The sequence below is a fragment of the Macrotis lagotis genome, chromosome X (assembly GCF_037893015.1).
Source record: "Macrotis lagotis isolate mMagLag1 chromosome X, bilby.v1.9.chrom.fasta, whole genome shotgun sequence".
Taxonomy (NCBI): Eukaryota; Metazoa; Chordata; class Mammalia; order Peramelemorphia; family Peramelidae; genus Macrotis; species Macrotis lagotis.
The window spans coordinates 338,567,856-338,712,034 of record NC_133666.1 but is presented as its reverse complement, the minus strand read 5'-3'; the positions used below and the strand labels follow the sequence as shown (position 1 = coordinate 338,712,034).

At 35.1% G+C, this 144,179-nt stretch overlaps 1 protein-coding gene across 1 annotated transcript; it reads right to left on the bottom strand.

The window, feature by feature from the left end:
- Nucleotides 1–31,138: 31,138 nt before the first annotated feature.
- Nucleotides 31,139–114,096, bottom strand: ICE1 (interactor of little elongation complex ELL subunit 1). Its single transcript, XM_074205254.1, has 20 exons — nucleotides 114,013–114,096; nucleotides 96,889–96,947; nucleotides 95,149–95,183; nucleotides 91,769–91,787; nucleotides 90,386–90,497; nucleotides 86,715–86,791; nucleotides 83,674–83,711; nucleotides 81,218–81,300; nucleotides 80,887–80,926; nucleotides 80,738–80,797; nucleotides 79,015–79,104; nucleotides 78,845–78,901; nucleotides 76,584–77,017; nucleotides 55,549–60,489; nucleotides 51,428–51,596; nucleotides 48,274–48,434; nucleotides 41,666–41,856; nucleotides 40,916–41,022; nucleotides 33,203–33,301; nucleotides 31,139–32,468 (listed from the first exon to the last, which is right to left on the bottom strand). Exons 1-20 carry the CDS (start codon nucleotides 114,094–114,096, stop codon nucleotides 32,287–32,289), a joined length of 7,038 nt encoding a protein of 2,345 aa, XP_074061355.1. The 3' UTR covers nucleotides 31,139–32,286.
- Between the last annotated feature and the right edge of the window lie 30,083 nt (nucleotides 114,097–144,179).

The following is a 144,179-nucleotide window of genomic DNA, read 5'->3' as shown; positions in this document are numbered from 1 at the left end:
CACTGTCCAAGGGCACTAGACACAGCTGTGCCTTATCACCTCCTCCCTAAAGTACCCTCCTATCCTGTAATACAAGAAGCTGCACCTACACATCGCTTGCATCTTCCTAACAATTACTTCATTATTCTTTGTTCTACCCCAGAAGACCTAACAGTATATATGTAATAGCTAAGCAATAATAAAATTGAGCTGGAGGCATAAGGCAGTAGTGGCTTGACTCCTTATTCTCAGCTCCCCTCCTGGAGGGGAGCCACAAGGAAGCAAGCCACAACAGGGGAGGTAGGAGATAGAGGGATAGAGGAGAGGGTAGTCAGATATAATACATTATCTTTTTTACTTTTTTGCAAGATAGTTGGATTGAATGACCTGTCCTGGACCATGGAGAGGGTATTAGGTCTCTGGGGTGGGATGTTGGTTTGGGGTCTCTTGGCCCCAAGGCTGGTGCTCTGTTCACTGTGCCACTTGGCTGTCCCACAGTACACTTATGCTGTGGGACAGAATGAAATGAGAGAGAAAATACAATAATTGGTGGTTGGGAGAAATGGATGGACAGAATTACAGTCAGGAACAACACTGTAGAAGTATTTTCTCTGATAGACTTATAATAAAGAATGTGATGCACCACAGACAACAGAGTTGATGGCTATCAAACACAGACTGAAGTATATATTTTTTCTTTCTTTCACTTTATTTTTCATGAGGTTTTTTAATTTTTGTTCAGGGAGGGGGGATTATGTGTACTCTTACAACAAGACTATTTTAGTAGTGTATAAATAAATTAAAAATGTAAATAAAAAAGCTTGCAGTCAATTAAAGATTCCTGTTAAAATGTTTAAAAAAGAGAATTTTTTCAATTGTAACATTCCAAACTGAATACAATATTGTAGAAATGGTATAGAAGGAGTTATTCCTGGGAGTGTGCCTCTCTCAGAGTAGCCCAAATTTCAGGTACTTTTTGACAGTTATATCATTTGCTCATTATCAACCTTGTATTAAAATCTCTAGATATTTATTGGCTTCCCTAATTTAAGTCTCTCTCTCTCTCTCTCTCTCTCTCTCTCTCTCTCTCTCTCTCTCTCTCTCTCTCTCTCTCTCTCTCTCTCTCTCTCTTTATCTCTCTCTCTCTCTCTCTCTCTCATCCTCTCTCAATTCCAATTCATGCTCTACTCATATGCTAAAGTCTTTCTCCAGAAGTGTCTATGCCACTGACCTACTCAATAAAATCTCCATGAACAAATATAAACTTCTCCATCTAGTATTTAGTCCTTTATAACTTATCCCCTTTCTACCTTTCTATCTTCTTTTACTTTGCTCCCCTCCATGTATGCTATAATCCAATGATATTGTCCAGTGATACTATAAACACAGTACTACATTTCTGGTTCTTGAAACTTTGTGTTGCCATTCCCTGTCCCTAAACCTCCTCACCTCCTCACTTTTTAATTTCTCTGACTTATCTTTAAGACTCATCTTGAATCCTGCCATCTTCCAGAAACCATGGCCATTCACACTCACTGCCATGCCTTCCTCTCTTATATTACCTTTCATCTACTCTGTGAATATTTCATGTTCCTAATTATTTACATGTTGTTTCTTCCATTAGAGGGTCCACTCCATGAGGGAAGGTGCCATTCCCCACTTCCATTTCTTGATATCCTCAAGCACAAAGCACAGTACACAGTACTTTTATTAAGCATTTAACCAATGCTTCATCTGATTTATATCTTTCCATCACATCTTTCCATTTCTTTTGGGGGAACCCTTCATCTTTATTCATTAAAGATCACTGGAATTCTATGATTTACAGCTATCTAGAATCACCAGGAGAAGAGTTTTGTTTTTACAAAGGAACTTCCATCAATAGAGAATTGTTTGAGAGATATTATAATTTCCTCAGTGAGATCTATCTTGTTATTCTCCTCTTCAAGATCAGCATGGTCTACCCTATCAGGCCCCAACCAAATCTCCTACTTTTCAATTCTTCTCTTTTTTTATTTTTCCCATTTCTAGACTCCCATCTCTCCTTTGAAGAGGATTCTTGGAGACTTTAAATTTGTTTTTTAAATATTTTGATAATTGTAGTTCAATACAATTGGTTTCCTTTGTAATTTGATATGTTTTACTTTAGGTTGAATCCCTTTTCCAGACTCCGTCATCCTTCCCCAGGCAAGCATTTAAGGGGTGGGAGACAAGGAAGACAAGGATGATAAATTCTCCAAGATCCACAAGTACTCCAGGGTCTCCATTTATTTACCAAAATACAAGTGCTTAAATATCTTTCCCAGTCTCTAATCCACTCCCACTCCCATGGCACTTAGAAAATTAAGGCTCTGGTGCTCAAGGATACCAGGTGATGAAGGTTCACAGCACTCTCACACAGAACAGTTCTAACAACTTTACACATTTAAAAACATTATTTCAAGAAGGGTCTATGAAACTAAAAAGTTACAAAGTTCTTATCTAATCCATTATTCATTCAAATTATTTTTCCTAAAGTACAGGTGTGAACCATGTTAATCCCCTGTTAAATAAATAAATAATTTGTGTATATGTATGCATGTATATCTGTATTATGTATCTATGTATAAATATAAACATGTTTGTGTTCATGTATATATACATGATTTCTCATAAACACAATATGCACATATAAACAAACATGGAGTAGCTGCTTAGTAAGCTTGTGACAAGTTATATTACATGTATCCTAATTGTGGTAGTGACCCCATTGACTCCCTCCTTGATTACTTTACCATGTTCATTCTCATCATCCCAAAACATAAAGTAATTTAGAAAAAAATCTTGACTATTTTTGTATTAGTTACTGAAATTTCAATCTCTCTCATTAATCAATCACTACTGAACCTCTGAGAGCAGAACTGTATTTTGCTTCTTTTTGTATCCCCCAAGTGCTTAGCACAGTGCTGACACAGAGTAAGCATTTAATAGATGTTTTGATAGTTTAATAAACTGAAGAAACTACTTTCTTCCTCTGTTAGCAGTTAGTCATCTGACTATATATCATACTTTCCAATTTCCACAGTTTAAATGAAGATCAAAGTTACAGGTAATATATTAACAGGTGACACTAAAATAAAGAAATAATTATTTATATTTTGGTTATGAGAAAAATCATCGTTAAAGTTGCTTCTAAATCTCATTACAATTCATGTCTTCTGAAAACAGTCCTTATTTTTATCACAGAATAACAGCTAGCATCCTTCAAAATATATCTAATAATATTTCTGCATAAGATATTAGTTTGAACTTCCCTCAAGAAAGAAATTCTTTTCATTTTCTTTCTGTATTTAATTTGGTCTCTTTTTAGTCATGATGACTCATTTCTTCTCCAGGACACTTAATCTCTCAAAATTGAATGGCCTCTTAGAAATACAATGAGAGTTTAAACACCAGGTAGGGTAATTGACTAATTGACTAATTGAAAGGGTAATTGACTAAGATAGAAATCAGCCTTTGGGATTTTTTTTTTTTTTTGGTTTTGTCCTAGGCCTGGAAAATTTTAGGCATTCTCCCACTGGGCTACTTATGTGGGCATGACATTCCCTTCCTTTAACACTTCTACTCTATACCTCATTCCTGTGACTGGAAGTTACTGCCTATATGGGTTACTGCTGTAGCTCAACAGTTTATTGATCTCTGGCACTTATGAGTTATTTAAAAAATTAAAACCATGATATTTGCTTTGATTCAGTTCATTCTCAAAGTCGAGGGGAAAAATTCCTAGTAGTCACACAAAAAACAAACAAACAAACAAATGAATAAAAACTGCTGAATTTTGGGCTCAGGTTCTTTGGTTCTTCTTCACATGAGAATCTGTATAATATGTACTTTACACATTTGTTGAATTAAAATAAATTGAATGTTCCTGGGCTTTGAATTAACTTTCAAAATTATGGAAATAATAATACCTGTTTTTCATGTATGCTGTAAAAATGATAAAAGAATGTCTTTGAAAAGTTTTGAACTGTGAGTTCAAACTGTGAGTTTGAACTGTGAGTACTTTGACAAACATCATTCTAATAAAAGAAATCTATACACTCTATATTTCTTTTGTTTTTTAGGTTTTTTGCAAGGCAAACAGGGTTAAGTGGCTCGCCCAAGGCCACATAGCTAGGTAATTATTAAGTATCTGAGACCGGATTTGAACTCAGGTACCACCCCACACTCTATATTTCTTATATCACCATTGCAACCCCAAGACAGGAAATATATCACAGGGACAAACCACTTCTAAATAACTATGTCAACTTTCTATATGAAGACTGTAGTTACAATTTATCTCCTCCAACCTAAATCTAGTGTCCCCCAATATGTTAGTCAATACCAGAGTTGGCTAAATAAATAGTAACAATTATTTCAAGAGGCTTGAATCTCCCCTTAATATTCTCACATCTCTGTTCCTTCCCCTTTTAAAAGAACAGAACTCTGCTGAAGGATCTCAATTACAAAATATTTTACAAAGTACTTTGCCCATAGTAATTACACTAAACTAGGAAATCTCAAATGATCCCTTTAAATTCTAATGATAACTCATTTATATAGACCTTTAAAGTTCTCAACACATTTAGCTACTTTACTTGGGTGTCACAACAACAATGTAAGGTCAATAACATTTTATAGGCTCATTTTATACTTGAGGAACCTGAGGATGAAACAGATTGAGACAGAAACACAGGAAGTCCATGACAGAGATGGGACAAAACCCAGACTTTTCTAATTTCATATCTAGTCTCTTACCCACTGTGAGATGCTGCTTATAACAGTCTCTAAGGTTAGAGTAGATTCTACTAGTATTATTCCCAATTTTACAGATGAAGACCCAAAGACTTAGAGGGATTGTGTGATTTAGAATCAGAGACTCTCAAAGGTGGAAAAGATCTTAAAGATTAGGACTTGTCCACTAATCTTCAGCTGCTGAGTTTCTGGTCTAGTATTTTGTCTCAGATGTTACTTTGCACTTATAGGCATTTGTTCTTAGTGTCACTACTTTTCCCAATTATTTAACGTAGGCAGTGTATTTATAGGCACTGAATTAAGTCTTCTTTGCTAACTACTGATTCAGCTTTGTTCTAGCACTGAAATTTTCTCCACATATAAAGTATAAGAATCTGACTGACACATGGTGTTGTTTCCATGACTTCACTGACCATATCTCCCATACCTATAATGTACTACTTCATTGTCATAATTTTTTTCTGACTCTTTGAAGTCCTTCAAACATCAGTTATGACATAGCTTTTCCTAATACCATATCTGTTATTGCCCTCTATCCATAAACAATGCTTTTATTTTGTATTTATTCTATACATACTTATATATGTACTTGTCTCCTCAATAAGAATAAGCTCCTTGAGCGTATGGACTGTTTCATTTTTATTTTGGAATCCCTAGTGCCTGGAACTTAGAATAAATTTAAATATACTTGATGTTAATGACACTTTCTGAGTACATAGTCTTTAATTAATACTCCTACATGTTTCCTCATAGTAGACTTTCTGTTGCTTAGTAGAGATGTTTTAGAAGGAATGATTAGATAGGTTCATAACTAGATAGAGATAATCTGTTGGGTCTCTTCCTGTTCCAAGACTCTGTTAGATTAGAGTCTGATTGAGGGCATGGACTGACTTTTGCCTCTTTTTTGTATTGCTTAGCATCTAGCATAGTGCCTGTTATATAGCTGGTGTTTAATAAATGTTTATTGACTAATTAATTGTATATATATATATATATATATATATATATATATATATATATATATATGTTAAAAAAATCCATGTCCCTGTAATAAATAAAACGAGTGAGCCCAGAAAGTGCAGAATCTGCAAGCATCTTTTTAAAATGGAGTACATTTCTTCCTTAACTATAGCTCTTGGAATGCTGAACTTTCTTCAAGACACAATTGAGGTGTTACCTTTTTTAGGAAGTCATTCCCAATCCTAGTTAATGCTCTCATTCACCTCAAATTATCCAGTCCCTAGGAGAATGTAAACTTCTTGAAGGTAGAAATTATTTCTCCTGCTGTGTTTGTTGTCTTCCCTCTTTTCTTCTAACCCTATCCCAGCAGTGAGACTTTCCATAAGGTAGGCACTTAGTAAATATTGTTGACCTGGAAATAACTGGATCAGTCCTGTGGTAAGAAGACTCCCATACAATAGTTCTGAATTCCAAATAGAATTTCAATTGATAACTAATGCAATATTGGACCTATAATCCTCTGACATACCTCCAAAATTGGAAGAAGAAGAGCACTACTGAAAAAATAACTTGACAACATGTTAATGAGAATGAAAACACTAACTTAAAGTAATATTTAGAGTTTAAAAATGATTTGTCTCTTTCTGTCTTGTCATCTTATAGAATTTTAATGATTTAAAGGCAAGAAAAAAGAGTAAGAAACAAAGCTCTGGTAGCTATATAAGAAACCAAAACCTTAACTTAAAATAAACCACATACAACCAACTTGATACTAGCTTGTGGGATTATGAAGATAAATGTGGATTAAAAAGGAAAATACATTGAGAGTTTTTGGAGTTGTTTTCACATTAATGTCATTTCTACAGTGCTAGAATTTCAAAGTCATACTGAAATTAAGGTTATGCATTTCACAACCGCATTATGAACCAGAAAATCAATTTCTTCACCACTGAAAAAGCAGCTAAACTAGAAAGATGCATTTTTAAAATGTTCTTGATTATTCCCAAGATGGTACCAGTAGCAGATCAAAAGTCTTTTAAGAAAAAAAAAAGGTCAGTCAGGCTTTTAAAATTCCATTTTCTGCTCCATTGCAGATTTAACAAACAAATTTTCAATATGCAGACAAAAGATGGCCCCTGGTTATACAAATTCATAGTAAAAGTTGTTTGAACACCTTCCTAAAACCTTAAATCCACAATTTATCTTCTTCACTGTAGATGCAGTGACTGCATTGCAGATGTTTTTCATTCAACAGAGCACATTGGGTCTATTTCTTCAGTAGAAAGAAAACTATGAACATGATGCTGTGAAAAATGGCTCATGGGGTAGTAGAAGTTTTCTTTTTCTTCTTAGATACTGAAACAAGGTGGAATGTTTAATTTACTCCAATAGCATCTCCTTTAGCACAAAGCACATCTCCAGGTGACAAATACATTATTTTCCCCATGTTGTTAGCTGCTGCTACAACTGGCTGCTGAGAATCCAATTCTACTTTTGTGGAAATATTTCTTCAACAATTAGTACTGAATACTGTAGTCAATATAAAAATGACAACTTGAATATTCTTTTACCCTCTTGACCTCTTCATTTGTCCTCCAGTATATTCTTTTTTTAATTAAATTTATTTTATTTTTAATTTATGGAATAAAACAGGCATTTCCATAAAACAGTTTAATGAAAAAGATAATTGCACATGAAAATGTAAATCTATAATGTACAACTTTATGTTCTTCTTAAATATATTATAAAGCAATCATGTACATTTATTTCATTTTTTCTTCCCTTTCTCCCTTCTTTGCCCTAGAAATGGCTTCATTAAAGAAAAAAAGGTGTATATACACATATATAATATACCTATATATATATATATATGTATGTATTTATGTATATATCATTATATCATGATTAGAGCTATCTAGAAGTGGGATAGGTTTCCCTGAGAAGGCCTGTAAGCAAGGACCAGATGAGAGAATTTAGAGAAGCGGCTCTTAGTATGGTATGCAGTGATATGCTGGTAAGCTTGCTGGGGAAAACAAATATACTGTGGAATATATATATATATACATATATATATATATGTGTATATATATATATATATGTATATATGTAAATTATTCCATACATACTTCCATTCATCAGTTTTTCTCTGTATTTCTTTATTTTTCATTTGTATTTTTATAATAGTCAAAATGACTTAGATGTTTAAAGTTATTCTTAAAACAATTTGCTGCCACTGTGTACAGTGGTATCTTGACTCTGCTCACTTCACTCTTCACGGCTTCTTGCAGGTCTTTCCATGCCTTTCTAAAAATATTGATTTCATTATTTCTTATAACATAGCGGTATTCCATCACAACCATATACCACAACTTGTTCAGTCATTCCCCAACTGATGGGGATTCCTGGACTTTTAAGTTCTTTGCTACCACAAAAAGAGCTGCTTTAAACATCCCATTTTTTTATGAATTTCCATCCATCACTTTATTTTTTAAATCTTTTTTTTTGGCAAGGCAATCAGGGTTAAGTGATCTATCCAGGTTCATATAGCAAGTAAGTATCAAGTGTCTGAGGCCAGATTTGGACTCCTCCGGAGTCAGTACTCTATCCATTGTGGTGTCTAACTGCTCCACCACTATCATTTCAAATGAACTCTTGAATCAATTGTAATAATTGATAATAGCTTCACAAAAGGATTAACTCATGTTCAGCTAGCTCATAACCAATCAGATTTATTCCTTTGCCATCAGATGGTATATCCTCAGGGAGCATATAAAGCTGAATAGTCTTTACAAGCACATAAGTGACAAATGCTTTTCTATATGGCATACACCTACTTCCTAAACAAATTTCTCTTCATGGGAATTGCTTAGTCCTGGTGGGCATAACTAGTAATGACAGAAAGTAGTTGCAAGGCACCCATCTTCTGGATGTAAAGAAAAAAATTGTTCATGATTAGAGCTACCCAAAAGTGGGTAGCTCTCTCCCTGAGAATGTCTTTTAGTAAGGACCAAATGAGTAGAGAAATTAGAGAAGAGACTCTTGCTAGGCATGAACTGCAGTAATATGCTGGTAAACTTTCTGGAAAAAATAGCATACACACTTTTATGTTTAATCTGCATTGTTAACATTTTCTCCATGACTTTCTTACCTGTAAACAATCAGCAAAATGAAATGAAAAAAAAAATAAAAACACAAGCCCTGATTTGCAGTATTTGCTTCTTTGAATAGTGTAAATAATCACAGTGAAAATTTAACAATTGGCTCTTCAGACCCTTATAAGATGGCAGGCATATCCCAGTCTCATAACCTCTATAAAAGGGGCAAGTTGAGAGGGTGCTAACCACAGAAAGTGATGATACTATTTATCAATGTCTTTCTAATTACATTACAAAGGCCAATATAAATGTGTAATATGGTTTCAGGTTATTTTCATTTCTGTTCCTTTCCCTTAAAAAGATTACGAACTTAAATATCACCAACATAAATGTGTCAATATACACATCCCCCCAAAAGAAAGATTGTGTATAAAATTGCAAAAGTTAGTATATACAATATGAGTTTTTTGTTTAAGTATACATTATATTTAACATAGTAGTCATAAGACTGGTCGCTTGTCTATGCTCCCTTCTATTTCCCATATATTGTTTAATATTTCATTGATGATCTATTCTTTATTTTCTTTTTTTTTGCAACTCTGCTCTTACTCATGAATACTTCACAAGCTGAAGCAGAAGCCTTCCTTATAACAAATAAAGTCAAGCAAAAATAAAACACATATTAGACATGTCTATATGATTATATCATTCTCTACCTCTACCTATACCTTATTATATCTCTGCTAATAAGAGGAAATTCTGTTTCATCCTGACTCTTCTGAAGTTATCACTGGTCATTGTACTAATCAGAATTTTGAAGTCTTTCAAAGTTCTTTTCCCTTACATACTTTCAGTTATTGTGTAAACTGTTCTATTTCTATTCCATTTTGCTTTAGTCTATAATAGTTTAATAATTTTTTTAAAAATCATTTATACTCCTTTAAAATCCTTAAAATACTTTAAATACTTTATATTCATGATTTCTTAAGGTAAAGTAATATTGTTATATTCCTATAGCATAGCTTGCACAAACTAACCTTCATTTGATAGGCATTTCCTTAATTTCCACTTCTTTGCAAGAACAGAAAGAGTTTAGCTATAATCATTTTGGTGCATATGTATCCTTTCCTTCTGATCTCTTTCTGGTAAATGTCTAATAGAGGCATCAATTTTTATATACACTATATCATCTCTTAAGTTTTAAGTCCAAGTTGCTTTCTAGAATTGGGGGATCAATTTCTAGTTCTACCAACAATACCTTAATGTGTCTCTCCTCCTACAGTCCTTCCTAAATTACTATTTTCATATATTTTTTGTCAATATGTTAAGTTTAAGGTGGAATGTCAGAATTTACATATATATAGTAGCAATTTGCTACTGTATGTATGTATGTATATGCGTGTGTGTGTGCATGTGTATACATTTGTAGAAATTCTCTATACACAGATACCTACTCTCCCAGCATGGTAAAAAGGAGTAGAACAGAGGAATGGAACTATGACACAAATGTAATCACAGAATATCAGACTGTGAATGAACCCCTAAGCATTATTTAACCCAAGTCTTTAATTTTATTGCTACGAAAATAGAAGCTAAGTGAGGTGAATGTGACCTTTGACTTTTATTAGTAGTCAACAGTTGACTCCTAATGAAGCAGTTTTTCCATCAAGGGAAATTCTTCTATCCCTTGGATCTAGCACACCCCAGTTCAGTCAACCCCTGAAGCCATGTTGACATAGATTGTGAATCTAGTTGCATAGCTTATAAATATGTCAGTCATTTCCAAAATCTTACCTAGAAAAATGAGATGCTGGTACATTGAATTAAAGGCAATCTGAAGATCTTAACTAAAGTGAGAGGGACTTCAATTAGGTTTTAAAACACTTTTCAACTCATATACTTTAAGGAAATTACACAGTGGTTATTTACAAAGCCATAGTGAATAGGTCTTACCCTAATGTGGAGGGCCAGGGAAAGAAACTTTTACATTGCTCTTGTTAGACATCTCACTCTTGGATTTCCAGATTGTCTGTATAGTACTGTTGCCTCAATGGGAAGCAATACTTTCTTTCTAATTCATTAGAGTAAGTTCTGCTATTGGCAAGTAAAACTGAGAATCAGGTCAACATAATGTCACTGAAAACAGACCTTCGCAATTCATTAGAGATGAAGTCTGTTTTGGTTTCTATTTCACAAGGAAGTGAGTTTTGACTATCATGATTTTTGGAAAACCTAGAAGAAGCAATATACACATAGCCAAGCAACGAATGATGACCAAGGTAACTGATTTCCACTAAACCACTTAAGAACAGAAAACTAACAAACTGAACAATCTGAATCATGTCTTGGGCTTGGATGAGTGGGGAACAAATGATTCTGATATTCTATATCTTTATGGAATATAATTTATTCAGCATGACAAAGAAGGATGGAGCAGTGGAATAAATGAGATACCTTCAGTTTTCTATTGAGGGTGATTAGCACACATATATGAATGTGCTACACAGTTTCTCAAAGTCATGCTGTAAAAAAATTGCTTAAAATTTATTAAACTTGGACTTAAATAATAAACTTAAAAGGTTCTAACCTAATGCCAATCTTTGATGAGTTATACGTCTGGGTATATCTTTAACTCCTGGTTTAAGATCTATAAATATATCTAAGAGGAAATATAAATATATTATTGCATAAATTTCTATCATGTCAGGTGGGTCAGGGTCCAGAGCCATGATTTCATTGATGTATGGACTTCCCTAGTAAATCCCTACAAGTTAGTACTTATTTATTTTGTAACTTACAGACTTAGAGAGTTGCCTAGAAATTTACCAGATTAAATGATACACAGGGTCCTACACTCTGTAAGTTTGGAGACTGTGTCCCCAAACCTTGTAAATTTTGAGGTTGGTTTTTCTTTCTACTATACTTTGTTGACTCATCATGTAGTAGTGGGTGTCAGATGGAGGATCTGAACTAGGTTCCATTGACTGCTGTGCTTTTTCTGTTCTAGAGACATAGTGTTTGCTATGCTAAATTTTATTTAACAAATGTTTTGGCAAAACAAATGTTATTTCTGACCCTATTCACAGAATTCTTACTTTGAAAATGAAAATACTGATGGTCTCTCCAATGAATGCCTGACTGGCTGGCTGGATGGAGGGATGGACAGTTTACATAGGAATGGCCCCTTAGAAAGATAGTCACTGCTAAAACATCCTATCTGTTCCTGATGTTATCATGTGTGATTTCCATTCTACTTCCCTTATTTCTTTCTTCTTTAATAAATTTACTTTTCCAATTACACGTAAAGAAAATTTTCAACAATCATTTTTGAAAGGTTTTGAGTTCAACATTTTTCCTCCCTCCCCTCCCCTTTTCCTTGTCAGAGATTAATCTAATATAGATTATACATATATAACTATGTTAAACATATTTCCATATTAATAATGTTGTGAAGGAAAGATAAAAAAATCAAAGGGGGGAAAAAGTAACACATAAAACAAAATTTTAAAATTAAAAATAGTATGCTTTGGTCTATATTCATATTCCATAGCTCCTTCTCTGGATGTAGATGGTATTTTCTATTACAAGTCCTTTAGAACTATCCCTGATTAAATGTTGAAGGGGTGGGAAAATTGTGGCACTAATGCATTGTTGGTGGAGTTGTGAACTGGTTTAACCTTTCTGGGGATCAATTTGGAATTATGCCCAAAGGGCAATAAAATCTGCGTACTCTTTGATCCAGAAATACTACTATTGGGTCTGTGTTCTGAAGAGATAATGAAAAAAGGGTGAAAATCCCATATACACAAAAACATTCACAGCAGGTTTTTGTAATGGAAAAGAATTGGAAATTGAGGGAATGCCCATCAGTTGGGGAATATGCGATAGAACACTATTGTTGTTCTATAAGAAATCAGGAGGGATAGGATTTCAGAAAAGCCTGGAAGACTTGGATGGATTGATGCTGAACAAAATGAGCAGAACTAAAAGAACATTACACACAATAAGAACAAAATTGGGGTGATATCAGATCAAGCATGATGGACTTGTTCATTTCAGCAGTATAATAATCAATGACAATTTTAAAAGACTTGTGATGGAAAATATCCATATTCAGAGAAGGAACTGTGGAGTTTAAATGAAGGCCAAAGTTTATTATCTTCAATTTTAAAAGTTTTCTTATGTATTTTGCCATTTTTTTCTATCTAATATTTTCTTTCTTCTACTTGGATCTGATTCTTCTCAATGTTGATCTATGGTTAGCATATTTATAAATGTAGAACTTTTATCAGATTATTTTTCTTTCAGGGGAAGGAAAGGAAAAGGAGGGAGAAATATTGTAAAACTCAAAATCTTGCAAAAATTGATTGGTAAAAACTATTGTTTCATATAGTTGGAAAAATAAATGAAATATTTTTTTTAAAAATTGTCATTGATTATTGTACTGCTGAGAAGGGCAAGTCCATCATAGTTGATCATCATACGATTGTTGTCAACGTATACAATGTTCTTCTAGTTCTGTTCAATTCACTCAGCATCAGTTCATACATGTCTTTTGAGGCTTATCTGAATTTTGGCAGTTCATGATTTCTTTTAGAACAATAGTATTCCATTGCATTCATATGCCACAATTTGTTTAGTCATTCCACAACTGATGAGCATCCCAATTCTTTGCCATTACAAAAAGAGCTGCTAAAAAGTTTTGTTACATATAGATTTCTTACCTTACTTATGATCTCTCCAGGATAGTAGGATTGGTGAATCAATAGTGGGATTGGTGAATCAAAGGGTAAGAACAATTGTTTTCACCCTTTGGGCATAGTTCAAATTTTCCCTCCAGAATGGCTGGATAAATTCACAACTCCACCAACAATACATCAGTGTGCCAGTTTTTCTGCATTCCCTCCCTTCTTTCTCTCTCTTACAACCACTTTCACTTTCACCTACCTAATCTGTACTTCTCACTTTAGGGAGAAGATTATTATTGTTCAAAGGAAGGATAGAGGAAAAACTCCCAGATTTTCTCCTTTATTCCCTGTGTCCCAACATTGTTGCCTCAACCTAGCAACAGATTTGATATCTTTGGTAGCATTTCCAGTCCTCCAGGTAAGGGTGGAAAAACTGGAAAATTTTTGAGTCAGACATGTGTGTTCTTTTTTTCTATTAGGATACTCTTATCTCTTTGAACTCATTGGGAGCAGAGATTCCTGTCTTTCCATCTATCTCCAATACTTAGCACAGTATCTGAGACATAGTAGATGCACATTAAATACTTATTGTCTGATTGCTATTGACTACCTATATGAGATTAAATGTAACACAAATTCTCTTGGACTCAATTACTCTATTTATAAAATCAGAGAATCAGACTGGATGACTTTAGTGGTCCTTTCCAGCTCTAAATTTTTGTCCCATCTTTTCATTCTACACCAAGAAGCCTTTCCTTGTATTTCTCTCATAGATTCCACCATGTTTCTATTTTAGAAAGAGAGGTAATTTCAGAGAATAGTAACCCAAAACATGATTCCTTTCTATAACATCTCTGACAAGTGAGCATTCAGCCTGAACTTCACTCCCAGTGAAAGGGAAGTTGTTACCTACCAAGGCAGCCCTATTCATTATGGTTAACTTTAATTATTAGGAAAAACTACCTTTGTATTACTTCTATCAACTAATTTGATTTATACAGAGATATTGTACAACTGCTTCCAGTAAAGTTCTAGGTAAAATAAAAAATGAAAAAGTTAATTTACCAAAAAACAGGATAAAAAAGAGATGAGAAAGGGAATCAATAAAATAGATTTTCAAAAGAAGAAAAATTAAATTGTTAAAACCTCAAGTGAAGACTTTTTGAAAATAATAATATATTTGAGATCATTCTCAATAACAAAATTGAGTATTATTAAACAAAGAAAAAAGAAAAATCAAATTAGCAAAATCATAAATGAGATCAATAGGTTAATAAATTTAAAAATATACAACATGTTTTATTGCATTGAACTAAAGTTAAAGAAACAGCATAGTTAAATGCTAACACAATTAAAAAATGTGAATGGATGGATGCATATGGATGAATGAGTGAATATGAATGGAAATGGGGCAGTTAGGTGGTACAGTGGATAGAACACTGGCCTTGGAGTCAGGAGGACAGGAGTTTGAAACCAGCCTCAGACACTTGACTCTTACTAGCTGTGTGATCTTAAGCAAGTCACTTAACCCTGATTGCCCTGCATCCCGGGCATCTCCAGTCATCCTGATTCATATCTGGCCACTGGACCAAGATGCCTCTGGAGGATAAAATGAGACTGGTGACTTAGCACAGCACCCCTCACTCTAATTCAATTAGCATGCTTGTCATGGCATCATCTCCCTGATGTTGTGGTCTTCGCCAAAAATGAAGGACAAATATTAATAATATGAATGGAAATGTATCATCAGGTATGACATGTGCATAAGAATCATTATAAATTACATTATTGGGAACATGTAGGGACAGAAAGGGAAGTAGGTTGGTCATTTGGAAAGAACAACATAAAGCAGAGTGTTGTTCTGCCTCTATGAAGACTGAACTTCCAGCACATTGAATAGATCCTCTATGGAGAACTTATTGAAAGACAAGGACAAAATTTGCATAGGCTGGGAAATCATAAAGGAATTTTAAGCTACCTCAATAGAGAGAGTACCCATAGGAATATAGTGACAGATCAAGGATAATGGTATATTTAGAAAATCCAAGAGCCTAAAAGCCAAACTGATTGAAGATCTAAGTGATTTTAATAGGAGAATGGTATCTCAGTAACAAAAATAAAAATCAGAGAGATTAAAATTCCAATCCTCTCAGAATAAAAATGAGGAAACTGAGTCTTAGAGTGCTTAGAAAGAAAAAATAAAACAAACAATAACAAAGATGATGAATATTTGGACAAAGGACATATAAAAAAATACAAGATCTATTTAAATATAATAATATAATAATATAATATATATAATTATATATAATATAATTATATATATAATATAATTATATATATAATATATATAATATAATATAATAATAAAAATAATTTTGACAAACATAAGGGATGGATCAAACAACTGGAGAGAGGGTAAATTAAGCCAACAAAAATGCTAACACGACTCACATTGGTGTACAGATTTAATGCAATCAAATTGGAAATGAGCTACTTAATTGATAAATTTGTAATAAAATTTATGCAAGATAAATGACAAAAATATAAATGCCAACTATGAGTTAAACATTGAGGAAGGAGAAATTAAACTGCAAAATCTCAATTATACTTTAAAACAGTAATTTTTCAAATTATCTGGTACTGGATCAATTAAAAAAGCTAGAATTAGACACAAAGGCATACAATATATTATTTTTGACAAGTGCAAGATTATATAAAACATTGGTAAAAGTAATTTCTTTTCTGTTGGGATGGGATGGGATGGACTGAGGTCCATATCTCATATAGTAAATTTCAAATGAACTGACAACCTAAATATAAAAATCCTACATAAAACTAGAACAAGGAGTGATATATTTATTATGACTGTGAAAAGAAAGAAAATTCTCATAAAAAACAAGGAAAAAATTATGGATTGTATGGAATAAGTTGTTTTATAAGAAAATGAATGACCATTTATAATAAACTTTCAAATAACTAAAAGCAATGTGTCAAATATAAAAAGAAAACCTATTAGGAAAATCTTTGTAGTTTATTTTTAAAATCTATTATTAAAAATATTTTAAAATTAACAAAAATTTAAGAACAATGTTCACTGTCCAATGGACAATTAGAAAAGGAATATAAAATTATTGAAGAAAAATTATTAGGAAGTATTTGTAAAACTATCCAAATTAACAATTAACAAAACATATAATTAAAACAATTCCAAAGTATCATCTTAGACTCATCAAATTGGCAAAGACTCTTAAAAGTAATGAAAATTAAAATGAAACATACTGCAGCAAAGCTGGTAAAATTCTGAACAGATAAAAACTGTTTTGGAAAATGATCTGGCAATATAAAATAAAATTTACAAAACTGATAATATATTTTTATCAGATAATCCCCCTCTAATGACAGTATCCTAAAAAAGTATTAAAAAGAAAAGGAGATATAAAGTTATAAAAATATGTATCTAATGTTAATAACTTTCTCCAGTCATAAATCAATTGTTTATTGGGACATTTCTGCCTGAATTTCTTGAACATCTCAGCCTTCTCCCCCTAAACATCCTATCTTCCAGACTTTCAAAGGTTAACCTTCTGGTTATCAAAGTTTACAACTTCAGAATCAACTTCATCTCACTTTTCTACCTCACCATCTATATACAATCAAGTTAGCATTTGCTGATTCTATCTCTAACATTTCTTGCATCTTCTTTCAACTTATACAACTACTATCTATAACTATCTAATTTCTAATCCTCATCACCTTTCTCCTGCATAATTGTAATAACCTTTTAAAGCATCTCTTTATATTTGCTCTCCTCTTCATCTCAGCTTCTACACAGCTACCAAAATAATTTTTCTAAAGCACTATTCTGAGCATATCATTCCCCTGCTATAGAAACTTACATATCTCCCTATTACCTCTTGCATAAAATATAAATTCCTCAGCTTTGTATTTACAGAATATCACAGTTTAAATTAGCTTTCTAGATTTATTTTTTTTATTCCTCCCCACTTTCATTTTATATTCTAGTTAAATAGGCCATCTTGATGTTTCTCAACTCTGTACTCTTTACCATTTGAACAAGAAATTCTTGGAATGTATTCCCTCTTCTTGCACCCCCTTTAAAAAAAATCCCTGGCCTCCTTCCAGGCTCAGATCAGATTCCTCTATTTGTTAGTACTCCCTCCGATCTCCAGATATCATGTGTATACTTATGCTTATGTTCTGTTTCATTCTATTCTAACCCTCCCTTTTAATAAGCCCCTTGAGTGCAATGATGTATTTTTTCCCTACCTTCATCACTTAATACAGCACCTTGCATAGTAGGAACTTAAAGTTTAATGGATTCAAGTGGATTGGTATTTAAGTATAATGGAATATTATTGCACTATGAGAAGTGACAGAAATGGAGAATACAAAGGAATATTGAAAAACTTATGAAAAGTATGTTACAAAGAAAATAGAATTAGAACAATGAAAACTAAGATTATATAAAATAGAACAATAGTAACAACATCTGGTAATGTGTCCAAAAGAAAAGAGATCATAAAGAAAAAGAAAAGTTAATTCAAGGCTACTATTCTGCTAGAATTATTATGTGCATTATATTTACATGTAAAATTTTAATAGTTTATGCTTTAAGTAAAAAATTAATTTTATTTGGATATTTGATTATTTGGATGGCTATTGCATTTATAATATATATTTTAAAAGATGTCTAAACTTACTTTGGTTATTGAAGCCTTTCCATAACTGAAATAACATTTCATTTAAATTATAAGCTAATTACGATTTGGCAAACTGGTTTGAGAATTTAGCCATTATTTCTAATATTGCTTCAAAGATAAATGGTGTTCAAAGTTTCAAACATCTGATTTGCAAATGGCTTTTTAGAATCCAAAATGCTTAATAAATTGATGGCTACCTTTAAATCTACATTGAGTAGAAAAATTTTAGGGGAAGGTGGGAAGAGAACAACTGGAGGAGAGAGACTGTATTGTCCTGCTCACTTTCTTTCTGTTTGTTTTTATTTCTTTCTTTCTTCAAATGATTTCCATCCATACCCCTTAAAAAATTCCAACCACCAACTGAAACAAAGTGGCCTTTATCCATATGGCCCTAAAACTAGAAGAAAGGCAAGGATGGTGGAATAAATGGCTACATAAAACTTTAATTTTCCCTGACTTTAGACTTAAAGCATTTCTAAGTCATTGTTAAACCTCTATAGTAATTGGAAATTCTATCTCAAATTTTACAATAAATAGATAACAATTTATAGAAGTTATCATTGGATTTTACACACAGCACTATATAATTTCATTCAATTTAACAAAATATTTATTAAACATTACACTAGGCTCTAGAGGAAATGGAAAGCATAACTAAAATTTGATCTTGCTCTTGTGGACTTTTATATTGTACAAGGTTATGACATCTACAATAATAGATGATAAGTATATTAGAGAGGTAGAAAAGATTAGGTGAAGTCTGAGAAGAGAAAGAAGCATTCTGCTTAATCAAAGTATCCTCTAAGTGCCTACTATGTATCACATTTCTTGCTAGAGGCTAAGGATGCAAATAAGCAGCAAGACAATCATTGATTTAAAGGCAAAACCTTATACTGGAACAACAAATTGTTCACAAGTAAATGAACACTGAATGTAGAAGTCTTAATTAACTTTGGTTATTGATGCCTTTCCATAATTGGAATAACATACTTCAGGTAAACTTTAAACTAATTAGGATTTGGGGAACTGGTTTGAGAATTTAGGCACTAATACAAGATGTTTGGGGGAGTTAGCATTAATAACAAAAGGATCTCTTAAAGGTTGTATCACTTGGGCTGTACCCTTAAGAAAGCTAGAGGTCCAAAAGAAAGAAGTAAAGACACCAACCTAAGTACACTGGAAAGGAATAGAAGTAGGAAATAGAATTTTATGTGTAGAGAAACAGAAAATAGAACAGATTGACTGGAGTGTAGAGTATATGAAGGAAAGAAAAGTAAAATGAAAGGCTAGAGTCAGCTTGTGAAGAATTTTGAATGTCAAATAGAAGAATTAGCATTATCCTTCAGACAATATGGATTCCTTGAAAATCCAGAGTAAGGGAGTGGGATAGTCAGAACTGTGTTCTGGAGATTAAGCTTTAAAAAAGATGGATAATGAGGATATTCCAAAGGTAAAAAGGAAGAGGGAGAATATTACATTCAGAGGAGACATTCAAGCAAAGATAAGGGTTGAGGTGAGTTTAAGGAGTGTGTAGGGCATGATTGGAATATTCCAAATGTTATGAGGATAGCAGAAGTGTAGCCCAGTGCTAGCAAGCACATAGTAAATGCTTTTCAGTTTCTTCAGTGACTGATGAATTCAAATGTTACTTCCACTATAACATATATGGAGAACTGGATTATAAGGCAGTAGTCTAAAGTCTTGGAAATCACTTTTCAGTATATGGGAGAAAGAGGAACTGGTAAGCCTGAAGGATGTACTTAACTAAAGAAAGCCATTTGTGGAAGAGGCTGGAAAGTCTACTAGTTAACTTGAATTATGCATAGACTTACTGAAACTGGTTCCAGTTGACTGGCCCTGTGATGAGCGGACAGACTGTAGTTTGGTTGTGTAGATAGAAATGGGGTATATTATAAAGGTACTAACTGACCAAAATGAAGATGATCCTCATAAATGCCTGTTTACATTTCAGGAAAAAAGGCAAGAACTTAGTGAGAAGAGACCTCAGGTCTTTATCTCCTCCTTGTGGTCTTTAGTATATGATGTTACTGTTGCTCCTTTCTCTGTTGCATTTATTCTTTCTTGAAGTTTTGGAGACAGGTCTGATCTTGTAAGCTTTGGAAGATTAGCATAGTGAGCCATCAGAAGTCTGGAAGTCAGATTCCTTGTTAGCACTTCTAATCTGCTGGCCTAGTAGTTAGACCCTAAAGAATGATTTATGAGGCACAACTCTGGGTTTGCTGAGACAAGCATTCACTTAGTTACATGCTACTTTTGGAAGTGAATTTGTTAAGATTGATTCTATGTAGGAGTGGCTTTACATATGAATTCATTCACCCCACAGATGATGGTCATGAAGGAGATTTGAGGATAAAATGTTGATAATATTCTTCCTATTTTTGCATACTCTTTTAAAACGTTTACTTATTTAAGGCAATGGGGTTAAGTGACTTCCAAGATCATATAGCTAAACAATTAATGTATCTGAAGCTGCATTTGAACTCAGGTCCTCCTGACTTCAGGGCTGGTGCTCTATCTACTGCAGCACCTAGCTGCCCCTCCTAAATACTGTCTTAAAAGCTAATGGATGTTAACTGACTAGTTATATAAGCTAACAGTGGAAAATACACTAGAATGGGGGCTTTAAGAGGCAAGAGTCAGGGCTAGCCCTTGAACCCTGAGGAAGAATTGTAGTAGGTCTTGTTCTGACACAATGAGCTCAATATCTCACTACACTCAAGAGGAAACAAAGACTCAGAGGAAGTGATTTCTCCAAAGCACATAATGAGTTAGATTCAGAGACAATACTAGAACATAGGTCTTCTGATTTCAGAGAACTTTCTATCACTGCATGATGTAGTAGTGAGAGACCTTGAATCCCAAGAAAATGAGATCAAATTTGATTCAGCAGGCAGAGGGAAGTTATTGGCAATTTCTGAAAAAAAAGAGTTGTAGAAACAGATATATATCTCTAAGAAAGCTCAGTCTGGCAGTGACATGAAGAATGGATTGGAGTAAGGAGAACAGACATGAAAGGCTTGCTAAAAGTTAGTGCTGCAATATGACTAACATGATTGTACTTGCATTATCTATATCAGGTTACCATGGGGGTGGGGAGGGAAAAAAGGGAAACAGAAAAATGTGGAACTCAAGAATTTACAAGATTCCTTCATTGCAATTGATTCTCTGGAATTCATTCTGCCTGGAAGAGCATTCTCTGGTCTTAAGCTAGAGAATGTAAATTCCCATACTTACTGGCTGTGATGATAGAGAAAAGTGCTTCTCTATTCAAAGAGATTTGATCACCATGGTTGTAGTTGTCTTGTATAATAAAATCCATAAACTTAAAATAATTATAGAACAACTAAAGATAAAGCATGATTTAAGCAAGAAATGTAATTCTTTGTGGGATTATGTACAAATTATTTGTGAAAATTCCCTTTTGTACCTTTCTCTTTGTTCTAACCCACTTTCTTCTCTGCCTTCTCCTAGGATTTTCATCATTTGAGGTAAAGATGATTTGATACCAGCACTGACTTTTTTGCTTGTTGAATTTGTTTCTGAATGTTATCTAATTTTATTTTTCAATTACATGCAAAGATAGTTTTCAACATTCGTTTTTTTTTGTAGGGGGAAAGGAAGGGAAAGGAAAGAAGAAAAATTTGTGTGTGTGTGTGTGTGTGTGTATGTGTTTGTGTGTACTGGCTGAGTGTTCTTGTATCTTAGTTGCATTGTTACCTAATTCCTATGACAATGTTATAGAATTTTTTTTCATTTATTTTATGAACACTTCCCTTTTGTATTAGTATGTATAGTTTAGAGAGAAGAGATGAGTACTAGTTCAAATATTCAGGCATCCATTTGCCACTGAATATAAAACCAATAAAAACCATTTGTGGAGAGGAGAGAAGGGTTGTGATGAGAGGGAGAATTCCACTTTACTTTCATCAAATTTAATTGTATGTATATGCCTATTGGTTCCTCACCTACACAATTATCTCCTAACCTAGACTATTTGAAACTGGTTTTCTGTGTTGAGCAAAATGATCAGTAGACAGTGACAGACTACGCACACACACACACACACACACACACACACACACACACACACACCTTATGAAAATGCTTGAGTGTATTTAAAGGCAAATGTTGAGCTAAAAAGCAATTAGATATTGCTGAAAGTTCTTTTCATTAAGGCAGGAAACAAAATTTCCTCACTTCACAGCTTTATCTTGCAACCTGAATTCCTGTGGAAGGAAACAAATCTCAAAAGACATTTTTCAACACTAGTTCTGGAGTAAAGAAGACCTACATTTGAATCCTGACTCTGCTATCTCCTGTGTGATCTTAATCAAATTCCATAACCTTGCTTGGCTTGGAAAAGATTGGAAGTATCAAACACAGCCCACAATACTCCCCAGTGCCATTAGGAATGTTTCTACGTGGATTAATAGCCACTGGTTCTAACTGATTTTGATTTGTTGTTCCATTGCATGTGATTCTTTGTGATCCCATTTTGGGTTTTCTTGGTACAAACACTGGAGTGGCCTTTCATTTCCAGTTCATTTTACAGATGAGGAAACTGAGGCAAATTGGGTTAAGTGATTTGCCCAGGGTCCAACAGTTAGGATGGATTTGAACTGAGGTCTTCTTGAATCCAGAACCAATGCTCTATTGATTGTTCCTCCTAGCTGCCCTTTTGAGTCTGATTAGACAAGATGACTGATGGAGTCCTTTCTGTGTCAAAATCTCTGATTCTTTGACTTTTCTGGAGAAACTCAGGACTGGGGGTAGGGTGGGTATACTTCCTCCAAAACACCTCTATATGCAAAATAGCACAATAAAAATCACAGAGCTTATAAGGGAAAATGGGGCTAGGGACACAATGCTCAAAAATTTCTTCAATGACCAGAAAAAAACAACAACCAACCAACCGAATGGAACCCTAATAGAAATAGTAACACACTTTTATACATGTTAAATGGCTAAGAAATACATAATTCTATAATAAACAGTAGTTCAAGTCTGCAGCCTCTGGTTACTGCTTGGGCTGCACCTCACACTACAAGAAAAGAGCTGGACATTTTACAATTTCAGACCTTGGGATGAGGCCAAGGGGGAGTGAGGCCAAAGGAGAATGGAAGAGGGTGGGGGCATGATGCAGACCACCCTTAGCTGCCCACAACTTCTAGTGCACAATATATAACAATAAATACAGCACTCTACCCTGAACTTTACTTATGGAACTGGGCATAGGCCGAGCCACAGCTTGTGAGTTGTTGTGACGTGGTATTTAGTCATGAGGAAAAAATTATGTAAAAAGTACTAGAAAAATTGCATTATGATCAAAATATTCTCTAATATATCACTTGCATTGAAAAAATCCCATTTTTTAGGTTTTTGCAAGGAAATGAAGTTAAATGGCTTGCCCGAGGCCACACAGCTAGGTAATTATTCATCTTCTGGGGCTGGATTTGAACTCAGGTACTCCTGACTCCAGGGCAGGTGCTCTATCTGCTCTGCCACCTAGTCACCCCCCCCCAATCCCCATTTTTTAAAAGCAAGTTTTGTACTAGAACAAAGTGGATGTATATGTGTGAGCAGAAAGCTGAGGGGAGAGTATTGCTGATGTTAAGGAACAATAACAGGAATCAATCTTTATCTGATTATCTTATTTTTTTCAAAAAAATAAAGTTTCTCACATTAAACCTCTATTACAGCTGGAAAGATAACTCTTTCATTTTTATCCTATTAAGTTTATTATATTTACACAAGGCAACAACAACCTTGGTTCATTAATGCAGCATTGATCAATTCTTTTGTCCATGCCCTGGAAATCTTAGACAACCATATTCCTCCCTCCTTTGATCAGAGAACAAGGATAGGGAATCTACATATCCTATAACTCACTGGGATTACTATAAAAGGATTGACCTAATTTATTACTTCTATGAGTTTTTAGCCATTAGAACTGAAGAACCATTTAAAATCCAGGACACTAAAGCTTTTATTTTTCAGCATTGATAATCTATTTATTTATTCACATATTATGAAAATAGTCTTATTGTAAGAGTAAACATAATTCCCCCCTCCCCACAAAAATAAAAAATCTCACAACAAATAATGTGAAAGAGAAAAAAGTGTGCTTCAGTCTGTGTTCTGATACTATCAGCTCTATCTTGTGGTGGATCACATTCTTTATCAGAGTATCAGAGAAGTTACTTCTACAGTTGATGTTGCTGATTGTAATTCTGTCCATCCATTTCTCCGCACTACTAGTTATTATATTTTCTCTCTCTCTTTTCGCACTATCCCTCATCAAAAGTGTGCTGTGGGACAGTTGAGTGGTAAAGTGGACAGAGCACCATCCCTGGGGCAAAGAGGTCCCAAGTCAATATCCCACCCCAGAGATCCAGCACATAGCCATCCCATGATCCAGGACAGGCCACTCAATCCCACCACCTTGCAAAAAGTAGAAAGGATAATGTATTATATCTGACTGTCCTCTCCCATGATCTACCCTCTCCTTTATCCCCACCTCCCCCCCTTCCCCCATCCCCTTTCTCTCTTTTTTCTTATATGTTGTTTTCCTTTCTGAGCCATTTCCAATGAGAATGAAACTTCCTCATTCCCCCTCACCTTCTCCCTTTCCATACCCTTGCAAAAGCTATTTCTTCTCTTTTACATGAAATATCTTAGTCTATTCTACCTCTCCTTTCATTTCTCCCAGTACACTTCCCTTTCACCCACTGACTCCATTTTTGCAATATATATTATACCTTCATATTCAGCTGCCTCCTGTGCCTCATCTATAAAAGCTCCTTCTAACTGCTGTATTAAATGAGAAGGTTTGAATGAGTATTATCAGTCTCATCTTCCCATTCAGGAATAGATGCAGTTCATCATCATCATCATCATTATCATCATTAAATCCCTCATAATTTTTCCTTCTCATCCATCCTTTCTATGCTTTATCTGAGGCCTGTACTTGAGGATCAAACTTCCTGTTTAGCTCTGGCCATTTCAACAGGAATATTTGAAATACCCCTGTTTCATTGAAAGTCCATCTTTTGAGGCAGCTTAGGTGGTGCAGTGGATAGAGCACCGGCCCAGGAGTCAGAAGTACCTGAGTTCAAATCCAGCCTCAGATACTTAATAATTACCTAGCTGTGTGGCCTTGGGCAAGCTACTTAACTTCATTGCTTTGCAAAAAAAAAAAGTCCATCTTTTTTCCCTGTTAGAGGATGCTCAGTTTTGTTGGGGAGTTGATTCTAGGTTGCATTCCAAGTTCTTTTGCCTTCTGGAATATTATATTCCAAGCCCAGTCCTTAATGTGAATACTGCTAAGTCCTGAGTAATCCTGACTGCAGCATCACAATATTTGAATTTGTTTTGTTCTGGCTGCTCATATTATTTTATCTTTGACTTGGGGTTCTGGAACTTGGCTATAATATTACTGGGAGTTATTGTTTTGGATCTGTTTCAGGAGGAGTCTGGTGGATTCTCTCAATTTCTATATTGCCCACTGCGTCCAGGATATCAGGACAATTTTCCTGCAGAAAATTCTTTAAAAATGAAATCAAGGGTCTTTTCCTGATCATGCCTTTCAGATAGCCCAATAATTTTTAAATTGTCTCTTCTGGATCTGTTATCCAGATCTGTTTTTTTTTTTTAAAAGATATTTCACATTTTCTTTTTGCTTTTATTCTTCTGATATTGTTTTTTATTGTGTCTTGATATCTTGCAAAGTCATTAACTTCCTTTAACTCTTTTCTATGTTTGAAGGATTTGTTTTCCTCAGAGAGCTTTTTTATCTCCTTTTCCATCTGGCCAATTCTGCTTTTTTAAGGTATTTTTCTTCTCGTTAACTTTTTGAACTATTTTTTTTTTTACTTGATCTACACTAGTTTTTAGTATGTTATTTTCTTAAGCATTTTGTTAGATCTCCTTGATTAAGTTGCTGATTTGGTTTCCATGTTTTTTCCCTGCATCTCCCTCAATTTCTCTTCCCGATTTTTCCTCTACCTCCCTCACTTGATTTTCAGAAACTTTTGAGCTCTGAAATAGTCTGAGCCTAATTTCTGCGTTTCTTGGAAGATTTAGATGCAGAAGCTGGAACTTTCTCATCTTCTGATTGTGTGCTTTGGTTCTTCATGGGACCAAATTAATTGTCTATGTTCAGGTTGCTTTTTTTTCCTGTTTACTCATTTGCCCAGACTGTTCTGGTTTGGGATGCTTCCTAAACTTTTGAGTATAATTGGGACACCCTGCAGGACCTCAGTTCATTCAAGGTCTTAAGTGAGGCTCTGACTGTTCTCCTGCCTCTGCTCTGGTATGTGGATGGCAATAGGGAGCATCCCCAGACTGCGACCAGGGTTTCAATATTGCCAAAAAAAAATCGTTGCAAGGCCAGAGGAGAGACCTCGACAGTCTCCCCCCACCCCCTTACCTTCCATGGGCTGAGCACTCTGGGAACAGCGCTGGGTGGCTCTGTGCGCCTGCTTGCATTTCCTGGGATCTGGGCTATGCTGATGTCCACAGCTATGCTGGTGACTGTGGCTGAACTGAAGGCCATGCTGGCTCCCACTCACTCTGGAAGAGGTTTCCCAGCTTATCTTCCAAATTGTATGTGGTGTTCCCTGGGTTCCCAGGTCAGGAAATTGCTTCTGCTGCTGGGTTCCCTGGGATCCAGGTGCCTAGGCTCCCAGCAGGCTGTTCCAGGAAGACTGGAGCTCCTTCATTCTGGTGCAATAATCCTTGTTGTGCTGCCACCCTGCCACCCTGGAACAGAATTTTACCATGATTTTCCAGGCTACCTTGGGCTGGAGAATTGCCTCACTGGATCTCTCAAAAATTTAGTTAGAGCCATCATGTTAAGTTTTTTGGAATATTTTTGAGAGATCCCCCAGGAAAGGCTGTTCACGTGCCACCAAACACTGAAGCTTTTAAAAAAGCCACAGTATAAACAGAATGTCATGAAGCTTATATGTGTGTGAAGTATGTATGCTGATTTACTCCTATTCCTTATGTGGCTCATGTATATATTCTCATATCTAAGACTAACTGGAATATTTTACTTCAATGTAAAACTTAACAATTAGAATTGTCTCAAAATTAAATGGGCTATCTCAAGAAAGTAATGATCTCCATTTGAAGCACTTATGTATATATGTAGGCATACAGTATTTGAAAATACTAAGAGGGTTTAATATTGATATTACTTTACATTACAAAATAAAATCACTTTTGGCTTCATATTTTATCTGGATCTTCAAACTAGGTTTGTTTGAAGAGAAGTATAATTATACAGGTGTTTCAACTGAATTGGAATTTCCTTGAAATAAACAATCAAAAGAGACTTAGATATCTTGCTGCAAGAAAATATTCATTTTAAAGATATTTCTTTGTGACCTTGAGAAAATTATGCATGTTAGTATACTGATATGTACAGGCAAGATTCAATATCCTATCTTAACTAGACTCACATGACCAACTGTTTTATATACTGCATATTCCTCCTTTAAACAGAACAATTTAAAAGCACAGAGAAATAGGTCACTCAAATGGTTTATTGAAACAAACAAAAAAAGTAAAGAACAACACATTTACTTGCAGGGTCATTGGTTGAAAATCACAAAGAATGACATAATGCCCTAAAATTAGTGTAAATATATTTCTTTTTACCTAAAAACATTTCATAAAGCAACTTTTTGAAAACCTGTTTAATTCAAGCTAAGGTGACTTTGGTCATTTTTTTTCAGTCTTTGGTTTGCATTTGGCACTAGCACCCTCTACTGGCAAACCAAAACTTTTCAATGTTAAAAAAAATATGTAGAGACAATTATATAGTGCATCTTTTCAAGATGTTTTGTTAAAGGCATTCTTAATCAGTGTAGTAAACGGTAATTCCTATATAAAAAATTGCAACTTAGGAGATATAAAAACTTAATAGTTTTAGAGACAGAATAAAAATTCTCAGCAACTGATCAATATTCAAATTTTGATTAAGTGAATTGGTTGCTTAGTCCATTTATTCTTATTTTCTTGTAGCTTATTACCCTGATTTCTCACTAGCTAGATCATGTTTTCTTATTTTGTTTCTCCTTCCCTATCTCCCTGCTTCTCCTTCTTCCCTCTCCTTCTGTCTTACCCCCCACTCTCCTTTATATCCCTACTCCCTCACCTGATTACAAGTCCTCACAGTTTGCTTTGCACAGATTCAACATGTACTAAACATCTATTGTGTTGAGTGATGGGAATACAAATACTGGGTCTACCCAACCCTCACTAAAACAAAATCCTGGTTGGCCTTTTAATGTATATATATATTATTTGGAGAACAACAACATGAATACAAATATATACAAAGTAAATACAAACCAGATTATACGAAGGTTTCTTGAACTGGCAACAGGGAGAACTAGAATGAACCTCCTGTTGTTTTGACCTTCATTTTTTTGAAGAGCTGAGTGACATCATGGGGTTGTGTCTAGAGTTACCTGTGAATTGGATTTAAGACAGAACTGCACAGTCATCAGCCTCACTTTGTCTTCTGGAGTCATCGAAGATCAGTGGCACAACAAATCAAGATGACTAGCAATGATCCTGGGTTCAATGGATCTTATCTTCGATGCCTGACTAAACTTTAGGTGCTCCACAGCACTTGCTTCAGCCAATATCTCCATTGGGACTGATTATTTTCATCCACTTATTTATTCCGATGGAGAAGTCTTCAGATGTTGGGGATTAACATTCCCCTAACTCAACTGATTTGAGGCTGCTAGTTACCCTTAACCTGGTTTAGTCTGTCAAATGGATTTTACCGGGCTGTGGCTGCTGTGCATGCTGTAGCCTCTTGGAGTCATAGGTGAGCACTGGGTGAAGATGGATGAGCAGCCCTGGGAAGGATCTCAGCAAGCTCTTACACCAGAACTGCTAGTGTTCCCTGATCACATAACAAATGGGACGTGATGTACATGGAACAGTAATCAAGCAGGTCAATTAAGAAGAAGAAAGACTGAAGGAGAGTAGTGTGTAATAAGCCTGGAAAAAAGGCTCTTGAAGAAAGGAGGGACACCAACCACCAGTCAAACACCAAGACATTACACTAGGTGTTGTGGATACTAAGATGTGAAGAAATATAGTCAGACTTGATCCTTTTAAACCTATCAGTTCACAAACTATATAGAGGGTTGATTAGAGAAGAGAAGCTATAAACAGGAATTATCAACTATTATGGTAATACAATACCCCAGGCAAAAAGTAATTAGCCTGAACTTAAGGCAAAGACTATGAGCAAAGAAAAGGGGACAAATGTGAAACCCCTATATTATGGAGGTCAAATAGACAAGACCTGGTATAACTGGACACAAGGGAGTACTGATGAAGGCAGGGAAGAATCAAGAATGATCCTAATGTAATCCTGGGTGACTAGATGATGAAACTCAGAAAAAACAAAAGAAAAAGCAGGGGAAAAAACCCACCATGCTCACTCATCTTAGATTTATCAGTTATTGAAATAAGCTCTAGTGAGTGGACAAAGTCCATGGATTGGGAGACCCAAGTTTAAGTTCAGTTTTATAAAATTACTGGCTATGTGACCCTGGGAAAGTCACTTCACTTGGTCTGTATCTGTTTTCTTAGCTATAATTGGAATAATACCCACTTTATTTCCTTCTCTAACCTTCTTTACTCTGGGTAAAATAGGCAGCTAGGTGGTACAGAGGATACAAAGTGATTGGGGGGGGGGTTGGGAAAAGAGAAGGGAAGGGGGTTGAAACCAGAAAGTCCTGAATTCAAATCCAGCCCATATCAAGCTGTATAGTCCTGGCCAAGTCCCTTAATCCTGTTTGCCTCAGTTTCTTAATCTGTAAAATGAGAAAGAAATGGCCAATTGCTTATGCATCTTTGCAAGAAAACCTCAAATGAAGTGATACAGAATTGCAAGAAATAAGCCCAGTTCTTCCAACTGATTTCATACTGCATGGACCAAAGCCCTTCACTATTTGGGGCGCTTCTTCTAGATACTGTTACATTACTTAAGCCACAGGTCCCAGAACTGAACCCTGTACTACAATATTTGGGACTATCTATAATCAACTCCTTACTCATTAAAGCTATCCATTTCATAAATGCAAGGCAGGAACATGTTTTGTTTGGCTTCCATATCACACTACTTATTTATCTCATTTAACTTGTGATTCCCAGAGATTTTTCAGAACAATGCTTTGTGCCCCTAGATTTTTTTTTAAGTAAATGGAAGACTTGACATTTATCCTTACTGAACTGCTGTACTGCCTAATGCTATACTGCCTATGAAGATCCTCTTGGCTCCTGTCATGCACTGCTAACTATCCCTTTCAGCTTTCTGTCATTTGCAAATTGGATAAACATATCTCACTTTTAATACTATTTTCACTTAAAAGTTATTTAATTGGTTACTAGTAAGTCATCTCAAGATATATTGGTCAGGGAATGGCTAAATGGAATGTTAACAGTGCTCTAAATGACAAATGATGAAGACAGAAAGGCATGGAAGGGGATTACACTATGATGTACAGGGAAGTAAACAGAGCCAAGAAAGCAACATACTTTAAAAAGACTACAAAAACGTATATGAAAAGGTGATGCAGTGGATAGCTGTCAGGCCTGGAGTTAGTAAAACCATAGTTCAAATCTGGCCTCAAAAACACTTGAGTGATCCTGGACAAGTTAATTAATTAATTAACCCTGCTTACCTCACTTTCTTCATCTATAAAATGAGCTGAAGGAAACAGCAAACCACTCCAATATCTTTACCAAGAACAACAACCAAAATGGGGATATGAAGAGTTGGATATGACTGAAATGACTAAATAAATAAATAAATATATATAATTTGTATATGTCTGTAGTATGTGTGTATAATTTCAGAAATGTTTTAAGTATCTGAGAAATTAATATTAGTAGGACTAGTTTAGTAGAACTATTATTAGAGAAATTATAATTTGCAAGTCTCAAAAGCAACCAGTGTTCCATGTAATCAGGAACTGATTTTTCTAAAGAAATTTCTTTGTTTAGCATCTATTTTCAAAATTTATAGGAATACAGGATAACAAGTATTATTCATTGTTCATATAGACAATTTGCATGGTTCATTTTGTTTTTATTATAAAAAACAACAAAGAACATTTACATGTACAAGCATTTTAAGAAATGATGAATACAAGACAAATCAGAACCATGGTGAGTTATTAAACCCCTTTTCTATATACAAACACTAAAATTCCCAAAGTGGAACATCATCAAATGTGAAACACATTATAGCATTATACTGTACATACAAAACAAACACAGAGATCTGCTGGTTATCTCTGATTCTTTTATATACATGTAATTGATACATAAAACTGCACTTAGAGTTTAGTTTTTACTTCTCAGATGCCCTTTCCTGCTACAATATGATGAAATTTAACAGTTTTACTGAAGTTTAAAATGAGGAGAAAATAAGTTAAAAATGGATTTCTGGCAAGTTTTGTCTTTCACTCTCTCCAGAAGCCCACTAAAAACAAAAAATACAGTTTTGTAGCCCATCCCTAGGCTCAGTAACGGAAGACTTTGCTATCCAAGTCTTTTCTAGCTATATAATTCTCTAGTCTTGAGTGCATAGTCCAGAAACAGTTTCAGTTCAAGAACCAATAGCATTTTCATCTTGTTAAATTTAAAATGCCACATATATATTTTTTAAAAGCCAACTCTAAAAAAGATACTTTCTGCAGCAAAAAGGGCAAAGTTCAAGTTTTTGTTATCTGATCATAATATAATACTTCAACCCATAATCACTTAAAACATGTCAGGTTTATATGAAATGTATACTCAATAATATAATAATTTTGTGAAGGACATGCCTTCTAGAATAAAGTCATCCCTACTTTTTTTGCCTACAATAATAATAAGGAATGTTTCTGTCTTTTGCCTGATTTTGTTGTTGGTATTGCTTTGATCATTTCTGCACTGTATCAACCAACTCTTCTGATAAAGACAAAAAGGCACTTGGACAGATGTAGTGTCTTTCTCCTCAGTGGTTTAGCCAAGTTCTGCTGCACACAACGAGTTGACTTCAGCTAAGCAGCTCATAACAGCAGACGGGATGTTCTTTGTGGTCATTCTTGTCCAATTTTCTATTACCTTGGACACTTCTGCTGGATTGCTGGGACTCAAATCACAAAGAGCATATACAGCTGCTAGTTGAATACTCCAGGGTACATCTGAAAAGAGTTTAAGTCATTCATTATTTTTTTAAGTTCTAGTTGAGAAGAATGGATTACACATTTTTAGAAAATTGATATAGCAGCCTAATCATATAACTTGGATAACATGAAATATAATTTCTTCCATGAATGAAAATTAAATAAGATCAAAAGAAAAAATCAGAACCAACAAAAGCCCTGTGAGGAGCTAAGTAGCCCTAGATGGTCGGACAAAGTGCCAGAGGCAGCTGAGTAATAAGAATACTAGATTTTTCAAACAAGGCATCCTGGTTTGAATTCTAGCTCACCCACAAAATATTTGCATGACCTTGAGCACTTATCTTTCATGTTCTTTACAGTAAAATGAAAGGAATTCAATGATGTCTAAGTGCCTTTGCAGTTCTCTTACTGTCATATGACTTATCTACCTAGGAAGACTTGGTGGTCTTGGATCTCTTAGACTCCATTCTTTTTCAGTCTTAGTTCATTTGTACACTTGCATAAAGGAAAAAAAAAATATTTATTTTATAAACACACACACACACACACACACACACACACCAATTTTAAGACATCTCAATGCTAAGAGAACAATTAGGTATATAATGAAAACTAAGCTGTATTACTAAAAACCTATGTGATGTTCTTGCTGTTCTTCTAACCTAATTTTTCTTCTGGAAAATCTAATGCTTATCAGCAAAGAGAAGGGCTGAGTTTAAGAAGCATAATAATTTTTATAAAGCCATTTTTACCTTCTTCATTTGAATGTTGTATGAACATACAAATCACAGAACTGATATTTTTCACAGCAGAAGAAAATCCTTCCTTCAAACCTAGTTGGCCTAAACGACCTGTAAGAAAAAAATTGACACAAATAATGTACACATATAATAAATAGCCTTCTCCTCCATTCAAATCTCTCTTCAAATCATTCATGACCAGCTTAAGACTAAATTCAATCGTCTTCATTTCTGTCTCCTTTCTCTTTTACCAATCTCACGTACCTAACAGTATGACTCACATTTCAATATATCTTTCCTCCGACTGCTTCCTTCTTCTATTTTCTTTACTACCACCTCCCACAGACAATCCTTAAATAAGGGTATTCTCCAAAGTCCCTTCTCATTTGACTGTCTCTTTACTACGATGATCTCTCATTCATTTTCAGAATTTCAGTTATGACCCCAATGTAGCTGACTTTTAAATCACCACCCACCACCTCTCTCTATCAACTTTAGTCTTATTTCCAGTTATATGATTTCCAATTGCCTGTCCAATGGCCTGTCTCAACCTCAAAGGCATGCCAAATTATGGCTTGGAAAGGGGAAAAGAGTGCAGAGATTGGGCCCAGGACAAAGCTCAAAAAATAACAGTAATAAGGATCTGAGACTAGAGACCATTCCCCACCCTAACCCCAGGCTTAGAGATAGTTATGATAACAAGCTGCTTAAAATAAAAATATAAAAAATGAGCAAAGGAGAAAGAACCCAACCATAGGTAGTTACTATGAGAAAAAAGAAGACCAGGTTTTGTCTTCAGAGGATACTGAAGGGGGGGGGGGGGAAGATACTCCCCGCCAGAGTAATGTCATATAGTCACCTGCTGAAAACAAACAAAAGACTAAAAATCAAATATGAGAAATAAGGAAAATTAAAAAAAAATAAGAACAATCCACAAAAAACAAGATTATTAAAAGAAAGTTAACCAATTGGAAAAGATCAGAATCTTGAAAATTAGAATTAGTTAAGGGTAAGCCAGAAAAGTTATAACTGACCAAGAACTAATAAAACAAAGGATAAAGAATGAAAAAATGTAAGAGGATGTGAGGCATTTTATAAGAAAAATAACTGATCAGAAAACATATATAAAGCAGAGAAAACATGAGAATAACCAGACTACCTGAAAACTACAACCAAAAAAAAAAATCTAGATACAATACAAGAAATAATTAAAGAAGAATAAGAACCCAGAAGGGAAAGAAATAGAAAAAAATTTCTAATCATCTTAAGAGTAGATATAGCAGGAAAATCTACAGAAATATCATAGCCAAATTCCAAAAGCCCCGGGATTAAGAAGAAAATATTATTGAGTAACAAGAAAAAACAAATAAAGTAGAGTCACAATTAGAATTACACAAGACCTAGCAGTGGTCAAATTAAAAAACTGCAGGTCACAGAAACCATTTATCAAAGAGCAAAAAAAGAATTGGGATTATGACTAAGAAAAAATTAATGAATTGATAGACTTTGACTTTCAGTATTTTGTTGCAAAAAAGATCCAGAACTTAATAGAAAATTTGACATAAAAGATTCAAGAGAAATATAAGGTAAATGTCAAACAATAATTACAAAGGACTCAATAAGGACAGATTACTTTTTAACATGGAAATGAAAATGAAAAAAAAAGTCCAAGATTGTCTTTAGTAACTGGATACTTTCAATAGAAAGATTGGGGTAGAGATAAATATGGTGTGAGTCCAAAAAGAAAAATGGTATCAAAAAAAGGTAAAAAGAGTAATTATTTCATACAAATGAAGTGCAAGAGAAAGAACTGATAAAGAGTTAGATGGGGAAGGAAGGATAATAATTCTGAAATCCTCCTTTCAGCTAGAATGGGTTAAAGAGGGAATGAAACATATATCTAGAAGAGTATAAAAGCTTTCAAAATTCAGAAAGAAGTAAGAGGATAAGGGGAAAGGGAAAGGGAAATTAGAGAGGATAAAGGAGGTATTTTTAAAGGGAACTCTACTCACATCAGTCCTGAATTAAAAGAGAACAATATACATTTGGAAGGTTATAAAAAGTCTTCTTAATTTACAAATATATATATATAGCTAGATAGATCGAATCAAGGGCAAAGGGATAGGGTAGGAGCAGAGGATAAGGAATGATTCTTGGAGGGAGGGTAGGGTGATGAATGAATAGGAGGACAAAGTAGTAAGGAAGAACAGGAATAGGATAAGAACAGTGAAGAAAATAGGAAGAAAATAATTAACAAGTAATTACAGTTTAGAATGTGAATAGGATGAATTTGCCCATAAAATGGAAACAGCAGATTAAAAATCTGAATTAAACAGTATGTTGCTTTCAGGAAATGCTATGAAAGTGAGACATACAAACAAAATAAAGGTGAGAAACAGAATTTATTATATAAAAAAAGCAAGGAGAGTAATCAAGATAACAGACAAAAGGTAAAGCTAAAATAAATTTTACCAAAAAGAGAAAAATAGAGAAACTATATTGTAAGTGAGTCTTATTAATCTATACTGTTTCAGACTATTTAAAATAATGACAGCACAAATTGAAATAGTGCTCTGGTGTAGGAAATGATGAATTGGTGGATTTCAAAAAATATGGAAAGACTTGAACCTAAGAAGAAAGATGCTGTCCAACTTCAGAAAAACAGGACAAATGGAAATAAGCCTAAGTTGCCTTACATATATGCCTATGATGTTTATGTGTATATCATAGATATGTATGATTATAGATATCAATGTATGGGCATGTATATATGCATGTATGCATATGGGTGTGTGTGTGTGTGTGTGTGTCTGTGCTTAATTATAGCCAGGGATATCAAGGAAGGAAAAAACTTAAAAGTAAAAAGTACATAGCAGAGAACAAAAGAAAGCCCACAAGGAAGCAATGAAAAGATGGACAGCTTTGAATACAATGTGTAGTATTTATTAATACAGGCTTTCTTGAAATGGAAATTTATTGCTTTACATTGCATCCTCTCTCATGTTCTGTTGTGTATAAGGCAATTTTTTTTTCTTATTTTTACTTAAGTTCAAAAATAAATTTTTAGAAGCTTAAATAAAAGAATGTAAGAGAAGAAATTAAGTATAAAATAGCAAAAGAAGAGGTTTTTGTTAAGTTCGCAAATTTTCTAAGACAGTGGAGGATCAGAGAAAATTGGTTACTTCTTTTCTGATTGGATATCCTTGCTTGGAAGAGACAGGATTTCAAAAGCTGTTTGAAGGGAGTAAGCAAAAGAAATGAATAATTGTGAAATGAGGCAAATCTGAGTATGTGATGTATAGCCTGACATAAGATTCAGAAACAGGATGAGATGACTGGATGGAGATTACCAATGTGCCTGTACTAAACAAAGTGAAAGAGTGAGATAACAGAAAAGAAAACAAGTTAGTCTAAAATGCTGGATCAAAAATAAAGCTCTTTAAACATCATCTTGGTTGGATTTTACATGAGGTAAAATGAAAATTCTAAGGAGAATGGCACAGCAAAAGGGATAGGAACATCATACTCTAGATTGGCACCAAAGGGAGTTGCTGAGGTGAAAACAAGAGCTTGAGAAGAGATAACCAGTTTGTGGTTATTGACAAATATTTGTGAATAAACAATTTAACAATGATAGTTGAACAAATTTCATTCTTGTAGGTTTGTAGTTTGATATGGCTTCATAACATTAAAGTTGAACAAAATTAAAGGGTTTTTTTCCCCCACACTGGCTTTTTAAAAATTATTTTCCTCTACCTCCAATATGAATTAATTCTTTTTGGCAAAGCAGTATGAGATAAATATTAAAAGATGTATCTGTTAGACTGTTTCACCTAAAGTAATTTTTCCTGTGTGTAGGGCTGTCTTGCCATTTTCTTTTTTGATCCCAATGACTCATGGCCCACTGGAAACTTTTCAGGTTATATTTTTATTTTAACTAAATTATGCTTCTTATAAGCAGAGGTCATGGTTCATTTATATTTCTTTTGTACTCCAAGGCCCCTAGTATTGTAATAAGTACAACAGGAGATATTCAATAAAATAACTGATGAATGAAACTTTTTTTTAAATCATTCATCTTTCATCATGTTCAATGTCTACTGTTAAAAAAAGCTAGGAAATTTGGGTTCTTTCTGCTGCATTGCTACTAATAAACAGAGACCTTGGTCAAGTTATTTACCCTCCTAAAATCTATAAAATGAGGGGAAAATGGATTAGATCTCCATCATTCCAGGTAGTAGCTCTACTACTCTATGATTCAAAAATTAAAGTATTTCACACCATTAGTCTTTAACTGATATCAAAACAAAGTGTTCACTAAAAAAACCAAATCTATAGCTCCTTCTTTAAGTGCAGGGAGGGGTATGTGTAGTTATATCAATGTAAATATATATCTATATATCTAGACCTACTCTTTCCACTAAGAGACAAAACATGACCAAATATATATTTGCCATTTCCACCTAGAGATCCTGTAGGTAACCCCAAGCTCAATCAGTTCAAAGCAGAACTTAACTTTCCTCTCAAACCTACCCTTCTGATAAATTATATTAATGCTGGGGACACTACTTTCCAGTTACTCAGGCACATATTAGGCTTTGCTTCATCTCTGACTCTTCAAAATACTCAGTTGCCAAGTCAAAATGATTTTCACCCTCCATAAATCTCAAATTCCTACAACTTTACAAGGCCATCAGTACAATTCAAGGCCTAATTACAGTCATTTTCTCAAATCTCTCCAACACACAGCTGTCAAAATAATTTTTCCTACAATACATGTTATTGCCTTGTACAATGTACTCCAGGGTCTCACTATTGCTTCTAAAGTACAAATTCCTCTCTGTTTGGCATGTTAAAGTCCTTCACACACCTATTTCAATCCTCTCTAGTATTAGGCTACTTCTCTTCACACCATTCAGTCAAAGTAAACTTATATTGTTCCCATGTAACACTCTACCTCCTATTTCCATGCCTTTGCATGGCTATGTCCCAGATCTGGAATGTATTTCTTCCTTTGCTTCATGGAATGACTGAAGCTAAAGCATTCTAGATGAAGGTTTTCCCAATCATTCCTCATCCCCCTAAAACTGAATATTGTCCTCTCTCTCTCTCTCTCAAACTACTTTAATCATTTTAATCTAATTTGTAATACACAAACACACATACACACACACACACAAATATCTCATGTACATTAGGTTTCTTAAAAGTAGAAATTGTTGGGGAGGCAGAGCCAAGATGGTACAGTAAAGGCAAGAACTTGCCTGATCTCTCCTCTAAATCAATCAAAAAAAACCCCACCAAATTCAAGAGAGGCAGAACCCACAAAAAGATTGAGTGAAGACAATACTGATTATTCATATGAACTTTCTCATTTATTGAGGCAATTAGAAGAAGCATATATAGATATGATATAAATGGGAGAAGAATTCAAAGGAATAATATTAAAAAGATGGAGTTAATGAATGAGCGAAGAATGTACTGGGAGATAGGGAAAGGGGGAGGTAGAATGGATTAAGATATTTCACATAAAAGTGGCAAGAAAATGCTTTTGTAGTGAAATGGAAGGGCAGGGTGAGGGAACGTGAGTGGCCTTACTCTTACCTGAATTGGCTAAGAAAGGAAATAACATACACATTCATTTGGGTAGAAAACTGTCTTACCCAAGAGGAAAGGAATGGGAGAAAGAGGGCAGGGGTAAGTGACAGAAGGGAGGGAAGATTATGAAGGGGGTAGTGAGATGCAAAAAACTTTTGAGAAGGGAATGGGAAAAAGAAGAGAATAGAATAAATGGGGGGGGGGGACAGGATGGAGGGAAATATTTTAAAAATGTCCTAACTCATTGCTGATAGGAGAAATGTAGACTGGAACAATTCTGAGGTACTACCTTATACTTACTGGATGAGCTAATAGGACAGAATCAGAAAATGACAAATATGGGAGGGGATGTAGGAAAAATGAGACATTAATGTATTCCTGGAGGAGTTGTGAAAGGATTCAACAATTCTACAGAGCAATTTGGAACTATGTCCAAAGGCTATAAAAACCAGACCTACCTTTTCACCTAGCTATAGAGCTAGTGCCACTGCTAGGTCTATATTCCAGAAGAAATGAAAAACAGAAAGGAAAAGGACAAAAATGTATAAGGATAATTATAGCAGCTCTTTTCTGGTGAAAAGGAACTGGAAATTGAGGGGATATCCATCAGTTTTGGAATGGCTGAATAAATTTTGTATGTGATTAAAATGAAATGCTATTCTGTTATAAAAATTGATGAACAGGATGCTCTCAGTAAAAAAAAAAACTAGCAAGAGCAGATGCAATGGGAAATGTACAGAAGTACAAAAATAGTACTTTGTACTACATACAAAGGGATCAGCGATGTTGCAGGAGTGATTGCCTGTGAATAACTAACCTTTTCTCAGCAATGCTGTGACCAAAAGAACTCAGAAGGACTTATGATAAAGAATACCATCCATCCCAAAGACAGAGCTGATACAGATTGAAACATACTTTTAACTTTATTTTTCTTGAGACTTCTCCTTTTGAGGAAGAAGAGGTAGGTGTTTCTGTTTATTTTTATAACATGATTATTGTGGCAATGTTTTTCATGACTACACATTTTTTTTTTAACGTATCAAATGACTTGCTTTCTCAATGAGGGGCATTGGGGTGGAACGGAGAGAATTTGGAACTCAAGACTTTAAAATTGAATGTTAAAATGTTTTTGCATGTAATGAGGAAAATGCAAAAAGAGTAGAAAAGGGTTTCATTCTTAGTATCCCCAAGAGCCTAGCACATAGTAGTTATTAGGTGCTTATGCCTGGTAATTGAGAATCCCTAGTACTCTTCAAAACACAAGGTCAAGGATCAACTCGGATATGAAGCCTAGCCTGATCCCTCTAGGTGTCTTTTCCTATAGGCACTATAATGACTTCTAAGTCATTTTATAATAAAGATTTCTTTCCCTCACTATCATTATTAGTTATCTTATTTTTTTGTCTATTTCTAGACTTACATTCTTTGGTTCATGGTCCTTAGATTTAGTACTCCTTTATTCTTTTAATTTCTCATAGAATTAATTTTTTGAAATACCAATTTTGGTTCTCTTTTTAAAAATAGTTTTTATTATTGCTTCCCTGCCAATTTCTATAGGAGAGATAGAGAAGCTATTGCCTCATGAAAAGATTCTTACTATGACCCTGACTGTGAAGTTAAGCATAGATATAGTTGACATTTGTCCTCCCCTTGGACATTTTTTCATTTAAGCCCAAAAATCTTTCTCCCTGAGACTGTGTCTACCTACTCTTTGTTTCCTATATGTGACTTACCTTTTCTTAAGGCAGGATGAGTGAGTGATCTCTCTTGGCACCTAATCCCGGAAAATAATACCCACTGTGAGGTAAGCATCTCCCTTTACAGCTCTATCTCCTCCCAACACTGAAGCAAGTTTTCTGATAATTTTCTCCCTTTAATTTCTCACTTTGCCTCTTTGCCCACTTTCCTGTGAATTTTCTTCTCCTTGAAAAACTAAAGAGTCATTTTCCCTTCATGTATAGATAAGAAAGCAGAGGAAAATAAAATGTTTTAGAAAAGTAAACATGCTAATTCAGTTACAATATCACCTTAATATAAAAGTCAAAAATAATTCATATTAATTAGATCTTGCGCTAAAAGAAATAATAAAATCAGATGGAAGAAAATGAATGCCAAGCAAAAACTCACCAATTAGCCTAAGTATCAATGCTACAATAATATCTGGAGTATATGCGATGTTCAAATGTCCTTTTCTGTGCTTTATCCACTTATCCATGATAGGCCATAGCTCTTTACTATGAAATTAAGAGATAATGAAAGTATAAATCCTCCAAATCAATAATCTATCTTAAATAGATAATCAAGTTAAGAATTACCCTAAAATATCAATAACTACATTAACTACAATAGCTGGTAAAAGCATTCTCTACTAAGGAAGAACTTTAGCATCCTAAGCTATGTTTTATATGGTCCCCTGTACTCCCCTCTCAATATCCTTCCCTTACTATTCTTAAGGATTTTGCAAGGTTGTCTTAAAACAAAAGTACACTATGTAATAAAATTATTTTCAGGTAGGTAAAAATTGAATTTTTTGCAATTTAAATAATTTGAAATGGATATAAAATTCTCACTATTTCAAAGCAACAGAGGATGAACCCATTGTAAAGAAGTACTTTCCAGGTTTACTGGTTTTGTTAAGTTTTAATTTCTGCATTTGATGTTCACTTAAATAAGCAGGGTCCATCTGTATTATAATTCCTGAAGAAAAGTTTATTGCTCATACAGAAGAGTCAAGAAGTCCGTAAGAAGTTAAGTGCATATACAGTAAGGATGGCATTCTTACCCTAAAAATTATTTTTGTCTACAAAGTAATTTCTAGCTGAGAGATTACTGATTTTATTACTTGCATTTCTATTATTTAGCAAAGCAACACCATACCTTATGATATTATCATGTGTCCAAACCCATTTCTGATGACAGCAGAGTAGATCAATGGCAAATATATATTCCCATGTGTCATTATTTAGGTCTTCACCAAACTTCTCACTTATATGAAATTCCATTTTTGGACATAATTGTATTGTCAAAAGCAACTTGGAGATCATCATACTCACATCTAAAGAGGAAGTCTGAGAAAGGGGAAAAAAATGCAATAAAATTTAGTAGAGTTTCAGAGATAGCTCAAAGAGAAGTCATATTCTGTGCTATTACTTCCAAAGCATCTGAGTAATGGTTAGATGCCTGATCATTTGATTAAGAGTCCCTACTTGCAGGGGTGGCTAAGTGGCACAGTGGATAGAGCACAGGCCCCGGAGTCAGGAGGACTTGAGTGACCTCAGACACTTAATACTACTTAACTGTATGACCCTGGGCAAGTCACTTAACCACATTGCCTTGCAAGAACAAAAAAAAAAGTACCTTATTTTCCCTTTTCATAAACAGAATAATTTAAAAACAGGAATTGTGTTCCTTCCTGTTTGCTACAAATTAACCTTAGTAGAAGTCAACAGTTTAATTTCCACTTCCAACCCTACCCCTTGCTATTATACTGACATTTACAAGAATTTAGTGATATTTGAAAGACTTTTTCTTCCTACAAAGCATTAGAAAGTGATACAAACAAGATCCTTCCTTAATGATTTCTACTCAATACAAAACATATACTAAGGCTTAAATATTTTATCTTATAGAATAATCCTTATAGATACTAATCTACCCCTCCTTGGTTTCAACTGTTTTTTAATCTATTTTTAATCCCTGAACTATGTTCTTAATTAATCAGGCAGAATGATTTAATACTGTAAATTTAAAAAAAAATCATAGTGTCACTATATTATGCCCAAACTATAAGACCACAAAAACCTGGTGTGAAGATATGGCTATCCATTTATACTATTATCACTTTCAAGCTAAAGTGATCCCTGTAAAGTAGTTTTGGTTCAAAAAATGTTTTTGAAGGACAAGTAATGACAGTAATTGGGACAGATCTATATGGATTCTTGTTCTGTCACGACACAACTACAGTCCATACAAGACCTCCTAGTGAAAAACCGATCATATTTATAGGACGGCTATTTGGGCTATTAGGAAATTATTTAGAACCCTTAGGAAATCATAGCATTTAACCTGCCTGGGTTTATTTTTGTTTCTAATGTAGAAGTTTATGCTCAATCTATATCAGATGTACTAGGAGCATTAATGAGTCTATTAAATGAGCAAAACATTAAGCTGTCAGCACATTTATTAAACTAAGTTAGTAAATGAATTTTTAGCCAAGACAGAATAGGGCCAGCAAACAGTTCAAAAAAAATCTACAACCTGAATTTTATAGTCATAGCTGCTGCTTTCTAATGTCCTTTTCAGTTCTCAAATTTTATAATTTTATCAATTCTATCACATTCCTCCACTAATTCTAATCTCAATTGTAAATTGTGACTTCATGAAGGCTAGGTCAGCAAAATGAAAACTCTGATAGGTCCCTATCAAACTGGAAGGGTTTTGAGGACTAACTTCTCATCAGAATATGTGTACTTTATTTTAGTACCAGCCTTCCCAGGCTGAGAGTGGCTCATCATTAGTAGGTTTAGAGGCTTAATGATGAATTCTTCAGTCATAACAACTAATAAAACAAAAGAAAATGATGTGCTTTCAATGAGAATGGCAGAATAGCAGGGAAGAGGATATAGGGTTTTTAAGGATCTTAGTTTTCTGATTCTCTAAAAGTATTAACTCAGCTATTGGTTTTCTAAATGTGAGCTATTTTTCCAAAGAGCAAGGAATGGATACCTTACTGAAGAAACCCAATCATATCATTCTTGACATTCTCAGAATATATGAAAAGAGAAGACATCAGGAAGTTGCAACTAAATGAAAACATACTCAAAGATTTCCTGTGGAAAGGAAAACAGAAGAATTGGCAGAAATGCTTCACAAGATCATAAATATAAAGCTGGAAGAGATCTTAGTTTTATTTGTTTAAAGAAAGAATTATACTACCTCAAATCTATCATACTGACTAATGGGATAGGGGAAATAAAGACAAATGCTGCTGGGGATATGGAAAAGTGAGGACACTATAATGCACTCTTGGTGGAGTTAAAAACTTGTCTAACCATTCTAGAGAACAATTTGGGACCATGCCCAAAGGGTTATAAACTCTGCATACCCTTTGACCCAGCAATACCACTATTAATTCTGAATCCCTAAAAAAATCAATTAAAAGTACCTACATGTACAGAAATACTCATAGTAGCTCTTTTAAAGTTGCAAGGAATTGGAAATTGAAAGAATGCCCATCAATTGGGGAATGGCTGGAAAAAGTAGTGGTACATTGTGAGGGAATACTATTTATGCTGTAAAAAATGACAAGGATGGTTTCAGAAAAATCTGGGAAGACTTATATGAATGGATGCAAAGTGAAATGAGCACGATCTGGAGAATATTGTACACAGTAACAAAACTGTAATGGTGATCAACTATGACAGACTTCACTACTGATCAAGACAATGTTCCAAGACAATTTCAAAGAACTTATGAAAAATACTTTCCAGAGACAGAAACTCTGAATGCAGGCTGAAGCATACTTTTTTCACTATAGTTTTCCTTTTTTGGTTGGTTGGAAGATAGGGGATGTTCATGAAGGGATACACAATATGGCCAACAAGGATATAGGTTTTTGCATGACTTCACAGGCATAATTTATATAATATTGCTTGCCTTATAATAGGTAGTGAAGAAGCTAGAGGAAGGGAGGAAATTTGGGACTCAAAATTTTTATAAATGAATGATGAAAAGAAAAAAAGAATCACAAGAGACCGAAGTAATAGTTATTATCTCAAGGACATTTAAAGGTTAAAACTGGAAGGGCAACAAATGTTTGAAAAATGGAAAATACCTGTAAAGATTTTCATAACCATTTATTTTTGCTATTCCTAATCAATATATATTGTCATCTAACAGAACATTACCAAATGTGCTACATGAAGAAGTAGAAATATTGTTGGAGAGTTGTTTCAATCATGTCTGACTCTCTGTGATCCCATTTGGGCTTTTCTTGGCAAGGATACTGGAGTGGCTTGCCATTTCCTTCTCCAGCTCATTTTACAAATGAAGAAATTGAGGTAAAAACAGGGTAAGTGACTTGCCCAGGATCACACAACTAATAAGTGTCTGAGGCCAGAACTGAACTCAAGTCCTCCTGATTCTTGGTCAAATATACAAAAAAGATCAATTCTCAAGATAGCTGGACAAGAGAATATCAAAAATAGGACAGTTAATACAGCTGTGGACACAGCACTAGCCCCGGAGTCAGGAGGACCTGAGTTCAGATACTTTTGATCCTTACTAGTCTTGGACAAGTCACTTCATTCCATTGCCTTGCAAAAACAAGAAAAAAAAATTTAAAAAGAGACTGTTCAAAAGTGTGTAGAAAAATCTGTTACCCAAAAACAGTGAAAAAGAGAACATAAATAACAATTTACCCTAATGCTTATTGTTTTATCTCTATGATTATATCATCAAGCCAGGAATAAAACAGGAATACAAGTTCAATGCTAAATGTCAACTTGCATGAAGGGTGTTCTTGGCTAAAACCAATAGGAAGGATTCCATATAGATGAGAAAGTCCTCCTATCCATAGATGATCCTATGACTATTATACAAAGCCCCAGATACCTGGAAAACTTCTTGAAGAAGTTTTATCCAAATTTTTCTACAAAGGATAAAAACAAGTGAATGAGGAATGTCTATTATCCATATTAAGTTTATCATTTCATATCATAGATGGGGAAAGATCAGGAGACTTTAGAACTGTGCCTGTCTTCTCTCTGCCATCTTCGTATTTAAGTTAATCATTTCAATGGCTATCCTACTAAGTCATTTTATCAGCAGAAATGAAGAGGAGTGGGTTGGATTTTTGTTGGGAAACTGCACAAAGGTATATCTTTGTACCACTAATGTTTTTCTGTTGATGCTATATATCTGTAAGTCATAGAAAACTACAGTGCAAAGAACTGATGTTGAATCTTACTCTAAGGGAAATTTGGAAGTCTATTATGGATATGAGAACATAAAATGTCATCAGAAAAATGTGTGGCAGTTAAAACAAAATAAAAAAAAAAACCAAGGGTCAATTTCATAGAAATACAAAGGAAACAAAAGGACTCATATACAATGTCTGTATTACATGAAACATCAAGAAAATATAAGGAAAGTACCAAAAATGTGAGGGAAGCCCCAATGATGATCTTCTAGAAGAACAAGGATAAGAACTGTATAGCATTTGAGTACCTATATCAATAACTGAAAGTAGTTATTCTATAATTGGTACCAAAAATATGCTGAGATAGTTAACTTTAAAATATCTGTTCTTAAAAGGATGAATAAAAGCAGGACAGGAAGAATATAAAACTCCAATCAGTTGTAGTTGCTTCTTAATAATAATTATTATAAATAATACTCTACAGAAATGGTGAAATTTGTTGCTAAAATGTCATCTGAAAACTATTTTTATATTCTGTTGTATACTTAAAAATCTCCTTGAGTCTCAGTTTCTTCAACTAGAAAATGAAGAGGCTAATTTGGATAGCTTTGATATATTACAGCTTTAGATCAACGACAAGTGATATATGCAATTAGATACTTATAAAATTATAAATTCCTTTCTGAATTTACCTTCTGTTTAGTAAATTAGTCTTTTTTTTTAGGTTTTTTTTTTGCAAGGCAAATGTGGTTAAGTGGCTTGTCCAAGGCCACATAGCTAGGTAATTAATTATTAAGTGTCTGAGCCTGGATATGAACCCAGGTATTCCTGACACCAGGGCCAGTGCTTTATCCACTGCATCACCTAGTCACCCCAGTAAATTAGTCTTTAAGTTATCATTTATACTGATCTTTAACTAGATTCATTTAAGATAGGAAATATTGTATAATTAATTATTTTTCCAAGATTTACACATCAATGAATCAAAAAGAATCTATTAAGTTAGCAATATGTGTCATACACTATGCTAGCTGCTGGAGAAACAAAGACAAGAATGAGACAATTTCTGACCTCAACAAGCACATTAGAAGAGACAGATAAATAAACAAGTAAGGAGAGAATAGCATAGGGGGTGGTAACAGAGTGAGGTGCTTTGGGAGAGAGAATCAGGAAAGGTTTCAAGAGTTCAATCTTAAAAGAAGGAATTTTCTGAAGTGGAGGTGACTAGGCAAAGAATTTCAAGGACAAGGAATGAGCACTTTTAAAAACATACAGAAAGGGCAGCTGAGTGGCATAGTGGATAGAGCAATGGCCCTGGAGTCAGGAGGACCTGAGTTCAAATTAAGCCTCAGACACTTAACAATTGCCTAGCTTTGTGACCTTGGGCAAGTCACTTAACCCCATTGCCTTGAATAAATAAAAATTGAAACAAATTGAACTAGATGATTATAACTGAGATTTTATAACTGACTGAATCAAATGAAGTAATAGAGGATGAAATCATCATTGATTTAAAGCTAGAAATACTTTAGAACCATCTACCTCAACTCCCTCAGTTTACAGATGAGAAAACTAAAGATGTTAGAAGTTAAATAATTTGTCTACAGTCTTACATCAGGTTGTCCTAAGGATCTCTCAGTTAAAATCTGGCATACCTTTTACTCTACATGTCTCCTTCACCAAATGTATTTCTAAGTGTGTAAATGTATAAGAATTCAAAACAAGTTGATTAATAATTCAAATACATAACATACCAATTAAAGAGGGAAATCTCTATTAAGAATGCAATTTAAAGGAATATAATTGTTCTCTGAATTCATCAAAGTACTATAACTCTATTAATGATAAAAGTAGCCCTAAACAATTAATAAAAATCATATAATAATAAAAAAGACCAACAATAATATAGGATGAGCCGAGATAATCTGACAAGTTCAAATACCAGTATGAAAATCAAAATACCAAAACTGGGAGTAACAAGCATAAAAACAAACAGAAAAAAAAAGATGACACTAGAGGTTCATTAATTTCATAAAACTTATGTGAAAACCAGGTTTATTATAAAAGAAATGAACAAGTATATGAAACCCAAAGAGTTCACAGTCCTTGTAGAAGTTTGCATATTTATAACAGTACCAAAAAAGGGGAATATAGAAAGGGGTGTGGCTTTAGAAAGGAAAGTTTAGATAAAGGACAAAACTTTTCAGAAGAGAAGCAAGGCCATGGCAAAAGCCACATGCATTTTTTTCCCCTTGGGAACCTCCTATGAAGTTAGAAGGTCCCCAAACTGCAGAAGCATTTTCCCAGCCAGGAATAGAATGACGTCTATCTCACTTCCCAAGGACACAAAGGGGATCCAGCTTAGGGTGCAAGCAATCAATTATGTCAGCTGGCGGGGTGGGGGAGAAGGTATACACTTTGTCCATTTCAGGGCTTCCTACATGATCTGGGTCCAGTATTTCTGGAAACTATAACAACTTGAACGGATAAGTTTAGGGGATTCCTTAATAGCCTTTAACAGAGCTAAGTTCTAGGATTTAAAAAGTACAATAAAAATACAGCATACCTTTTCCCAATTGAGATATGTAATCAAGCAGTTTAAAACCTCTCCTTTAGCGCGTTGCCTGACAACCAGCTGCATTGCTTTATTAATCACTCCTTGGAAGGCAAATATATCATGCCATATGTTTGCAATAAACAAAGTTATCTTATCAGACTCTGGAAAATCTAAAAGGGAGATACAAAAAGGACAAGAAATCATTATAACTTATGAGCTATACAGCAAATACAAACAACTTTTCATTGTTTTTTTTCCTATTAATAGAAAGAATGTCTCAGGCATTCTTTTATTTTAAATAAACTTTCCTCATAAAATGGAAAACAAATGATAAAAGTCAATTTGCCTAAATCTGATGCAGGACTTAAACCACATTTATACATAATAGATGGGATAATACCAAGGGAATTGCTTGAAAAATCCAGTTTTTGCAGTCTACTAATTGGTCTTCCCAAAGGGTCCTTTTCAGGATGTTATTTAGTATGGTAACAAATAAAATTATTTGAAGGAAAATTTGCTTTAAAAAAATCTGTCTCCAAAGTAGATCTGGTGCATACACAGGGGCAATATGAGTAAAACAATTAAACTAGGGCATTTAATGTACTGTAGTGTTACTGATTAAACTATCTTCACCTTGGAAAAATTAGGAGACTATTCCCTGTATAATCTCACAAAAGCCAAGTACACTTCATAAAGCATTTCAGTTCACTATAATCAAATACAAAACTATTTTAAGATGTATGTAAAATAAAAATGATGCAGCAATGGCTAGAGCAGAAGCAAAAATCTGAGAACAAATTTTTTTAAAGTTCTGCCTTTTGTTAGGTAATAAAACAAGAAGTTTAAAGTAGCTTCTATTTTTCAAAAGAGATCTCTTCAAGAAAACAGACACAGAGAAGTCTGTAGTTATCTTCTGAATTCTTCTGTTCATAGGCTAGGGAAAAGACCTTCAAAGGTGTTCTAGTGTATCCCTGTCATTTTAGAGATGAGGGGGTTTAAATGACTTACCAAGGTCATTTAAATATATAAGCAGCTGAAAGGGGATTTGAATCTAAGACTTGGACTTCAAAATTGCTGCTATACCATGAAATGGACTGAACCACCTTTCAAAGAACATTTTGTTTTAAAATGTCTAATAGGAAAAATGGCTACCTTTCCCTTCAAAAATGATTCAGACCCTAAGAAGATGAAAATCTATTTTTCACAGTAATAAAGGGTACCAACCCCTCATGTAATAATGCACTTCTACACCAATGAAGGATGCAAATAATAGAAAAGATTAATTTTAAAATTAATTTAGATGGATCAAATGGAAAATTCCATTTTCTCAATTATCTTTCTTTAAAAGAAATACAGAAATTAGCTTTCCTTTCCTATGCCCACATATGAACAAACCATCAAGGGAACATTTCAGTGGTAGAATGTCATCTTAGGATGAAAATTATGCCATAAATAATCAAGAAAAAAAGAGTTTGTAATTTACATTTTAAAAGACTGAACCCAGCGATTTCCAACCTGGATTCTCTTATACTCAAGTTATATACAGAAATTTACAAAGCAAATTTTAATTTATCTCAATATTTAAAAATGTCCTAAGAGTACATTAGTACTAAAAATGTCCTAAGAGTACATTAGTACAAGTGAAAGGATATAATTCCAGAAAAGATGACAATCACGAGTCTAACAATGAACAAGTTATACATAAAAGCATTCATGATAAAACTCATACAAAACAAACAAAAAAGTCTTGAGATGAGCAACTTACATTGCATCTATAGCTATATCATTCAGATGTCTATTTTAATTCACACTGGCAGTCAGAAGCAGTTAAACACGGGCAGCTTCATTCAAAGGACTATTACAATCATGGACAAATGATTTGCTTTCACCTGAATTTATACTGGCCCTAGAGATTGCTTTGAGACATGAAGAAGATAAATCTTGGTAAAAGAAATTATATTTTTGGCTAAAATACCCAATTTTACATTCATATAGCATGTTATAGTTAGTTAACAAAAAAGTTTCTAGTTACTTTACTGTAGATGATAATCCAGACTCTTTAATAATCTGATGAATGATAAGATAGTTATAGATAAAGCATATGTCAAGCAATCACTGGTGAAAGAATAATTCAAGGCCAGCTCTCATACTAATCATTTCCTTTTTTCTTCAGTTTGTAGTTATTTTTAATCTCTAATACAAAAATCTTCATTTTATTAAATTATAGGATTATAAATCTAGAGCTGGAAGAAATCTCAGAAGCCATTTGTTCAATTTTACAGATGAGGAAAACTGATGACTGGGAAAGTTAATTGATTATAAGCTTCTTTCTTGATGAGTGACAAAGCATTTCAACTTTTCATATGCTTCAAATGGAGTATCATTATTTTAAGTCAAGTACAATGTTTCCTAAATGTATTGACAAAATAAAGCCAAAGTGATAGATACAAGTGGTGAGTAACATTCATCTAAATATAAACTGTGCTAAAGAGGTATGCATTTAAATCATGGACATATTTACTGGTAGAAAATTGGACACAGAATAATTTTATGTTCTTTCACAAATATATGCATTATGAAAGATATACAAATAAATTAAACAAATATTTTCCTAGAACAAAGTAATAAAGTACAAATGTAAGTAAAGCTACTCATTTCCCATAAGCTGCCCCACTTTTGGACTTCTCTGGACCTCTTTTTTCCTGCTCTCCTTCCCCAAGAATAGTCATCATTGGGGAATCTCATTATCCTGCAAGGTTGAAATATGCATGTTTTTCTACATCTCATCAGTCCCCTCTGTCTCTCTAACTGTACCCTGGATTGGAGGGCGGGGCCATAGGCTCCAGGGCCTCCATTTAAAGGAGCTCACAATGGTTTTCTCCATGTTCCCCATCAATTACACTGCTTTTGCACTTCATAATTACTCTCTCTTGTGCCCTTGGGCTGGTTCTCTCCCAATAACTCCATTCCCCTAGCTTTTCAGATTCTTTTGCATATATATATTTGTCACTTTATGGTAAGCTCCTTGAGGGCAAGGACTGCCTTTGTCTTTATTTGTATCTCCAGCAATTAATACAGTCCTGGAAACATAGCAGGCTCTTAAAAAATAGTCACTGACTGACTGAGCATATTTCCAAGTGAGTGTAACAGTACATCAACATACCTTCCTTGAGTAAGTCATAGCAAAATTGTCGGGCTCTTTCCAAATCTCCCAGTTGCCGACATATTCCAACATACACTCTGCAGAGAGCATGAATGTAAGTGTGATCCAAGGATGTCTTGTGAATTTTCAGTTCAGAGAGAATAGCATGAAGCAAGGGCTTTGCTAAGTGCTGTATTAAAAAGTAAAAGCAATTCATTACCTGCATTTATATTCAGTAAAGACAAGATCAATTAATTGATAAAAAAAATTAAACACAAAATTCCTTATGAGTGAATAAAGTATCAGTATGATATATGTGGATGGCTGTGCCATCTAGCTGCCCTTCAGTTTAGTGAGAGGGTGAATGCAAAATGTACCCAGATAAGCAAATTCAGAGTAATTAAGAAGGTAAAGAGCAGTAACCATAATCAGGATTAAGAAAGGCTTCATCTGGCTAAAAACTCAGTTGAGTATACATTCTAGGTCTATTGCCAATAGATCAGTAAGGGAATTTAAAATGGAGTGTCAAGTTCTTGGAACAACTTGTGGTCCAGCTTGGCAGAAAAGCATTGTATGAAGGGGACTAATATAACCTCCAATAGGGAAGCTGGGTGTCAGCCAGATGATGAGAAGTGTTCAAGGTTAGGCCATTTTGGAAGCAGCAGGGAACCACTGAAGATTTTTGTGATCAACAAAATGTTGGCTACAATACAAATTAAATTAGTTTAGTTCTCTCAACTAATTCAATTTGTATTTTGTATAGCTGCTGGAGTTAAGCTTAGTTTTCCTGAACTTTATGTCATTTCAAAGCAATATGTATCTCTAATGCAGAAAGCAGGCAGAGGCAAGCAAACAGCATTCCCAACACCTAGAGTCCCAGACCTTACTACCAATAAAGAAACAGGATAATTTAATCCCACACCTGTTAAGACTTTTATCAACTATGTAATTTACATTTTATTCTATTCACTAATGTACAATGTTTGTCCTATTTTTGTACTCCCTTTATTATAAAATCCTTATGATTTCTTTACTTAGGGTTTGTGTGCCAACTGAGGAAGCCCTGGACCTGCTTTGTTTTGCAATTGCATGTCTTGCCAATAAATTCCACTGTTTGGATTTTGTTTCTTCAGTTAATACTACCTATGGGATGCTGGAAAAATCATTTCAACTTTCTGGGTTTCATTTATATATCTATAAAATTAAGGAATCAGACTAGATGACATGTAGATAGTATTTTACAAGTTATGTAATTTCTTTACAAAAAGATGATCTCAACTGGTTTGCTCTTTTTATTCACTTTAAAATACCCAAAAGTTATACTGACCACTCCCTCCTACTGTTTTTTTCAAAGAGACAAAAGAAAACTAAGAAAATATTTAGCACTAAGAGGATATTTAAATAACTTTTTGTTTTGTCTTTTTTTTAAAGGCAGTTAATCTCTAAAGACTGTTCTCAGATAAATTATGATGTTGGTGATATAAATCTTCAATGTGCCTTAAAAGAGCATTACTTATATAAACTATCTTACATCTTAAGTATAAATGTTAAAAACTTTTGTTTCTGGAAAACATTTTTGAAAAGGAAAGAAAATACAAATGCTGATGACTAATGCCATATCTTCAGTAAATCCTTTCCAAAAATTCTGAAAACACTGGATTTAGCAGCCAATCACCTTTCTCTAAGTACTCACTGCTCTCTAGGTACTTTTTTTTGTAGATACTTAAGTATGGTAATTTTCTATTATCTATGTAAAGGCTACAAATAATGCACTGATCTCTTCCAATCCATCTGGACTGCTCCTCAGTTTCCTCTGCTGGATCTTCATACAAGTCATACCACTGAGAATGAATGTTCCACAAGGATCTCACTGGTTTTCTCCTTTCTCTCTATACTATTATAATTGGTGATGCCATTGCTTCTGATTTACTGAAATATCTTAAAATCAACGTTTCTCGGATATATTTGTCCAGTCCTAATCTCCATTCTCCCATTGCCAAATCACTCTTGGACATCTTGATTGGTGGTTTTGTAGTAAAATTCCAACAAATACCTTTCCCTTCAAACCCTCCTCTCTTCTTAATTTCACTATTACTGCTGATGGCACCAACATCTTAGTAATCCAGTCTGAAACCTTGGTATCTTCCTAGACTTCTTATTCACATTCATTTTATATATTTAAGCTGTTGTGAAATTCTGGCGTTCTCAGTTCCTCCTCTCTCTTGCCCTCTATATCTAATATGTGGCCAAGATTTTATCAATTTTATGTTTGCAACATATAGACATATGTATATAAAGGGATTATCTCTGCCTCATATGTGTGTGTGTGTGTGTGTGTGTGTATATACATATATATATGTATATATCTACATCATATAAAAAGATATACATGTGAATCTCTCTGTAGTCTCCCTGACTTAGGTCTCTCTCCACTCTAATATATCCTCCATTCTGACAAACTGGATTTTTCAAAAGTACAGGTCTAACTGAGTCATTTCATAAACTTTAGTGGTATCCTGTCACTTCTAAGATCAAATATAAAATCCTGTTTAGCTATTAAAATTCTTCATAGCCGGGTCTCTGCCTTCTCTTTCAGTTTTCCTATACCTTACTCCCCACTACATAGTCTGCAATACAATTAATACTGATCTCCTTGATGTTTCTACTCCAAAATATTCCATCTCCTGAAACCCTACATTTCTATTAGTTGTCCCTAATGCCTGGAACCCTCTTTCCTGTTCATTTCAATTTTCATGTGCTTCCCTGCCTTCATTAAAGTCTTTGGCCTTCTGCCAAAAAAAACAAAATAAAAACAAAAATCCCTTCCTGATTCTCCTGAATCTTGGGGCTTTCCTTAAGATTATTTCCATTTTATATTGACTATATCTTGTCTATACATGTTGCTTACATATTATCTCCCCCATTTCACTGTGAGCTTGAAAGCAGGGTCTATTTTTTGCCTTTGTATCCCCAGAACTTAATACAGAGCTTGAGGCACACTATGAACTAAATAAAATGTTTATTGATTTGACTTGGCTTAATTTCTCTCATATACAACCCTTTCATTCCATTCATATAGTAAAATTCCATTCAGAAGACTTAACTGCAGGCCCTAATCATCTTACCTAGACTACTGGAATAACTTTCTGGTGGGTCCCCTTACTTTAAGAAGTCTCTCTTCACTCCAATTCATCTTCCATTCAGCTACCACATGATCTTCCTACAGTTCAGGTTTAACTCTACCCAATAAACTCCAAAGGCTCCTTTTTACTTCCACGTACTAAATATGAAGTCCTCTGTTTGCTTTTAAAGCTATTTACAATAGCTTGGATCATCAGAGAGTGGAAACATCAGTGGAGGGACTGGTGTATCATATATCTTTTCTTTGAATCATTTTTATTCTTTAATCCCCTCTTCACACTGCATTCCAGTTACACTGGTTTTCTTGCTATGCTCATCCAACTTCTGCTCTGAGCCTTTTCACTAGCTACCCCTTTGCAAGTGTTCTATCTCCTCATATCTACTTCTAGTTTTCTTTGGCTTCTTTAAAGTTTAAAATCAATTCCTAACTTTTGCAAGAGGTTGGGAGGACAGGGAAAGAACTGTCCTTCCATTTCCATTGCTAGTGCCTTTCCTCTGAGATGACATCACACTGACACTAAAAGACTCTGTGTGTGTCTGTGTGTGTGTGTGTGTGTGTGTGTGTGTGTGTATCCTCTGTAGAGCTGAAGTTACTTATTTGCTCATGTCTACTTAACTAATACATAGGAAAAAAATATGTAAGAAAAAGAATATGAACCTAGATCTTCTTGCCTCTTATCTACTTTGCAAAATTATAATATTATTCAATTAATTATATAACTAATATATTATATTTAAATAAACTCTGTAAATAAAGCCTATTATATTGAAATACCTTAAGATTAAATATATTTACTGGCTTTGAAAATAACATTAAATATGAATTATTATTTTCAAGAGAAGCTACTACGCCACCAAGGACTTTAAAACAAAGTTTAATTTGTAACAACTGCTAAATAAAGCTAATGAAGGAAACAAAAATTGTTTTAAAAGAAATTTGTGAAACTTACTGATTTTGAGAACAAATATAATAATTATATACAAGAGACTGAACTACATACCTGCTTTGTGGTACTAAATTCATAGACAACTTCTTTCTCTTGATCCCTCATCACTGGCTTTTTGGAAACATTTCCCACATGCACATGACTTCTAATGACAGGTAACAAATCAAAAGATGACTCAGCAATCTTTTTCAGGACACTGCTCAAGGTTTCATCATGTGGCTCTTTATGTTGCTGTAAAGCTGAAGATGCTTCTGTAACAGAGATGTCCGCTAGTTCCTGAACAGAAGAATTCTCATCATCATCATCACATGTTATTTCATTTTCAGCTTGAGAACTATTTTGGGGTGTCTTGATAATTTCTGGCACATCTACCTTAATCTCTAATTTTGGTGACTCACTGTCTAGACGTAACCTCTTGGCACTCCTTAAGATGGCAGATGGCACCAATGGTCTTTTCCCACTGTGACTCTGAAAACTCGTAAGCTCAGTCCCAGAATCTTTTGGTTTACCTTGATCACATTCAGTGTTGGAACTGCTTCCGGTTTTAACAAAAGCAGTTGATGTAGATGTGATTGCTTTGAAACCTGTGATATTATTCACAGGTCCTGGTAAATTCTTACAATCTGCTGGAGGACATCTATTCAGTTGAATATTCCCTTTGAGAATGTTGAGTGTCCTTGCTCTGGCAGATAGTTCTGGGTACATGGTATCAAGGATTTTTACAGAGTTCTCTTGGGGTCCTCCTAGTGTCGTATTGCCAACTGCTAATGGTGGAAGCCTACCAGGCACAGGAAGTGCATGCTTTGGTGTGGCAGCACAAAACTGCAAAGGAGATGATAAGATTCTCTGACTGGCAGGTGCATCTGAAGGAGATGGAGTATTATGCATAGGGGACTTGTAGCGTGGATCATCAGAGAGTGGAGACATCAGGGGAGGTACTGGTGTGTCACGCAGTGGGGAAATCAGATCATCAAGGGGTGAAGTTAGAGAAGACTGACTAGAAGTTGACATTAGAGGAGAAACTGGATTCAGAGTCCTTGGTGGTGTTGCTAGCAGAGGTGCAAGCAGAGGTGGCAAAGGTGGCCCCATCTCTTGTCTTATTTTACTCAGAGTATCAGGAGAACATTTTGTTGGTGTAGAAGTATCAGCAGTTGCCAAAACTGGCTGGGCTAAATGACTCTGCTGAGGTTTTGCTTTGTTTTTTACCCTTGAAGACTTTCGAGAAGTTTTGCCCTGGCTAATTTCAACCCTGGGTTTCACTAAAGTTTTTATCAGGTTATGTGATGGTTTGAGGTCTGATGTTTTTGACTTACTCTTAGTTTGATCAACTAAATCAACAAATGGTTCAAGTTCTAAAGAATCATGTGTGCTTTCAAAAGAAACATTTGGGGATTCTGCAGTCTGATTATTTCCATGAGAGTCAAAACTTACATCAGACACAGATGAATTCCACAAAGGGTCTTTATCAAAAATACCATTTTGATCACTGTTTAAACCATCTTTCTGTCTAGATGGACAGTCAAAACAACATTCTTTAGATAGGTAGTCACTCTGTTCTTGTTCAGTGTTTGATATGTACTCAGGAGAGGCTATTGGATCAAGTGCATCTTCTAAGACATCTGCAGAAAGAATAGCTTGCACTCTAGGCACTGTCTCAGTACATTCATGCACTATAATTTCATCCATGCTTGACTTGAGATTTTCATCCTTTATAATCTTCCAATCATCAGATTCTTTGTTACTTAAATTCAAATTACTATCCTTTCCATATCCATTTGTAATTTCTGAATTCATCTGAGATATATGATGGAGTAATGTTGGTCCTTCTGAATTGTTAGAATTTTGCTCAATGATACTTTTTTCAAAAGTCTCAGCTTTCATTTCTAAGGTGTCTTTACTATCATTTCTTCCATTGGCTGTATCTGAATATTCTTTATACTCTCTTTCTTCAATGTTTTCATTAACAAACCTATTAGTGCCTGTCTTTCTTTCAGAATCAAAATCTACAAACAACGATGATTGTTTTATGTCTGATGAACACTTAGTTATTTCACAGAAGAGAGATTCTTCTTTCATATGTCCAACTACAACACCACTACAGGTGTTCAGAAAGGAAGGGACATCAGTATATTTAGCATGAGAATCTTTACAATTGTTTTGAATTCCAGGTATATCTTTGGTGTAAGTCTTAGTGGCTTCTTCCAGTGAGCAATGGGTAAATTGACTTGCATATCTAACTTTTCTTAAAGGATAATCATCATCATCCTCTGAATCATTTTTGTCTTTGGAAAGCTCATGAGTTTTCACCCATGAGTTGTTTCTCAAATTTTCTTCAGATATCTTTCCAGGTTTTAGTTCTTTTTTCATTTCCTTATTTGATACTACTTTGTCAAAATATTCTAACATGGAGTTCTCTGAAGTATAGTCCCATAACTGGCTATTTTCAAGAAGCTTAAATATCTCTGATGAATAAAATCCATTTGTATCAGAAACAGCACTTACATTAAAATCTTTCAGAGCTGATGTCAAATACTCCATTTCTAAAGAACTTCTCCTTTTCACATGTGCATGAACATCTCTATAGGTATTAGTTTTTTCTACTTGTGTTTGTAGTTCTTTGAAATTTTGCTCTTTAGTTTTTTTCTTAGTTTCAGCATCATTTTTATTTTTACAATCATAACTAATTTGATTATATTTTTTATCTTCAAAATCATGTTTTGTTTCCTCTTGACTACCCATATAGCACTGTACAATGTCATTAAGTATATTTAGGCTAACATGGGTCTCACTTTCATCTTTTTTACTCAAGGGTGAAGGGAAAGCACATCCTTCTTTCATGTAAGAATTCAAACAAGTATTCCCAGAAGTGCTTTCTTTTTGAATTTGCTGAACATTAAGAGATGCAGAATCCAAGGATGTAATTAGGGCTTCAGCATCTGATAGGGAAGCATCTCTTGAGCAAACTGCTTCTGTGGCCAAACCATCTGGAAGTGAAACTTTTGTAGATGGAGTAAATTCTTCTTTCACATTCAATATTTTAAAAGGACCTTGGTTTTGCTGATCTTGTTTTTCATCTACTTCTGACACATTATTCTTCTGATCCTGTAAGGATATTTCTTCAGATCTAGCTGGCAATTTCCTAATTGTGTCATAATGAGAAGTTTCTACTGATAAAGATTCACTGAAAGACTTTAAATCTGATGTTATCCAGGAAGTAGAGTCTTCTGCTGAGGTACAATTTATTGTCTCTATTTGCTTGATTTTCATTTCGTCAATACCTTTTGCTTTAGATGGGGTATATTGTTCAGTTTCAGTGCTCTCAGGTGCCAAAGTCCTCTCTTTAATATGAGACTCAAGATCCTCCAACTTGGTAACCTGGGGCTCTTCAGATTTCAATGGCTCAGGAATAATTGAGACCTGGTGATCTAAAAAAGAAACAGGTTTAAATTTAATTTCTCCATGACAATCCAATTTGGGTGATGACAGCATATTTTCTCTGACAGCCATTTCTATTTGTAATTGCTTACTTTCGTCTTGTTCACATTTGAATTTTGTTTCTGGACTTCTATCATATTCTCTTTTTATTAGCATACCAGCATCTACATTGTGGCATGAAGCACTTAAGTCTAAATCAATATTTCTCTTTACCAAGTCACTCTGAGACAATGCTGAAATTACATCTTCTGATTTAATTGCATTAAGTTCAATTCCTGATTCTTCAGTTTCACATTGTTCATTATCTGTGTTTTTTACAAATGCTGCCTGATCAACTACATAGATGCTAGTCATGACTTTTGATACATCAGAACATTCTGTCTCTCTATTAATTTGATCAATAAGTTCGGGTGTTGCTGAATTAGGTCTCAAAGCATTTATATTTTTCTCTAGATTGTATTCACCTTTAGAATAATCTGTAGGTTCAGACTGCTTCTTTAAAGTATCTGAAATTTTATTCTGAATTGTTTCATAGGATTTTTGTTCTGTGCAATGTAGTTGATTAGAAACCGTTTCATTTAGAAAGTCTGTACTTTCAGCTTCAATTAAAGTACACTGCCCACTAAATTTCCAAGAAACGTCATTACTATATCCTAAATCAAAGGAAAACTGAGGATTACTACAATCAGATGACATAATAGTGGGAGAAGAGGACACAAGATTTGTCTTGATATCAAGCTCACTTGTGTCCACCATAATGGGTATATCTTGTTTGGATTCAGAAGGTTTCTGTATGTTAAGCCCTTGAGTTTCTTTTGCTGCCTTTCCAGGCATTTCTCCAGCTATTTCTTGGAAGTGTTCAGAGACTATGAGCATTTTTTCATTTTCAGAGGTGAGTTCACTAATGGGTGCTTGTTTCATAAATTCTGATATGTGTGATTCAACTCCAGGTAATGAGTTTTTTTCTTCAGGTGCAATTGGTAAAACTAACTTTTCTTGGCTAAGCAAAGAATTACATATTTCATCATTTAAAACAGCATTATCTGTCACTTGTACTTGATCATCAGATATCTTCTGTAAACATTCAGTTTCAGTGGGTAAACAGTGTATTTCAAAGGATGCTCCTTCACTTTGCATGGGTGCATCATCTCTCTCCTCCTCATCTTGTGGTATAATACTTTTATCCAAGATACATTTATTTTCATCTTCTGTACTTTCACATGACACCATAAGATCCTCTTTATATGATATTGGGCTAGCACCTGAAAAGGGCATCTCCATTTCTTTTGAATTAGGTTTACTATCCTTAAATTCAAATTCTGTTGTTAAAATGTCACATCTAATAGCCATTTCTTCATTCATTTCCAGATTCATTGGATCCTGGGTTCTAAGATTTGGTTCAGGCTGTTCTATTAGTTTCCTATTTTCTTCTTTTTCTCTAGAAGAGGGAAAAGCATTCAATGACTCAGTTGTGCCATTTTCTAAAAGAGGTTGAATACTATGTTCAATATCCACTAACTCTTCTTCACTGGAATCTGTAAAATCTCCAAAATAGTCCTCCTAGAGAGAAAAAAAAAACACTTTATGATTAGTTATATTAGTTTACTTAATCAAATACATAATTAAGGTTCAAAGATTCACAAGGTACCCCATCACCACCTATAAGAGTTTAATGAAGTAGCTAGTTCAATTTACTATGACCTTTATTAAAGGGTTGAAATATTCATCAAAAAAAAGATATGCAATATATTGACTTTAATCCTGAATTACTTTTATTATATACTTAATCAAATATCAAGTTTATGTCATCAAAGGCCCAGTACGCCTAATAATATTTAGCATATATTTTCATTATTTTATATTATTAGGGATAAATGCTATAGCAACAAGAAAAAGAAATAAAGATATTCAATTTCTAGCATGATAAACATATGCTACTCTATATTCTCTATATTCTAATATATCTATAATCCAAACTTTTGTGTTCCTTTCAATAACTGTGTATATATCTAATGCCATCAGTGATTGTTCCAAAAACATTTGTCTGACCCATAAAATTTTAACAGGTGAAATGAAGTTTAAGAGGTGACATTTACAAAAGGAAAGAAAAAATCTGCGCTGGAAAGAATTTTGTCAAACCAATACTCTAAATTCTCTAAACAACCACCATTCTCAAGCACAGTTTCAACAAAGGTGCAATTCAGAATGTACCTGAAAACTTCTCAGGAGAAAGAAACCTCCATACCTCCTGAAGTTGCCCATTTTACTTTTGGGTTAACAGATATAATGGGGGTGGGGAACCTCCTTTCTGCAACTACTTATTATTCCAACTTCTGTCCTTAGGGAAAATAAGAACAAGTCAAAACTCTTCCACCTGGCAAATACAAACATTTGAATCCAGCTATCTTTCTTTGCCTTCATTTCTTCAAGCTAAACATGTACCCTTCCCTCAATCAAAGTGTCTGGGACTTGGGAATCTTCATGATCCTGGTCATCATCCTCTTTACAGCTCATCAATGACTTTTCTAAAATTCAATACCAAACATAAAATTGCAGATTGTCATCTTAACAACAGAACAGAACAGCAAAGCATAATAAGCACTGTCTATTATCTGGTTAATGTGCCTCCCCACCCCCTTAGCTTGTTTTGCCTATCAAAGCAAGCAAAGTACAAAGAAGATCATCATCACAGTCAGTCTTTCTATTTGGGAGATAAATTCTTAAGCCATGGATATTCTTGAGAAAAAGAAAATTTCAAAATGAGTCTACCTTCTATAGTGAAGATGGCAAAACGGTAAGAAAAGGGCAGAAAATGTGAAGAAGCAGATTTTTGATAAACAATTAACTTAGGTATTAAATATACCTACTGATCAAGTGAACATACCACCTTCAAGAAATGAATCATATCAATCTTCCTATGAATAAATCTAAAAGACAAAAGTTGCAGCTAAAAAAAAAGAGCTGGTAGAATCAATTTTACTATGCATCTAAAGGCAATAAAAAAACATTTCATAAGACATTTATTTTTTTATCGATTCTGTGCTTACAATAAGCATTTTAAGAACACTACTATGAAAAGAATTGAAGATCATGCATCATTATGTGTTGCAGCAGATAAAGAGGTAGCAGAATTTCATAAAGAAATCCAAAATCAAAAACATAAACATTAATTCTGGGGGCGGCTTCAATGTATAAGAAAATAGAATTCTTAAGAAATGAGATCAAAAACTTTAAAGAGAACTTTCCTTCCTTCCTTCCTTCCTTCCTTCCTTCCTCCCTCCCTCCCTCTCTCTCTCTTTCTTTCTAGGTTTTTGTAAGGTAAATGGAGTTAAATGGCTTGCCCAAGGCCACACAGCTAGGTAATTATTAAGTGTGTGAGGCTGGATTTGAACTCAGGTACTCCTGACTCCAGGGCCAGTGTGCCACCTAGTTCCCCCTAAAGAGAATTTGCAAACCCACAAATCATGAATACTTTGAGAAAAAGATTATCTGGTTGCTAAATATAAGATCCATAAAGTAACTTTACAACAAATGAAAAAGATTAGATTTTAATGGGCAGGATAGACATGATTAATGACGTAGGAGTTCTTTCTGTATGAGTTCTCAGACCACCTACTTATTGAAGATCAATATCAAAAAACACAAAAGAATGAAAATAAGATGGAATATATAGTGCAAAATGAAGCAACTCCAACCTGACCTAATCAAATAACTTTGTGATAGTAAACATTGGGAAAAATGGTAAAAGAAGAGACACTGATATGAACTATTAGCATTTCCAAAGGAAGATTAGAGGATCAATATAATGAGTTCAAAAGAGCTTGGAAACCAATTGATTTTGTCAAGCAGAAAGAGAAGGATGTTAGGAGCAACATCATTTTAAATCATAAATTTATTTTTTTAAAATATTAATGAAGATGAAAGATTATGAATACTGGTGATTCATAAAATACAAAAGCAATAATAATGGAAAACAAAGAAACCTTGATGAGAAAATCAAATAAACAAAGTAGAATGATGACAATAAACAAATGAATGATAGTTGAATATTAAAATTACTTTTCCAATAAGCTATTTTAGTTATCAATAGGGAATTGCCATATTTAAACTCTGACACTGTGTGCAATCTTTGAGGTACTATATGAGGAAGTAAAAATGACAGAAGGAAACAAATTAAGAAGAGTAGCTAGATTAGACTAAGTATATACATAGAGAAAAAGTTCACACCGGGGTCAACATAACTTAAGTTGCTGATACTGTTAGCAGTCTTCCCTAACTCCCACCAAAATAACCATGATAATCTTAATGACGATATATGACGATAATCTTATGACTTTTTTATCTATTAAAAATTGTTAGGAAAATACCAAGTATACACATTAAACCTTTGAAAAAAGTATGAAAGGGAAAGCAAAATAAGGTCTTTATTAACAATGCTTTTACAGCAAAATCATATCATCTATGTAGTTACAAAACTACAGAATCCTAGATTACAAAGTCATTGTGCTTGGTATTTGATTCAAAAAGTCCCAGATCAAGTGCTGCAGTAGATATGGCACTAGGCTTGGAATCAGGACACTTACTAGCTACCCTGACCCTGAGCAAATCACTTAATCTACCTTGTCTAAGATTCTCATCTGGCAAACCACTCAAGATTCTTTGCTAAGAAAATCCCAAATTGGGGTCTCAAAGAGTTGAATACAACTAAAATGAATGAACAACAAATGAACCAACAGGGTAATATGTCCCCCATTTTTATTACCTTTTCAACTAACAAGGTGACTCCCAAACATATTACAAAACCACAATACTATTTTTGAAAATCATAACAACAAAAGCAACTTTGTCCAACAACCATTTGATTACCAAACACAGTATAAATTAAGGAGACAAACTATTGTTAAAGGTATTTCCAACTGTCAGAGAGGTTGACCATAGCCAATTAAAAGAGAGGAAATTCCTTCACTGACAGTGAAGTCCACCAGACAATTTTTCTTTTGCAGTTGACACAGTGTTGCTGGTAATAATCTCTAGAACATTTCAAAATATCCAAAAAGAATTCCATAACCACAAAAATAAAAGAAAAAAAGTCTGAACAATTAGTCATATAGAAAAAAGTAAATGAATAATGCCTTAAAATGTACACATACAACAGCATCCCATACAGTTATGGCATTAACAACTGTATCTTAGACACTGTAGGTGACATGTCTAGAAGATGACCATGACGTTAGGGAGGTGACGCCATGACAAGCACATGAACAGAATTTGAGTTAGGGGGATCTATGCCAAGTCATCAGCTTCACTTTCTACCCTGGAACCATCTGAGTCCAGTGGCCAAATGTGAATCAAATATGACTGGAGATGACCCTGGATTTGTAGCAATCAGGGTTAAGTGACTTACCCAAGGTCACACAGCCAATGTCTGAGGTCAAATCTGAACTCAGGTCTTCTAGACTTCTGGGCTAGTGCTCTACCCATTATGACATCTCAACAAACAATACTGCAGATGTACAATAAGCCAAACCCAAAATAAAACAAAAGAGCTGGCTGGACTGCAATTTGTTTGTATGTCGCTGTCTTTCTCTTTTTTTTAGCAAGAAATGGTTGAATGACTTGCCCAGGGACACATAGATTATAAGTGATCAAGGCTAAATTGAATTCGGGTCTTCCTGACTGTATGGTTTATGCTCCTGCCATTGAACCATCTAACTGCTCCGCCCCCAATTGCATTTTTTATATACATTCCAACAGAAATCATAAATCTAAGAGGTTTCACCAATACTGAACAGAATGTCTGAAACTAGGACTAATAAGTTTTGTTACCATTTTGGAATAGGAAAAAAACCACTGATTTTTGAAAAAGATTCTCTTGAAAAAAAAAAAATTGTGAATTCACATTTAAATTCACTTAGGGTTCCCTAAGAAAAGCAAGGGAAAATATAAAAGTGAAAGTCTGAACAATAAGGATTAACATGGTTAACCAGAATTATTTAATTTTTAAATTTAAGTAGAACCCCACAAAGTTGCAAAATGTCAGAAAGGAAAGTGACTACTGTACAACTAGCAAGGGGAAAATGGGATCTATCCAATATACTATTTATTTTCATACTTAGATTTTTGTTTTTGTTTTTGAAACTTGTTTAATAGAAAATTCTTCTTGGTCTTTTGGTTGAGGATGGTATACATCTATTAGATGATGATCAAAAAATATTTATAGCTAATAAGGAGTGGCTCACCTTTTTTTAAAGGGTTTCAAACAAACTGCAGAGAAATAGAAAAAATATACATTTATATTGCTAAGGCAGATATCAATATTTGATAACATTCATATTCTCTTCTCCCCTTTGGAAGAAAAATAATAAAACTCACAAATGTTTTTAAATATAATAAAATAAACATGACATTTAATGTTATAACATATAACTAATATAATGAAAAATAATAAATGTATATAAACAAATGTCTAGAAATGAGTAATAACAAAAGACAAAAGTCAAAAATTGTGAACTTGACTTTATAGATATTGTTATTTGATGGGATGTAGCGCATAATTAGAATATATTTATGGACAAAATTCTTTCTTAAAAAGAAATTAGGTAAAAGGAATAGTGAAACCATATTTTACATAAGAATTTTATTGATATGAAGAAATATGCATACTAGAACAGTATATTCAATCATATTGTAGTTACATTAAAATTTTTGTATCATTAAAAAAATTTTACCTTCAAAAACAATTTTAAATTCATCATATCTTTTACATTTATATGTAAATTTTATGATGAATGTTATTAGTGCATTATATAATTTATGTATACATGTATGTGGATTTGGGTAAGCATGCTCAAAAATTTTTCCTAATAGTGGTGCACAATGAATAAAAGTTTGGATACAACTCACTAAGTCTGGATACAACTCAATGATCTAGATACCTGTTGAGCTGATATTTCTCTGCTAAAAGTAGACCTCACCCTGTCTTTATAATTTCATTCTTCTATGGGTGCATGAATTGTGCAAATCATTGCCTTGATTGTGACCAACAACTTACAAAAGTAGAAAATTTCTCAGGAAATGTTCATATCAGTTTGTGGTAAAATAAGGATAGGAAAATTAAGCATAGATGAAAGAGCATCTAAGATTATGGGAGATTTCATTTTTATAAAGTCAAAACTGGGATATGTGGCAAGGATAAATATTGAATAATTATTAGGTAAGGAACCAAGGCAACACATATAAAAATTGTGATCAGGTGCAATTTGGTCTAGGAACACCAAGCTGACTCAGCATTAGTAATATTATAAATACAACATTCCATATCAGAATATGCAGAAAATGCTAAAAAGTAGTTATAGAGAAACTTTGCTTAATATAGTGAAGTGTTATCTATTGAAAATCAAGAACTATAATAATCTGGAATATGGAATAGTTAGAGATCTTTCTTTTTTTATTTTTATTTTTTTTAAGTTTTTTGCAAGGCAGTGGGGTTAGTGACTTGCCCAAGGTCACACAGTTAGGTAATTATTAAGTGTCTGAGGCCACATTTGAACTCAGGTCCCCCTGACTCCAGGGCTGGTGCTCTATCCACTGTGCCACCTAGCTGCCCCCAACTAGAGATCTTTCTAATGAGGAAAGGGTAGAGGAGTAAGAGGAAAAATGTCTATAGTGAGCAATAATACTTGCTTTAATTCTAGAAATGTTAACAATTGTAATATGATAAAATAAAGAAGTTGAGGCAATAAACATGGCCCAAAAAGAAATATACTATTTTAGAATGACATGATAGTTTACATAAAAAAAACTCAAGGGAGTCAACTAAAAAGTTAATTCTTTAACTGCAGAAAAGCATCAAGTAAGAAAGTATAAACATCATCAGCTTTTTATATATACATTACCAACAAAACCCAACAGGAAGAAAAAAATTCCATTCAAAAGAACTATAAAGTCATTAATATAGAGAATTCCATCTTCTAAGACATATCAAGAATTAATACATTCTTTAGAAAAACAAAAAAAAAGGAAATTATGAATGGTTAGGCTAGGCTAATTAGGAGAAAAGTGCTAACAAAATCACCAAGGGATTATTTAATAGAACTAGACAAAATAAAATTTGGATGAATTGAACACAATAGGTTAACAATACTCCAAAATTACTGAAACACAGTAGCATGAGTATTGTAACCTATGGACATCAGTGACTGTGATAAGGACTTTTTCTTCAACGGAAAGTACAAAGGAAAATGGAAAACGTTCTGGTAGAAACTGAATTCTCACTAAAATTTCAAACTATGGACTGTGCTAAACAGAAAGCAGACCCTGACATAAAATAAAATTTCATATCAACAAATTTGAGGAAGAGAAAAGAATACAGATATAGATATAGAAGAGTTCTTTCCCAAAGAAGAGAGATCATAGGAGAGAAATTAGTAATTTTGATTATATAAACTTGTAACAGCTTTTATATAATCAGAGTAGATTCAAAGGAAAAGTTCGCTGGGAAAAAATAGTTACTACATAAAGACATTTAAGCAATCTAATCAATCATTCAACAAGTACTTATTGAGTACATACTATGTGTCAGGCACATACTAGGTTGGCACCGGGAAAATAATACAAGGAATGTAACAATACTTACTCTAATGAAACTTATATTCTAATGGGGAGAAGACACAGAAATGCATAAAATGAATTCCAGATCACTTGAATAACAAGTCAGAACAATTTTCCCCAGTCCTCACTCAAAAACTTTCATAAAGAACCAGGCAATAGGGAGAGAGCAATTATAAGTTTTTCCAGTAGGTCAAGACACCAATAAATTGAAGAAGATAATAGTCCTGGGAATGTTCAACAGTGAGGTCTAATGACTAATTGCATTAAACTCAGCACTGCTCCATCCTAGTCACAAAGTTCCAAGATGAATATTATATAATATTGGCTCATTAAAAATATGGTCAAGGACTTGAACATAAAAGGTCACCTTCTAAAAAATTAAGAGACAAAAGTGACTATAAAAAAATACACAATTCTGACTACATAAATTTTGTAAAAACCTTTGAGCAAAATCAGTGTAGAAGGAAGAAAAGTATAGACATCAAGAAGAAAAAATAATCTGTTTCAAAAGTCACTGATAAAAGTCTATCATAAAAGAGGTAGAGGAATGATACAAATATACAAGATCAAGACTTATTCCTAAAAAAGAGTTAAAGATTTGATGTTTTCAAAAGATAAGTTATAAAGTGCCAGTAATTATATGGGCACAGATTTCTTATGGTTTTAGACAAATGCCCATGATCACACAAATAGTATGGATAGAATTAAGATTTGAACTCAACCAGTTCTCTAACCATAATCAAACACTGTCTCTACAATCCAATATTCTTGCTCATATCATTCTGCAATAATTCAATGGAAAGATCTTGGCTCTGCATTCAAGGAATTAATAAAAAGTTATTTATCAAGTGCTAAGTGTCGGTTCCCATGACGAACAATGGGGCTGCAAACACAAGCAAACAACATAATTTCTGCTCTCAAGGAGATGACATTTTGATTGAAAAAGGAGTATGTCACTTAACTACCCTATGGATCAACTACTTGAAGGCTCTGGCTCCCTCTCCTTATTCCAAGAGGGCAGTAGCAAGAGATAGGAGTAATAGATTCTGCCTTGATCTAAAACAAAAGAAAGACTTTTAAACTTTTAATTATAAAGATTAGTATAAGCGTCCTGGGTTTTTCCTTCTTTTCTTCTAACTTCCAAGGTAAAATTTTAGGATAGTTAGAGAAGTTTCATTTCTGCATCTTTATGGCATGCTTGTAATACAACTGTTAAAAACAAAATTAAATATCAATCTGTTTTCCCCATATATTTACAAAATATGTCTTCCATAAAAATTAGCTTCACTGAACAGTTTTAGAAAGAAACTGATTTGCCTATCTTACCCTACAGGAAAGTAAGACTGAAAGGGAATAAGAGAATGGGGGAGTGGGGAAATGATATAAAAGGGAGGGTTTAAAAGAAAGAAAAGCAGACTAGGGGAGGGAGTAGTCAGAAGTGAAACACTTTTGAGAAGGGACCAGGTGAAAGGAGAGAACAGAACAAGCAAGAAGAACAAGCAAGAAGAAATAGAATGGAGGTAAACACTGTCAGAAATGAATGAATAGAAAAAATTTTGAAGCAAGTTTCTCCTATAAATATTTCATTTCTCAAGCTTATAGATAACTGAGTCAAATTTGTACAAGTGGATGTCATTCCTCAAATGATAAACGATCAAGGGATATGAATAGTTTTCAGATGAGATAAGCTCTCCATAGCCATGTGAAAAAATGCTCTAACTCACTACTGATTGGAGAAATGCAAATTAAAACAATATTGAGGTATCACCTCATACTTATTAGATTCACTAATAAGACAAAAAAAAAGACAAATGTTGAAGAGAGGTGGGAAAAATGAGACACTGATGCATTGTTGGGGGAGTTGTGATCTGATTCAACCATTCTATATAGCAATTTGGAACTATGTCCAAAGGTTATTTATAGGACAGTGTATGCCCTTTGACGTAACAAGAGCTATTGCTAGGTGTGTATGCCAAAAGAGATATAAAACAAAAATAAAAAAGGTCCATGTGTATAGAGGTATTTGTCTTTTCTGGTGATGGGGAATAGGAAATTGAGGGAATGTCCATCAATTGGGGAATGGATGAAAAAATTGTGATATATGATTATGATGGAATACTATTCTGCTATAAGAAATGATAAGCCAGGGGTAGCTAGGTGGTGCAGTGGATAAGAGCACCGTCAGGAGAGCCTGAGTTCAAATCTGGCCTCAGACACTTAATAATTACCTAGCTGTGTGGCCTTGGGTAAGCCACTTAACTCCATTGCCTTGCAAAAAAAAAAAAAAAAAAAGAAATGATAAGCCGGATGCTCTCGGGAGAACCTAGAAACACATGAACTGAAGCAATGTGAAATGTACTCCGTACAAAGTAACAGAAATGTTTAAAATAATCAGCTGTGAATGACTTGCTATTCTCATGAATACCATGATTTAAGACAACTCTGAAGGACTTAAGATGAAGAATGCTATTCATTTCCCAGGAGAAAGTTCTGATTTTGGTTCTATATTTTCTTTCACCATATTATAGAAATATTTTGCCCTACACACATACAGTCTATATTGAATTGCTTGCCTTCTCAATGTTGGGGAGAAGAGGGGAAGAGATTTTGGAACTCAGTATCCAAAATGAATGTTGAAAATTGTTTATATATGTATCTGGGGAAAATTAAAATACCTTAAAAGAAAAAAGAAGTAGTCATTTGTATGGTTTCAGAAAAATCTGGAAAAACTTTTATAAGTTTTATAAGTTTATAAGTTTATAACTTACGTAAAGTGAATTAAGCAGAACCTGGAGAACATTGTACACAGTAAAAGAAACCCTGAGGATGACCAACCGTGAAGATTTATCCAATGATTATCAAGATCAATGATCCAAGATAATTCCAAAAGACCCATGATGAAAAAGGCTATCCACCTCTAAAGAAAACAGATTGAAGCATGCTTTTTTAAACTTCACCACTCTTGGTTTTATTGGTATGTGTATGTTTTTTCTTTTGCAATATGACTAATATGGCAATTTGTTATGCATGATGTCACATATGTAATCTTTATCAAACTTCTCTCCTTCACAATGAGAGATGGGGGGGAGAAAGAGAAAAGGAGGAATTTAGAACTCAAAATTTTTAGAAATTAATGTTGTAGGGGGCAGCTTGGTACCACAGTGGACAGAGTGAGGCTCTGGAGTCAGGAGGACCTGAGTTCAAATTTGGCCTCAGAAACTTAATAATGGCCTAGCTGTGTGACACTGGGCAAGTCATTTAACCCCATTGCCTCAAAAAAATTTAATATTGTACAAAGGATTCTGGGAAGATGGCAGAATAAGACAGGAAGTTCTGAGCTTTCCAAAATTCTCTCTCAAACAAGGTAAATTATCACCTCAAAGAGAACTTTGAGCAGTAGAAATAATTAAAAGTCTAGGTAGAGTAATTGTTCTCAGCTGTAACTGAGAATGAAATAGCATATGCCCAGCGAGTACAGAAGCAGAAGGGTAGGGGCCCTGTTGGCTGGGGGCATTTGCAAGAGAGTAGAGTCCCTAATTTTTGTTTCAGAGCAGAAGGTTAAGCTGAAGTTTATAGCTGTAGGAGGGGAGGCAGGAAGCAAGAGCTCAACAACAGTGTGAAAAACCTAAAGCCGAAGTTATCATCATTTGCATCTCAGGACTAGAACCTGACTATAATAATAAGCTACTAAAAAAATTAGTAACCAAAAAAAATAACTCAAACATAGAGTTATACTATGAGAACAGAGAAGATCTGGGTTCATAATCAGAAGAGAGGGAAATTGAAAAAAACACTTCTATGGGGGCAACTAGGTGGCACAGTGGATAAAGCACTGGCCCTGGAGTCAGGAGGACCTGAGTTCAGCCTCAGACAATAATTACCAATAAAGAAGTTGCCTTGCAAAAAAAAAAACAAAACACAAAACTTCTACTTTAAAGAAAAATGTCAAAAGGTTACAAGTTCAAAAAAAGAGCTCTTAGAGATCTTAAAACCAGAATGGCACAGGGAAAACTAATACCATTATAAGACACCAAGATATAATAAAACAAAATCAAAAGAATGAAAAAAATGAAGAGAAAGTGAAACTCACTGGAAATAACAAATGACTAAAAGAATAGATCAAAGAGAAAGAATATAAAAATCGTTGGAACTCTCTGAAAGTTATGAACCCTCCCAAAAAATCTAGATACCATTAGGGAAAATTGCCCTCAAATTCTAGAATGAGAGAGTAAAATAGAAAAAGAAAAAAAAATCTACCAATCACCACCTGAAAGCAATCTCAAGATGAAAACTTAGAGGAAGTTTATAGTCAAATTTTAAAACTCCCAAGTCAAGAGAAAAATAGGGCATGGAACCTAGGAAAAAAAAACAAATAATTTAAATTATGTAGAGCTAGAGGTGAGGATAAACACAAAACCTAGCAACTTCTTCATTAAAAAAAAAACAGCGGGGGGGGGGGGGGCAGAGCCAAGATGGCGACAAGAAGGGATCCAGTCTCAGGCGCTCTCTGATAAAACTTGAAACTAAGGACTCTAACTAAACTTTCGAGAGACAGAACCCACAGAGGGACCCAGAGAGGCAGTTCTCCTACTCAAGGTAACCTGGAAAAGAGCAGAAAGGCTCTGCCTCCCGGGGGTCGGAGGGGCGGCCCGCCAGAGCGAAAGAACTTCAGCCTCCCAGAGGCAACCCCAGGGTGCTAGGAGCATGGCTCACAGCAGCGGGGGAGTCTCCTGAGCTACACCCTGGAAAGCACCAGGCAAAAAGTGGGGGAACAGCGGGGGACCTCTGCCAGAGGGAGCACTTGGAGCCCAGCCCTCAGGGCACACAGCAAGCAGCTTGGTCTTTCTGCAGCTCAGATCCAGAAACAGAAGAAACAGAAGCAGGGGGAGCTGGTAAGCAGGAGCCTCCAGGGCATGAGCCCATTGAGCTGAGGGAGGGGAGTGAAGAGAGAGAGAGATTGCAGAGCTCTGTCTTCTGCCCCTGCAACAGGACTCTAGGGCTCTGACCATATTCAGATCCTGATCGCAGTGTAGGCCCCCCAAAGAACAGCAGAGCCCCCCCCCCCAGCCCCGTGGCAGAGGGGGGTGCATATGGTCATTCACAGACCAGGAGGGAGGACAGAACCTCACACACTGAGACCCTTGTGGGAGTGTCCCAAAAGCTCAGGAAGCACCCCAGAACCAGGCCCAGGCTGGGAAAAATGAGCAAGCAGAGAAACAAGAGGAAGACCAGTGAGAAATATTTTGCATATGAGCCCAAGAAGGATCAAAATACTCAGTCTGAAGATGAGGAAGCACAAGCTCTTGCATCTAAAGACTCCAAGAAAAACAGAAATTGGGCTCAGGCTATGACAGAGCTCACAAAAGACTTTGAAAATCAAATGAGGGAGTTGGAAGAAAAACTGGGAAAAGAAAGGAGAGAGATACAGGAAAAATATGAAAATGAAGTCAGCAGCTTAGTCAAGGAAATCCAAAAAAATGCTGAAGAAAATAGCATGCTAAAAACCAGCTTAGGTAAAATGGATAAAACAGTTCAAAAAGTTACTGAGGAGAAGAATACCTTAAAAAGCAAAATTGGCCAGATGGAAAAAGAGATAAGAAAACTCCCTGAGGAGAACAAATCCTTCAGACAAAGAACAGAACTCAGGGAGATTGATGAATTTACCAGAAATCAGGAATCAATACTTCAAAACCAAAAAAATGAAAAATTAGAAGAAAATGTGAAATATCTCATTGAAAAAACAACTGATATGGAAAACAGATTTAGGAAAGATAATTTGAAAATTATTGGAATACCTGAAAGTCATGATCAGGAAAAGAGCCTTGACATCATTTTCAAAGAATTACTACAGGAAAATTGCCCTGATATTCTAGAAGCAGAGGGCAAAATAGAAATGGAGAGAATCCACCGATCCCCCTGAGAAAGAGATCCCAAAAAGCCAACCCCTAGGAATATTATAGCCAAGTTCCAGAGCTCCCAAGTCAAAGAGAAAATATTACAAGCAGCCAGAAGGACACAGTTCAAATATCATGGAGCTGCAGTCAGGATCACACAGGACTTAGGAACAACTACATTGGAAGCTCGTAGGGCTTGGAATATAATATACCAGAAGGCCAAAGAGCTTAGAATGCAGCCAAGAATGAACTATCCAGAAAGGCTGAATGTCCTCTTCCAGGGAAAAAGATGGACTTTCAATGAAACAGGGGAATTTCAAAGGTTCCTTTTAGAATGGCCAGAGATGAACAGAAGGTTTGATCTTCAGATACAGGATTCAGGTGAAGCATGGAGATTGGAGGAGGGGGAAAATATGAGGGACTTAATGATGATGAACTGCATGTATTCCTGCATAGAAAAATGACAGTGATAATACTCATATGAACCTTCTCAGTTAATACAGCAGGTAAGAGGGAGCTTTTATAGTTGAAGCATAGGAGAAAGCTGAATTTGAAGATAAAATATAGTATAAAAATGGAGTCAATAGAAAAAAAGGGAATGTAATGGGAGAAAAAAAGGAGAGGGGGAATAGGCCAAGATATTTCATATAATAAGTTTTTTTCTTTATTACAATGAGCTATTGCAATGATATGGAAGGGGGGAGGCAAGGGGGGAATGAAGGAATCTTCGCTCTCATCAGAGGTGGCTAGGAGAGGAAACAGCATATATACTCAATGGGGTATAGGCATCTGGAGTAAGAAGGAGGGGGGAGCAGGGGGAAAAGGTGGGGATGTGAATAAAGGAGGAGAGGATGGACCATGGGGGGGAGAGTGGTCAGATATAATACATTTTCTTTTTTACTTCTTGCAAGGGGCTGGGATTGGAAGGCCTGTCCAGGACCATAGGGCCAGGTGGATTCTGGGCCTAAGGGGTGGTATGGGGGCTCAGGGCTTCTTGGCCCCAGGACCAGGGATCTGTCTGCTGCGCCACTCAGTGACCCTACAGCAGAGTCAGAGTGAAAGGAGAGAGAAAATGTGGTACATGGTAGTGGAGAAATAAGAAAGGAGGGAGTTGCGATCAGCAATGGCAATATTGGAAAAATATGGAAGCAACTTGATGGACTTACCATAAAGAATGCGATCCACCCATGACAGAGTTGTTGGTGATGGAACAAAGACTGAAGCACATTTATTATTATTATTATTATTTGGGAGAGGGTGCAGGGCAAATGGGGCTGGGTGGCCTGCCTGGGGCCATATAGCAGGGCGATCTTTGGGTATCTGAGGCCGGATTTGGACTGGGGTGCTCCTGGCTCAAGGGCCAATGCTCTGTCTGCCACCCAGCCACCCCTACTATGATTACTATTTTATTTTATTTTGGGTCTTTTTTTCCCTTCTTTTTGGTTTTTGCAGGGCAGTGGGGATTGGGTGGTTTGCATGTCACACGGCTGGGTGGCTGTTGGGTCTACAGGGCTGGATGTGGGCTTGGGTGCTTGTGGCTCTAGGGCTGGTGCTTCATCCATTGCACCACCTAGCTATACCTACAATTATTACTATTATTTTTTTAATTTTAATTTTTCTCTCTCCCCCTTTATCGCCCAAGAAGTCTATATTCATGGGGGGGTGGCATTTTGTTTACTCTTAAACAAGAATATTTTATTAATGTAAAAAAAATTGTACAAAATGAGAATTAACAAAAATAAAAAAATAAATTCAAAAAAAAAAAAGAATAGAAATAGAGCATAAATATAAAGACAAATTATCTTGTAAAGACAAATGATGGTTCATTTATTTGTGAATACCTGATGGCTTAAAGCAATAAAAACATTAATTAAAAACTGAAAAAAAATAAAGGATTTAGAAGTTTTACTTCAAAGAGTAAAGGAGCTGATTTTGCAAAAAGAACTTATACTGAAAAGTTGAGTATAATCCTAAATGAAAATCATGGTATTTGTGACAAAAAATAAAATTCAAGAGAAACAAGGCAAACATTGAACAACAATTATAAGGGGCCTCAATAAGGTCAAATTGTTTACTTCTTATATGGGATAAATATATTGCCAGTATCCAAGAAGCTTATCTTCACTTGCATGGTTTGAAAAAACAAATAAGGAAGGTTTAGGCTTGAGTTGAGTATGATGGAATAAGTCTACAAAAATAAAATCGGACAGTTGAGGTAAAATGGAGCAATTATCTCACACAAACAAGGACTGATAGATAGGAAGAACTGTTATAGTGTGGAAGCAGTGGGAGTAAAGAGCTGGTAGTGCTGGAACCTTATTCTCATCAGAACTGGGTCAAAGAAGACAGAAGAATGCATTTAGAAAGGTATTAAATTTTTCTAAATTAAAGAACTAGAAGGTCAAGTGAGAAGAAAGGATAAAGGAGGGACTTTTAGAAAAGGTGTATAGAATAAAACAGAGTGGAAAGAAAGGATATGGGAGGTATTATTAAGGGGTGGGTAGATTAAGGAATACTAGCATAAAGGGAGAGGGATTCTTTAAAAGGATGTGAATTAGGGAGATAGTGGTTACAAGTAAATAAGAGGTGTAAGAAGAGATAGGGGAAAAAAAGAGTGAGAAGGACATTTCAGATCTGGAACAAAGAATTTGCCCCACCCAGACATCTTATTTAAATGAATTCTTACCAAAACCATACCACTGTAAAATGCAATGTTAAGTAGAGCATAGATCCCTCCATCTAGATTGCCCTTAGGTGGGTAAATTCTGGATTTAATTTGCATTTCTCTAATCAATAGTGATTTTGAGCATTTGATAATTTGCTTATCACCATTTATATCTAAATCACTTACCATTGTAATCTTACACTGATATATGGCATGAGATGTTGGTATATATATATATATATATATATTTACATTTCTGCAATTTTTGTCAACTAATGAGTTTTTTTTGTCCCAAGCACTTGGCTCTTTGGGTTTATCAATTATTAAATTGTTATGGCCATTTACTATAATATATTGAATACCTAATCAATTCCATTGATGTACCATTCTATTTCTTAGCAAGTACCAGAAATCATCATTTGTATCAAGCAAACTTACAATGGTATTATAGACAATAATAAAAAGTCAAAAACTCTGTAACTTACTGGTGCAAGTGGAGATGATGGTGGCATCTGACATCTTAATGGTGTTGGAGGGGGTGTGGACACTGGGGACAGAAGTGGTGGGGGAAGTTTGAAAAGGTCAAAGATGGCTTCCAGATCCTTCAAGAGTGGCTTATCTTCTGGATCTTCCTGTTCAGAGGAATTAGAACTGTCATCCTCCCAACTGCTTGGCATGAAAACTTTAGGATTTCTATCTTCATGAAAAGCTGAATCATTACTGCAGTCCTGTACGTTGACAGTGATGGGGCCATCCTCCTCAGTGGACCTACATCCTCCCAGGAGGAATTCCTGCTCTAACTGCACAGAGAAGCTTGTCAGGCAAGTCTTCATTTCAGGAGGATTGGGGTGATTACTCTGCACACGAGGTAGCAGTCCACATTCTTCAACAGATTTTAGATTTTCTTTGGCAGCCTTTTCTATGGACAGACATTTGAAATTAAACTTTGGGATATCAGTTGGTTTTCCTGTACTCTTATGGTATAATTATATAAATTAGCAATTCAATCAAAGACCTAACAGAAAAAAATATATAGTAAAAAGCAGAACAATACTAACCTATTGGCAAAGCATATTGTTTGAATTTTGTGTCTACTGATTTGATAGGTTCGTCATAATTCATCCACTCCTCTTGCCAACTACCCTTTGTATCAACAAAATATATGTAGGATAGCTACTTTCAGAAATGTGGTTTGAGGAAAAAATAGGGAATTATCCAATAAAATACTTTTGTGTGTGTGTGTGTGTATATACATATATATATATACACACACACATATATATCTCAAAAAAGAACTTTCTGTTGTCATTCTTATTAAATCACAGATTGCCAATGACCAAAAAAAGAGAAAGCCTCTAAATTAAAAATCACAATTGTTAATCTTATCAAGTGAATATAAGAAACTCATATTAGTTTTCATTTTCACTTCACAACAGCATAAAAAATTTCTTTTTCACCAATTTTAAAAAATTGATGACATCAAAATCTTTCCTTTTAGAAATACCTGCATAACTCTAAAATATTATTCAAAAACATTCATCATTCAAGAAGCCAAAAATAGGATCAGTCTGTGAAATAAAGGGCATGAAACAAACTTAAAAATGGATAAAAACAATCTAAATTGCAATATTTAGTTTAAAATTTGGCAAACACATAATTTAGACTGAGGAAACTTTAATGACTTGTCCCTATACACAAAGGTCCAATTTTAAATCTGATATAAGGATCAACAACATTCATGTTCTTATCTTCTAGATTATTCTCAGTGGATTTGATAAGTGAACATAGAGATAACATGTAAATCTATCAAGACCAGGAATACATCAGTTAATCTAGTTGCAATCCCACATTTCTGTCAAAAGTCATGTTGAGGACCCCTTCCATGGTTGTCAACTGGGAAGGGAGAAGAGATGTAGATGACATAAGTCAATTTTTTAAAACATGTAAACTCCAAACAGATGTATACTTTCATAAAGAGCATACTACATGTAATAACTTATCTAATCTACAACTCTAAAAGTCAGATAGAAAAGTTAGCCTGTAAGGAAACGGTCCTGTGTCAAAATACTAAATGAAATTGGGGTTTTATCAATCAAATACTTGGTAATAAGAGACCTGGTATTATGGCTAACCCTCAAAGTTGGTTGCATGATTTTGCATAAGTTTTCTTAAGACAACTTTGTAAGCTGAAAAACAGTTGCCTAGCTGCACTAGTAGAAGACATTTCTTCACTGAGATCTCTCTATGCCCATGAATTAAGAGGTGTGGACTAAAACCAAAATTTGGAGAAAATGTGGCAATAACCATATTCAGTTTTCCTCCTAGAACCCAAATGTTTTAAATCAAATACTTTAAAGTTAGTGGGTCTAGAAGACATTATCAGTTTAGTGAAAAAAAGTGAATGACTAAAGGGACAATATTTGATCAATCATTCTCCTAAAATATACTGAACACACAACAGGCAGTGAGATGTAGCAGTGGATTAAAGCACCAACCCTAAAATCAGGAAGACCTGACTGAGGTCACATCTCATCTCCACACTTGATCCTTACTAGCTATGTAACCTTGGGGGAAGCACTTAATCCTAACTGCCTTGCATCCAGGGCCATCTCCATATTCAGATTAGGAAAAAGTGAGGCTGGTGATGTTTAGCAGAGCACCCCCTCACTCAAATTCAATTCACATGGATGTCAATTCAAAACCTTCTTCCAGAAAGGACAAACAGTAACAACAACTGAATACATACCTTTCTTGCAATCCACAGATTTTTTTTCAGTTACCTCTGAACATTCATCAAAGGAAGCTGTGGCAAATCAAAAGTCAAATACATTATTTACTAAAAACAAGGCAGGAAATCATACTACATGGAGGGGAAAAAAACTTTTTGCTGATATTCCTTTGAACAACTCTTCATACCTCGGACAGCTTCACTGCCTTCATTCTGTAGTCTTTCTTTTGTAGAGTCAATACACAGCCAGAGCTCCTTCAAAAGCAGTTTTATTTTTCCTAAGAATATGAAAAATGTTAAATTTTCTTTATGTAACAAAATCTACTTTAGACCAGCTAAGACAAGACATGCTACAAAGTTCATTTGGTTGAGGTAATGATTTGGGTATGCCCTCACCTCAGAGCCCTAGTACAAATTCCAAGACTATGGAAGTCTAGAAAAGGCAGGCAGAGAATCAGATCTTAGCAAGTGGGACCAATATTTTGTCTAAAAATTTTCTTTACAAACTATTTTAGAGATTACCAACAAAAATATATCCTTTATTCCATCTTAATTAGCAATACATTGTTTCACCAAGACAATTAACTGTTCTATCCTTCTCTCTATTCACAAAGCTGCCACTTTTGTTCTAGCCCTCACCCTATTCTATTTAGTATTCAAGCTACAAATCTCTCCCCTCTTCCATTTTATCTTCCACACAGCTAAAGAAGTGATCCACAGGTTTGACCACTTCATCTCCCAATTCAAAAACTCTAAACTCTTAATGACTTCTAGATCAAAAATAAACTCCTCAGTTTGGCAATTAAAGTTCTTTATGACTCTCTCCCATTTTTCAAGTATATTATTATACCCTTCCAAATACCCTAGAATTCAATCATACTGATCTGATGATCCATCACCTAAGTAAGTTTCACTGGCTATCTTCCTCTGCTGGGATTCTCTTCTCCTCTTCTACTTCTGCCTCTTAGAGGCCTTGCCTTCCTTAAAAGTCCTCCTTAGCAGCTATTGCTCTTATAGGTCCTGAGGTTAGCTTTTATCTATTCCATACCTATCTTTCTTATCTCTGATTATGTATATGTCATCTTACCTTATTGAAATGTAAGCTCTTTTAATGGCAGAGATAGTCTATGCTACATCCCCTGGTCAGGTACAGATTTCAAGAAGACAAAGGAAGAAAAAGGAGAGCAAAGATCTAGGCTTTCAGTACCTCACTGGACACAGAAACAAAAGCAAGATGGGGTGGCTAATATAAAGTTTTCACTTAGCCAGGTGAGGCTCTAGACCTATTTCAACTATCTCCTAATAATCTCCTGGATGCAATGATGCCATATATTAAAGATGCCAAAAACCAGACTAAGACTCATCATTTTCCTCACTCCAACACTTATTTTATCATTAATGAATGATAAACTAAGTTACAAAATCCTATTCAATCCACCAATGAGATCTACAGTGGTTCAGAGAAAACATCATCTCCCCCCAACCCCCGCCAGCTGCTATTCTATTAAAAAATCAAAATATCGATGACAAAGATTTGAATATGCTATATAGCAACAAAAAATTACTGCACTTATTTCTAGGAGCAGTTCAGTTGAGTTATATTAGACCTGGAATCAGGAAAACTTAAATTCAGATCTGGTTTCAGAATGTTACAAGCTGTGTGACCCTGGGCAACTCAGTTAACTTCAGTTAGCCTCAGTTTCTTCATCTGTAATATGGAGGTAATAAGAGCACAAATCTCCCTAGGGTTGTTATGTAGATCAAATAAAATATTTATAAAGTGTTTGGCTCAGTGCCCAGCATATAATCAGTATTAAGTAAATGTTAGCTGCTATTATTATTATTATTATTATCAGCTACATATTTTTAAATTTAAGCTAAAATCAAAACAGTAATTAAAAAGCTACTCACTCTTGTCTAGGGCTTCAACTGGCTCATTACTACAACTCTGAGTCCCCATATGTTTCAACACTAAAAATATAGAGAAGAATAATTTTATAATTCAAAGTACATTCTAAGTCAAAAGAAAAATCAAATATAGTTACAAAATGAACAGTTACCTTTTTTATTATTTTGTTTAGGAATCTCATCGAGTTTTTCCTGTTAAATAACACAAGTTATAATTATTATGTTATATTCAGCTATTATCATATTATATTCTGTTATACATATGTACACAAGAAATTCATCAGATGAACAACTCTTGGCTAGTACTCTATAGCACAATTTGCTAATTTAAAGTTAGTTTTTATTTTGTTCTATAGAAATTCTCATATAAAGAAATGCTTCTTAAGTAAACACTGTTATAAGTCACCTCTATAATAATATTTGGAGATTCACAAAGGATGTTACCCTAAACCTAGAAACCAGAGACTTTGTAGATTATCTTACCTGCGTCTTCTTGAGCTCTTTTTCAAGAGTTTTCTTTTCAATTTTCAGTTGCTTTAAATCTTCAGTATGTTTTACTGCAGCTTCTTTATTTTATGAATAAAAGGACATGGGAAGAGGGGGGAAAGTCATCAATTTTACTATGGTTAATTACATTCATGAAATAAGACAGGCACATTGGTTGCTATATGCAAAAAAATCTTCTTCCTTCATTTATTGTATTTTAAAAACAGAATAATGTAAATTGCCTTCAAATATTTTGTCAGGATAGAATTGGGGTCAGTTTAAAAAGTCATTCTAGTCCAGGAAAGAACATGTGTAAACGATTCTAGAAAGACAAAAATTCAATTTCTTCAGGGAAGAGGAAATCCTACAGACATCTTTAGGAATCAAATTCCCTAAGTACAGTAGTCTCATTGTCAAGAAGTTATTTTTACAAAATTTACAAACTGTTCCAATTTATTTTGATTTCAGAGAATAATTGAGAACTACTCTATTTTCAAAGACTGTTGTTATTAATGAAAGTTACTTATTGTTCTTTCACCCTTTTGTTCCATGGACTACATAATTCCCAAGTCTTGAAACCCTTTCTGATAAATCTTTACTTATAAATCTTAATTCATCTTTGAGGTTCTTATCTGTAGTTCTCCATGTTCCTCCTTAGATATGGAGCTTCAAATTGGATGAAATATTCTAGTAAGGGTCTGATCGGTGCTTATTTTAGCAGGAAGATACTATACTCAAGAGTGCTATAGGCACCACAATGGAATTAAAAATTAAATTTACTGAAAAGTAACAATTGATAAGGGCCCTCTTCATCAAACAAAGATACTCTTTCTTTCATACCAAGAGTAAATAAAAGTAGGTTCGAAGATGTTTGCCAAAAAAATTTACTAAGTTATAAATTAAAACAGCTTAAACAAAAGTATCTTTATCCTCTGCTTCAAAAGACAATTTTAAGATATGCAAATTCAAAGATTGACACAAAACAAAAAGTGAACAGTAGAAGATTTCTCCTCAATAAAAACCATATCTCCTTGATCCATTACTAAATAATGACATAGCATACAGGATGCAATCACTAGTATAAAGGTTTTAAAGATTTCAAATCTAAATTCCAAATTTAATTAAAATAACAAGTTTATGCTGGAGTCTATGCCAATGCTTAGCTTTTCCAAGGTGAGCTTTTATCCTATCTTAATTCAGAATATATTTCGTTCCAAACATGAAATTTGGTTTTTTTTTTAATTTTGTTTGTTTTAGTAATGACTATCAAGCTTTTGGATATGATGCTCACCATTAAAGAATGGATGTAGTAACTGAGAACACAAAAAAGTAATCTTTGGTGTCTAGGGTAGAATTCTGGGGAGAGCTTTGTGACTCAGGATCAGCCACAGACAAAATTATGAAAATGACTAAGTAAGTAAATCATAATAGATTTAGAAGGGAGCAAAGGAGCTATAAAATCAAACCTCCTCATTTTATAGATGAGGAAATTGAAACAGGTGTTATAATTTCCAGAGTCTAGCTTGTAAGACTTGAACCCAGATTTTTCACTACTCCAATTTTCAGCCCAAATGTTTAAGGGTTTCCAACTTTCCACATCAGTTTAGCTTTACTACTTCTTGATCCTATGCTGTTCCACAAATTCGCCACATCTCTACATCCATTCTTTCTAAAGCAAAATAACTAAAATAGTTGCTGATGAGGTATAACTTCCCAGTATAATATTTTAATGGGTGTAGTAGAAGACCAAAGGCTAATGATTCTTCCTCCAAACAAAGAAAAGTAAAATATGAAGATCAACATTTAGCTTTGGTGTCTGATCCAAATTATGAATTTTTCACGACAAGCAAAACAGTTTTGAAAATGGCTTGCTGAAATGGTTAAATATGGTATTTAAAAAGCTACATGTATTTGTGATTCCATCCATAGTTCCCTTTTTTCTATTTTACTTCATATATGGAAGTGTTTGTTCTTTTTTGTTCTTTAAACATGGAACAAAATTTTTAAAAAATAGGAATTTTTAACATACTTAGAAAAAAACAAGCTTTTATTATACCCTCTCATCATACATACTGCAATTTGATTGTTACTAAAAATGTAATTTTTTCTCAGTAGCGACTTCCATTACTTTAAGGAAAAAAGTAGAAAAGATCCATTCCTTTCAACTTTCTAAAATAAATCCATTACTCCATTGTTGCCTAGTATAGAAAAAGTATAGTGCTTCTATCATTGGAACTGTAACAACATTCCAATGATCTGTCAAATTCCAATTAGATGCCACTGACTAGTAATTTCAGAGCTAAGGATAGTATTCTTTGACAGAGCTGTTAAGGCAGTTATCTATTACTGTAGTATGAAAAAAGAGCATGGATGATTCAAGCCAAGTATTAGCACAAAACAGAAACGATTTACTTTATCATCATCATCATCATCATCATCATCCTGTGAATTACCTTCGAGCTTTTTCACTTTGGCTTCAAGTTTCTTCTTCCTGATTAAAATTTCAAGTTAGATAATAAGTAACAGAACAAGATAGGGAATTTTGCTTCTGCAATTAGATACAGTAATACAAAAAACACAAATTTTTATTCTATAAATGATTTAAAAAAATTAGTAGGCACTTGGAACATGTTTATGTCAAATAACACTATAAAAGAAAATATATGAAAAGCCTTGTTATTGTGGTGGGAATTATCCCTTAGTGATTTTTCTTTTAGGGTTTTTTTTGCAAGGTAAATGGGGTTAAGTAGCTTGCCCAAGGCCACACAACTAGGTAATTATTAAGTGTCTGAGATTGGATTTAAACCCAGACACTCCTGACTCCAAGACCAGTGCTTTATCCACTAAGCTACCTAGCCGCCCCTCCCTTAGTTATTTGTGAAGAGTTACTATCCACTTGTCAGAGGTATTAGCAGAATTAGTTTTTTTTATTGTTTTTTTTTTTTAGATTTTTCAAGGCAATGGGGTAAAGTGGCTTACCCAAGGCCATATGGCTAGGTAATTACTAAGTGTCTGAGGTCAGGTACTCCTGACTCCAAGGTCGGTGCTCTATCCACTGTGCCACCGAGCCACCCAGAATTAGTTTCAAAAAAACACGCAAATAATAATGTAAAGGAGATATATGGGGGGTTCAATTTAACAACTTGACTAAGGAAATGAAAGCCAAAAATTGAACAAGACAAATAATATTTACTGATTATAGAAATTTCATTGAGAAGTACATTTTTACTATCACCTACTATGCTAGGCACTGAAGACAGAGAGGATTTTTTTCACAGTCAATACTACTAGAATATAAACTCATTTTAAAATCTAATTAAAGAGGATCATAATGGATTATGAATAGCAGTATGTTCTAAAGAATTGAAAAGCAGTGAGATAAAAGTAGCTTAAATAATTTCTGGCAAGCTACTCAACTAAGCAACTTCATCCCAAAGGAGAGTAAACAGGAAAAAAATGGAAAAGTTCAGGAAAATCCATTTTAATAAACTTTTCTCAAGGGTAGTGAGAGCACTACATCTGGATATGCCAATAAAAGATGGGAGAAATGGTATCAAAGAGAAAGAAAAAAACTCAACTGAACCAAGTGTATAAATATGACAGAACCTATAGTGAGGATATTGAAGGATTCATATACAAAGTATTGAACACAAAGCTATACAATGTGTGGGGAAACCTAGAAGGTATAAATAATTATCAAACTGTACACCAATTTTTCCATCTATACAAAATCTTTATGAGAATTATACATACACAAATTGAATCAACTTATAAGTATATTTATGGGAAACAAGCAGCCTTTCCCAAGTGTTATTCTATAATGAACACATTTTTACCATTCTACAATTAACTTAAAAAGTAGAGGAAAATGGGGCACTTAGGTCACTTAACCCTTGCAGGAAAAAAACAACAAAAAAAAGAGAGAGAACAGATTCCATTGTGCTTATGTTATTGATTATAAAAAGGCATATTATTTGTACACTAAACATTACATTTCAGAGTCCTTTAGAATGTGTCTTCAACAATCAATTTTAAGAGTCTCTATAAAATGTAATGACAGAAATAACACTGTTCAATGAAGTTCAGACAATGAACATCATGTGAGGCACTAAACAAAGAGACATGTACTCACTAAAAGAATTTACCAATGGAACTTAGGAGATCTAACAGAGTCCTAATGCGTGGTGAGCTCATTTTGGTGGGTGGCACACAGACAGTATGCCAGGGCTTGGAGTTAGGAAAACCTGAGTTCAAATATGATCTCAGAAACTTATTCGCTGTGTGACCCTTGCCAAGTCACTTTATTTATTTTTTGGGTGGGGTGGGGGTTGCAAGTCAATGGGGTTAAGTGAGCTGCCCAAAGATACACACCTAGGTAATTATTAGGTGTCTGAGGCCAGATTTGAACTCAGGAACTCCTGACTCCAGGGCTGGTGCTCTATCCACTGTGCCCCCTAGATGCCCCTGGCCAAGTCACTTTAGCCTCCCTAGGTCTCAATTACTTCAGCTGTAAAATGGGAATAATAATAGCTTGTCGCTCATAGGATTGTTGTGATGTTCAAATGAAATTTATAGGGACGGCTAGGTGGCCAGGGGATAGAGCACCGGCCCTGGAATCAGGAGGACCTGAGTTCATATGTGGCCTCAGACACTTAATAATTACCTAGCTATGTGGCCATGGGCAAGCCACTTAATCCCATTGCCTTGACAAAAAAAAAAACCCCAACAACAAATGAAATTAATATTTATAAATTACTTAGCACAATATCTGGAATACATATGGATTTAATAAGTGCTTGTACCTTTCCCCTTGTCCCTCACTTGTGAAAAATATTTTGCTGACCACTTCAAGCTTTTAGAACATTAACTACAAAGTATCCTTAGAGAAATTTGTAATCACTCTAAAGGATTTGGGCTGTTTATCTTTATTTGAGGGACCAACTGGCTGCAAAACATTTATTGTTAAGATTTCAACAAATATCAAAATGTACATCCTAAAGGGCTCTAGACAAGCTAGGTTCAGAGCTGACAAGGAGAAAAGAGTTGGATTGTTTGGGGTTAATAGCAAAGCTTTTATACTGACTCTATCCTTCCCAAGGAAAAAAAAAAGGATGTGTGTGTCATATTTTAAATGCCAACATTACAGAACTAATTTTATTCTAAATTCCAGAAAAAACAAAAATAAGATGTCTAAACATGGAAGAAGTACAGAGAAGCTGGAATTAACAACTATAAGCTACATATGGTCATCTTTCTTTGTTTTCTGAATCATTTTTAATTTAAATTTATTTTTATTAAAGATATTTGAGTTTTACAATTTCCCCCCCAATCTTGCTTCCCTCCCCCCTCCCCCCCACAGAAAGCACTCTGTCAGTTTTTACTTTGTTTCCATGTTGTACCTTGATCCAAATTGGGTGTGATGAGAGAGAAATCATATCCCTAAGAGGTCATTTTTCTTAAAAAACAACAACAACAAACAAACCTTAAAACTTACCGAGCATCACTTTTTAGGCATTCTTCCTTCACACGTGTATATTCATGATAAGAATCCTGATATATCTTGAGAGAACTCTAATAAAAAAAAAAAGGTCTGAAAATTATTATTATGCTAATTCAAAAAAAAGTTGAACACTTTTTGTGACTGTAAATAAATGTAAATGAATTTTATATATGTGACAAGGGGGGAACCTCAATACTCAATCCTCCTGCATTATTATTGTTTAACATGATAGAAAACCTGGGGTGATGAATGGGGAGCCATGCTTAGGAGTTCAAAAACTCAGCTTCAAATCCTGCCCTCAGAGATATACTATGATTGCTGGGTAATCCATGTACTCTCTTAGTACAGCATGAAATTTTCAAAGATTGTAAAGTAACAGACTAACTGTTGATCTGCCCTGATAAAAAAAAATACCAATTTTATCAATTCATTACAGCAGTGAAATCACAAGATCAAAAAATATAATTTGCAATTATATGAAAATATGCTAATTTATATATAGAGGGATATAAAATCTGAAGTAGATTATATAGACAAAGAAGAAAAAATTTAAATAGAAGTCTTCCTAAAAAATTTTTCTGTAAAGTAATAATGAAATGAACATATTAAGTAAAATCCTAGTTAAAAGAATGAGAAGCATTGAGCATAGTGGATATAGCACAGGATGTGGAATTAGGGAAATTCAAATATGGATCTTGCCTCTCTAGTCATATAACTTCTCTGGGTCTCCTTTTTCCTCATTTATAAAATTAAAAGGTTAGACTCAATGACACTGACAATTCCTTCAAGATCTAAAGCTCAGCACTCTAAGAAATTAAGATAGAAAAATTTATGATTCCAATTAATAGATCCTAAAACTCATTATGACCAAACTAGAATTATAATAGGGATGCAAACATTAGAAAAATATACTGAATTAGATTAAAAATAGAAACAACCCAATTTCTTATTGTGCAATATCAAATCTTCCCCAAATACTCATGTTATAGAAACAATATAAAGACTAACAGTCTGCCTTCTGTGGAGGGTGGGGGGAAGGAAAGAAGATTAGGGTTGGAGGGAAAATTGTAAAATTCAAAATGAAGAAAATCTTTTTTTATAAGAAATACTCACGTTTAAAAACGTTCAAAGCATAGCCACGAGGATCACTTTTAAAAATTATTTTGAAAATTCATTTAAAGTCAAATATTAGCATTATTAGTGGAAAAATGCTAGATTTCCCTATAAATGCTGAAGTAAATCAAGGATATCCCATTCCATTCTAGTTAACACAGGTCTAGAAATTGCTCCTAGAAACTAACTGAAGATGAATACACTGAAATTTCACCTTATCACCAACAAATTAGCAGTAATGACAAAGATAAAAATGGTTCATACCAGAATGACTGCAGGACACTCATACTGTAGGCAAAGCTGTCAACTTGTCATTTTAGAGAGCAATCTGGAATTTTGTTAGGGGGGGAAAATTAACTGAAACAGTCTTATCCTTAAACCTAGCCATTCCCTGGCAAAGTAAATGCAAGAAAATCAAAGACAGATGAAAAGTTCCATTATAAACAAAGTACTAATTTCAATATTTATTAGAGTAGCAAAGAACTAGAAACAAAGTACTCATCAATTAGAGAATAGCTAAAGCTGGTGAGTCCAACTTGTGGCTCCAATAACAAACATGGGGTCCATTTATGAAGCCAGGTAGCACTTGTTGCGGTGTTTCTTGGTGGTATGGTTTACATTGTATTCATGAATGGGTATTGAATTTTGTATGCAGTCCAGAAGAGCTAAAAGGTTAAGCACTCCTGGGCTACACAAATTGGTATATGAAAATTTTAATGGAGAATTACAATATCATAAGAAATTATAAGTATGATAAACTCAAAGAGACCTGAGAAGACCTATATGACCTAATGCAAAGATAGGAAACACTAAGAAATAAAACAATTAAAAATTAAAATGACAAAAAAAAATAATGACATGAAACTGAATGATGTGTAATCAAAATGAGAAATGACATCTCTCCCCTTTCTCCCCCCTTAAAGAAAAGGTGACAATGCGGAATATTGTATGTGCCCTAAGACAAAGTCAATGTGCTACTGTTCTGTATTGCTGAATTGTTACTTCTTTTTTTAATCTATGTGTTTAGGAATCTATTTGGAAATAAGTAAGTTTAAAAAAGCCAACAAAAAAACTATCTAGAAACAGAATCATGTTTTATGAATTAAAAGAACATAAAACAAACTCTAAAAGAACATAAAGGAAATTCATTATACTAGATTTTGAAAAATGATTTTTTTCTAACATGAATCATCAACATTTAATTGGATGCTTTCCAAGTACTAAATTTTTTTGCACTTTTGCCTAAAGAAAGATGAATTAAGATGGGTTATATAGAACAATTAATATTGGGGTACAGGTACATAGAACCATGGAATTGCAGAGCTGGAAGGATTCTAAGGATCACTGATTCTAAGGATATTGAAACCCAGAGAAATTAATGAGACCTGGTCAAGGTTAGAGTTAACTATTAGCAAAGTTAATAACCAAGAAAGCACCAGTTCTCTTGATCGTTGATCTTGGAGGCTGGCAGGTACATAGAAGAGTTGGACCTGAAGTTAGGATAATTTGATATTTAAATCATTCTCAAACAGTTATTAGATGTATGATTCTGGTTAAATCATTTAATCTCTCTGTCTCAATTTCCCCACCTGTAAAATGGGAATAATTATATGTGCCTACATCATAGGGTTAGGAGAATTAAATAAAAATGTAAAGAAAGCAATTTGTAAACTTTAATGAGCCATGTTTGTGATTATTATTGTACTGATGTGTGTGTGTGCGTGTGCGCACGCGCATACACACACACACACACACACACACACACACACACTTTCATTGTTTACTTAAATGTTCCTTAAAAAATATGTCAAATTACAACCCTAGAGAGCTGTTATGGACAATGTTATACACATCCAGAGAAAAAATAAAAACAAAACAAAAAGCTCCAAAGAATCTGAATGGATACTATATTCACTTTTTTTTTAAATCTTCTGTTTTTCCTTCCTATTCCATGGTTATTTTTTCTTTTCCCTTATTCCTAATACTGCATACACAAAATAACCAATACGTAAATATGTTAAATACACAACTTTTACCAGACTGTCTGTCACTGAGGGAGTGGAGTGGGAAGGGAGGGTGGCAGAAAACTGTGTACCTTATAAGTATGAAATTGGATGAATGTTGAAAAACTTTCATTACATTCAATTGGAAAAAATAAAATACCAATTAAAAAAGAATGTATCAAATTACTTCCTTTTTTAAGCACAAAAATTTCAAATGAGACCTTTATTCACTGAAAATTAATCAACAACTAGTCAAAACTCTGAATATAAAAAAGTTTTAAAAATGAAATTATTAGAAGCTAAGGAAGTACAGTTTAGCAAGATGAGATCTCAAAACTACTAAAAATGTTAGTAACAGACTACTTTGCAAAACAAAATTAAAATCTAAAAAATACTCATGAACAATCTTTTTTAAAGGCAGCATGTATTCTTCTCAATGACATAAAATTCTAAGTGAAAATGAGATTTCCAAATGACTGCACAAAGCAACAAATACATAGGATTTGGGTAAGCTTCAGTCAAACAATACTGGTCTTTTCACTACTGTACCTTTTTTTCTTCTAGCTCTGCTTTCAAACATCCTAATTCTTCCTGGCATTTCTCCAGGGGAGAAATTTTTTGCAGCATTTGTTCCACCTGCTTACGAAGTGCAGAATTTTCTCTAAAATAAATAGATAATGTGTTAATGCTATGGTATCTAGTTACCGGAAGTCAACTTACTTAAAATTCTTTATACAGGTTTACTTTTGCCAGTGAGATGTTTAGTCACATTCTTGCTATCCCTATGATAATTCTGTTCTGTGAAGTTATTTTTGCATATCAACATTCACTCCTTAAAATCATTCTTTATTTTTCCTTTTACTAGCAAAAACAGACTAAAAAAAGGATTTCTTTAAGAGGGAATTAATATAACTTTCCAATCTGTTGAGGAATTCTGACTATTGCTCAGCAAACTTATTCTCCAACCTGTCTTTGGACTGAGCCTAATCTAGTAGATTAAAAATATCAGTTAAGTATACCCAAATTTAAATCTTAAGTGCATGTTTTGTGTTCTAAGCAAGAAACTAAGACAATTATGTCATGAAACCCTACTAAAAATTTAAGAATTTCTATTTGCAATTATTTCAAATTGCTGAAATTAAAAAGTCCAAATTACACAAAATAATTGGATGGTCCTATAAAATATTAACATAATAGAACTTAACGGCATCTGAACACCATAGATGAAACATCTCACTATAATATAAGGAGCAGTGCATTTTTACTGATTTTGAATAATATCAAATATTTTGAATAAATTCTAATAATCAGCTGAACTCTATTATAATGTGTAATAAATTGTAATCTATCAAAAAGTCTTTTGTTCAGTAAGGTAATATTTAAATAATAATAAGAGCAAACACTTAAATAACTAGAATAGTATGTCAAATGAACAAAGATATCTTCTCTGAGTTATGTTCAGATAACCATGTAACAAAACAGAGAAGCCCAGAGAAATGTAAATTTAAAAGACTTATGCTCCTAATTTATGCAATTATACATAATCTGTCATTGTTCAGACTTTGTTCAGTCATTTTAGCTGTGTCTGACTCTTCATGATCCCATTTGGGATTTTCTTGGCAAACACACTGGATAGGTTTGTCGTTTCCTTCTTCACTCATTTTACAGGTGAAGAAATTGAGACAGAGTTAAGTGCCGTGTCAAAGGTCAAAAAATTATTAAGTAATGGGGTCAAATATGAATTCAGGAAGATGAGTCATCCTGTTTCATGCCTGGGACTCTTATCAACTTCTCTACCTAACTGACTGGAAAGATATTATTAACGAAATATATATATAACTAATAACACTATCAGCTCTTTTACTATAATGTGAAAAACATCCACTCAAAAGGAAGGCCCATATGAATGTTAGCATTTAAATTTATGCTTACCTTTCCGCGAATTGCAGCTGTAACCTTAAGTTAAAGAAAACTTAGAAAACTATATATTAAAATATTATTTTCCTGCAGCTAGTAATAGATTTCCCCCAAAGCTACCTATTACTTTTTTTTTTAGGTTTTTGGAAAGGCAAATGGGGTTAAGTGGCTTGCCCAAGGCCACAGAGCTAGGTAATTATTAAGTGTCTGAGGCCGGATTTGAACTCAGGTACTCCTGACTACAGAGCCTGTGCTCTATCCACTGCTCCACCTAGCCGCCCTTACCTATTACTTCTAAATCAAATATCTGATAATTATAACTCTTCCAAATCTGATTCCTTTGTATCTTCTCAATTTTCTTAAAACTTACTCCCCCTTCCATGTCCTATTTGCCTTTCTACATATACTTTCTGCAAGACTAAGAATGTGCTCCCTTTACCTCAGTCTATATTTTCCAACAATACTCAACTTAAGTACTACCTAAAGTCTTTCACTCTCTTTCCAACTGTATTATTATGTATAAACCATATACATTTTGTATATATTATGTACATTTTACTTTTTTCTTTGAATCCCTAGTATTTGGAACACAGTAGGTTTTTAAAAATTGCTTGATTATTTTAAAAATAGGCAAAAGCCTTTTATAAACAATGACAACAAATGGGTTCAAAAATGAAATACAAATTCAGAAAGAGCCCACTTTTAGTGATGCAATAAAATGAACTTTCCACAATATTTCACTTGAGTTTCAACGTGTTTGTAAGATGAGGTAGGGTAGCCAGGTGGTACAGTGTATAAAGCATCAGCCCTGGAGTCAGGAAGACCTGGGTTCAAATTCAACCTCAGATACTTAATCACTCAGCTATGTGACCTTGGGCAAGTCACTTAACCCCACTGCCTTGCAAAAATAAACTCAAACCAAAAAAAAAAAAAAAAGAAAAGAAGGTAAGACATTAGGTAATTCTTTAGATGTTGATACTTAACAGACACACACACACACACACACACACACGTATGCTTTTGATATATATGAAACAAAATCATTTTAAAAAATAAAAAATACCCCTCCTGATAACATCTGATCTCATTCTTTAATAAAGAGTAATGAAATTAATTCCATTAATAAAAAGTGTCTAACAAACGCCAATTTCCTAAATCCATTTCCATTTTCAGAAGAATAATTAATAAAGTCTTCTTGAAGATCTAACTCAAATACACAGTAATAATTGGAAAGTGTCTTTAAGTAATAAATGAGCTCCTTGAGTAATGGAATATTTACATATTCCTTCATTATATAAACTTTCAAAAGAACTATTAGAATTAGAAAGAAAAAACCAATTTCATAAAGAAATTATGCAATCAAATTAGGATGAATTCACATTATTTCCTCTGGATGAAACATTGTTTTGACACAATGTCCACAGGGCTGCTCATTAATTCCTCTATTCTACTCTCATGATTTATTAATCCTATAGTAAACAACCTCCTACTAAATTCTCTTATCTCCTGTCTATCACGTTGCTGTCTAACCTATATTCCTCAAAGAACTGGTCAAGTCTTTCTTATGTTCAAAGATCTGAATGGCTCCACTCTGTCAAATGAATAAAGTTCCAACTCCTGAATCTAGTATTCAAGGCCCTTTAGAAACAGAGGTGCCACCCAAATACTGCTATCCACATACTCCAAATGTAATCAAAACTACACTTATTAATACTTGGAATATACCTCACCACATCTCATTTCTTTTCCTATATAGTGAATTCATTTCTAATCTTTAAAGTCCCCCAAAGCTATCTCCTTTATGAAGAACTAACTCCCTCATTTCTCTGTAAAGCTCACAATGCATTTTATTTCCACAATCCTACTTTTAGAGTACTTGTTTTCAAATTCTATCACTGGTCCTTTGCAAAGTAAGAAAATAATAATACTGATAGCTTTAAAGTTTACAATGACTTAAGGCTACAAAGACAATTTAAAAATCTTACCAAATAACTGTTTTTAACTGGTTTCTATTCTAAACAATTGTACAAAACCTTAAGTATAAGAAATTTAAATTTAAATAACAATTAAACAACACAGTAATACCTTTCATGACTTCATCACTCCCTTTCCCACATTCTATAGTTCAGTCAAATAAGCATCCTTTCTTGTTTTGTTTTTTCAAGCTATTGGGGTTAAGTGACTTGTTGGAGATCACACAGCTAGTTAAGTATCAAATGTATGAAGTAGGATTTGAACTCAGGTCCTCTGGACTCCAAGGTCAGTCACAGTGCCACCAAGTTGTCCTAAAGCATCCTTTCTTTGCCAAACACACGACACTCTCTTTTTCCCCTCTCCCCACCTTTTTTTTGGATAGGTTTTCACTTCCATGTATAAAAAGCACCACCTTATAACCTCTGTCTTCCACGTGAAGCCTGCCCTAATCCAAATGCTAATGACTTGGATATAATAAATATAATACCATGTATACATATGTACATATAGTTAATATGCCCCTCAATGGACTCTGCAATCCTTGAGGAGGATTTGTCTAATTCTTGGCATTTTTATTTCTAGTAAGAGTTGATTAATAAATGCTTGCTGATTGACAATTCCTGTTTATCCTTATTCAAAGGAATTAGAAGACATAAAAGATCCAGGATATAGAGGAACTATACAATAAGTGATATAACTACATATAAACTACTGAATACTTTCTGTACACTGTTAATTCATGTAAGATATATGCTCCGTGTGTATGTATGTGTGTGCTAATGAAAACATTTATTCAAAGCATTCCATGTCCCAATCACCTTGGCTAAACTATTCATTTTTATTAAAGATTTCTATGGCACAGCATAGAAAGTGCTTCTTCTAAAGATCTCAAGGTGATATCTGTTAATTCTTTTAACATCATTTTCAAGTAAATAAAAAATATATACTAAGTCTTTTTGAAAGCTGAGGTAATATATATATATAGATATATATAGATATAGATATAGATATAGATATAGATATAGATATGAAAAGGTTTGACTCTTTCTAAGATCCTAGGGTTAGGGGCACTAGGTGGCATAGTGGATAAGAACAATGGCACTGAAGTCAGGAGGACATGAGTTCAAATTTGGCCTCAGAGTGACCATGGGCAAGTCACTTAACACCACTGCCCTACAACCCCTCCCCCCCAAAAGGTATTATGGTTAATTAGCAATAGCAATTTACTGACTAATCATAATATTAAATACTTAAACTATTAAATATTAAACTACCAATATATGTTCTTTACTAGTCTATCTTACAAAGAGTAAGACAGTATCAAATAATTCTTTCAAAAAAACTAAACCAAAGATGTTTTTTTTAAAACATGTACACTAATCAAATATATCTAGAAGCAAAAAAGTTATTAGAAAGGATATCATCACATTTTTTCTGATATTCTGTCAGCAAATTACTGTGAATAAAAAAGCAGAATGATTCACAATGAAAATATAAATGCACTTTTCATTAAAAAATATCAACAATTATATAGTTATTAATGTTGCATAATATATAAAGCATATATTGAAGGATCTTATAAAGCAATTTGTTAAATTTATTCTAGGAACACTAAGTCACAAAATTTTGCTATTTTAAAAATATTACTTTAAATTATTATCTAAAACAATTCCTAGCTAAAAATTCATGAGATCTGACTAAAAACTAGGCCTAGGATCAGACTTTTCAGAGTTTAATGACTTGAATGAGTGAAAATTTTAGTATTCATCTTTTTTTTTAACTGTGAGGAAATTCAGAGTACAGCAAAAGTTTTAAAACACACCAATAAAACCGACGAAAACTCTTTTATAATAGAAAACAGAATGGTGGCAGGCAGTCGTTTGACCTAAAGATCTTCAAATTATTTCTCAGAATGGATACTAGGAGATATCATTTTATTCTTAGTTAACATAACTACTCCTGTCCAAGCTAATAATACTTATAGATTTAGAAAAAAATATTGGAAATTTTCTAGCTATTTTTTTCATAGATGATATATATATTTTTTTCCTTTCCATGTCCCAAATCTTTTCTTTTTTTTTTGGGGGGGGAGAAGTGGGAAAGGAGAAGACCCTTACTCAAAGTAAACATGGTATGAAAACTTTCATTTATTACACTAGAAAAGTGAAAATTATCAAAGACACATGTTTCTATTAGAGCATATTTTAGTATGGTATTCATCCCATGATGAGCATGTACATTAATCCTAAAATCCTGGCTATGAATTTTTAATTTTGGTCTTTCAGTCGTTGTGTTAAGAAATTAGAAACTATGCCCAAAAAGTCAATAGCTGCGACCTACCCTTTGACCCAAAAAAAGTCCACTCACATAGGCTTATACCCCAAAGAGATCAAAGAGGAGAATGATCCATGTGTACAAAAATGATTTATAGCTCTTTTTTTGTAGTGGCTAAGAACTGGAAAACCAAGAGAAATGTCCTATAACGGGACAATGGACTAAACCAATTTATTGTAAATGTACAAAAGAGAAACCTGGGAACATTTTAATGAACTGATACAATGTGAAGTGAGTAGAACCAGAAAAATAATTTATATTATAACATTACTGTAAAGACAAACTTTTAGTACTTAAAAACTTTGACCAACTCATTGACCAACATGATTTCAAAGGACTCTAGGTCAAACATACGATCCATTTCTTGATAAAGAAGTAAAGGTCTTAAGAGTGTAGAGAGATATAGGGATGTCCCAAAAAAATCTTAGTACAGTTTTAAACTTTAATAGCAACCTGAGTATATCCTGTACACAGTCAATATGGAAAGGTGTTTTGCTTTACAATACATAAATATACATACAAGGGTTATAAAGGTTTTCTTTTTTCATTGAGGAAGGATGTGAAAGAAAGAAAAAAAATAGATTTTTATTAATTGAAACAATTAAAATCTCACTAATAAAATAACTTGAAATTATACTGTCAAGAGACCATTCAATGCCAATATGTTGGGGAAAATCTGGGCTTTGCTCCACTGATTTCAAAGACCACTGTAACACTATTAGGAAATCTGCACAGACTTCTGATTTTCCCCAAATCTATACATATGAAAACCAAATAACAAAACTTTTGCTCGCCTAAAATATCTTTTAAAAAACTTTTTTACTTACTCTGTATCAATTATTTTTTGTTTCAGTGTGAGTAGTGCAGCAACATATTCATTTAAATTCTGAAAGAAAAAAATTGATCAGTGTTATTTCGATTTTCTGAAGAGGCAGATCAAACAAAAGTATTGGTTAATCACAATTCATGTAATAATCACACTGTATGATATTGTTAAGGAGAGTTAAATGCTTCATATTTCTTTTTATTTTAACATCAAGCAGTAACCACTTCAACTTCCACTCAATGCCTTGTACCCAACAGTCCCTCAATGTCTGTTAAATTAAATCATGAGTACTTCAAGGAATCCAAACTTAACAAATACTCATTCCTAAACCATTTACCAAAACAAAACTAAACACATAAGGAAAAAAACTTTAGAGACAAAAAGTGAAAATGGTATGTTCTTAAGTCTTCATTCCTTTGTTACATTTTCAGCCTCAATTTTCCAATCTAGTAACATACTACAGAAATATCTCTGAAAGTGCAGTCATTTGGTAAATGACAAGAAGCCAAACACAAAGAGTTTCTATAGACAATAGCATTCCAAAGCACTTGCAGTCCTTTAAACAAAATAACACTACAACAAAGTTTTGATGCCTTCAGGAGTTCTTTACAATGTGATTTTTGTGTGCTATACTATAATTTACTTGCTTAGGTTTCCAGAATTTAAATTTTATTTGATTTACAATGAAAATGATTCAAAGGCATAAATGTTTATGATAAGGAGGGATTTTTTTTCATTTAAATCACTTTTCAATTATTCACATTGCTCCAGAAATGAGAAAATACCAGTGACTTCAACATTTAAATGTACCAAGTATAAAAATGTTAACCACTCCCTGATCCCAACTGAAAAGATCAAAACTCTATACTAAATATGAAGCAATGTTTGTGATTAATTCATTTGTAATTAAAGAATCATCAATAGCCAATGATTAATAATGCTAGGTCCTAAACATCTTAATCTCAATATAATATAACATCTCAGCTGTAGCCCAGTTCAAAAAGCTGGCTACTAGGTTCACCCTCTGCATTGTTCACTGCATCTATCTAAAATAATCTTCACATGCCCCAGTGAAGTTCAGTTTGAAAGCACAGACTGAGTCAGAAGATCTGGATGTTACTTCTACTCTCAATTTATTTTTTCTGTAAATAAGGTTGAGCATCTACGATACCAATTACATTGAGGCCAAAAAGATGAACCACTATATGGGAAAGTGTCTTATATATTACAAAGCAATAAAAAAATCTGAAGACCTCCACTGCATAAGGCAGGCCCTCCATGGACAATTTATGTACTGGTGGGCTATATCTACATAAATAAGGTGATAGATTCATCAAGACTAAGAATGGTTCAATTTTTTATAGCACTTCAAGGCAAGCAGAGTTTAATATACATCTCACTTACGCCACACAATAGACCTATGAAATAAGGCATTATTTTCATTTTTAGAAAAAGGAAACTGAGGCTCTAAGAAATTCAATGATCACTTCTACATGTAGTAGAATCTGATCTCTGGTTTTCTTGACTCCTAGTCTAATGTCATCAGATTCTACTGTCATAAACATTATCCATCATGTGAAACAAGTACCTGAATTGCAATTGGGGAAGTTCAAATCTGATGTTTTCATTTGAAAAAGACATCAATTTTTATTGATTACTTTGGCTTATTTTTAGTTTGATTATATGATTATGCTCCATTCTTTAGGAAGAACTAGCCCTAAGATCTAAATCAGAACAACATAGGTAGTCTAAGTTATCTATGGATTTAGTGAAAATATAATTTGAGAAGACTATAATTGAGTAGTAGATAATTTAGAATAAAATAATCACAAGATTATAAGGTTTTTCAGAAGGCTGTCTCGTTTTCTGTAAGCAGAAAGTAAGGGCAAATAGAAGTTATGCTCTCCTTTTTGGCAGGTAGAGAAAAGTTAACCAAAGAATTTAAAGTCCCTTTTCTCTTTCTTCAGTTGGAGTCTAAGTTGAAAAAATGACTTTGCTAAGGAAGATGACCAATAACCTCTTCTGGGATAGTTTCTAGTTATAAAAAATACCTCTAAAGGAAAGACTATTTGGTTTAGGATTAAGAAGCTAATCAGGCAGGTGACCTGCCTTGTCCAATTGAATTATGTTCAAAATAAGTTTCTATAATTTTTCCAATTTCTCTTTTTTAGTTATAAAAACGATCTCTGACCTCTGAAGAATTTCTAAAGAGTTAGTCTCTCATGCAAGTGCATTAAAAATCTAGAACTAGATATGGAAAAACACATTCTCCTGCACATTTGTAGAGATGTGAGATAGTACTAGTCCAAAGAACATTTATTTAATATGGCCTTCAAAGGAGTCCCTCTTACTTGTTGAGAAAAGCATAGCTGTCCACTGTTCCTGATATTGTAAACTGGAACTAAGAATTTGTTTTTCCACAGCAACAATATTAGGAGATTTACAAGAGTTTGTTGATTTGGGGGTAGCTATGTCATTTTAGCAAAAATACTTTACATTTGGACTTAAAAGATCTAGGCTTTAATTCTGGCTCCTTAACTAGTTATGTAACTTTAGAAAATTATTTTACACTTCTAGACTTGTTTCCCAAATCCAGAGACAAGGGAAAATTGGACTATCTGATTTTGATGGTCCCAATTTCTTCTGCCCGTCTAGTTCTAAATCTTATAATCCTAATACAATGAAACCTCAGCTATCAAGGATCCTGGGGACTATAACCAGGTGGAAAATATACCAGGAATGCAGGACAGGCTGAATATTTGTAAAACCATAAGCATAACTGATCATATTATTAAGGAAAACATTAAAAATAATATGATTATCTCAAGAAATTTTTGAAAAATTATAACACCCATTCCTATTAAAAAATACTCAAGAAGCACAGTGAATAAATGAAGCTTTCCTTAAAATGAGAAATATTTATCTAAAGCCATAAATAAGTATTATCTGCAATAGAATAAAACAAGTAGGACCTGGTATGAAGTGAAGACATCATCCCTATTATTGAATATTACACTAGAAATGCTAGCTATAGTAATAAGAGAAGAAAAAAATAGAAGGAATTAGAATAGGTAGTGAGGACTCAAAACTCTCACTATGGAGAAGACATGATGCTATACCTAGAAAATCCTAGAAAAATCAGTTAAAAAGCTAGTAGAAGCAGTTAACTTTATCAGTTATAGGATATAAAATAAACCCACATAAAATCATTGTCATTTTTCTATATTACCAACAGATTCCTGCAGACGCTATAAAATGCTTGGGAGTCTATTTGCCAAGACAAATGCCAAAATGATACAAACATAATTACAAAACACTCTGCGCACAAATAAAGTCAAATCTAAACAATTAGAGAAATTTGAATTGTTTATGGGGAGGCAGAGTCAATATAATAAAAATGGCAATTATATTGGAATCAATTTACTAATTCAATACCAAATCAGTCAAAATACCAAAAAAGTTATTTTATAGACTTAGCAATTAAGTATTATAATGGATAAAAGCACTGGCCCTGGAATCAGCAAGACCTGAGTTCAAATCTCATCTCGGAAAAACTTGATATTTACTAGCTGTGGGTTTTGGACAAGTCACTTTAACTAATGAGCCTTGCAAAAAGAAAACAAAATAACAAAATTCATCTGGAAGAGAAAAAGGTCAAGAATATTAAGGAAATCAATGAAAAATGCATTAAAGTGGTAATCATTAAAATAATCTGGTACTATGAAATAGGGTGGTGAATCAGTGGAATAGATTAGCCATACCAGACACGGTAGGAAATGACCATTGTAACCTGGTGTTCAATTAACTCAAAACAATACACTTTTTGAAAAAAATTCTAGAAAATGGCAAGGCAGTTTGGCAGAAACTAGATAAGAAATCAACATCTCACACAACATACCAAAATAAGGCCAAAATGGATAACACACACACACACACACACACACACACACACACACAGGCATGCACGCAAATTAGGGAAGCATGGAAAATTTTACATTTTTGGATCTATGAATCTATGGATAAGGAAAGAGTTTAGGACCAAATAAGAGATAGAGAATACTATGAGATGCAAAATGGTTAATTTTTTATTACAAACAAAATCAATAGTACCAAGATTAGACAGAAAACAAAACAGGAGTTTTCTCTGATAAAAAACTTCATTTCTCAAGTAGAGTAATGAATCATTCCTCAATTTAAAAATGGTCAAAGGATATGAATAGAAGAAATCAAAGTCATCTAGAGTCATAAAAAAAACTCTCTAAATCACTACTAATTTAGAGAAACTGAGGTTCAACTTCACACTTACCAGTTTGGTTAATATGACAAAAAAGGAAAATGACAAATGTTGGAGGGCATGTGGAAAAATTAGGACATAGGTGAAATTGTGAACTGAACCAATCATTTCAGAGAACCATCTAGAACCATTCCCAAGAGGCTATAAAGCTGAGAGCATACCTTTGACTCAGCAAAAAAAATCAAAGAAAAGGGAAAAGGATCTTTAAGTACAAAAATATTTGTAGCAGCTTGTTTTGTGGTGGAAACTGGAAATTAAGAGGATGTTCACAAATTGGAGAATGGCTAAGCAAGTTATGATAGGTTGGTAAAGGAAAATTATTGTATTATCAGAACTAACAAGCGGGATATTTTCAGAAAAATCTGGGAAAACAAAATGAATTGATGCAAAGTAAACAGAAGCAAAACATTATATACAGTATCAGCAATAATATACTAAAATCAATTATGAATATTTTAGATATTCTCAGCAATACAAAAATCCAAGACAATTCCAAAGGGCTAAAGATGAAAAATGAAAAATGCTATCCATCTCTAAAGAAGAGCTGACAAACTCTGATTGCAGAGTGAAGCATACATTTTTACCTTTATTTTTCTGGCTTTTTTTAAGTGTGATTTTTTTAAATAACATGATTAATATGGAAATATGTTCTGCATGCCTGAACACATATAATCTATATCACTATTAAAGTACTAAAGGAGTGGGGAGAGGAAGGATGGTGGAAGAATTGAGAATTCAAAATGCGAAAAAGCTATAGTTAATTGTGAGATCAACTATGGTTGATTTAGCTCCTCTCAGCAATTCAGTGATTAAGGACAATCCTAAAAGACTTGTTACCTAAAATGCCAGAGGAAAAAACTATGGAGTCTGAATGCAAAGGATACAATGCTCACTTTTTAAAACTTCTTTTATATCTTTCTTTCATTCTCATGGTATATTTATTTGTTAGTGCCAAAGGGGCAGGGAAGGAAGGGTGATAGATTAACCTTAAATACTATTTACATTAATATGTAAAATATTATAAAATAACATATTATATATAATGCATATATATAATATATATTAAAGACTACGTGCTCCAGTGGGGAAAAAACCTAATGCTAAACAAAAAATTAACACACAATTGAGAGAAATAAAATGAAATGGGGGGGAGGTCCCCAAGGACAGGAGAGATGAGGTTTTCTAGATAGTCATAAGCTATGATTTTAAGTACCACCATAAGTAACAACTATTTGTAAAGCATTATATAAATGCTAATTGTTATAATAGAAATCATCATCCCTGTTGCTCTCAAGTGACCTTACATGCATCTATAGTGACAAAACAGGGAGTTTGGTCTTTCTAAGGGATAGAGCACTGGGGTGGGAATAAGAAGAAATCTGACATCAGCTGGTTACTTAGCTGTGTTACCCTAAGTAAGCCACTTAATCCTGTTTGGTTCACTATCCTCATCTCTAAAACGAGCTGGAAAAGGAATGTCAAAGATATCATACCAAAATTTATGGGATGCAGTCAAAGCAATTTTTTAGAGTAAATTTTATATCTCTAAATGCTTATTTGAATAAAATAGAGAAAGAGGAGATCAATGAACTGGACAAGCAATTAAAAAAAGTTAGAACAAGAATTAAAAATCCCTAAATAAATATCAAATTAGAAATTCTGAAAATCAAAGGAAAAATAACATTGAAAGCAAGAAAACCATTGATCTAATAAATAAAATAAAACTAATAAAATAGAAAAGCTATAATCTGATTTACAAAAGAAAGAATACCAAATTACCAGTATTAAAAGTGAAAAGGATGAACTCACCACCAATGAGTAGGAAATTAAAGTGATAATTTGGAGCTATTTTGCCCAACTGTATGCCAATAAATTTGACAAGTTGAGCGAAATGGATGAATATTTACAGAAATATAAACTACCCCAAATAACAGAAGAAACTTAAATAATCCATTTCAGAATAAGAAAGTGAAGAAACCATTAATAAAATCCCCAAGAAAAAAATCTCCAGACCCAGATGGATATACAAAAGTGGATTCTACCAAACATTTAAGGGGCAATTAATTCCAATTCTACATAAACTATTTTAAAAATAGAAGTTCTGTCAAAATTCCTTAATGATACCAATATGGTGCTGATATCTAAACTAGTAAAAGTCAAAACAAACAAAATTATAGCCCAATCTCCCTGATGAACATTGATGCAAAAATCTTTAATAAAATTTTAGCAAAGAGAATACAAGTTAATACAACAAAAATATACCATAATCATGTAAGATTCATACTAGGTAGATAGAGATGGTTCAATAATAGGAAAACGCTCAATATAATTGAACATATCAATAAACAATACCAACAAATCATATGATTAACTCAAAAAAAGGCTGAAAAAGCCTTTGACAAAATGCATCCATTCCTATTAAAAAAAAACACTAGAGAATATAGGAACAAATGGGGTTTTCCTTAAAATAATAAGCAGGTTCTATCTAAAAAACCATCAGCAACATTATGTGTAATGGGGAAAATTAAGAGCTTTCCAATAAGATCAGGGGAGAAATAAATATGGTCATTATCACCACCACTATTCCACATTATTGGAAATGTTAGCTTTAGCAAGAACAAGAAGAAAAAGAAATAGAAGAAATTAGAATTGGCAATGAGGAAACAAAACTTACATTTTGCAGATGATCTGATAGTATACTTAGAGAACCCTAGAAACGTCAACTAAAAACTAGAAGCAATGAACAATTTCAGCAAAAAAGCAAAATTATAAAATAAACCCACATCAGCATTTCTATATGTGAATAACAAAGCTCAAGGGCAAGAGAGATTCCATTTAAAATAACTGTAGTCATTTACTTCCCAACACAAATGCAGAAACTTTAAGAACACAATTACAAAATACTTTTCACACAAATTAAGTCAGATCTAAATAACTGGAAAAAACATTAACTGTTCATGGTTAGGCTGAACTAATATAATAAAAATGATAATTCTACACAAATTACTTATACAGTACCAAACTACCAAAAAACTATTTAAAGAGCTAGAAAAATTAGCTACAAAATTTATCTGTAGCAAGATCAACAATATCAAGGGAAGTGATGAAAAAACATGCAAAGGAAGGTAGCTTAGTTGTACCTGATCTAAAGGGCATTCTTTAATACTGCCTGATATTGGTTAAGAAATAGAAAAATCTACTAGTGGATAGAATAGGTACAAAAGAAATAGCAGTAAATGACCAAAGTAATCTACTGTTTGACAAACCCCAAAACATTAGCTTCACTATTCAACAAAAACTGTTTGGAAAACTAGAAAATAGTATAGCAAAATCAGGCAGAGACCAACATCTCATACTCTATATCAAAATAAGGTCAAAACGGGTCCAGAATTTAGAAATAAAAAAACGACCACACAGACCATTTAACAAATCAAAAAATACTCTGTTAGAAAATGACTAATATGTAAGTATGTTAAAAACAAAAGTACATGTACAACTTTTAGTTTGCTGCAAAGGAAAGAGGGTTGGAAGGGAGGTTGGTAGAAAATTATTTTGCTATAAATAACAAGATTATGGGGAATGTGTTGATATAATTTTGGGAAGGGGGGGCAGGTGATGAACACAAGACATTCTGTTTGTCATGATAGGTTTTGGCAATAACCACAGATGCACCAAAATATTCCTTTTTTACTAAATTTATTTTTAACTACATGCAAAGTTAGTTTTTTAATATTCATTTTTGGTATGATTTTGAGTTCCATGTATAAAATTATGCTAAACACTTTTCCATCTTAGTCATTTTATGAAAGAAGAAATAAGAACAAAGGGGGAAAACAATGAGAGGAAAATAACTACATAAAACATAAAACAAAAATTTTTTTATTAGGTTTCGCAAGGTAATGGGGTTAAGTGGCTTGCCCAAGGCCACACAGCTAGGTAATTATTAAGTGTCTGAGACCGGATTTGAACCCAGGTACTCCTGACTCCACGGCCTGTGTTCTATCTACTGCGCCACCTAGCCGCCCCCAACAAATTTTTTAAAATTGAAAATAGTATGCTTTGACTTGCATTCAGAATCTATAATGTCTTCTTTGGGGGGTGGATAGTATTTTCCATCACAAGTCTTTAATATTGTTTTTGATCATTGTACTGCTGAGAAGAGTTGAGTTCATGATAATTAATCATTACAAAACGTTGCTGTTAATGCATACAATGTTCTTCTGGTTCTGCTCACTTCACTCAGCATCAGTTCATGCAAGTCTTTCCAGGCTTTTCTTAAGTCCAGCTGCTCATGATTTCTTTTTTTTTTTTTTCGGTTTTTTTTTGTAAGGCAAATGTGGTTAAGTGGCTTGCCCAAGGCCACACAGCTAGGTAATTAAGTGTCTGAGACCGGATTTGAACCCATGTACTCCTGACTCCACGGCCTGTGTTCTATCCACTGCGTCACCTAGCCGCCCCCAACAAATTTTTTAAAATTGAAAATAGTATGCTTTGGCTTGCATTCAGAATCTATAATGTCTTCTTTGGGGGTGGATAGTATTTTCCATCACAAGTCTTTAATATTGTTTTTGATCATTGTACTGCTGAGAAGAGTTAAGTTCATGATAGTTAATCATTACAAAACGTTGCTGTTAATGCATACAATGTTCTTCTGGTTTTGCTCACTTCACTCAGCATCAGTTCATGCAAGTCTTTCCAGGCTTTTCTTAAGTCCAGCTGCTCATGATTTCTTTTTTTTTTTCGTTTTTTTTTTTGGTAAGGCAAATGTGGTTAAGTGGCTTGCCCAAGGCCACACAGCTAGGTAATTATTAAGTGTCTGAGACCGGTTTTGAACCCAGGTACTCCTGACTCCAAGGCCGGTGCTTTATCCACTACGCCACCTAGCCGCCCCTTGCTCATGATTTCTTACAGAACAATAGTGCTCCATCACATTCATACACCAGTTTGTTCAGCTGTTCCTCAATTGATGAGTATTCCCTCAATTTACAATTCTTTGCCACTTCAAAGAAATGGTATAAATATTTTTGTACATGTGGGTCTTTTTCCCCTTTATGATCTGTTTGGGATACAGACCTAGCAGTTGGGTATTTATTTATTTGGAAAGAATTCCATATTGCTCTCCAGAATGGTTGGATCAGTTCACAAGGCATTAGCATCTCAAATGTTCCTACATTCTCTCCAATAATTAATCATTTTCCTTTTCTGTCATTTTGGTCAATCTGATAGGTGTGAGGGGTACTCCAGGGTATCCTTGAAATAATCATAAATTTTGTACATTCTAAGTCAATCAAAAACCTATGGTTACTTAAGATTATATAAGGCTATTGGGTTTTCATTAGTGATTAAAAGCAAGTTTTGTTAAATGCAAAATGGTATCCTTGCACTTAATGAGGGATCTAATTTGTTATGTAACTAAATGCAATGCAAATAAATTGATATGCTAGATTTAATTACTTCAGTTTTTATAAATTTCATTAACACTGACAAGTCAGCCAGGAGGATAAGAGACATGCTTTCAGAACTTCCTAGAGGGGCGGCTAGGTGGCGTAGTGGATAAAGCACCGGCCCTGGAGTCAGGAGTACCTGGGTTCAAATCAGGTCTCAGACACTTAATAATTACCTAGCTGTGTGGCCTTGGGCAAGCCACTTAAACCCTATTTGCCTTACCAAAAGCCCCCTAAATAAATAAATAAATAAATAAATGAACAAACAAATAAATAAATAAACAGATGCAACTTCCTAGAAGGCATTAAGGTACCTCTCCATGGAGAACTGCCCTGAAGGACTCCCCCTCTGGATCTCAACCCCAATTTTTCCAAGCTAAGAAATGCCTCCATAATGGTGGTAAGCCCCTTAAAAGCATAATCGGATCTAGTAGTGGCATAGTAAAAGAAGTTCCCTGAAAAAAGTTTCTCATATTTTGAGACCAGGGAAAAGCTCCAGATTACAAGAAAGTACATTAATAAAATTTCATGGAATTTGGTCTAAAACTGCAAGAGATAAAGTCAATAAATTATTCTAGCCTAAATTTGGCACTTTTGATGACTTGGTTATTTAACACCTCACCCACCACCATCACCACCACCTCCACCACCAATGAACTACTGATATTCCTGAGATGTCCTGTCCAAAAGAAAGTGCTCTCTGCTCCTTAAAAGAGATTTTCATTTGTGAAATTAAAAGTCTTTCAGATTGCTTTTTAGGAAATTTTATGTGCATGCTGACTTTTTTTTTTAATTAAAATTTCAGTTGGAAATAAGTTGGAAATCCTTTGCTGGCAAGTACATTTATGCATCAGTCTCATCAAATTGTTTGTGTTTTGGTAAATCCTGCTAACTTCTTCCTGTGGTCTGATCAATTAAAGGAAAAGTGTATTTTTTTTTCTGAGGAGTTTCAAAGTTTGTAAAAAAGATAAGCCTCTGACAAGACAGTAAGATAAGAAAGAATCCTTGTTCCCAGTGTATTTAGAAATATATCATATTACAAACTAGGAACTAAAATTTGAAACTGTAATATCTTGATGATAAATTTCCAAATTATGATAACCACTAAAACGTCACAGTGAATTTGAAAGTTTGAAGATTAAAATTAAGCAATATAATCTCTCTCCTTTCTTGAAGGGCAACAAAGAAACTAGATTATAAACAGGTCTGAAACTACTCTGAAATGATTCAGCCGGCTTTAATTGTTTAGGTAAAGTAGATGGCATACATTCTGTGAAATATTAGACTAGTAAATGGTTAGGAATAGATGAGATGAGTTCAAGTGGGCAATGAAAGTAAAGCAAAACACAAGTGCACTGAAAGAGTTAACGAAGTAGAGATAGAAGAATGAATAGAAAAGCTAAAGGAAGGTAGAGCCTTTGTAGACATACTCTTCCACCCTTAGACTAAGTAATTTTTCTTGCCTATCTACCCTGTACTTTTATGATAAGGGGATAAAGTCCTCATAAGGGGAAGAGGGGAATTATACCCTTCTTTTTCAAATATTGTCTGGTCACCCTTCCATAATAGCTATACATCACTGATGGGAAAAGAGATATCAGTTGCTTCTTTGTATACAAGAATTACAAAATAATTTGAAAGAACTTAATGAAACAGTAATGCAGTACAGCCTGGGTCTATGGATTTTTCATTGCATGACTTCCACCACAGAGATTAACAATCTACATCAAGAGTTTTCTAAGGACCAATGGAATTCGGTCCACCTGGGAGGGCCCATTCCAGGTGTTGCTGACCACTCTCAACTGTAATGGGAATTAGAGAAAAGGGCTATTGGGAATGCTGTACCCATGTAAAACCTGTTCATACTATTCCTACGATGTAGCATATTACCCATTGTTTCTCTTTCCCAAGTTAAAAAATAGATTGTCAACTATAGGAAAATGGATACTTTTATAATAGCACTAAGAAACTGGATTGAAGGTCAAACTTCATTTTGCAAATATTGTTTATAATGGTTTCAGGGATGAAAAATTAAAAAAAAAATCCCAGACCCCTTTCAAATTTGGGGGAACTTCTGGTCTGCTTTTAGTTTGTAGTGAAAGAACTTGTATTCTTCTTTTTCCAGTCTGGTGTGGGACATGTGGGATCACTTATTTATCCACAACAGCATCAGTTTTCAATCATTCTATAAGGATGGTGGAGAAATATTTCACTGGGGACTTAAGAGGATGGTGGCATAAGTATTCAAAAAGAAAAAGTAAGGATGAAGACATCAGAAATACCATAAAACTAAATTTTAAGTTTGGAGGAAGAATATTGACAACCAAAATCAAAACGGCTCTTAACGGTTTGGTTCAAGACGATCGCAACAAAGAAAATATCATAGGAATTATTTGGTTTTTTCAGTGCATATAAATGTTATATTTATGCTATACTGTACTATTATATGTGCAATAATATATCTAAAATACACAGACACACAGACACACGGCGTTTTCAGCAAATTGTAATCTTTGTTTAGGTGGAGGATGTCTCCTCCATGATGACGGCTGCTGAATGAGTAGGGTGGAGGCTACTGAAGGTTGGAATAACTGTGGTAATTTTTTGAAATTAGACAATTTGCTCTATCAATTGACTCCTCCTTTCACTTGAACATTTAGAAGCCAACATATAATTTTTAAGTGGTCTAATTTCAATACTGTTTTATCTTAGAAAAAAAAGAAAAGCCTGAGGAAAGGGAGAAAGATAAGGGAATGGCCAGCTGCTTGATGGAGAAGTCAAAAACATATCTCATTTATTTGATGTTCAACATAGGTGCAGTGTATGGTACCCCCAAACAATAGCAAGAAAAATATCAAAGATCACTGATCACAGATCATTATAGCTAATGAAAAAGCCTGGGATATTGCAAGAATCACCAAATGTGACACAGAAACACAATGTAAGCACTACTGCTGGAAAAATGACACCAACTCACTTTCTCCATGCAGGGCTGCCACAAGCCTTCAATTTGTAAAAAATGCAATATCTGCAAAGTTCAATAAAAGTAAAGCACACTAAAATGAGGTACGCTTACATGCTAGGCCACATAATTTTCTTCTGGCTTTGTCTTAAATGCAGAATTACTTGTACTAAAGTCTATTCAAAATTAATTCCTACTAATCCAATGATTCTGAATATACACTATTCTCATATTGTTCTCCACTCTTATATCAAAGAAAAGACCCTTCTCCTTGCCTAGACAAACCTTTTTATAGGTAGTCTTGATGCCTTCTTTTCCTCACTTCTCCATGAAATTTTGCCCACTGTCATTTTCACACTTATCTTTCATCACTGTTCCTACTACAAACCCATGCTATCCCTTCCTTAAAGAACCCTCACTTGATCTTTTTTATTTTTTTTATGTAAGGCAATGGGGTTAAGGGACTTGCTCAAGGCCACATAGCTAGGCAATTAGTAAGTGTCTGAGGCCATATTTGAACTCAGGGTCCCCTGACTCCAGAGCCCACCTATCCACGAGCTAGCTTCCCATCCCTATTGATCTTACCATCCCTGAGTTGAGAAATTTATCAATAATCTGTATTTCTACATGCTCTTTTCTACACTCACAAGGAAGATAAAGTACCTAATCTAGCTGAAGCAGCAAGGTTCCCTGAGGAAGACAGGAGTTGGTATGTTTTAGAAAAAGTCAAATCATCACCACGTTTATTATTCCTTCAGACCATGATACAGACAAACAATGTCTTGGATACAGAGTATCATATCACTAGACCTGCTTCAGACGCTCAATTCCAATAGCTTCAATGAAGGAAGAAATAAGTACAAAGAGGTGACTTTTCATCACCACCATCATCAACTGCTGACCAACTCATAACATCAAGCAGATAGACATAGGTGTCCTGAGAGTGGCAATACCTCCTCAAAGAACTATTATGGCCAAATTTCCAAGCTTCCAATCAGAAAGAAACAATTCAATATTGTGGAGACAGTCAGAAACACAAAATTTAGCTACTACACTAAAGAATCTTAAGACTTGAAATATGATATTCTGAAGGGCAAAGGAGCAAGTATTATAAACAAAAATCACAGAATCACCCCTCCCCCCATTATCTACCAGCTAATTCTTTAAGGGAAAAAAGGTGCTATCATGAAATGGAGAAATTTTAAGCATTTCTGAAGACATTGTCCTCTCTCTTTCCTGGCTCTCCCTAGCTACAACTTCTCTTTCTGTTTCCTGTGCTCGCTTTCATCTATGTCATGCTCTCTATAATCAATGTACTTAAAGACTCTGCTCTATACCTTTTTCCTCTTTTCACATACCATTTCACTTGATGATTTCTATGCAAATGACTCCCCAAACTCTAGCTCTAATCCTAATCTTTCTACTGAGCTTTAGTCACACATCGCAAACTGCCAAGTCATGCCTACAATCAATGGGTGTTCAGGGTTCTGTCCTGAGCCATCTTCTTCTCACTCTATACTATTTCACAGGTTGATATCATTAGCAATGATCATCTCTATGTTGATGATTCTTAAATTTACTATTTAGCTCTAAATTCTTGCTGACCTCAGTCTACAACTGACTATTTGTTGTATACCTTCAATTGAATCTTAAATATCTTCAACTCAGGAAGTCCAGCCCTATTCTCTAACTTCCCTAATATTGTTGAGAATATCCCACTGTTGCAGTCCACCATTCTTCTAGTCACCCACAATTTATGTCACTGACACTCAGATTAAGGTCTTGCACATGGTCATAGAGCTAGCTACAAGGTTTCACAAGTGTTTTTTACACCAACTTCAGCACTAATCACCCATTCCAAGAAAGATAAGATGAGTTGAGACTACATTGAGAAGCAGGACTAGGAGGTGATAACCCTGCTATATTTTGCCCTTGTCAGAGCACACCTAGAACAGTATAAGTTAGTTTCAGGCACTGCATTTTAAAAAGAATATTGATAAGCTAGAGAATGTCCAGAAGTCCAACCAGGACCTGGAGTTCATATTATAAAGAAAATGATAACTCTTGGAAGATGGGAGTGGAAGGGGAGGGGGTTGCAAGTATTTGAAAGACTGACATACAGAACATAATCAGGCTTGGTCCCAGTGAGAAAACTAGGAACAATGGGGAGAAGTTGCAAAGAGAAATATTTAGGCATGATATGATGGAATTATTCTAGATGCAAATGGGAGGAGGTGGATTTTCTTTCATGGGCCTTCAAGCACATACTAAAAGATATTTTCAGGTATGTTGCAGAGGAGGTTTTTTAAAAATCATGTATGATTTATACGAAATGGATATTGAGATCCCTTTCAAAAATCTCTGAAAAATCTGATAACCTTTCCAGATTGAAATTTTTAAATCAGATTCAATAACTGCATGTTTCTCATATTTTCAAAATGTAACAAGGTATAACATATCAAGTGCTTTGCAAAGTTCTATATAACTGCACAACACTATTAGAAACATACCGACAACAATGTTAGAGGTTGTAGAATTAGGAAGAACCAAGGTCTAGTTCTGTTCCTAAAATAGGCCTATGTGCAGGTATGTAGAAGCTGTATATAGTGAACATAGTGCATGCACATAGTGGCTATGGCATGAGTAAGTCACTTAATCTCTCAGTGTTCTAAATAACTCTTAAGACTGAGTTATTAAAAAAACTTTGATTCTTATACCAAAGTTTTCAGAATAGGATCTCTTCCACCCAGATGAAACCACAGATCCTAAAATCCCAAATAACTATATATATATATATATATATATATATATATATATATATATGTGTGTGTGTGTGTGTGTATATGAGATACTGTATATTACAAAGCTTCTAATTTCAGAATATTCCTAAAAATAAATACTGTGCTATCCTGGTATTATTAGCCATGCATACAAATTTATCAGTAAGATATAATTTTTAATAAGCTCAGAATTTAGAGCTGGTAAAAAAAGCCTTAGTCAAAATATGTGCCTTATCAGCCAGTGCTATCTGAGCTTTGAATTCTGGTGATCTTCCAGGTTTGTCTATATATCTCTAGTGGCTTACAGGTAGTATTTATTTGAATATGATTTAAAATTATAAAAACCAACTAGAAAAGATATTTGATGCAAAACATGAGCTGGCACCATGGAACAGTGGAAAGAGCCCTAGATTTGGAGTCAGAGGTGTTGAATTCAACTCTATTGCTTATTGTGTGACCTTGAGCAAGTCACTTCACCTTTCTGAATCTATTTTCTCATCTGTAAAATGAGTAAGTTGTATCTGATGGCCCCTAAGGCTTCTTCTAACTTTAAATCTACTCTGTCTTGCCTAGACAGGTCAATCAAAACGATTCCCCCCCATCCCTTAAATCCAGGGTTAAGTGATTTACCCAGGATTACACAGCTAATAAGTATCAAGTGGGGGGTGGCTAGGTGGTGGAGTGGTTAGAGCACCAGCCCTGGAGTCAGGAGTACCTGAGTTCAAATCCAGCCTCAGTTACTTACTAATTAACTAGCTGTGTGGCTTTGGCCAAGCCACTTAACTCCGTTGCCTTGCAAAAAATCTTAAAAAAAAAAAGTGTCAAGTGAATGAGGCCAAATTAGAACTCATGCCTTGACTCCAGGGCTGGTGTGCTCAGTATACTGTGCCATCTAACTGCTTCCGAGACAACTTTTAAAAATGATTAAGAAGTTTACATAATTTGTAAACAAAATTTTTTGCTCTTAAACTTTTCCCGTTTATCCTTTCTTTTCCCTCGGTCATCTTTTTATGTACCACAAATTGAAAAGCAGCCAAAGTGACACCTTATAGAAAAGGTCTGGCTACATCACTGGCAACTTTCAGGAACGCCCTGTTTGACCATCAGAGGCAAACCTGTCTAGTTGTAAGGGAAAGCTCTTCACAACCAGCTTCACGCAGGTCTCCAACAAGTATACGGCCCCCTTGATGCCACCCATGACCTTGGCAGGAGCCTCCCTTCCGACCTCTGCCTCTTGGAATCATGAGCCTTCTGCAAAGTCCGGCTCAAGGGCCGTGCAGTTCCCCAAAGCTCATGTCTATGTCTTCCCAGCTGCCCCAGGGCGCTGCGCGGTCCTGCGGCCGGGCAGGTGAGGGCGAGCCGCGCCTGCTGGGTGTCCGCAGGGCCCCGGCGCCTGGCACTGCCCGCCCGCGGGCGCGGCCACACCTCCCCGGGGGAGTGCCCGGCGGCGGAGGGAGCTTCAAACCGGCGCCGAGGCGGGGGGCGCGGCCGGCCGCCCGGGGACAGTCGCAGCCCCGGGGGCAGCGGGCGCCGGCGGCGTCTCCGGAGCCCCGGCAGTGCCAGTCTGGGCCGGGGGCCGCCCCCGCCCGAGCCCCCACGCAGCACGTGGCTTCCCCGGCCGTCCCGGGAGGGCCCGCGCCGGTACCTGCTGGAGCGCCGAGCAGCCCTGACAGCCCGAGGCGTCCGCGGCCGTGCCCGCGGCCTTGGAGTGAGTCTCCCCGGGCATCATGGTGCCGGGGGAGGCCGGGCGCGCCCGCCTCAGGGCGCGGCCGCGGCCGCCGCCGCCGCCTCCCGTCGCCGCCGCTGCTGCTGCTGCCGCCGCGGCCGCCGCCGCCGCCTGCCGGGCCGGAGCCTGCGGAGCCGCTTCCCGCCGGGGCCGGGCGAGTCCATCCGGGCACCGAGGTCCCCGCGGAGCCGGCGAGCGACACCCCGAGCCCGTGGTAGTCGCCGCCCCGGTTCCCGTGGGGGGAAACGCAGCCCCGGGCACCGCCCTGGAGAGCGACGCGGCCCAGTCAGGACCCCGGCCGGGGCGCAGGCGGCCCCGCTGCCGCCTGACAGGAGCGAGGGCCCTCGGACGGCCGCGGCCCCCAGCGCCCCAGCGCGGGCGTGCCGTCTCTGGCCGCGGGCAGCGGAGGCGACTCAGCGCCGAGCGGGCTCTGGGCCGGGCTCCTAAATCCGCTGCGCACGGCGGCGCGCAGGCGCCCTCGGAGGGGCGGGGCCGCGCGCGTCATCTCTGTGCGGCGCGCTATCCCAGGCCCCCGGGGCGGGGCGGGGCGGGGCCGCGGAGCTTCCCCGGGCGGCCGTGGCGCTCCGGCTCCGGGCGGCCGTGGCGCTCCGGCTCCGCGCGGCCTCCTCCTCCGCGGCCGCCAGTGCCGCGCCGCCGCCTGCCGCCGCCTGTCCGGGCCGCGGGCCTCGGTCGAGCCCCTCGACCCCATTTGCCTTGGAAAAAACCAAAAAAAAGCCAAAGAGTGACCGGATCTGGCCAGAACGTGTGCTCGACGGAACCCCAGGCCGCAGTGCGCCTCCAGGCAGGATGAAGGGCCCATCCGTGGAGGGTTCGCCCACATGCAGCACGTTGACTCCGCTAATAATTCCGGCTTAATTCCTCTGTATCCGAATTGATCCCGGCTTTCTTCATTTAGAAAGTAAGAGCCCGGTTTAAATTGCCGGCGGCTTGCTTAACTTTCATTTTATGATGCAGCATCCAAAGCCGGTTCAGAGCCTTTGGTGTAGACGCCTCTGACGTCCGTGGAATGTTTTCTCAGCCGTTAAGAGGTAAACGTTTATCATAAAAATCAGTGAGAATGCATTTATTAATTGCTGTGTGCCTGGCCCCCGTGAAATGTTAGTTAGTAACATTATTATTATTAAATGCCGAGGGTACAAATGCAAAATAAACAATTCTTGCCCTCAAGAAACTTGCTTTCTATTAGGAGGGAAAGACATGGGAATGGTTAGGTAAGGGAGTCAATGGGGAAATGAATTGGCTATAGGATTTTGGATTGATGGCTTTCCGTAAGAAACTATGTATGATCAAATTGACTTGTTTACAGAGAAAGATGTAGAATTGTTATTGGAGGGAAGTAGTGTTTCTGTCAGCTGAGTAAATTACAGATTAGCTAAATGGGATAAAAAGCATAATCTTGTGGTCTGAGATTAATCCTCTACACATACATATGGATGTGTGTGACTGTATGCAGACATATATGTATATCCACATATTCAATGGACTCATTGAGTTTGGAAAACTTTCCTGTTGAGCAGGGTAGAAATAATACCCTAGATGAACCAGAACCTTCCAATACATTTTCACCAGAAGTATGGTAAAAGTTACAAGCTAAGTGAATTAACTCCATACATCTCATTGATAGAGAAATAGAGGTATATCTATGTGTGTGTATACATATCTGTATATCCATTCCATATGTATTGTGTATATTTACAAGTGCTTGAGGGAAATGAAAATGCTATGTTGTGGATAATGACTACCACTAAAATGTGAGGCAGCTAGGGTGGATAGAGCACTATCATCCTGCTTCAGATCTGGCCTTAAGACTCTATTTGTGTGACCCTGGGTAAATCACTTCAGTTTCTTTATCTGTAAAATGAAAACAAAAGGCCAAACCACTCCAGTACCTTTGCAAAGAAAACTTCAAATGGGGTTATTGACTGAAAACCACTATAATGATATGTATATAACGGAAAGGTCTATAAGACACACACACACACACACACACACATCTCAGTTATCTAAGTCACAGAAAGCCAAGTTGTAATCATATTACATATATATATATATATATATATATATATATATATTCAACTTACTTTAGAGATGTTTCTTCACCCTTATTCCTTTATTATTTCTGAATTAGTCTCTAGAGGGACTCAGGGAGGGAACTAAGTTAGAGGCAGTCAGAGCTCTAAGCAGTTTTGGAATGGGAATGCTTGGAAACCAGGGGAAGAAAAAAGGGAATTTCTCTCTCCCCCCACCCTCATTAGAAATGGCATCTTACAGAACAGTAATTCCAGAGAGGGAGGGATTCTAAGCAAAGGTGGTGGTAGTAGTAGGATGAAGGAATTTCTCTTTCCTCCCTGATTTCCACATGTAATTTTGAAAAGGAAGGAACTATTGAATCAGCAGGATTAGAGTCACACAGCCATGGATGCAATGAGATGGTTAACCCCTAGCAGTCAAGAGTCAGGCTGTGGATAGGAACAGCCCCAGGGAATCCAGGAAGACAACTAGAAACAGAGAGGACTTCTACACCTTGTACTGTAGGGACTTATGAGTTCCTGTGCTGTATGTACCTCCTTATCATTGCTCTTTAGGTGTAAGCCTATCTTTCATAGAAAAAGGGCACCCCAGGTTTATGTGGTGGGCAATACTTTGATCCCAGTGCTTATAATACAATTTGAGTTAAAAGCATTTTCTAACAACTGTGTGTGTGTGTGAGGGGGAACAACATGGGGAAATGGAGACAGGAGTTCCCACAAGCTCCCCCCCCACTCCAAATTCCTTTACAATAATGACTGAAACCAAATTCTAGTGTGGCACACCCTACAGAAAGACTGAGTGAAACATTTTCCCAGTCCAAGACAACTTGGAAGATCTGAGGGAGAGCTCTGTTACACTGGGGTTAGAAAGGCCTGCAGCACAACCCAGCTACACTGGGTGTACCAGGGCCAACCAACTCCAGCCACCCAGAAACAGCTTGACGCCCGGGTCCCTGGGAGCGACTGGGTCCATGGCAGAAACAGTGGTTTCGAACCTCTCAGCCCAGGGATTGCCAAGGACAACTTGGAAGGGCAGTAGGAAAATTCTACCACATCAGAGTGAATGTGGAGTTCAGTCCAACACAGGCCTTAGTGTAGACTTGTCCCAGGAAGCAGCTGCTTCCAGAGTGCTAAATCCACGAGTGGTAAGGGGGTTGGGGAAGAGTGCAGAGTCTATCTGCTATCTTTTCCGGAGGCCACACTCTCTGACTTTGCTGATTCTCAACTCCAGGCCTTAGTCTAGGCCCCAGTAATAGGAAAAGGAAATTTACTGCCATAGTGTAGTTGGACTCACCACACCGCTCCAGGACAGAGGGGAGTGCTTGTGATTATCCATAAATCAGAGCACAAGCCAAGAGAGCAGTCAGATGTTTTCATAAGACCTTGAAGGAATTGAGGTTCGGGGAGGGGGGAGCTTTGTTCCTAAAAACAGCTGCAAAAGTCCTCAAAAGCTTGGTACAGTGTGTCCTCTACCTTGGAAGCAGAGTCCGACCTTAACACAGAATTAAAATTAAGTCGACCGCAGAAAATGACTGGCCCTATGGAGGATTAATACACACAGAAGATGACAGGTCAAACTTCTATACCCAAAGCCTCCAAGAAAATATGAATTGGTCTCAAAGAATGGAAAAGCTCAAAAAAGATTTTGAAAATCAAGTAAAAGAGGAGGAGGAAAAATTGGAATGAGAGTGATGCAGGAAAATCATGAAAACCAAATCAGCAGCTGTTGAAGAAGATACCAAAAATACCAAAGAAAACATGCTAAAACAACAATGAGGTATCATTTCACACCTCTCAGATTGGCCAAGGTGAGCAAAACGGGAAATGTTCAATGTTGGAGAGGTTGTGGGCGGATTGGGAAATACTATTGGTGAGGTTATGAACAAATCCAACCTTTCTGGAGAGCAATATGGAACTATGCCCAAGGAACAATAAAACTGTTCATTTCCTTTGCCCCAGCAATTCCAATTCTTAGTCTCTCTCTATCCAGAAGAAATTTTAAAAATGGGAATAATCTACAAGTTTCAAAATATTCATAGCAGCTCTTTTTGTGGTGGCAAAGAATTGGAAATTGAGGGCATGCCCATCAATTGAGGAATGGCTAAATGATAATATGGAATAATATTGTTCTATAAGAAACCATAAATGGTCAGACTCAAGAGATGCATGGAATGACTTATGGAATCTGATGCTGAGAGAAGGGAGTATAAGGAAGAACCAAGAGAACAATGTACACATCAACAATAACATTATGAGATGAAACCTTGATGGAAACAGTTCCTCTCCACTATGTTTTACTGGCTATGGACTTTATTATCCCCATCCAGAGGAAGAAAAACAAAACACACACACGCACACGCACACACTCTAATCTGATGAACACTATAAAAATTATCTCTTATATATCTCTTTCCCTTAATCTGAATTCCTTATACCAGAAATTATTAATTTGTAAATATGTTTATCAGAATATGTATTTTAATGCTAGACCGAGTGAGGGGAAGGAAGTGGGAAGGGAGGGTGGAAGCGAATTTTGTAACTTAAAAATACATGTGCATATGAATGAAAATAATTTTTTTTTAAAAGAAAGCAATTTGTTAAAAACTAGTTTAGGTCAAATGACAAAAGCAGTCCAAAAGGTCAAGCAAGAAAATAGTGCCTTAAAAAAGCAAAATTGGCCTGAAGAAAAGGAGATACCAAAGCTCTCTAAAGAAAATAATTCCTTCAAATGTAAAATGGAGCTAAAGGGAATCTGGTTACTTTGTGAGAATTCAAGAAACAATAAAACAAAATCAAAAGAATGAAAAAATAGAAGAAAATATGAACTATCTCGTGGGAAAAAGAACAGACCTGGAAAAGAGCCAAGATAGATCATTTAAAAATTACTGGGCTACCTGAAAGTCATGACCAAGAAAAGGGTTAGACTTTATTTTAAAGAAATAATCCAGGAAAATTATCCTATATCCTAGAAGCAGAGGGTAAAATAGAAATTGAGTGAATCCACTCATCTCCTGAAAGAGATCCCAAAATGAAAACTCCCAGGAATATTATAGACAAATTCCAGAACTCCTAAGCCAAAGAGAAAATATTAAAATTAGAAAGAAACAATTCAGTTGTCATGGAGCTACAGTCAGGGTAACACAAGATTTAGCAGCTTCTACATTAAGGATTCCTGGGCTTGGAATATGATATTTTGGAAGGCAAAAGAGCTTGGATTACAACCGAGAATCAGCTATCCAGCAGCATTGAGCATCTGCTTTCAGGGGAAAAGATGGACATTCAATGAAATTGGGAACATTCAAACTTTTCTGTTGAAACAACCAGAGCTGAACAGATAATTTGATCTTCCAAGTACAGGTAAAACATAGAGAGGGTGAATGGAAAGGGCAAATTATGAGGGTTTAATGATGTTGAACTGTTTATATTCGTGCATGGGAAGAAGATACTGTTAACTCATATGACCCTTCACATTTATTTATTAGGGCAGTTAAAAGGAGCATGTATAGACATGGCATAGGAGAGAACTGAATAGGAAGGTAAAATATTGATGGAGTTAGTGGGAAAGAAAAGAATGTACTGGGAGAAAGAGAAGAGGTAGAATAAGCTGGCATTTCACCTAAAAGGCAAGAAAAAGCTTTTGCAAGTGAGTGGAAGTGGGGAAGATGAAGGGGGAGTGAATGAGCCCTCATTCTCATCAGAAGTGGCTCAGAGAGAAAATCACATACACACTCAATTGGGTATAAAAGTCTATCTTGTCCTAGAGGAAAAAAAGGAAGAGGAAAGGGATGGGAGAAAAGGGGACCTGGGGCATAGGGGATGGAGGAGAGGAAGGACAGTCAGATACAACATGATTTTGAGGAGGGACAGGAAAAAAGAGAGGATAGAATAAATAAGCTTGTATCAGAAGATAGCATAAAAATGGGAAAAGTCCTTCATGTTCCAAAATATTCATAGCAGCTTTTTTTGTAATAGCAAAGAATTAGAATTTGAGGGGATGCTCGTCAACTGGGGAAATGCTTAACAAGTTATGATACATGAATACTATTGTTCTATAAGAAACCAAAAATGGTCATACTGTAGAGAAGCATGGAATGACTTACAGGATGTGATGCTGAGCGAAGGGAGCAGAAAATTTTACAGTAATGGCAACATTGCATGATCAGCAACCATGATGGATTTGCTCATTTCAGCAGTAGAATAATCAAAGGCAATTCTAAAAGACTCATGCTGGAAATGACTATCCATAACCAGAGAAAGAGCTGTGGAGTTAAATGCAGACCCAAGCTTACAATCTTCAAGTTTTACATGTTTTATGCAGTGTTTTTTTCCCTCTAATTTTTTTTCCTCTTTTTGATTTGATTCTTCTTTCACAACATGATTAATATGGATATATGCTTAACATGGTTCTACACAAATAATCTATATTAGATTGTTTTCTGTAAGTGGGGGGAGAAGGGAGGGAGGGAGAAAAATGTGAAATTCAAAACCTTGCAAAAAAAAAAAGTGTGCTGGCAGATTGTTAGTGGGCAACATCTAAGTGGGGGATCCTGCTATACAATAGTATATAACCACAGGGTTACCCCCAGGACCCTGAACACCTAATGGAACCTGTGAGTATAAGTTGAGTAACAGTCCAGAAAGGATGCTTACTTGTGAATTCTGGCTTCCTTGAGAGGATACTGGCTGACTAATTCTGAAAATGGGCAGTTTGGAATCAGAGTTCAACAAAAGCAACTAGGACATCTGTTTCTGGTTAAGTTTTCTTAAAGTCCATAGACATTAAAATGCTTCTGCTGCCATTGGGTATTGTAAGCATACCTCAGGGTTATTGCAGGTTTGATTCCAAACACCACAATAAAGCAAATATCTCAAAGCAAGGCATATAATTTCTTATTTCCCAAGGCATGTAAAGATTATATTTACTTTATAACTGTAGTCTATTTAGTGTACAATAATATATCTAAAAATAACAATGAACATACCTTAATAAAAATATTTTATTGCCAAAAAAATGCTAACCATTGTCTGAGCCTTCAGAAAGCTGCAATCTTTTAGCTGGTGAAGACTGTTTCCTTGATGTTGATGACTGCCAACTGATTTGGAGGGCTGGGGGTTGCTGAAGTTTGGGATGGCTGTGGCAGTTTCCTGAAATAAAACAATGAAGTTCACCACATTGATTGACTCTTCCTTTCATTTAAACACATGGTGGGGTTAATATCTGGGCTAATTTCAATATTATTATATCTCAGAAAATAGGGAGACCTGAGGAAAGGAAGAAAGATGGGGGAATTTGTAGTCTGTGAACCAGTCAGTACACACCACATTTGTCAGTTAAGTTCACTGCTGGCTATGTGGCACCCTAAAGCAATTACAATAGTAATCACAATAGACATAATAAAATGAAAAAGTAGTCTATTTAGTGTACCATAATATATCTAAAAATAACAATGAACATACCTTAATAAAAATATTTTATTGCCAAAAAAATGCTAACCATTGTCTGAGCCTTCAGAAAGCTGCATCTTTTAGCTGGTGAAGACTGTTTCCTTGATGTTGATGACTGCCAACTGATTTGGGGGGGGGGGGGGGCATTGCTGAAGTTTGGGATGGCTGTGTCAGTTTCCTGAAATAAAACAATGAAGTTCACCACATTGACTGACTCTTCATTTAAACACATGGTGGGGTTAATATCTGAGCTAATTTCAATATTATTATATCTCAGAAAATAGGGAGACCTGAGGAAAGGAAGAAAGATGGGGAATTTGCAGTCTGTGAACCAGTCAGTACACACCACATTTGTCAATTAAGTTCACTGCTGGGTATGTGGCACCCTAAAGCAATTACAATAGTAATCACAATAGACATAATAAAATGAAAAAGTTTTAAATATTGCAAAAATTACTAAATGTTTGCCCCTAGTAATGATGCCAATTGACTATTGAAGGTTGGCAAAAACCTTCAATTTGTTTTTTTTAAATAAATAATGAACATTAAAATGCCACATAAAGTAAAACAACTTAAGGAAGAATGGCATATACCAGATGGTATATGAAAAAACTAAATAGACTTGTGATATACCCAGTGAGTGCCTGCAACATACATCTTGCAGGTATTGTGCTTGTACCACTTATAATGACAAATGGGAGAATAATAATAACAGTTAATATTTCTATAGAGCTTACAAGCATTGTTCAAAGTATTCAGCTATCTCATTTGATCCTCACACCAGCCCTGGGAGATAAAAGCTATTAACTTTAGATGGATTAAAAAGCTAAGCAAACATTGAGATAGCTTTGGAATTCAAAGGTAAATTTGTTACTTTTGATATAAAAGGAAAAAGAAAAGACAAGAAGCATGGATTATGTGCTGGAAACTGCCAAGACTTTTACAAATATCTCATTTGATTCTCAACTCTGGGAGATAGGTACTATCTTTATCCCCATTTTATAGTTGAGAAACTGGGGAAGAAATAAAATGACTTTGCCCATGGTCGTGAAGCTAATAAGTATCAGGCTCTGAATGCAAATCTTTTTTACTCCAGTTTTAGACCTACTAGCAGAATTAATAATTGAGGCACATTGACCTTACTGGTCACTAGGAAAAGATAACCCAGGCCTTCTGGCAGGGATCTATAAGCATGGGCTTTTATACCTATGAATCCAGCAAGCTGTATCAGTAGCTGGAGTCTTTAGTGCCAAGAGTCAGTAGGCTCTTCTGGACAGTTACAACATCATTATCACCAAAAATAACAAAGTAGCTATAAGACCTAATACATTCTCCTATGAATCTAGGGTACATTCTTGCACAAGTATGCAGTGCATATTGAAGGAAGCCAAGGTCAAGTATAAAGCACGCTCCCATGGGACCAAGGGATCAAAGAGAATGTTGGAACCATGGGAATTTAGGGAATGCTGAGGGCCCCAGCCTGTTTTGAGTACTCCCAGGACCCATTAACTCAGGAATCAGTGGGCAGGGCTCAAGGCAGAACATGCTGATAAGGCTCTCCTTGATTGGCACCTTCTCTTCCATGTTTGAGGGCTTCAGGAACTGCTAAAGCAGATTCAAGGGGGCACAAGGATGAGCTGGAGAAGGCAAAGGGGCCTGTAGGGGCCGGGGAAGGGCAGAGAGAGAGAGCAGAGACTCCAAGATAACTGCTTAAAGGAAAGGCAGGAGGGAGCAGGAAAAAGAGAGGCTGCAAAAAATGTATCAGCTACAAGCTGCAGTAAAGACTGCTTGCATAGACTTTCCTTGTTTCTGGTCTTCTTAAACTCTTCAATCCAAGACTGTTGCTGGTCAACGGGCCTGGGGATACCCGGAAGGCGTGTTTATAACAGGTGAGCTCTTGGAACCATTGGGTAGCTAGGGAAAGCCCTTTACACATATAGAATATAATGGCAGTGAGGTATATATACAGAGGAATGGTTGGCCAAAACAACCCATAAAGGGTCTTTGTGTTCACTTTCTCCATGTGTAGCCTTCTTAGTACCTTACTCTTGATTGCTAGTTCTGACTCTTTGAATTTATGGACAGTTCCCTCCTCTGCCATAAAATTCTAATTCTTGGAGATGACTGCAGTTTTGAGTACTCTGTACTCATATTTGTTTGGAAAGTATGTTTCTATTTCTTCAACTGTGACTCAAAAACTTCTAAACCATGAACCCTTGGGAAGAGGGGGAGAAGAAAAGAAAAACCCTTCCTCCACTTCAAGAAGCAAGAAGTTTGGCTCTTCTCTAACTCTGAAGATCTGGAATTGTTGACCGATTCCAGGGCTTTGAGAGAGAGAGAGAGAGAGAGAGAGAGAGTGTGTGTGTGTGTGTGTGTGTGTATCACTGCTAATTTATAATCCAAGCCAATCTGTTTGTCCTTCTAATTTAATCAGAGGGAATTGTTTATATTTTGTATAAGCATCACTGAGCACTAACACCTTATTATCATATCAACACATGACTTGCTGAGACTATATAAATTGATCTGGGGGGTCAGTAATCAAATTCTTTCTTTCCTACAGACATTCATGCATCACAATTTCTCATGCAGTCCTGTACAATGCTATTGTTTGTTCATCTGAGGGGGTATAAGGGAGAGATGTGTTTTATTTATGTATTTGTAATGGGAGTTATCAGAGTAACCCCATAATCTGGACTAGGGCAGTTTCCACAGAGTTGAGCATGTGGTCTGATCCCTTGCTGAAGGCTAGCAGCCTAATTGAGATGATGCAGCAATTCCTGACTTGTTATCAGTGATGGGATTGTATTGAATATGACCAGCCACATAACAGGAGTCAATTCTTTAGTAATGAAAAAAGAGGACTGGAAGATGAACAATTTGCTCTCTTCTGAATCCTTCATTCTTGAGACACATATCTAGACACATCTTACCTTGACCTTTCAGCAAAGGAGGTAAAAGAAGTATGGCCCATCTCCTTCAGCTACTGTGCCTACCTGAAGTTGCAATGGCAGCTATAAGCACATAGGAACATTACCTGTCTAGGCAAGTCTAAAACTAGAGCCCCAAATCCCCAGTTATCCCTTATGTCTTTTTGTTTCCTTTTCTGTGCACAGGTCAGCTAAAATGCTTGGAAATAAGCATCTTCAGCTGTGTTGCATACCTTCTGAGTTCAAGGAGTTGAGTTTCCCAGTCAGGTGCCAGATTCTCAGTGGTAAGTGGTCAGTTCTCAGAGGAGAAAAAGGGATTCTGCAGCAAATAGATTTGAAAACCAAATAAAACAGTCCAAAGAATACTCTGGGCAAAATATCCAGATCTTATGAGTTGTTTAGATCATCCCAGAACCTCCCCCTCACTCCCTGAGGTCATTGTCTTCTTCAAGAACAAAGGACAAACATCATCATGGTCATATCCAAAATATTTTCTTAGCAGTATAATGAATGTAATTAATTATTGGTTTCTTTATTTGCTACAGCATATTCAATATTACTAGACAGCTGGCTTCAAGAACAGGAAGAAATGGGTTCAAGTGCTACTCTGAGCACATGCTGTTTGAGCTGTTGCAAGTTATATAACTTTTCAGTCTTTAGACTGGTGTTGTCAAATTTAAATAGAAACAGATCCCAGTGGGCTGAATTATGGTTTAGAAAGCCAACCATTAACTTTATCTGGGTCACATATTATTCTCCCATTTGTCATTATAAGTGGTACATTTTCTAATTACATTTTAAACTGATTCAGCATCCTGGTATTTTGCAGACCACTTGTAGATTCTGGTCATGAGGTTGACCTCTGCTTTAGACAACTCTCTTAAGACTTTGTGCTGCAGAGGAGGTGTAGAGGGAGTTTCTTTTTTTCAGAGCTAATATCATCATTCCCCATTTGTTAATGTGGGAATCTGAAACTTTTGTGTTTTAAGCATTTACTGTGATGGAACAAATAAATTGAAGCTCTATAAATAGGAGTACCTTAAAAGGAACTCCTATTACCTGCATTTGGAGGAGATCTTGACAGGATTCATAATCAGTTGCCTAAGCTTTGATTTAGAGATTTCCTTGGAGAATTACCCAAAGGCATCATTCCAGGTGACAAAATGAGAAAACTGACCTTTTCAGGGTTGGCCCCCTCATTAATAGCCCAATCTATATGAATCAGAGCCCTTTCACAAAAGGGAACCCCCAGAGCTACAGGTCACAGACTGTTTTATTTCAATTATATAAACAGTAGATCAAACCATGTTCCAAAGTCTGAAGGTCATAGGAAAATGTAATATCCAAAAGGAGCAGACAAAGGGAGAGGCCAAAGGTCAACTGAATCAGTGGCTCTTGCTAAAAGCAAGGTTAATTGCTGAGGCTGGGAAAATTATAAAAGCATGCAGATCATTGATAGCATCTCTTTAGTATTTCACAGATTTTTAACAGGAAGAAGGAATGCTAGCTGATTAAATCTACTCCTGGTGTGAGTAAACAGCCTGTTCCAGAAGGTCCCTGTTTCTTCTTGGGCAGCATAGTTAACTTTCTGTCCAGAAATCTTTGACAGCAGCAACTTCTCTGAAGCATTGGAACTTTAATTTATACCCCTCAGAGAAGGACCTAAAGGAGAATGGAGCATAGTCAGTGGTGTTCTAGTAAATATTACTAACTCATTTCTTGGGAGAAAATGAACACACATACACTTTTAAGTTTAATTTGTATTATGAATATTTTCTCCATCTTTTTTTTCCAAGTCTAGACAATCAGCAAAATAATAAATCAGGTCCTGATTTGAAACAGTTGCCAATTTCCTAGATGTAAATAAATGCTCAGAATAAAAATTTAACAGTGGCATTTGAAACCAGATAAAGATGGGTCCTGGAAAAAAACACTTCAGAAGTGATCATTGAGAGAGATAGAAAAAACAGGGATAAGAACAAATTCCTATTTAAATTTATCATTAAAGTGAAGGATGAATTTCTGCTGAGAGAGAACAAGTAAGAGAGATGGGAGGAGAGCCAGCTCAATATAGTATCACAGAATCTGAGAAAAGGAGATGATTTCAAGAAGGGGGGGTTGTAGACCAAAAGAAACTATACTTTTCCTAGGCATTACTAAATAAATTATCTAGAAACAGGATTACAAGTTATAATAATAACAGCACCAAATGTTACATAAAATATTGAAGAGGATGAGAAATGAAACAAGGTCATTTGGCTTCGAACCATCATTAATAACTTTTGAAAGAACAGTTTAAATTGACTGGAATGGAAAGAATCCAGATAGTGAATATGGGATGAGGAAGAGTCAAAAAGTGTGAACTATTCTGTAGAGAAATTTGTGAAGATAAAGGAAGAAGAGAAAGTCAAGGTGGGGAAGGGAAGGTGTTGTTGTTTTTGAGCACAGGGCACCATTCAGCGTGTTTATATAGAGGGGGAGTAGCAAAAAATTAAAGATTTATTTCTTAAAGGATGGGGAAATAATAGAACTATTTCCTGAAGTGGATGCTGGGGAGGGGATGAAGTGGGTTTCTATCAAAAGCATAGATGGATGAGTTAGCCTCCACAAAGAGGCAGTTATTCCTTTTTTTGAGACAAGTGAAGAAGGGTAGAGTGAGTAAAGATTTAGAGAAGTTTGAATTAGCCAGAAGAAAGTTGAATGAGTTCATCACATGATCCTGATCCCAGGAAAATAGACAACAAGGTCATAAGGGAAAATAAGGGAACAAGGGGATAGAGTTTTAAGAGAATGGAAAAGATGTGGAAGAGCTATTGTGACATCATTTCAGCATTGCCAGAGCAGAAATGAGAGGCTCATTAATTTTAAGTGCCAACTAATTTTAACTACAGTTAACTTCTATTGATAAATGAAAATGGGAATCTAGAAATATTTTCTAGAACTCTATATCCTATGGGATGAAGAACAGAAAGGTTTAAAGTCTTCTTAGACTTTCTTTTTTAAAAATCTGGACCTGTGATTTAATTGGTAAAGGGTACTTTCAGAGTAATGACACCATTTCCAGTAGGTATGATTTTATTGAATATATTTGTATTCCCTACCATAGTGCCTGGCAAAAGCAGGCTTAATGAATATTTATTGATCAATATAATATAACAGTTCATGACCTTAGGGAGCTGATTGGGACATTAATGATTTGCCCATGGTCATCATACAGCTAGTATATGTCAGAGACTATATTACTCTGAGACTAATTCTTAATTGATATTGCATGTTTCCTCTCCTATTTTTTTTAAAAATTCAGTTAACATAAAATTTTATTTTTGTTATTAACTCAACAAACACAAACATTTTCCATTCAAAAGATAGAATAAACATGGATTCTCTGTGAAACATAAATATCTGTTATGTATAGTTTGGCTGTTCAATTTAACATGATAGTAACAATGCTGACCCATTTATCAGTTTCCTCTTCTAAACTTCCCTGTGCTCTTAATGTTTTCTTTTTCCCCATTATTATCACTGCCCTCTCATTCTTCCTATCCCAACTTGCCTTTTCAAAAAATAATAATCTTTTTTCTGTAACAATATAGTTAAGTAAAACAAATTCACACATTGCCTATGTCTGAAGATGTTATGTCTCATTTTAAACCTCTTAATTTATCACACATTACAGTCAGCTTTCTTAAAGTAGACTTCAGTGGATTTTCCCCAGTTTTTTAACATGTAATTTTTGAGGCTACATCCAAGAGAATTTTTGGATAATGGAATAGTTTCCTGGTTCCAATTTATGTCATTTTTAAGTACAGACAACAACTTTCCCATATTAAGAAAAATCCCTGTACTAATTACTAGCATCAAAAATTTGGCTAATTACATCCTTTGGAGCCTTCCAGGAAAAGAAGAGATGCTTTTAATTTGCCTTCTGGATCAAATTTATCATGTCAATTAGAAATTATGAATGATACAAAAGGTGCCAGAATGCTGAATATGGATAATTGATGTCCCAAGAGAGAAAGGTAGATTTATAGAATATAAAAATTATAGGATACAAACTGAAATGGATGATATTATTCCCCACCCAAATTCTAAGAATCATTATATGAGTGATTTGTCATCATTTGGAAAACATCAGGATACCATGGGTTTATCAAGAATAATTCATGCCAAGCTAATCTCATTTTTCTTTTTGGAGAGTTATTTGTCTAGTTGGCAAAGAGAGTGCCAAAGATAAGGTACATCTTGATTTCAACAAAACTTTTCATAAGTTTCTATTGATGACACATAATATTAGCTTTGTTAAGGATCTTAGTAGCCTTCTAGTCTAGTTCCCTCATTTTATTGATGAGAAAACTTCCTGGAGATAGCATAAGATTTAGAGCTAATGAAATACCTTAATTTATGATAAAGTCCAAGGGTCTGTAAACTTATTTAAAAATAGATTTTGATAATTGTATCCTAGGAACACAATTATAATCCTAGGGATTATGCATTTGAAGATATTCTGAGAAGACAGACTTTACACTCTGATCTAGTGTGAATTCATCATTTTACAAAAGAGGAAACTGAGACAAGGAATCTCATAGTTTTATTGCTGAAAATGACCTTAGAAATCATCTAGCCCGACTTTCTCATTTTTACAGATGAAGATACTAAGTGACATGACTAAGGTCACACAGATCATACATAACAAGGGAGCCATTTGAAACTGTCCTCTGACTCCAAATTCGATGAGTTTCACATTTATCATTATGCCACTCAAATACTTGTTGAATTAAACAATTCATTGTACTGAGGCCATATATGGTGTCTGTCTTCATGGACCTTATGATCAAAATCAAGTCACAAAGTTACACACAAGATTAGTGTCAAAAATGATACTGGAGTACAGGTTTCTGAATTTGAAGGCCAATTTGCTTTTACCATACTGTCTCCTTGAGACTGCCATCTGTAAAAAGAACAAGTTTGATGGGCTTTCACTGGATAAAAATCTCTCTCTTCCTCCTTTGAGACCTCTCACTGTTATATATCTAGATCAACCTTCCAGGCTAAACTGAATTTCAAATATAAAGACAGATAAAGTTACAATTTCCTATAAACAGATTAGGACCCAAGAGATCAAGATAAAGCCCTAGGATTTCTCAAGTGGTCATGGAATGATTCCTAACTGTTAACAAAGTAGGATGAGCAGTGTAATAAATAAAACCAGAGCATGCAGATAAAGATTCAGCCTCAAAGAATATCCCATACTAATGAGCATCTGATAACATTAATGTTTATGATCAGAACTCACAGAGGACTTTTCCTCAGCTACCTTTTGAGGTAGGGTAGTGAAAAGCATTCTTTCCCTGATTTTTACAGATGAGAAACAGGGTAAAGGATGGGCAAAAGTTATACTTAGAATGGGCTCCCTGGGGTACCATGGCCCCTGCTGCCCAGCCAGAATATGGCTGTTCACCACTGTCTCCCTAAATGGTTCTTTCTTGCTCTAACTCATTCCTGCAGGTATCAATGATATCATAATATAATTCAGATATATAGATATATATTCAAATATCATTAAAAAGGCATCAATCTTGGTATCATTTACAGGTGAGACTATTTTTATTTTTTGATCTTATTTTTGAAAATTTGGCGTTTCATTTAGTGATGTTTTTTGGTCTTTCTCTCAATATCTTTCTCCATTTCCTTCTCCTTGTTCTTCTATTCATTGTCAATTGAGTATCACAGTGGATAGAGTGCCAGAACTGGAGTCAGGAAGATCTGGGTCCTGCTGCTATCTCAGACACCTGAGATACTGGGCATCAGTCTCAGTTTTCTCACCTGAAGATTTTACTACTGTAAAAGCAAGGATAAAACAAGGATGTTAACCATCATTTGTTATTTAGTGTAGTGCTAGAAATGCGAGGTCTAGCAAAAAGAAGAGCAAAAAATTTGAGGGGAATAAACAGGCAAAGAGGAACAAAAGTATCACTGTTTGCTAGTAATATCATGGTTACATAACTAACCCCTACAGAGTCAAATAAAATATCAATTGAAACAATAACTTTAGCAAAGTTGCAAGTTATAATATTAACATACACAAGTCATCATTTCTGTATATTACCAATAATACCTAATAGGAAGAGAGGAAAAAATGAATTTCCATTTAAAATAACTTATATTCATGAAATACTTGGAAGTATGTGGCCAAGATACAAATTAGAATTATATAACTACAAAATACTTTTGTAAAAATAAACACAGACCTAAATAGAGAAATTATATAGGTCAAGCCAATATCATAACAATATCATAACTATTGACAATGCTAAAATATTTATATATTTTTTGCCACTTCAATGAATCTACCAAAAGATTACCTTTTTAAAAAAAATAATGAGGGAGGGCTAGGTGGTGTAGTGGATAAAGCACCGGCCTTGGAGTCAGGAGTACCTGGGTTCAAATCTGGTCTCAGACACTTAATAATTACCTAGCTGTGTGGCCTTGGGCAAGCCACTTAACCCCATTTGCCTTGGAAAAACATAAAAAAATAATGAAATTAATTTGGAGGGAAAAAATGTTCAAGAATCTTTTGGAAAATAATGAAAAAAAATTGGGAAAGGAGGGACCTAGCAGTACTAGATTTTGAACTATACTGCAAAGCAACAAACACCAAAATTATTCTAGTATTGACAAAAAAAAAGACTGAGGTATTTAAGGACTGTATTACTAGTTATAGAATATATTTCAGAGAAGAACCATGCTTCATGTAAAGGTAGAAGAAAATGACCTCTGAGAAGGTCTTTTTTAGGTCTAACATTAGGTGATTCTATAAATGCTGACTCACAGATCTCTCTCTGCTTCTATTCCTGGTCCAATTATTCTGGAATAATGTTATGGCATGCTATTAAACATTTGACAGGAATTGTGGGCATCATATTCCACCAGACTCTACTCTCTGTTTTTGGTCAAGAGAATGCTTTAGGATGAGAACCTAGTTAATTATTTACAAATAATCTTGACTAATTGCAAATATAACATAAGTTAATCAACTACAGATAACTTTTTTGATATTTGGCAGTTTCATTAATCTAATCATTTAATATTACCTAACTTCATGTTCTACCTCATTCTTCAATTCTCATAGTTTTAATTTGTATAATCAGTGTTGTAAAAGTTGAGTAAGAGGGAATAGAACAACCAACTCCCATACACTTCTCCAGAAAAGATCATAGCAGGTAAAATAAAAATCAACAAATCTAAAGAGATCCAGCTGGAAAATTTGGGGTGAATGAATTTGCTCAGAAATCTTCTAGCCCTAGGGAAGGAACACTCTAAGGACCTCTGGAACTTGCATCACTATGTACACAGAGCAGAAATACTGGAGTGAGACAGTGATGAAGACTTTAACCAGACATTCATAGATCCCTAACTTTAGACAACAAGAACACAAAATAAAGAACAAAGGTCCAAATTTGTGGACCACATAACAAACAGCATTAAATGGGGAGAACCCAAGGCTTCTTCTCCTCACAATGTTGTGTCTCTTCTCTCACCTGGGCACCACCAGGCAGGACAAAGTCATTCTAAAAGAAAAAAAAAATGTTCTGGTAGGCTAATACCTTTTGAATGCATTTCCAGTTCTGTCTATGAAACCAGTCAAAACTGTTTCTCTTTCCCATGTGGTCAATAGACTGGAACCAGTTACAGAATGCCTAGTACATGCGTCAAACCTCTCAAATGTATTTCTCTACATCCTTATGATTCTCTGGGAAGCTTCTCTGCTTCTTTCATTTGGAGAACTGTATCAAATGATCACACTCTAAAGGCCAGGCTCATTGACCAAGTCCTTGTTTCAAAAAGTCCTTGTACTTTCTGCATATTTTAAAACAAAGTGACTAGAACTATTAAGAATCAGATCAAAAATAAAACAGACTATATCAGTTATTTCTTAAATAAAGTAGAAAGTATCATTAAGAACACAGAGCATGTTCTGATATTAAAGATAGGTGTCTAGTTGCATATTTTTACACTAATTATTATTACATATGAAGACTGATTTGACATTATTCTTATGTATGATATTGTTCCTAGGACTGCATTGTGACTCATGATTACAGTCTCTTTTTCTTTATTGTTTATTGTATCCCAAGTACTCAGTGGGCCATAATCATATAAAAACAAAGCATAAGATAGTTTAGAATCAATGAGTTGGCAATCAACTCAGTCTGTTAAAACTGGATCAGGGGGCAACTAGGTGGCACAGTGGATAAAGTACTAGCCCTGGAGTCAGGAGGATCTGAGTTCAAATCTGCCCTCACACATTTAATAATTACCTAGCTGTGTGACTTTGGGCAAGTCATCTTATCCCATTGCCTTAAATAAAAAATTTAAAAAAATGGATGACGAAAGTAGGTAGATATTCATGATTCTATAATCCTCAAGAGCTTGTTCCTGGGATTTCAAGTCTTGCTATAAAAGAAGGATATATACTAATTTGAGAGTCTCTAAAAGTTTACGTAAAATACAGCAGAAACTCCCACTTAAAATTATTCTGGGTTTCTTTTGTGCTGCTTTTTCAGTGAAAAGAATTAAATACTTCTAAAATAATTTAAGCTGGTATCAAAAGACATTCATTTGAAAATAGAACAATTTGGATGATACAAAAAAGAATTCAACGAAAAAGAATAGGAAAAGAGAAAAAAAGCCCTTTTGTTAAATTGGGGAAAGGCTAAACAAATGGTGATATATAAAAATGGAATGGAATGATGAAAAACTTGACTTTAGAGAAACTAGGAAGAATTGTATGAATTGATGCAAAATAAAGTAAGGGATACCAAACTTAGACTATGACTACATTATGAAGGAAAAAAACTGCAAAAGTCTTAAGAACTTTGATCTATACAGTAAATAATCACAACTCCAGGAGACTGAGGATAAAGGATATCCCCCTCTGTTTTATAAAGAGATTTAGGTGCAGAAAGAGATTTCCTGACAGGGTTCATTGCAAAACAAATTTGTCCTGCTTGATTTTGATCTGACTTTTCAGGAGGCACATGGTGGGGAACGTAGTGGAACTAATACCAAAAAAGAGAAGAGAAGAAAAGAAAGCATACCAAGAAACATTTAAAAATATTCAGAGGAAATCAAAGGGGATATAGACAAGCAGGACAATGTTGGTACTATCACTTTAAAATTAATTTATATTTAAAAGAACAAGGTATAGATGACAGTGGATCTGTAGTCTTTTGCATAATTTGTTTATTAGACTTTATGTATGTAAATATTCTTGTTGATCAAAAATATATTAAGGGAAGGGGGAACGCTGACAGACTTTCATGAGGCATCATACAGGGCCTTGGAAGGTCATCTTTGCTTTGAAGTATTTTGAGTTATGTTTTCTTGTCTTTTAAGACTTGAATAAGAAGCAGAGATTAAAATGATGTGGATTTACAGCTCTTAAATTCTGTTGGTGGGGTTAGGAAAAGAATCCTGGCCTAGGAATTGGAGACTGGGATTTTTAGTCTTGGGTTTATCATTAATTAAATATATGACTTTCACAAGTCAGTTACCTTTTGTGGGTGTCATTAAACTTGTCAGTAAAATGATGGTTTTTAACTAGTTGTTCTTTATGACCCTTGTCAGATGAGATATTCTATAGTTTTATAATTTAAACTGAAGAGTGGGCAACCTGATCCATGTTGTAATGTGTATACATTCCCACCAGATGTCCCCCTCTCCCCATTGGTATTTGAAATGTAAGTGCCTTTATGTACAAGTCTTAGCATATAATGTGCTTGTCAGTTTGCAAGTTAACAGTGAAATTGATGTACCCAGATTTTCATATAAGAAACAAGAAATAGAGATCCCTGGTTTCAACTGAGTCCCAATGTTTTCATTAGGCTCTTGGATCCCATGACAAGATTAGGAGTAAAAGAACAAGTGAAATCATCAGTCAGTGGCATAATGTCTAATTCATTTATATATTCATTCTTTCAAGTCAATAATTCCTTCGTTCAACAAACATTTATGGAGCACCTATTGAAAGTTAGCCTGGAAAGATAGTAAGCTGGCCTCAGCATTATGAAGTCTTGGGTTTGTGTCCAGCCTCTGACACATACTGGTTGGTTTTGTCTCTGTGTTGCAAATATTTTTGTTAGAGAGTACTCCCCACCATTAAAAAGTTCTCTATTCATTGACCTATTAAACTATTCCCTGTGATCCCATAAGATATCTTAGAAGTGGTATGGCATGCTGTGACTTCCATCTTGTGTTTCTGATCTACCATTCTAGGTCTTACTGTGTCTGTGCTCCTGATTCCACTCCCCTTTCCCCTTGTCTCTCCTCTTTTCTACTCTTTATCTCATTTTGAAGTGCTAGTATGTTTTTTTTTTTTATCTAAGAGGAGAAGACTTAGACCTTTCAGTCATTACTTTATTGGTCAGTGACTTGAACTCCTCTCTTTGGGAAAGTTTTTGGCTTATGTGATTCCTACCTATCTTTTATGGCCCAGATCAAGTCCTACCCCATCTATGAAGCCTTTCTGATCATAGCTCACAAGGATCCTTTCTTTCTCTGAACAACTAGCATTCATGGTTTTCATTCACTTGGCACATATATTGAACTGCCCTGTCTAGTTAGTTATCTTTATATGTGTAATGTTTATAATGTATGACTTTGTCTGCCAAACTAAATTATAAGCATCTTGTAAACTGGGTCTGTGTCTGACCCCCTCCCCCACATTCTGGCTTGAAACCTGTAGGGGATGCTGAATAAACAATTTAAATGTTATGTTGAGTGAAAAGAAATGTGCTTATAGAATCATGGCATTTATAGCTGTAAGGAAACTCAGAAATATCTAATCCAAATTATAGATAAGAAGAGGACAACCAGAAAATTCTCTAGAGACCTGCTCAAAAGTACACAAAGATAACTAAAAGAGCTGGGATTTGAACCCAGGCCACAGGGGCATGGAATCCAAGAATTAGAAGGACTTCAGAGGTCATCTTGTTTAACCCATATATTTTCTTTTCTCTTTTAAATTTTCTAAATTTATATTTTCTGATAAAGTCTAGTGTTTTATCCACTGAATGATATCCAACTAAGGATGATATTCTGAGGAACTGTATTTTATTGATGTGAAGATGCTAATTTAAATTTGCAAATTAGAGTATTAGTCAACTGAATAACTTTGTTTTTGTTTATAATACAAAAAAGAAGGAAAGAAGGAACAAGCCTTTATTAATTCCTACTTTGTGCCAGACACTATACAAAGCACTTAATAAATATTACCTCATTTGGTCCTTACCACAATCCTGGAAAGTAGGTGCTATTATTATCCTTATTTTAAAATTTAGGAAACTGAGGCATACAGAGGTGAAGAGACTTGGTCAGTGTCACATAGTTAATAAATGTTTAGGCCTAGATTTGAATTCTGATCTTCCTTGACTACAAGCCTGGGGTCTCTCTTCTATTCCATGTTATAGCAAAGTCATAGCCTTTGGGTTTATATACCTAATCCTAGTGACTGTTTGATTTCTTTCCTCCAACCTCAAGTTTACCTTTTAAACTAAAATGTCTTTATGATATGACATTCCTGTAAAACTCAAGGATTATTAATCATAATGATTCTTTTCTGTGGTACTTTAAAGTAGTCAAAAAATTTTCCTCACAACATATGCAAATTATACAAATGTCATTATTTCAGCTTTACAGATTAGAGAACTGGGGTACCGAAAGGTGAAGTTTGTGGTCATACATCTAAAACCTGTCAAAGAACAGATTTGAACACAGGCCCCCTGATTTTAGAATTAATGTTGGTTCCCTCATACTGTTCTGTATCTTAAAGACAGATTAAATATCTGTCCTCATTCACACTGAATCATTTTCTCATTGTTTTACCACCAGAGCTGACTCTTGCCCAGTCAGGCCATCTATAAAATTAGTTTAATTCAATTATTGAGATGACTGAAAATTCCACCATTGAATTGGCTCGCCTAAGGCCACACAGCTAGGTAATTATTAAGTGTCTGAGGCCAGATTTGAACTCAGGTACTCCTGACTCCAGGACCAGTGCTCTATCCACTGTACCACCTAGCTGCCCCAATGTATTTTACTCTTAAACCTCCAACTCATAACATAATCATTTCTTGTTACTTTGCTGGATTTCCCCAATGTGAAATCAGGTTCTGGAAATGGATGCATTGGAGGATTTCTGACATGAAAAAAAAATATTAAAATCATAATTACTTTAATAAATCCTAAAGATTAGGCATAAAGTTAAACAAAGTAGATAGACTACCTAGGTGAAGAAATTAAAAGTGCTTTTCATATCACTCTGTCTATATCATTGATGGATATGTTGCTTCAGGCAGCAAGACAGAATTAATGAGGGAGAACCTTGGAGTCAGGAAGAGCTAAATTTGAATCCTGCTTCTAACACACCCTTTCTGTGTGACCTTGGGCAAGACGCTTAAGCTCTCATTGCCACAGCAAAGTTATAGATGAATTTGAGGATCTGCTTTAGTGTAAAAAGTTGCCATGCTGGAAGTTGCTCACATTGGTAAAATCAAAGGTGCATATCACTCTTCCCCTTACTCCCTAATCCCAAAGACTGTTTTTGTAGGGCCTTGATATATATATATATATATATATATATATATATATATATATATATATATATATATATATATACATATATATATATATGTATATATATATATATATATATATAAATAATATTGATAGAAATTCTTTTGTTGCAAACTTGCTTTGAGTAGAAAAACTGGATTTGACCAGATCTAGTACTTTTTGACTCATGTGAAAGCCAAAAAATAGGTTTTATTAAGTATTAAATTTTAATTGTCTTAATAGATAATTGACTTCCAGTATTCACACATTTTGACTCATTATAAAGCTATCTATGTTCCATCCTTGACTAATTGCCTCACTTTCTTTATTTTATAAGCCATGTTTTAAGAGATGGGGCCCAAACTTGGGGAGAAATTGTAACCCAAATGCTAATTCAGAAATTGATATCTTTTCACATCAGAACTATTGCCATCTTTGGATAAATTAAAAATGTTTTCTACTTGTAAAAAAATGTCTCTTTTTATCAATCATTTTTCCTCTTCCAATACCTTACATAGATGCTCTAAACTCAGTTATATTATTGAAATCTCTTCCACCTTCAGTCCATAAGTAAACATTTATACAACAAATTACTAACAAACTTACTATTCTTTAAATATGGCTTTTATTATGTGTCTTTCCTCCAAAATTTTCAATGACTCCCTGTTTCTCACCACAGCAGTCTTCTCTCTTTGCCAAGTCCTTCTGTATCTGCCTTCAGTCTTAACCATTCAGGTCCATGTGGTTACCTAGTTTTGAAACTTTGCCTTCTTTCTTTCATTCCTTCCTCACCCTGGAACCCCACAAGGATCCTCTGCATCTCAATCTGTCTGCATCTCAGTCAGTTTGAACATTGTCTTCATGGTCCCATGAATACACCTTGATCACCCTGATCATTGTATCTTCATTTGTACAATTTTCCTTACATAGTATAGCATTTCTCTTTATTCTTCCTATATAAATCCAACACCTCAGTGGAAAATTCTCTTTTTATACTTCAAGATCTCAATCAAGCATCTGACCCCTTTTGGTACCATTGGCACCATTTAACATTGCTTGGTATTTTTCATTGTTTTTCATGTATGTAATATCATCTACTCAAGTGAATGGTACACTTCTTCAGGGAAGATACCATGTGTTCTAGTTCTATGTTTTCCATAATGCTTCATATACACCCTAAGCACTCAGTAATCAGTTAACAAATATTTATTAATGAAAGCTAGTGAGCACTTCTTTACAGTTAGAATCTACATGGAAATATGATATTAATAAATTATAATGGTATTTGATTGATTAGTAACTTCAGAGAGTTTGGGAATCCTCTGATTTTCTAATGCTTTCAAAAACATGTGAATCAATAATAATATTTAAATAATAGAAATGGCCATTGGAGGGCAGTACTATCTCTAAGATGAGTTTTTTGGCTAGGCTTCCTCTAAACAAGGCAGCTTGTTGAAGAGACACTTAGGTGACCCAGTCTAACTATTATCCCTTCATCAAATTCTATTTGGCTCTTCTTACATTCTTCTTATCTAGTAAGTCCTTGAATATCTGTATAAATGTGGTGCCTCAGTCACCTACCCTTGGGAGTTCATCCCACCACTTAATTAACCCTGACAGATTCTCAAGACTTTCTGTTACCCACCAGCCAAATGTTCCCAGCAACATCAAAAAATGCCTTTTCCTACTATGTTCTAAGACTATGAATAATTCTCATCCTACTTTTCCCCACTCCCTTGAGGTATTTCTAAGCAATGATATTCCTCATATCGTTTACTTTTTTTTTCATCTCAGGGCCATGTAAGTTTGATTCACTTAATATCTCTGTGTCTTCAATCTTTTCATTATTTCAGGATGATTTCAAAGAACTTAAAAAAAACAGTTTGATGCTTCTTTCCACAAATTCTCTCTTTCTCCTAGGAACATGACTTTGTCATGATCCAAAGTGAATATTCCCTAAAGAGCTACACTTAGGGATTTAACCAACTATCCCCTCAGCAGATGTTCAAATACATTATCTTTAACCATCCTCTCCTCAAGTCCATTAAACTTGACTCTGATAGATCAACTAAAGGGAAGTTCACAGGCTTTTACCAAGTATCCCCTAGTGTTTTTACTTATGTTGATGGAAATACTCCCATTGTTGAGATTTAAGTTTTACCATATGGCTTATTTCTCACATTGATATATGTAGGTGTATGGGAAGGGCTGTATGAGTGGATTCTGAGAGGATCCTTCAGATAAAGTCACTGTGATAAGACATGTCTCTACTTTTGTTCCTACTTTTATTGCTCAGTTTCGATTTTTAAAAACCTTTATCTATTCAAAGTGCTCAATTCAAAGTAGTTAAAATTATTTCAGTTTGTTCTGGTAAGGTTTTCTTGGGGGGGGGTAATGGCAAGGGTCACTGCATTAACTTAATCAGATCTCTACATTCTACTTACAGTAACTGACAACCAGTTGAGAACAACTCCACTGACTTAATTAATTGACCTACCAGTGCTAGACTTTTAATAAAATGGGAAAAAAGTCTTGATCAATTTAGAAGTAATTGAAAGCCAATAGAAAAACGGAGTGACACTTCACAGAAAGTCCATTCAAGTTGGTTGAAGGACTTGGTCCTGCCCTATGAGGCAGATAGATAGATAGATAGATAGATAGATAGATAGATAGATAGATAGATAGATAGATTTGGCACATTTGCACCAGCAGGGCCAAGTAGAAGGGGTTGGTGAACCTCTTTCTGAAAGAATCATGATTACAAGTAATAAAAATGTCTTGAGGAGATGAGTATATGTAGATATTCTGTACCACTAACTAGTAACTCATTCTACAATTGGTCCTGGTCTGTTAAACATGTGGTTAGGAGAAACATTTTCTATTGTTGGGTGGCCAGAATTAGGGGTGCCTTTCTAAAAGCATTAGCAACTAGAGTGTTAACTATTTTTTCTTCTTTGGCCATGCTCTGGTGCTTTAACCATGTAAATTCTTGTTCTTCATCCTTCCTTCTGAAGGACCAATGACATCAGGAGGGTGATGTCTTGACTTGCAAATGAATTGGGTTTCAGTGAGGCAGAGCAGTACAAAGTCATCAATCTATTCTCTTCTCTAGGATCATTGTATTCCAGTAGCAAGCCATAGGTTGAGACAACTGGCTATGGTCCTAAATGTAGTCAATGGTATTGGCCTTTTTTAAGGGAACAGGGGGAAGATTAGGGAAGGGGAACCAAGAGAGGCTTCCCTCAGAAGGTCATCGTTGAGGTAAAGGTTGGGAAAAAACCCAAGAGATGAGGAGGGAGAGCTTTCAAGTCATTTAAGGTGTAGAGAAGGGGAACTCAAACTAATGAAACTAGTATAGAACACAAATATAGTACTGCTTTATTTATATAGGCTGTGTTCAAGGAAGACTACTACCTTGGTGTGAAGGCTGCTGAGCCCTCTTCAGGGCTGCTTTATACCTTTAATGTCCACCTGAAGCCACCTAACTCTGACCTGTGACTCCAAGAAGCTGTAGCAGGCACAGCAGTCACGTCCTGGTAAACCATTCTGGCAGGCTGGCTAGACCAGATTGAGGGTAACCAAGGGAGTCTTAAACTCATCAGTGAGTAGTGGGGAGTGTCTGTCCCAGGTATGTGAAGTCTTCCTCTGGTGGAAAGGGCTGAAGAGAACACTTCGTTCTAACTGCCATGAAGCCAGCTGAAGCATGCTTAGAGTTTGATTAGACATCATCAGCAAAGTCATCCACTACATCTAAAGCCATCACACCTTGGACGAGGCAGTTGACTTTGTACAGCTCTACTTAGCAAATCCAATTCACACATGCAACAAGAGATATCACTCATAACCATTCTTTAAAATCCTGTGGTGACAGCAAGTGATGCAACCATAGGTGAGGATATACTGGGAGCTGTAGTCACAACCCTGCAGGGTAGATGGCCCTGAGGCATAGGTTGTTTCCCCACTGAAAGCTGCAGTAAGATTCGGCAACTCCCTGGGTGACTGGGAGTGCACTGCTCACCTCCTGATGTGAGGAAGGGGCTAGAAAAGGTGTAGAGAATACACCCCAGGTGTTCACATAGACTATTTATGCCCAACCTGTGATAGAGCATTAGGAGCTCATGTTGATTTAATCAGTCACAGTTAGACACACTGTAATTTATCACAAACATAATGATGTCATTTTGGTCTTCTTTTATGATGAAGAACAAGAGCTAACCATCTATACACACAGAATCATAGATTTCATGGTGGAACTCATGATAATTCATTGATGTAGGTTTATTATTGTGCAGTTTGATGACTTATCACTCCCTTATTTTACCCAAATACAGTGTTTCAGTTTTAAACTAGGAAAGAAGACTGTTATTTGTAAGAAGTATAAGAAGTGGGAGCTATGTGAGTTCACAAAAGAGGTGTGAAATTAGAAAAAAGACTTTACAGTAAACTAGATATGGGAATTGAGTATGAGTTCTAGCTGACTAGAAGGATGACTATGTTATTGATAGATAGCAAAAGGAAAGTGGGAAAGAAGGGAGGACTTTTTCTTGGCGGGGCAGAAGATAATAAATTCTGTTGTAGACATGTTGAGGTTGGGATGTCTATATTCAACTATATATTAAGTTAGAGATGTCAGTTAAGGAAACTGAGGCAAGCAGTGTTTTACACGATTTGTCCAGGATCATACAGTAAGTGCCTGAGGCTAGATTTTAACTCTGACTTCAAATTCAGTGTTTTATTCACTGAACCACTAAGGAGGAAATAGGGGACATGGTTATCCATTACTTTTTCAAATTATATTTTTATATTACTTAGGCCAAAAATCATAGAAGGAATAACAGAGCAGAGATTAGAATCTGAATTTTCTAGATCCCAAAGCAATATTCATTACTGTGCACTACACTATTTCTACTACAGTGTTACCTCTTTATTTACTTAAATTTTCTGCTCTCTGTGTCTTCTAAATAATACTTATTTGCCCTTAGGTTTAGCTATTATAACTAATTATTTTTTTATTTATTTAAGGCAATGGGGTTAAGTGGCTTGTCCAAGATCAGGTATACCTTTTGACCTCAGGTAGTCCTGACTCCAAGGTCAGTGCTCCACCCATTGAGCCACCTAATTGCCCCTTAACTAATTAATTTTTTAAAAAAATATAATAAGTAGAAAACTATGCCAGTTTCTTCCTCAATTAAGTATAGCTATAGGTTCTTTGGATCATATGATCTTAATTAAGGCACCACAGCTCCCTTTGAAAGAAGCTTATTTAACCTTATCACAATCAAATAGGAAAGCTAGGCATACTGTCAGCAAGATCTGAATTCAGATCCTGACTTTGCTACAAGTGTTGAAGCAAAACAAACTAATCTTGCATTTTAGCCAAACCTATCAGGCATTTTTATTAACGTACAAGCATGCATCTTGGAAATAATCTCTAAAAGGCAAAATTTCTTCTACTAAATCCCAAAGCAGTTTCCAATTACTATTTTGCAGTAAATTTGAAACTAAAGATGAAAAAATTCCACAGCAACAATGAAAGTAAATAGTTTCAATTAGGGCTTTTAGAATTACTGAACAAAAAGATCAACAATAATGTCCTTACATACCCTTGCAGAAAATTTGACAGCTAGGTAGTGAAATGGATAGAATACTGGCCTGGGATCAGGAAGACTCATCTTCATGGGTTCAAATTTGACCTCAAACATTTACTAGCTGTGTGACTCTAGGCAAGTCACTTAACCCTGTTTGCCTCAGTTTCCTTGTCTGTAAAATGAACTGGAGAAGGAAATGACAAAAACACTGAAGTATCTTTACCAAGAAAACCCCAACTAGGGTCACAAAGAGTCAGACATGATTGTACAACAACTAATGAATTCCTCTGATCACCTCTTTTGCCTTGGGTTAATAGACAGTTTCCACTGTTTTCAGTAAACAAGGTATTCCTACACATGGCTGAGTTGCTCCTTTGTTCTTTTGTTGATTCAGCTCCTTGTTAAGTAAATTATTATTATTAAATTAAGGAAACTTCTTATTTTGATTAACTTATAAGATTTTCAATTTAGAGGAGACCAAAGCCATTTGATCTAGGATATTGTTATACTGTTAAATATTAATGTTAGAAATGCAGCAGAAGTCTTATTACTTCAGGGTTTTTCACATTAACTGTGTGACCATGAGCAAGTCACTTGATCTCTAAGCTTAAATTTCCTCACAAGTAAAATGGGGGTGATGATTTTTGTATCCCTTTCTGGTAGAGTTAGTGTGAGATTCAAGTGCAACAAAAATAATAAAACACAATATGAATATAAGCTATTAATATAAATGAACAACTTCTTGATTATTACATTTGGCAGACTAAACCTACAAATTACTGGTAGAAGTGATAGTAAGCAGAGATTAAAATAAGTCATTGTAATGATAAAATTTAATCTGTTTCAGGTATCACTCTATTATATAAAGGAGATAGGGACCATTGTGATTTCATTAGAGTAGGGAATTCCCAGGAAGGACATTTGTTTTACTAAAGGAAATATGCACATTCTCTGCAATTTATAGACTCAAAAAGTTGTTCAGAGCATTGAGCTATGTAACTTGCACATGGTCTCACAGCCACTGTGTAACACATGCCTCCTAACTTCATGGTTTTCTATTATGGAAACAGTGTTAATTGTGATTCTATATATTTCTTTGCTTTTTCTTGAGAGGAAATATTTACTTCTTCAAATTGCCTTTTTCCTTGTTTCTTTTATTTCCATCATTCATTTAGTCACCTTTTTTGACTTTTCCCTTTCCTCATCTTCCCCAACTCCTTTTCCCCAGTTCTATACATTTCTGTTTTGCAATGTCTCTGGCTTCTTTTCCTTCCCATTCTTATTGCTACCACTATTATTTTGTGTGTAACCTCACACCTGGAGTCTACTTCAATAAACTTCTGATTATTCTTCCTTCTTGTAATCACTTTCCTCTCCTCTCCTTCCTGTCCCCAGCTGCAGGTAGAAAATACCTAATACTTCTTTGCCATGATGTTACTTTCCAACACCTTTAATTACTC

Excerpts from the sequence above, each read along its gene's own strand:
- ICE1 (XM_074205254.1), bottom strand. The coding sequence starts at position 114,096 with ATGATGCCCGGGGAGACTCACTCCAAGGCCGCGGGCACGGCCGCGGAC. Across the intron at positions 80,927-81,217 it reads AAGAGCTCAAGAAGACGCAG|GAAAAACTCGATGAGATTCC; the intron begins GTAAGATAATCT and ends GTTATTTAACAG. Across the intron at positions 60,490-76,583 it reads CATCATCTCCACTTGCACCA|GAGGACTATTTTGGAGATTT; the intron begins GTAAGTTACAGA and ends TTTTCTCTCTAG.